This window comes from Nicotiana tabacum, chromosome 18, assembly GCF_000715075.1.
Source record: "Nicotiana tabacum cultivar K326 chromosome 18, ASM71507v2, whole genome shotgun sequence".
NCBI classification, from domain to species: Eukaryota; Viridiplantae; Streptophyta; class Magnoliopsida; order Solanales; family Solanaceae; genus Nicotiana; species Nicotiana tabacum.
In genome coordinates, this window is record NC_134097.1 from 123070305 (window position 1) to 123214483 (window position 144179).

At 39.1% G+C, this 144179-nt stretch overlaps 4 protein-coding genes and 1 long non-coding RNA gene across 6 annotated transcripts in view; 3 read left to right on the forward strand and 2 right to left on the reverse strand.

The window, feature by feature from the left end:
• Positions 1-18286: 18286 nt before the first annotated feature.
• LOC107773257 (zinc finger protein ZAT5-like) lies at positions 18287-19625 on the forward strand. The gene has a single exon (XM_016592702.2). It carries the CDS (start codon positions 18452-18454, stop codon positions 19496-19498), a length of 1047 nt encoding a protein of 348 aa, XP_016448188.1. The 5' UTR covers positions 18287-18451; the 3' UTR covers positions 19499-19625.
• Positions 19626-55275: 35650 nt separating this feature from the next.
• LOC107799768 (large ribosomal subunit protein bL9c) lies at positions 55276-64964 on the reverse strand. 2 transcript variants are annotated; one of them, XM_016622912.2, is made up of 7 exons: positions 64760-64964; positions 64548-64675; positions 57563-57608; positions 57317-57414; positions 57193-57240; positions 56356-56543; positions 55276-55481 (listed from the first exon to the last, which is right to left on the reverse strand). In XM_016622912.2, the coding sequence occupies exons 1-6, from the start codon at positions 64895-64897 to the stop codon at positions 56423-56425; spliced, it is 579 nt and encodes a 192-aa protein (XP_016478398.1). In that variant the 5' UTR covers positions 64898-64964; the 3' UTR covers positions 55276-55481; positions 56356-56422. The 2 variants fall into 2 exon arrangements, with proteins under 2 accessions (XP_016478398.1, XP_016478400.1); XM_016622914.2 differs by having other exon boundaries at positions 55276-56151.
• Positions 64965-79348: 14384 nt separating this feature from the next.
• On the forward strand, positions 79349-81012 carry LOC107799767 (protein SENSITIVE TO PROTON RHIZOTOXICITY 2-like). Its single transcript, XM_016622911.2, has one exon. The coding sequence runs from the start codon at positions 79432-79434 to the stop codon at positions 80644-80646; it is 1215 nt and encodes a 404-aa protein (XP_016478397.1). The 5' UTR covers positions 79349-79431; the 3' UTR covers positions 80647-81012.
• A 13705-nt stretch (positions 81013-94717) lies between these two features.
• On the reverse strand, positions 94718-95359 carry LOC107771320 (histone H2B-like). The gene has a single exon (XM_016590670.2). It carries the CDS (start codon positions 95297-95299, stop codon positions 94853-94855), a length of 447 nt encoding a protein of 148 aa, XP_016446156.1. The 5' UTR covers positions 95300-95359; the 3' UTR covers positions 94718-94852.
• Positions 95360-141958: 46599 nt separating this feature from the next.
• LOC142172972 (uncharacterized) overlaps positions 141959-144179 on the forward strand; it is a 3142-nt gene continuing 921 nt past the window's right edge. Inside the window, exon 1 of the long non-coding RNA XR_012702292.1 lies at positions 141959-142558. This is a non-coding gene — a long non-coding RNA (uncharacterized LOC142172972). The remainder of the gene's footprint in view (positions 142559-144179) is intronic.

Consider the following 144179-nt stretch of genomic DNA (forward strand, 5'->3'; position numbering starts at 1 on the left):
GTCACGGTATCACAGACTGTCTAAGAGTTACTACATACAAGGTCTGAAGAAATAACAACACACCGTTTCTGAAATATGAAAAATGAAACAGGAAATAGAGATAGAGGGAGACGCCAGGGCCTACGGACGCATGCAGGTCTACCTTGGGTCTCCGAGTGGACTGAAGGAAGCCCTCCAGCTAATGTCCGAAAGCTGCTCTGGGATCTGCACACAGTGCAGAGTGTAGTATCAGCACAATCGACTCCATGTGCTGGTAAGTGCCTGGCCTAACCCCGACGAAGTAGTGACGAGGCTAGGACCAGACTCCAGATAAACCTGTGCAGTTATATAACACATGACGGAAAAGTAACAAGCAATAAGCAATTAAAGCTGGGAAGGGGAACATGCTTCGGGGGTAGCTGACAAAACAAAATAACAAGAAATAACAAGGAAGCTAACAATATAACTTCTAACACAGATAAAGAAAAGTAAAGACAACTTTCACTTTCAGTTTCCATCTTGTTGCAGGCGTGCAACCCGATCCCATTTCTCATATCTTGTGGTAGGCGTACCACCCACTCCCATTTTATCATATCTTGTGATAGGGTACCACCCACTCCCATTTCATAATATCTTGTGGTAGGCTTACCACCCGCTCCCATTTCATAATATCTTGTGGTTGGCGTACCACATGCTCCCATTTCATTATCTTGTGGTAGGCGTACTAATAACTGTGATTTCTACATGTTTTATACCCATTCTTACCTAAGCTTTGTGTATTAACTGCCATAAATTAGTCCCAAAATGCTTACAAGTTGCGCTTGATTGCAGGTTTGAGCGACAAGATGACAAATATCAAAGATCGGCTAAAAAAGGAGTGAAATCTGCCAAGTGTCAAAAGACAACTGAAGTGGGGAACAAAATGAACTGTGCGGTCCGCACTGATTTGTCACGCGGCCGCACAGGAGAGTTCAGAGGCTGGGCAATTTCCAGGTCAACCTGCGCGGTCCGCACTGCTTTGCCACGCGGTCGCGCAGGATAGTTCAGAGACCATGCAATTTTCAAGTCAAGATGCGCGGACCACGCTCCTTTCCACGCGGTCCGCGCCCAAGAGTGTCAGAGACTCCCATTCAAGGCAAAAGCCCACGCGGCCGCACACCTAATCAGTGCGGTCCGCGTGGAAACGCCCTACGCGGTCACGCGTCGCATTTGCGCGGCCCGCGTCCCCAAGTGTCAGAAGCAAGATATGAAGATCCAAACCCCTACGCGGCCGTGCGTCATTTGTGCGCGGTCCGCGCCAGACCCTCAGGGGTATTTTTGTCCGATTTTTTCTGAGTAGTATAAATAGAACATTTTACTTTTTAGGTGAAGTTTTTTTTCAGTTTTGGTTTTTATCAGATAGCAACTGAACTCGAGACTTCATGGTTTTAGCCTATTTTGGACAATTTCTTCTAGTATTAACGTGAATTTGAGTAGATTAACAGTGTAGTTAATTATTATGTCAATTTCATCTACTATTTCTTCAATTTCTGTTTCTATTATGGCTAGCTAAACCCATTAGCTAGGGTTGTGGCTCAACCCTAGTGTAGGTAATTAATGGGTGTGATTGTTTAGTACATGAATGATGTTGGGTATTTGTTATTTGGATTAATCTTATGTTTTCATTAAGATTTGGTGGTTGCAAACACTAAGTCTAGCTTAGTGAGTCTTGACTCTTCTTGAGAAAGAGAGTCTATGACCCCAAGATTAATTCCAACAAGGAATTGGGATGGACCCATGAGAATGGTAGTCCCAATTAACGGGTTAAACCTCGAGAGAGTAATTACCCAACTTGAACCATAAGTTGCTTGGGCAAATTGGCCTACCCAATTGGTCTCGAGAGAGTCAATTGGGCAAAATCACTCTCTCTACCGAGAGGTGTGAGAGTGGGTGCAAAAGTGCAACGGTTATAGCATAAGTCCCATATTCATCATTCTTGCATTAGAAATCTCTACCCGTTAGTTGACCACCTAGGTACATGCCACGACTCTAATGTCTTTCTCTATATTACATACAACTTAGAATCTATATCTTAGCCTAACTTATCTTTAAACTTGTAGTTGATAAATTGTAGTTGATAGTCAAAAGAAAAGCGAAAATGTTAGAAGATCAATTAGGAGCTAAAACATAGTCCTAGACCATACAAACACTCAACTCCAAATTGAAGCTCCCTGTGGAAAATTGACCCAGATACCACTATTGGGTAAAAGTATTAGCGCCCACTCTTCATTAGGTTGAGTCCGCTGCGATCACTTTTTGGAGCCGTTGCCGGGGAGCTTTACGGTGTTGACTATTTGTGTAGCTAGTATTGTGTTTTGCTTCTCTTTCCTTCTTATTTACTAATTTTGTTTGTGTCGATCAATCAGGTACAATGGCTCTTAATGCAAATGACCCTCTCGGCAATGTGATAGCGGGGGAGGAGGTAGAGGATCTAGAACAAGATGAGGTATTACCTCAACTTCCACGGAGAGGCCGACATGTCAATATAAATGCAAATGAGAACAACAACATTCCAGACCCTCCTCCGGCACCGCCGAGAGTGGCTCCCAGAGTTCTACCAAATCAAGGATACGCTAGTGCTATTGTTCCTCCCTGAATCCGGGCGGGGAACTTTCAAATCACAAATGTTATGCTGACCTTGCTCGAGCAAAGAAGTTATTTCACGGGTGCCTCCGATCAAAATGCCTACAAGCACTTGAAGGGGTTCGTGGATACATGTTAGGGTAGCAAGCAGACAAACGTGTCCGAGGATGCATTGAGATTGAGGCTTTTCCCGTTTTCTCTTCGAGGTAAAGCATTGGATTGGTTAGAAAGGCTCCCCAATCATTCTATTACAATATGGGATAAATTGGCGGACATATTTATTACAAAGTTCTTCTCTCCAAGTCATATGGCAGCTCTTCGGGATGAAATTCTAGCTTTAAAGCAAGAGCCAACGGAACCTTTGCATGAGATATGGAAAAGATATAGAACAATGGTGAAAGAGTGCCCTAATAACGACATGACCGAGGCTATGATTCAACAAACCTTTTATCGGGGCATCAACACCACAAATCAATGCATCGTGAACCAATTGGCCGGAGGGAACTTTATGAAACTTTCTTATCAAGAGGCATGTGATGTACTTGATGAAATGGCCGACACCTCTTCGGCATGGCAAAGCCGAGCAAACGTGCCCCAAGGTGAACCCACGGTCATCCATTTGCACAAGGAATTGCACGATCATGGCCAAGCTATAGCCGAGCTTACAACAACTATAAATCAATTGGAAAAGGCGCAATTGCAACAAGTCCAAAACCCGGGCCAAGTCAACGCAATGGAAGGTGTTTCTGGAAGAAAAAAGGGCAATAACCTCAAGGTAATTGTGAACAATATGACAATAACAATGATGGTGGTGGTTATTCAAATGAGTGCTATGAGGATCAAAGCGAAGAGGTCCAATATGTCAACAACTATCAAGGGAATAGAGGTAACTCCTCAAACCAACAATGGCGTCCTCAAGGTAATTGGGGAAATCAACAACAAGGCGGAGGTAATTGGAATAACAACAACCAAAACAACAATTGGGGTAATCAAGACAACCAAGGAAATTGGCATGGTAATAACAATAATTGGGGCAACAACAACAATCAAGGAGGGTGGAATAATGGCGAGAACCAAGGCAACCGGGGGCAAGGTTTTCAAAGGGGCCCCATGTACAAACAACCGAACAATCCACCCCCCTTTCCTTCTCAAGGTCCGAGTTCGTCCGGAAGCGAGATGGGGAGAATTGAAAGCATGTTCGAGCAAATGATGAAAAAGAACCAAGATTCCGAGGCCCAATTAGCTTCGCATAACACATCTATCTGGAACTTGGAAGTGCAATTAGGCCAAATCTCTCAGTCTTTAAATACTCGCCCAAAGGGTGCTCTACCAAGTGATACGGTAGTAAACCCCAAGGGTGGGCACAATAATCATGTGATGGCAGTGACAACGCGAAGTGGAAGAGGCGGTGATGTGCATGCCTCACGAGGAAACCAAGTTATGGTAGATGAAGATGAGTTACAAAATGATGAGATCCCGTTGGTAGTTGAGGATGTTGTTGAACAAAGTGCAAGTGATGATGTGAGAATTGAAATTGATGAGGGTGAGGAGGAGACTCAAGAGGCCGTGAACCCATCTAGGGAACACGTCATTAATATGCCCGAACCGGTGGTGCCAAAAGCCAAGGCACCCTTGCCTAGACCTCCTTCGCCCTATCCTCAACGGTTGGCCAAGCAAAAGGGTGACAACCAATTTAAGAAATTCATTGAAATGATGAAGAATTTGACTATCAACGTGCCTTTGGTGGAGGCACTCGAGCAAATGCCGGGATACGCAAAGTTCATGAAAGAATTGGTTACAAAAAAGAGATCAATTGAGTGTGAGACAATCAAGATGACCCATCAAGTGAGCGCAATTGTGCATTCTATGGCTCCGAAACTTGAGGATCCGGTGCATTCACTATCCCATGTACCATTGGAAGTGCCGAATTTGCAAAAGCCCTTTGTGACTTGGGGGCAAGCATCAATTTAATGCCATATTCGGTCTTCAAGACATTGGGTATCAGACAACCTCGTCCAACTTTTATGAGGCTTCAAATGGCGGACCGGTCAATGAAGCGGCCTTTGGGGATTATTGATGATGTCCTTGTTCGTGTTGATAAGTTCATATTGCCGGCCGATTTCGTGATCTTGGATTGCAAAGTGGATTTCGAGGTGCCTATCATTCTTGGAAGGCCCTTCCTAGCTATGGGGAAGGCCTTGGTTGATGTGGAAGCGGGAGAATTGACCTTCCGTGTTGGAGATGAAACGGTGGTGTTCCACGTGTTCAAATCAATGAGGCAACCGGATAGCACCGAGGTATGTTCGTTTGTTGACATTGTCACGGTGGTGATAGTGGATGACACAAGCGCAATGGCAAATGTTGAGGACCCACTTGAGGCCGTGCTATTGAACATGGATGTTGATGATGATGCTAGAAGGGTGGAGTGTGTGAACGCATTACATGGCATGGGCTCATATTCTTATGAACCGAGGAAGTTATCTCTTGATCTTGAAAATCGCAAAACTCCACCCACCAAACCATCTATTGAGGAGACACCGGTGTTGGAGTTGAAACCATTTCCTCCTCACCTCAGGTATGAATTTCTTGGTCCTAATTTCACTTTTCCGGTTATTCTTTCTTCTTGCTTGACTAACGTGCAAGTTGACGCTACTTTGGCGGTTCTTCAAAAGCGCAAGCGGGCGATTGAATGGACATTGGCAGATATTCGGGGTATTAGCCCCGCGTTTTGCATGCACAAGATAATATTGGAGGAGGATGCTAGGCCGTCTCTTGAACATCAAAGGAGACTCAATGAGGCCATGCAAGAGGTGGTCAAAAAGGAAGTCATCAAGTGGCTTGACGCCGGTGTGGTATATCCAATTTCTGACAGTTCGTGGACTTCTCTGGTACAATGTGTGCCAAAGAAGGGAGGAATGACGGTGGTGACCAATGACAACAATGAACTTATTCTGACTCGTACTGTGACGGGTTGGAGGGTATGCATGGACTACCGGAAGTTGAACAAGGTGACTAGAAAGGATCATTTCCCATTGCAGTTCTTGGACCAAATGCTTGATCGTCTTGCGGGCCGGGCTTTCTATTATTTTCTGGATGGGTATTCAGGCTATAACCAAATTCTCATTGCCCCAGAAGACCAAGAAAAGACAACCTTCACATGTCCTTATGGCACATTCACCTTCTCTCGAATGCCATTTGGATTATGTAATGCACCGGTGACCTTCCAACGATATATGATGGCTATCTTCACCGACATGGTGGAGGACATATTGGAGGTCTTCATGGATGATTTTAGTGTGGTTGGGGACTCATTTGGTGAATGCTTGCAAAACTTGGATCGTGTGTTGGCCCAATGCGAAGACACAAACTTGATTCTCAATTGGGAGAAATGCCATTTTATGGTAGAAGAAGGAATTGTGTTGGGTCACAAAATTTCAAAAAGAGGGATTGAGGTTGATAAGGCCAAAATTGAGGTTATCTCGAGGCTCCCTCCCCCTACTTCTGTCAAAGGGGTGAGGAGTTTTCTTGGACACGCGGGTTTTTACCGAAGATTCATCAAAGACTTTTCTAAGGTAGTTAACCCGTTGTGTAAATTGCTAGAGAAAGATGCCAAATATGTGTTCGATGAGAGATGTATGGAGGCTTTCGAGCTTCTAAAGCAAAAGTTGATGACTACCCCCATCATTACCGCACCAAATTGGAGCTTGCCCTTTGGGCTCATGTGCGATGCTAGTGATGTTGCGGTGGAGGCGGTCTTGGGCCAAAGAATCAACAAAATGTTCCATCCGATGTACTACTCAAGTAAGACAATGAATGAAGCTCAAAGGAACTACACGGTTACCGAGAAGGAATTGCTTGCCATTGTTTTTGCCATGGAGAAGTTTCGCCCATACCTTATGGGGGCCAAAGTGATTATTCATACCGATCATGCCACCCTTAGGTACTTGATGACGAAGAAAGATTCAAAAGCGAGGTTAATGAGATGGGTGCTTCTTCTTCAAGAATTTGATTTGGAGATTGTTGATAGAAAGGTAGTGAAAATCAAGTGGCGGACCACTTGTCTCGATTGGAGGAGGAAGGGAGGCCTTTGGATGGCCTTGAGATAAATGATGCTTTTCCGGATGAACAACTCCTCTCGGTTTCAATGCTAGACATGCTATGGTTTGCCGACATTGCCAATTATCTTGTTACCGGTGTGGTTCCGCATGAGCTCTCTTCTAACCAAAGGAAGAAGCTCAAGCGGGATTGTTTGGACTACTATTGGGATGAGCCGTATCTTTTCAAAATTTGCACCGATGGTGTATTCGCCGGTGTGTTCCCGAAGAAGAGCAATTGAGTATTGTGGAAGCTTGTCACTCTTCGCCCTATGGTGGCCATCATGGCGGGGCGAGGACGGCGTCTAAAGTGCTGAGTTGTGGTTTCTATTGGCCTTCTTTATTCAAGGATGCCGGTGACTTTGTGAAAAGATGTGATGAATGACAACGTGCCGGAGGGATTTCGAAGAAAGATGAGATGCCCCTTAACACGATTCTAGAGGTTGACATTTTTTATGTTTGGGGGATAGACTTTATGGGACCATTCGTAAGTTCTTGTGGCAACACCTACATCTTGGTAGCGGTTGATTATGTGTCAAAATGGGTTGAGGCCATAGCTTTACCAAATAATAAAGCTCGAAGTGTGGTGGCATTCTTGAAAAAGAGTATCTTCACGAGGTTTGGCACTCCACGTGCTATCATTAGTGACGGGGTTTCTCATTTTTGCAACCGGGCTTTTGACTCTTTGCTAGCCAAGTATGGGGTAAATCACAAAGTGACCACTCCTTATCATCCTCAAGCGAGTGGCCAAGTTGAGGTGTCCAACCGTGAGATCAAGAGTATTTTGTCCAAGACTGTCAATGCAAATAGGACCGACTGGTCGAAGAAATTGGATGATGCTCTTTGGGCTTATCGTACAGCTTTCAAGACTCTGATTGGTATGTCGTCGTATCGGTTGGTGTTTGGGAAGGCTTGTCATCTTCCGGTAGAATTGGAACATAAGGCTATGTGGGACCTAAAAAAGTTGAACTTAGAATGGGATGTCGCTGCAAATCTCTGGATTGAGCAATTGAATGAACTTGATGAGTTTAGGTTTCATGCTTACTCCAGCTAGTCCTTGTATAAGGACAAGATGAAGTACCTTCACGACAAGTATGCCCAAGGGAAGGAATTCAAAGTTGGTGACATGGTTCTTCTTTTCAACTCCCGGTTGAGGTTATTTCCGGGCAAGCTGAAGTCTAAGTGGAGCGGCCCATTTGAAGTGGTTGGTGTAACTCCTTTTGGTGCCATTGATCTAAAAAATAAGAATGGTGAAGTTTTTCGGGTCAATGGGCATCTTGTCAAGCACTATTTGGGCAAGATTGATGACAGCCACGTGGTGGCACTCATTCATTTGAAATGACTGTGATGGTAACATGCGTCGTGCCGTGACGTTAAATCAGGCGCTTCTTGGGAGGCAACCCATGTCTTTGTTTTTCTGTTGTAGAGTAGAATTTTTGAGTTGATAGTTTGTGAAGTTTTGCAGGGATAATGTTGAACCAGTGTAGGGCAAAAGTGCAAAATGGTCCGCACTGAAGAACCCAGAATTACATGCTCTCTGACAAAGTTCCCACGCGGCCGCACACCAAAGCAGTGCGGTCCGCGCTAGGATGGTTGAAATTACCAAGTCTCTGACAAAGTCCCACGCGGCCGCGCACCAAAACAGTGCGGTCCGCGTAGATTGAACAGCTAATGTGTAGGATGCAAAATCCAGCGCGGTCCGCGTCCCTTTTTGTGCGGCCGCGCTGGTAGGTAGGTACTGGGTCCCAGGGTTTTTCTATAAATAGAGGCCTTGGGCCTCATTTTAACCTTTTCGCCAAATTTACACCTGAGCTATTGTTTTCACTGTTCATCAAGACAAATTGTGCACATAGTTGAAATCTCATTAATCCCTGGTAACAACTCTCATTCATTTCAATCATAGTCTAATTTTTGTTTCGTTTAATTGCTTTCTACTAGTGTAACTTCTTACTTTCGTCTTTTTCTTCTTAGTTTAACTGTTAGCTTAGGTTTCTGTGTGTTTTTGTTTAATCATGGGCATGGAATCTTGTAATATAACTGAGTAGGGATACTTAGGACCCAAAAAGGTGAACAAAAATTGGATTTAATTGAAAAACACCCGGCTCAGTTAAATTAGCCCTACGCGGCCTGAAGCATTTGTGCGCGGTCTGCGTGACTCTAGTTAAGAGATGATGAACCTCTCTGCGCAGTCCGCATGCCATTTGTGTGTGGTCCGCGTGAGCCCAGCGCGGCCGCGGTCCAAAATAGTGCGGCCCGCGTGTGAAGAGTTCAGAGAGGTCAACATTTGGGTATTTCACCTGCGCGGACCGCGTACCATTTCTGTGCGGTCCGTGCTGAACCAACGCGGCCGCATACCATTTCTGTGTGGTCCGCGTCGGTTTATTCAGAAAGGTATGTATGGGTGTCAGTATACTGCGCGGACCGCGTGCCTATTGGTGCGGTCCGCGCCCCCCTGTCTGTGTCACTGTGTCTGCACTCTTTGCATTCAACTGAACTGTCTACTTCACCTTATGTGCTTCTACTAATAATGTTAGACATGTATTCCTTGCAGACAATGGTTAAAAAACTAGCGGGCAAAGAAATACAACCCGGGAGAGGTGGTTCCTCCCGAGGGGGGAAAAGCAAGAGGATTGTGAAACTCACTCCTCAAACCAGGGAATTGATAAAGAAAACCCGGAAGATAATCCGAGAAGCTAATAGAGCTGCATCTCATTTCACGGGGAGTGAGTATGCACCTTCACGGAGCATTACCTCGGAGTCTGCCCCCACCCACATGTCCACTTCATTTCAGCTCCATGATTCCCCTTCCCCGGATCATGGTAATGTAGCCTCCTCCAAGAAGCCGATTAATGTCTTCTCGGACTCGTCTGATGAGTCCGTAACAAGAGAAGAAGAGCAATACTCCACATCTTCCACAACTTCATCATCAAGGGAGAGTGGAGGGTATGCTGAGGGAGGTGAGCCGTAGGTAGGGGGATAGAGCGTACTAGAAAACTGGAGGCATGGGCAGACAGGTTTGTTAGTGAGGTTGCTTTCCACAGATTCTGAGAGTGGTGGCCCAAAAGGAAACTGATTCCGGAGAGGTGGTTCATAGATGCCGATCTTGTCCCTCTCAACCCTCATGTGCAAGCACAATTCCATACTAGAGAGGGTTGGGGCTTCTTCAAAGGACGTGTTGAGATGGCGAATGAGCATATGGTGAAGGAATTCTCCAGCAATGTTCACCATATTGTTCGGGACTCAAAAGCAACTAAAGTGAGGGACAAGATAGTTGTGTTTGATGGCAAATCGTTAAATGAATTCCTGGGGTTCGAAGAAGAGGATGAATCGCAATATTTAGAAAAGTTAGCAATGAAAGAGGAGGTTCGTCCTTGGTTGGCCGAGCACTTAGCAATCCCGGGTACAGTCCCAGTCTGGTTGAAAGCACAAGAAAAGATTTTTAGGAACACCCTGAACTTTGAAGCCAAAGGGTGGTTGACTTTCGTGTGTAGTCGACTTGACCTGTCTACACATGATCACTCCATTCCCCTCCCTCGTGCTGTCTTGGTAGCATCTAACATGGCGGGTTTCCCTCTGAATGTGGGTAATATTATGTCGAGAGTGATTTCTACAGTTGGTAATGAGACCCAAACAAAATACCCCTTCCCAAACACACTCTTTTTGTACTTCAGAGAATTGAAAGTGAAGAAAAAAAAATATGATGTCAAGGTACCTCCGGTGGCCCCGTACTCATGGTATAGTCAGTTGGGTCCAGACAACCCGAAGAGGGGCAAGAAGAATGTGGCATCTACTTCCACCGCACCTGGCCAGTCTGAGGAGCCAGCGGTCATTGAGCAGCCCAGTGAGCCTTCCACTATTCCTGCTACTGATGAGGCATTGCCTTCAGGTCCGTCGTCAGCAGTTGGTCCTTCTATTGCAGCTGACCCGGTAGTCCCTTCATCAAAGACTCACCGATTCACTGCAAAACAATTCACCCATTCCCTTGTCAGTTTGAACAACTGGATGTCAGTTGCGACATCCAAGTTATCTACATTGACCACTACTGTACAGGCACAGGGAGCACCAGTTACTGTTGAGATTCCTTCCTCCATTGAGGATGCACTGAAGAAGATCCTGGCCAACCAGGAAAAGATGATGGCGAAGCAGGATGCCTTGACTAAGGCGGTTGGGGCACATAGCAAAGCATTGGAGAAATTGGCACGGGAGCACAAGAAGCTGAGGAAGCAGAAGGCTGCCAAGAAGTCAGTGACACAGTTGAGAGTGGATGTAGACAAGCTCATGGTGGATCAGTTGCCAATTGACCTACTATTTGGGGATCCGGCTGTAGAGCCAACAGTAGCACAGGTACAGGAGGAGGAGCAGAGGCCGAGGAAGAAGAGGAAACTCCCTAGCACTAAAGGAGTTGTGATTGAGGTAGCACCGGTTCAGGAGAGTCACTCCACTGCCCCACCAGTTGATGAGCCAGTTCTTGAGCAGGCACCTGTCCCAGCAGCATAGCAGCAGCAGGCCGGGGGCCAATCTGAGGTCCCTGCCAGTACAGAGGACTTAGGAGCCACTGACCAGCACAGGGTGACGGATGAGGCTTGAGGGGCCTTTCTATATCCTTTCTTTCATTTTGGTGCTTATTTTGATAGTTAGCATTGGGGACAATGCTAGCTTTTATTCGTGGGGGTGTGGCCCTATTATTTTGATTGAATGTTGGATTACCGTATATATTCTTTTACTTTCTGCACATTCGTAGTTGTAGATGGCTTGTATATAACTGTTCATCCTAGATGCTCTTAAACTCTATGTATATATTCATTCCCCCTGGTTGTATATTCTACTCCCCTTTTGTACATATTCATTCGGTTTTCATTTTGGTTTTCTATTTTTCGTTAAAATTTTTTGTTATAGTTGTAAAGTCAGGCTCGTAGCCTTTTTGTTGTGTTTTGGCGTTTGCAATAAGCCCTTGGTTTTCTTATTGCCACGGTTCTTTCCAAGGCTAGAGTGTTGTGCGAACCGGGTGGCTCTTCCCAATGATAGATGGAGTTTTTGTAGTTAAGGGTACCTCAGGCAAAGCTTCACTTGGGCCTAGCACATTTGTCTTTGATCCTATGGTTAAAGACATTATGTTGTGTTTAGGATGGTGAAAGTTGTGGCCTTGAGACTCTTGTGTTGACCAAACAATCATCATGTGGTCATTTTGGGCCATTGTGCGCTTGAATCATATCTAAGGTCGTTGTGGGCCCTCGACTCTGTCTTTGGCAATCCTTGAGTGTGTGTAGTGAGAATTCGAATCGTGAGCCCAAGTACCGAGCCGATGGTCTAGAACTTGCCCTGAAGGTTTGTTGATGCGAAATCATAGGTGGAACTTGTCTTGAGACGTGATTATAGGCTCTCCTTGATCCAAAATGTAAAACTTGAACAATTTCCATGACCTACCAATGAAATAATCCCTAGTTCACCCCTTTTGAGCCTTAAACCTTTTTCTTTCATGAACCAAGCTACAAGCGTATACCCGTTCTTAATGAGACCCTCTCTTGGCACCCAAATCTTCCCTTGAGTAAATGGCAAATGTCTAAGTTTGGGGGGAGAGACAAGAAAGGCATCAATGTGGTAAAAAGGTGCAAAAGCAAAAGAAAAGGAAGGCAATGAAAAAGACAAAAAGACAAAAAGAAAAAGAACAATGAATAAGAACCAAAAAGGGAATCCAAGGACAACAAAAAAGTGAAAAAGGTGTGGAAAAGTGGTAAAAAGGAAAAAAGGTTTGAATTGCAAAAGAAAGAGTGACAATGTGTTCTCTAACCCCTTGAAAGAAGTGAATTACTCAATTGAGTCAAGAAAGTGTGCCAAAATAAATCAAAAGAAGTGTTTAAGGGAAGATTGAACCCATTTGAACAAAAACATGTCCTACCTTTACCCAAAGCCTTCACAATGACTCCTCAAAAGCCCTATATAATCTTGAGTTGAGGGAAGCCTACATTAGTGGATACTTACATAAGGGGAAAACATATGGTACTTAGAGCTGGACTTAGGGCCTTTTCTTTGTGAGAGATGAGAAAGAAGTCCATTCACCTCGATTTATGTGCAAATACTCTAAAAAGGTGAGGTTCACTTAGGAAAAGTCGAGGATGTGTGAGTTTGGGTTCCACAATGACCAAAGAAATTGAGAAAGGTTCCTTGATGAAATGTGTCAATTCTTGATGCTCTTGTGTCACACTTGATCCACAAGTTTTCAAAGTTTAAATGTGTTAATGATGCATTCGCATTGAGGGAAATTGTTAGTCCCAAATTGATGCTTGTTGAGGATACTTTAGGAAAAACAGGAATTACTTGGGTGTTTTCCATTGAGGGGTAGGTCTCATTTTATTTGCTTGAGGACAAGCAAAGGTTTAAGTTTGGGGGAGTTTATAACTGTGATTTATACATGTTTTATACTAATTCTTACCTAAGCTTTGTGCATTAACTGCCATAAATTAGTCCCAAAATGCTTACAAGTTGCACTTGATTGTAGGTTTGAGCGACAAGATGACAAATATCAAAGATCGGCTCAAAAAGGAGTGAAATCTGCCAAGTGTCAAAAGACAACTGAAGTGGGGAACAAAATGACCTGTGCGGTCCGCACTGATTTGTCACACGGCCGCACAGGAGAGTTCAGAGGCTGGGCAATTTCCAGGTCAACCTGCGCGGTCAACACTGCTTTGCCACGCGGTCGCGCGGGATTGTTCAGAGACCATGCAATTTTCAAGTCAAGATGCGCGGACCGTGCTCCTTTCCACGCGGTCCGCGCCCAAGAGTATCAGAGACTCCCATTCAAGGCAAAAGCCCACGCGGCCGCACACCTAATCAGTGCGGTCCGCGTGGAAACGCCCTACGCGGCGCGCGTCGCATTTGCGCAGTCCGCGTCCCTAAGTGTCAGAAGCAAGATATGAAGACCCAAACCCCTACACGGCCGCACGTCATTTGTGCGCGGTCCGCGCCAGACCCTCAAGGGTATTTTTGTCCGATTTTTCCTGTGTAGTATAAATAGAACATTTTACTTTTTAGGTGGAGTTTTTTTTCAGTTTTGGTTTTTATCAAATAGCAGCTGAACTCGAGACTTCATGGTTTTAGCCTATTTTGGGCAATTTCTTCTAGTATTAACGTGGATTTGAGTAGATTAACAGTGTAGTTAATTATTATGTCAATTTCATCTACTATTTCTTCAATTTCTGTTTCTATTATGGTTAGCTAAACCCATTAGCTAGGGTTGTGGCTCAACCCTAGTGTGGGTAATTAATAGGTGTGATTGTTTAGTACATGAATGATGTTGGGTATTTGTTATTTGGATTAATCTTATGTTTTCATTAAGAATTGGTGGTTGCAAACACTAAGTCTAGCTTAGTGAGTCTTGACTCTTCTTGAGAAAGAGAATCTATGACCCCAAGATTAATTCCAACGAGGAATTGGGATGGACCTATGAGAATGATGGTCCCAATTAACGGGTTAAACCTCGAGAGAGTAATTACCCAACTTGAACCATAAGTTGCTTGGGCAAATTGGCCTACCCAATTGGTCTCGAGAGAGTCAATTGCGCAAAATCACTCTCTCTACCGAGAGGTGTGAGAGTAGGTGAAAAAGTGCAATGGTTATAGCATAGTCCCATATTCATCATTCTTGCATTAGAAATCTCTACCCGTCAGTTGACCACCTAGATACATGCCACGACCCTAGTGTCTTTTTCTATATTGCATACAACTTAGAATCAATATCTTAGCCTAACTTAGCTTTAAACTTGTAGTTGATAAATTGTAGTTGATAGTCAAAAGAAAACCGAAATTGTTAGAAGATCAATTAGGAGCTAAAACATAGTCCTAGACCATACAAACACTTAACTCCAAATTGAAGCTCCCTGTGGAAAATTGACCCTGATACCACTATTGGGTAAAAGTATTAGCGCCCACTCTTCATTAGGTTGAGTCCGCTGCGATCACGTAGCACCTGCTCCCATTTCATAATATCTTATTGTAGGCGTATCACCCGCTCCCATTTCATAATATCTTGTGGTAGGCGTACCACCCGCTCCCATTTCACAGTTCATCACACAATCACAAGAAATCCTGGCAAGGGAAAATAAGTAATATAATAACTTCCCGACAAGGGAACAAAAGCAATATAATAATTTCCCGGCAAGGGAACAACAATATCGAAATAGTCATCCCGGCAAGGGAGAATCAACTATAACTAATCTCACTTAGCTGGTACTCAGTTCAATTAATGAAAATGCTCAATCATAGAAGATCATTAATTAAAGCATACAAGGTGTCATTCAAGAACACAACAACTTTCAATTTAAGACTCACGGTTATGCTTGACACCAACGTATAGATACTCGTCACCATGCCTATACGTCGTACTCAACAAGAAGCAAGTAGCAAATATGACTCAACTCCTAATCCCTCAAGCTAGGGTTAGACCAAACACTTACCTCGATGCCTTGAACACCACTCAAGTCTCAATTATAGCTTTACTCCTCGATTCCACCACCAATCCGCTCGAATCTAATCACAAGTTACTTAATTACATCAATAAGTGCTAAATGAATCAACCCCAATGCATGAATAATGAGTTTTTCAAGGTTTTACCCAAAAGTCAAAAATCGCCCCCGGGCCCACATGATCGAAACCCGAGGTACCCCGATTACCCATTCCTCTATATAACTTGTTTTGAAATCGGACCTCAAATTGAGGTCCAAATCCCCAATTAAAACCTAGGTTCTACCCAAAACACCCAATTTCCCCCATGAAAATCTTTGATTTGAAGTTGAAATCATGCTAAAAGATGTTAATGAGTGAGGAAAATGAGTTAGAAATCACTTACCAACGTTTTGGAGAAGAAAGGTTATTTGAAAAATCGTCTCTTATATTTTTTTGGGGTTTTGAAAAGTGAAAAATAACTGAAATTCCCGTTTATTTATACCCCTCTCAGATCCCCAGTGCGGACCGCATCAAATGGACCGTGGCCACACTAGCGTACCTGGAGACCTGCAGTTCAGCACCCTGTGCGGACCACGCAAGGCCGACTGTGGCCGCACAGCCTCCACCGCGGACCACACAAAGGCGACTGCGGTCGTACCCGATTTCTCGCGGACCGCACTAGAGGGTTCAGAGACTGCAGCTTCTTGAACCTGCAACACCTGACTTTCTAAGCCTAAGGCATCCCGGAACCTACTCGAAACTCACCCGAGCCCTCGAAACTCCAACACAAGTATACACACAGCCTCAAAAACATCCTACGAACATATTCGTGTAATCAAATTGCCAAAATAACATCACGAGCATCGAATTAAACCTCGAGATCAATGATATTTCTCAAAACTCTTTTAAACATCAAATTTCTCAATTAAGGTCCGGATCGCGTCAAACGACGTCCGTTTTCAACCAAATTTCACAAGAATGACTCAAGTCATATATAAGACCTGTACCGGGCATCGGAACCAAAATATAGGCACGATACTATTACTTTCTAATCAGTTTTCATTTCAAATTTCCTTAAACAATTTCTGAAAATAATTTTATTTAAAAATTCATTTCTCGGACTTGGGACCTCGGAATTCGATTCCAGGCATACGCCCAAGTCCCATATTTTCCTACGGACCCTCCGGGACCGTCGAATCACGAATCCGGGTTCGTTTACTTAAATGTTGACCGAAGTCAAATTTATTCATTTTAACATCAAAACTTAGCATTTTTCACAGAGTTTCATATTTAAGCTTTCCGACTACGCGCCCGGACTGCACACGCAAATCAAAGCGACTCTAATGAAGTTTTCAAGGCCTTGGAGACACAGAAATCAACTGAAAGCAAGTGATGACCCTTTGGGTCGTCACAATCCATGATATAAATTCTATTATAGTAATTTTAAAACTCTCTACTAATGTTCAAAAATATCTTATCTTTTTATTATCTTTGAATTAAAAAAAGTAAAGAGTTTTTTCAAAATCATTTGTTTACATTTTTAAAAAATATTTCACGTCATACCAATTTTTTCTTTATATATACTCTTTGTTACACTTAAAAGTCGCTATAGAAACTATCAATTTGAATCCAGTTTCTCTCTTGTTGAGTTTGAAAAAAAAAACCTTTCACATAATCTAATGATTCAAAACTAATACTCTTCAACGAAAAAAATATTATACCCTTGCATTATTGGCTTGACTACAGTTAAATGAAGGGGTTTCAGCTTATATCCTTTAATTTCTTGAATGTGCTCAATTGAAATTAATGATAGCAATTGTATAACCAAAGTTTTGTTATTTGTTTGATGTCCATTTATGCAAATTGATTCTTCAAACAAATATTCTTCAAGAAGAAAAAAGAAACAATTTTTTTTAATACTGATTGATTTTGTGATGTTTCTTTCTTCAGCATGTATGTTTACTTTATTATATATGTAAGTAAACTTTTATTTGATTTTGTAAACTCTTTTTTGTTATTTAGATAAACATAGACGTGTACCCTATATATTACATTTATTTTAAAAGAATTTCATTTTATTCAAATCTAGCTACAGTGTTTCGAAGAACTATACTTATATGATTTTAAATGTGACAGAGTTTTATAGTTATATGGAGTAATTTTTTTTATTGGCTAGAAGCGAAGTAGTATTTAAATAATTAAAAAAAATAACAAAAGTTCCTAACATGATTGCATATGATCATTAATCGAATTAAGTATGATAACATGATAGAAAAGATAAATTTTATTTTAATTTAAATTCAAATTTTAGAACTTTATCTATAAATTCAAAATTATCTTTTAATTCAAATTCCGTATATATATATATATATATATATATATATATATATATATATGTATTTAACTAAAATAGTCAAATATAGAATAAAGTTACCATATACTATTGACATTTATTAGCTTGCCACTTGGCTTAACCATAATATCAATTATATATGGTAACTTTCTTGCTTTAATATATATATAGATATAGATAATGATTTTTAAATTCTTTTTTGTTACCTGGATATATATCAGTTATAACACTCCCTTTGGTCCTTGTAAAACTCATTCATTTCACCTTACTAGTATTAGTCAAAATATGCCAAATAATTACTACAGTATTTATGTTCCAATATACTCATAAAGAAACTTCTAAAATGCTTGTCGAAAGCTATATACATTACCCCTTAATAAATAAAAAAGATGATAATTTGACTGTATCAGCATTTGGAACAGCTCGTTGTCTTAGTAAAAATTACCATCAAGCAATTTAATGCTTAATGTGAAATTTATGACCATACTCATGCATCTTAATTTTACACGACACAACAATTAACGAAAATAAGCAATGAATTTACCGTAAAATCAAGTAAAGTAACTCAGAGGGTAGGAAAATTATGAGGAGAAACCAAAGTTACTTGTTATACTAAGCTAGGTTAAGTGTAGTTAAAGGGAGTGCAAAGTGCCAAAGTAGACTTCTAATATTTACTTAAAGACACTTTTCTTAGTAGAACAATAATAGTAGGAACGTGAAATTATAAAATAAAATAAAAGGAATTGTTCGTTCCCTTAGTTAACAGTTGGGTGGAATATAATTTTGACTCTCCAAACATGTTCTTACCATTCACTAAAAAAATGCTATATATAAGTATAACAAAAGCCACTGGGAAATAACTTGACTCTCTACATTCTTTCATCACTACTCTTCTTCTTCTTCTTCTTCTCCACTTTGTCACTTCTTCACAAAAGCCACTAGCTTCTTTTCTTGGTTTTTTAGCCATGGAAACTTCTCAAGATTTTCCCGAACGCTCGTATGCTTTCAAAGGAAAGCGTAGCAAGCGCTCAAGGCCATCATCCCCGCTTGACATAGCGGGGACGATGGTTACTAGTAGTTCATCGGCGGCTGGTGGAAGTGATGATGGTGGAGGTGATGTTTATTACTCTTCAGCAATAGTTCAGTATTCACCAACCACTTCTACTACTCAAATATCGACTACTTGCACGTCCGAGGAAGATGAAGACATGGCCAATTGCTTAATTCTGTTAGCACAAAGCGGACGCCGAAAAGTACAAGTTGTAACTGAAGTTAAAAAGGAGAAAATCAGCAGCAGGAAATTCACAGAAATGGTCAATACTACAACTGGAAAAGCTGGTTTTTTTGTCTACGAGTGTAAAACTTGTAACAGAACTTTCCCTTCATTTCAAGCACTTGGTGGGCACAGAGCTAGTCATAAAAGGCCCAAAACCATAGTAGAAGAGAAAAAATCTGTCACTATCCCTGCCACTGCCACTGCCACTGCAATGGCTTCTGCTAGCACTGCCATGGCTACTGCTAGAGTTGGTGCTGACTCACTAGTGGAAAATCATAACGATCGTCATATAGAAAATGATCAAGAAGAAGGGCGGTTCAATAAAATTAGTAGTCCATCTTTTTCGGTCCAAATGGTCAACAACAACAACAACAAAGGTATCATTTCTCATGGTAACAGCAACAGCAAGCCAAAAATCCACGAGTGTTCAATTTGTGGGTCGGAATTTTCATCAGGGCAAGCTTTAGGTGGTCATATGAGGAAACATAAACCACCTACTACAGCAACTGTTACAAACACTAAGGTTTCTACAAATACTCATATTGAGACAATTAGCAATTTTTCAGAATCGTCACATGATGTTGGTACTAATTATAAGGAGGAGGAGAAATCTACAAGAAATTTTCTGTCTCTTGATCTTAATTTGCCGGCGCCACCAGAAGATGATCGCCGTGAAACAAAGTTTGAACAAAGTCTTGTCTTCTCCGCTGCCCCTTTGGTGGATTGTCATTACTAATAATTAAAAGAGGAGAGATTATTATTTTTTTCCTTTTTTTAGTTTATCATTTTTTTTAACACTTATTGATCAATTAATGTGAATTAATTTGTCACAAATTTGTGATAATAAATTAGAAGTATTGTTATTATTTTTGTTCATAAATATACATTAAATTCTTTTGAAAAATCTTATTTAAAGTGAACTTGTAATTGTTCACCAATATAATTGGCTGTAGTCTACTTTAATTTATTTGAAGTTCAATCTTTGAGTAAGTAAGTGGTTAGTGTTCATGGTTGCCTTCCATTCACGAAAAGGGAGTGTAGTGAGAGTGAGGTATCTTTTTTCCCTTTTGTTGTAAGTATTTTTCCCACCGCTCTTTAAAATTTGTTTCTTTAGTGGCAAAGCTATACGTGTAACACATGGACAAAATTTACTTCTTTACTGGACTTATTCGGCGTGAATTCAGATTAATCGAATCAGCGTATTCATTCATCTATTGACCGTATATTATTATTCAATGCAAATTCAAATTAGTCGAATCAACGTGTTTCAAATATCATGTCTAAAGCAAGTAGGAGGCAATACTAGTAGGCAAAAGCAAAGAGCATGGAGTGTGGGGGATGGAAGTATTGGATTGCTTTATGGGATGGTTAGGGGTTAGGCATCACTAGCACCACAACCAAAAGTCTGTGGATTAGGTTCTTCTATACTCTGTGTGTTTTTTCTTGATTACTCAACTGGAATAATAATAATAATAACAATAATAATAATAATAAAAATAATAAAAAAGGCTGAGAAAAATAAGAGGGGGAGCTCCGTCAGTGTTCTGTTTCATTAAATGACAAAGAATAAATGGATAGGAAAGATGGGCTGGTAACTGCCAAAACCATGTGTAAATACACCTGTATTATATACACTTTTTTTGTCCATGTTTCCTTCACTTAAAACCTACTTATCTTTAACTTACTTAACTTTGTTTCTTCTTTCTACTATATATATATGGTATAGCTAGATAAGATTCGTCTCTTCTACGTACGGTTCACTGGTCACATCAGAGTTGAACTAAACTCACACTACTCACATCCATATTGTGTTGATCTCAAGTGACCAGCAAGAGAGCCTCAACTCGACCGAACTCATTATTTTTAATTCGAATTATATCTTATGCAATTAAAAGTAAAAGTTTATATATAATAAGATCACGCATAGACTAGAGTAATGGTTATACAGTCGTCTAGTAAGAAATCTTGTTAATTTCGTGATACCTAACAGTAGAGCTAGTAGCTATTAGCCCACCAATCACACCTAATTGTTAAACTGATCACATCCCTTACTTTTCAAGTTTCTTAACTAACTAAAAACCTTTATTTCTGCGATGACCTTTTACTACCATATATACCAGAAATAGCCACTGCAAATCACACGTCACAAGCAGTTGGGTATGAGGTCTAAACTTTAGGTTCCACTCCTTCAATATCTAGAATCTGCTTTTTTATTAAGGCTTCTCTTGATATTGCGTGGAAACAGGACTTCCGTTTTAAGCTATCTATCTTCACACTTTATAACATGGTTTCTTAATATAAACCAATATATATACAAATCAAAACAATCGGAACATAATTTTCATGCACATGCTTATAAAACTTGTAAAGCACATTTTGCTAGTTATAATCCAAAATTGCACCGACTTGAAAGCGGATTTAGAATTTTAAATTAGTGAATTTGTCAAGAACGTCGTGAACGGACTTCCTACTGAATTTTCATTCCAAGGGATGTCTGTATAAAATGTAAAAATAGCACAGGCTAGCTAGTTTTCAAACTGATAGTTGAAAAATAGCTAGCGTTTGTAAAGTCATTGAAAAATATCACTATTTTGCTGAAATACAGAGAGTTCCAGCATAATATGCTAAATTATTGAGCTCCTGAGTATAAATTTCTAGCATATTATATTTGAACTCCAGCACACGAAAAGTTCTAGCATAATATGCTGAATTATGGAGCTTATGCACATAAACTTCCAGAATATTAAGTTGAAACTCTAGCACATTATGAAATTTATTAAGATTGTAAGCGAGCTCAAGATAATTGAGCTCCCATGGAGTTCTCTAGAATGTTCTGAGAGAAGGAGAGAAGGAGAGAAGGGGAGTGAGAGATAGAGAGAGTGAGAGCACCGACATAAGCTATGCACTTGGCATAATGACAACTCTCTAATTAATTTCATTAGTTTCCAAGTATATATATACATGTATGCAAATGTAAGTCAACTAAGCTAATTAACATTGTATAATGAATAAAATGAATGTATTAATAAGTATACTCAATACCCCCTCAAGTTGGAAGTGAGGTTCTAACAACCAACTTGTCGAGAACAGCTGAATGTTTGACCCCTGTAAGGGCCTTAATAAGAATATCAGCCAACTAATTGTGAGTAGCCACATGATGAAGAGAGATTAGGCCTTCTTGCAGCTTGTTCCTTAAAAAGTGACAATCTACTTCAATGTGCTTGGTTCTTTCATGAAATACAGGATTATGGGCAATGTGTATGGCAGACTGGCTATCACAAAACACCTTAATATGACTGGATTGAGCAACAGTAAGCTTTGCAAACAGCCTGCTTAACCATACCAGTCTCTCCAACTGCTTTTCTAAGGGATTTGTATTCTGCCTCAGGTGAGGATAAGGAAACAGTCTCCTGCTTCTTGGACTTCTAGCTAATAGGACAGTCTCCAACTAGAACGATGTACCTAGTGACAGATCTCCTAGAGTCAGGGCAAGCAGCCCAGTCTGCATCACAATAAGCTTTGATAGAACAATCAAGACTGTTGGAGAAGAAAATACCCAGGGTAGGATCCTTTTTAAGGTATCTGAGAAGATGAAATGCAACAGTCAAATGTGAATCTCTTGGAGCTTGCATAAACTGGCTCAAGATCTGCATACTATGTAGGGTCTGGTAGAAGATTCCCTTCTTGTGCCTTCAACTTCACAGCAGGATCAAGAGGTGAGGACACACTATTGTAGTCAAAATACTGATATTCCTTCAATAAATCTTAGGCAAACTTCCTCTGAGAAATAAGGACACCTTCTGGTATGTATAGGACCTCTAGACCCAAAAAATAGTGAAGTCTGCCTAAATCCTTCATTCTGAACCTCTGATCCAGGATTGCCTTTAAACTTGCAATCTCTTCTGAATCGGTCCCAATAATTACAACATCATCGACATACACAGCTACAAGATAATGGATGAGGAAGTTTTTTGCAGAAAAAGGGATAATCATTTTCAGAGTGTTGGTGCCCTTTTGAAGACAGTGCCTTAGTCAGTTTGGCATACCATTGTCTACTGGCTTGTTTCAGGCCATTGTCACGACCCAATTTTCCCTCCGTTGGGTTTCGTGATGGCACCTAGTCTTAAGGACTAGGTAAGCCTAACATTTACGAAAGAACAACAATAATAAACAACATCTTAAAATTTTTCTAGAACGAATCCTTTATATGATGAACATATTCCCAAAACCTGGTAGTACAAGTCATAAGCTCTACAGAGTTAACTGCTACTTCTAAATACAATTGTTTGGAAAAGAGTGAAAACAGTTGAATACAAATAAGAAGGTGACTCCGAAGCATGCGAACCCAGCAGCAGGTTTACCTTAGTCTCCTCAACAATGATCCGCACAGGTACTAACGATCGACACCTGGGATCTACACAATAAAATGTGCAGAAGAGTAGCATGAGCACACCACGACGGTGCCTAGTAAGTATCAAGAATAACCTCGGTGGAGTAGTGATGAAAAACAGTCAAGACACCTACTGATCTAATAAACTATACAAATATAATCATAGGGAAAACGAAACATGATGTCTACACGATATGGCTAACAATACCACAATTACAATAAGGGAAGAAAACAACAAGTAACAGCGGAAATACCATAATAATGACATAGATGAGCGAGCAAAAACACAAACCCAAATCCTAAATCACAAACATAGTAAAGGTAAGCAATAACTCAGAACCTACGACAGTATTCACATCAGATCTTAGCCAACAAATTCCACGGAATACCAAAATCTCGGACAAATTGCAACTCACGGGTCTCAACACCTGAACCCTAATACTTGGCATCATGTGCCCTCATCACGCCTCATGATCATGCTGACGTCTCACGTGCTAAGTGGAGCCACTCTCACATATACGACAAGAAGACGAGGGTGTACATCTATACTTGACAATACCAGGAGGACTTCATTTTCAATAGGGGTGTTCAACTACGTGTATTCTTGTGCAAGTGCTCTAACATAGTCCCTACTAGCTAATAAGCATAAGGAAAAGAGCGGACAACACATAATATGTTTTCTCCCAACTTCCACGAGATAAAGCTCATACAGGTAAGCGTACCACAACATAATATCAACAACGAGACTGCCCTCAGGCCATCACAAAACATCACAATCAATCCCTGACATAGCCCACCTTATCTCGCCACGTGTGACATTGATAACATAATAAGTGCCCGCCTTGTTTCACCACGCGTGCATCATAATATTCCTACCTTGTCTCGCCACATGCGCAACCCACATATAAGCATATATACATATTCCGCCTTGTCACGCCGCATGTGCAATTATCAATAGTAACAATAGCATGACAGAAACCTCATGCAACCCTACAACAACAACCGCCGACAGAAACCTCGTACATCACGATATCAACAACCGCACGGCAGAAACCTCGTGCACCACCACAACAAGTACAATAGTAACAATGACAACATATACAAGAACATGACAAGTAAATCAACTCATAAACTTTCGATCACAAGGAGAAGGTAATACTAGTTCTCATGGAATAACCACAATAAGGAATACTAAGCGTAATAAGAACATCTCAACAAGGGAGAAAATAATATGAAGCAACGATCCCCCACAATATGTAGTTCAACAACAAGGAAGCTAACACGAATCAAATAATTCCAAATAAAGAAATGTCAACTAAATATAGGATATCTAAACTTCATTTAAGGTTAGGCAATTTACGAAGAGTATACAACAATTTCAATTAAGGATGAGCAGTAGGAAGATCATCATAACCTCAATTAAGACTAAATAATTACAGGAAAGAATATAACGATTTTCAATAAAGACAAGCAGTTATGAAAGATAGCATGACAACGGAAGAGGTAAAATCTTCAGTTAAGCAAAATAAGACTCAAACGCAATAAGAATGAATCATAAAGCAATTAATTCCAATTAAAGCATGTAGAGGTGAAGCTAGCAAGTCGGAAACTCAAGCATATCAAGTACACATCCATACACAGTGAATATAAACACCTAAGAATTCTAAAAGGCCAATTTACCATAAATAAGTTCGAGCACGCACTCGTCACCTCACGTACACGAACTACAATCAACATAAAAGACTCAAATCCTAAGGGGGAAGTCCCCCACCTAAGGTTAGGCAAGATACTTATCTCAAAGATGACAGACCGATACTCTAAAATGCACTTTTCAGGTGAAAAGACCTTCGGACAGCTCAAATCCAACCAAAATATCTTCAAAGCACAAATAGAACACCTAAGAAACCGTTTTGAATCATAAAGTCTCAATCTTTAACAAAATTCAAAAATCGGTCCAAAAGTCGACCCCTAGGCCTGCACCTCGGAACCCGACAAATCTTACAAAATCCGAATACCCATCCCAATAAGAGTTCAACCATACAAAATTTATCACATTCCGATACTATTTGGCCCCTCAAATCATGATTTTTCATTTTAGGAATTTTCTTAAAAAACCAACTTTTTCCTCAACCCAAAACACAATTTAAAAGATAAAAATGAAGATTAAATCATGGAATATATTAGATTCTAGGTGAAGAACACTTAGCCAATCGATTTGCTTGAAAACCCCTAAAAGAAGCTTCCAAATCCGAAGTTTAAATCTCAAAAATATGAAGAAATGGCCAAACCCTCGACTTATATGATTCTGAGAGGACTTCCGCTTCTGCGGTCAAATAAACGCATCTGCGGGACCGCATTTGCGAGAAATAGTTCGCATCTGCAAACTTCACTTACAGACCTAGGTCCGCATCTGCGGACATTAGCCGCAGCAGCGGGCCCGCAGAAGCGATAACTGGGCGCAGAAGTGGGAGCTCTTTCGCAGATGCGTTTCATCAACCGCAGAAGCGGTTGCGCACCTGTGTTACAGCACTCGCAGAAATGAGCTATCATCTAGGCCTTCATGACCGCATAAGCGGTCTGGCTCACGCAGAAGCGGAGCCACACCTGCGCTCCAAGGTCGCAGGTGCGAAAACACCAGAAATCAACCATGCTCAAAACTATGCAAAACATCCAAAACTCATCCGAATCACACCCGAGGCCCCCGGGACCCCGTCTAAACACACAAACAAGTCATATCACCTAACACGGACTCGCTCGGGGTCTCAAATCATATCAAACAATGTTTACACGATGAATCACACCATGAATCGAACTATGAACTTCTAAATCTTCCAACTTCGAAAACTTGTGCCGAAACCTATCAAATCAACCCGGAATGATGCCAAATTTTGCAGACAAGTCCAAAATGACATAACAGAGCTTCTCCAACTATCAGAATTGCATTTTGACCCCAATATCACTAAAGTCAACTATGAGTCAAACTTCTCCACTTTTCCAACTTTCGCCGTAACGCCTCAAATTACCCTACGGACCTCAAAATCCGAATCGAGACGCACGCCTAAGTCCAAACTCACCATATGAAGCTGTTGATATCCTTCAAAACCCATTCTGAGGTCGTTTACTCAAAAGTCCGATTCCGGTCAAATTCTCACTGTTTAAACTTCCAAAACTAGATTCCTTCTTCCAATTTGACTCTGAATCATCTGTTAACTGAATTCAACCATGCACGCAAGTCGATACTCATTTTATGAAGTTTTTTCAAACCTTACGTCGCCAAACAGAGCTTAATTTCTCAAAATGACCGGCCGAGTGATTACATCCTTCCCCTCTTAAAACTAACGTTCGTCCTTGAACGTGCCAAGATTCGCCTCGAAGTCCTCAAGTCACCGAGTGCACACTTCCAATATACACCTGTGGGTGATCCCATGTCACCCAATCCACATAAATCTGACGACACCATCTCAACTGAAATTTAGCCTTTCTAGCAATACCAATAAGGCTTAGAACCAGAATTCTCACCTTCCATCCATTTCCAAAAGACCCAATTCTAAATCCATACCCAGTATCAGTCTCAACCATCTGCATTAATTCATTCCAACGCCCATATAGTACAACCTTACAACATGACACATCACACATAGGCCCACAATAACATTTCTGATCAAAATATTTGCTCGAAATCAAATTCAACACCGACCATAAGCCTCATATTCAATAGGAACCTGTTTCAAACCTCCACAACACTGGCGATGATACAATAACCACGAAAGCCACATAACTAAACACCCGAATCACCAAATATCAGCTAATACCAATGGGCACACATCCCATAAGCTAAAACTCAAGAAGAACAGAACGAAAATGACTGAATATGGAAAGGGAAACACTTAAGGGAACTATCAAACAAACCCGACAAGCACAGATTTTTCTATCAATACTAATCTACAAAACAATCTAACAAGAAAGAATTAAAGCATATAAAAGAATCACAAGGATCTCATACTGATATAACTCCCACCGCGGTACACAACCCGGTCTCAACACATCAAATCATATGAAATCACGAGGGTTTCGCCCTCCACTCTGAATCACAAGTAGGGTGCACATCAAACCAGCTGAAACCTTTCACTAGATCAGTTCCGTCAACAAAAATTACAACATGTATTGGCTCCCACACTGGTGGAGCATAAAAATCACAGCTCGTAGCCAAAAATACTCAGATATCACATCAAACCTACCAAAATGGACAACAGGAATTTAATACTAGTCTCATAACTCTCGACAATGACTAGAAATAGACGATAGACACGGCTATCACTCATAGAACCTCCCAACAGGGTAATCACATAAACAGAGTGCTAATCATGAAATGCACCCATAAGTGGAGCAACAAATAGGGGAACTCACCCCGATAAGCAGAACTGTAATGAACTACGGATGATGCTCCTCTATAACAAATCGAAATCATACTTGAATTACATTTAGTTTGTGTAGCGGCCATAAGCCTACTATATGAAACACATCAACGAACCGGGCCTCCCCCTCTTAGGCGCCCTCTACTCGCCTGAATACCTCACTGTGAAACATTGGCTTGAAGTCTAGGACAATCTCTCACCATATGGCTAGTATCTCCACACTCAAAGTAACCTCTCTACTGATGAGGCTATGGGAATGGTGCGGTATAGGTAATCCGAGACCTAGGAACACCTAAGTCACTGCGCCAAGCTTGAAGCGCGAACTGAACTGGCTGACCGACAAAACCTCGACCATGTAGCACCCTGCCTCCAAAATAAGGACCAACAGATCTCCCCGATCTATGAGGCCTTCTCACCTCATCAAACTCTCTCTCTCCTTATCTTGTCTACCCTCTCTCTCATGGCCCCGCCTGTCCTCTCTCTCCTGGCCTCGCCTGCCCTCTCTCTCCTCTCTCTCTCTCGAGCCAGCATACCCTCCACCCTCCTAGCAATACTCACGGTCTGCTGATACGAAATATCTATCTCTAACTCTCGGGCCATGCTAGTCCGAATGTTGGGATGAAGCCCCTCAATAAATCGACGGACCCTCTCCCAAACAATAGAAACCAAGGTCGGTGCATGTCTGGCCAAATCACTAAATCTGACGGTGTACTCTGATACTGACATAGTGCCCCGGCACAGCTGCTCAAACTCCGCACACCATGCATCCCGAAGGGACTAAGGTACGAACTCTCTCAAGAACATCTCTGAAAATTGAACCCATGTGAGTGAATCTGACTCGACCGGGCTACCCAACTCATATGCCCGCCACCATTGATAAGCCGCTCCCCTAAGATGGAACTAGTAAAAGCAAACCCACTCGTCTCAACAATACCCATAGTGCGGAGAATGCGATGACACTCCTCCAGAAAATCATGTGCACTCTCTGAAGCCAAACCACTGAAGGTAGGAGGGTTGTACTTCTTGTACCTCTCAAGCCTAAGCTGCTCTTCTTCAGATGTTGTTGCCCTAACTACGGGCTAAATTGGAACCACAGGTAGGGGTGTACAAGCCAAACCATCAAGTCAAACCCAACCGACAAACCAAGTCAAACCAAAGAAAAAACCCGACTCATGGTTTGTTTTGGTTGGTTTGGTTGGTTTGGTGTTGGAAAATAAAAAACTGATCACTCTTGGTTTGGTTTGGTTTTAACAAAAAATAAGTCAAATCGAATCTAAACCAAACCGATATTATATATAAATAGATCTTAAAATTTTATACATAAAAAATAATCATTAAAATCTTATTTGTAAGTATTTTCTAAATTATTTTATAGTTTTCAATATCTTGAGATATTATTTATTTGTGAGCTTGTAAATACACCATCCACCAAGTATATTCTATCTACGTAATCCAAATATGAAGCCCAAATTAAACCCAACAAGACAAAAGACAATAAAACCCAAGTTCTCTGTGCTTTTGCACTAGATTGCATATTCAGTTAATCCTCGGATCATTACGGATGACAGCATTGGATTTTGATTTCTCCTTTCAATACATATTTGGTGCAGTTGGTTGTCATCTTGCTCACATAATTGGTGATTATTTTAGTGTTGAGGTTTATCAAGTTTACACTTTACAGTGCTTTGCTTTGTCACATATTTGTTGTCATTTTCTATTATGGAAGGTCTTGCAATTATGATTCATAGGAACAATTGGTATTCCTCATAGATTATTTAGAAAAATAGTAATGATGCGGATAATGGTGACCATTTGATCTCTTTTTCAAGCATAATATATAACTAAAAAGAAAAATCGAAAATAAATCGAAAAACCGAGGAAACCGAGAAAACCGACTAAAACCGAAACCAAAAAAACCGAGTTTATGTTGGTTTGATTTGATAATGAATTTAGTAAACCGACATAGTTGGTTTGATATTGGTTTAATAAAAACCAAACCAAACCGCCTCATGTACACCCCTAACCACATATTGCGCTGCCATGACGCCTGGAACTTGAGCAACATGAACTTGCTGCTCTGGAGTGTAGGCGGCGGGAGTTTGAGTCCTTCCCCCGATCTGTGAAGTAGCTGGTGCAGCCGGAATTAACCCCACCTGAGCCAATGTACCAAACATGCTCAGGAACTGTGTTAAGGTCTCCTAAAGTCTGGGGGTAACAGCAGGCGCCTCCGGTACCAGCCCCCCAACTGGAGCTACTAGTGGCTCCTCAACAGCTGCTCTGGTAGTTGCTCTAGTTGTGGCACGTACTCCTAGACGGCCTCTGCCTCTGCCTCCAGTGACACCTGCTCCGGGAGCATCACCATCGGTAACTGCAGCGCGTGTCCTCACCATCTGTGAGAAAATAGGATGATAATAGTTCAGACACCGAGATCAATAAGCTCGTATGATAGGAATGAAAAAAGTGAGATTGTCCTAATAGTTCCGTAGCCTCTCAAAGATAAGTACAGATGTCTCCATACCGATCTGCAAGACTCTAACAAACTCGCTTATGACTCGTAGCACCTATGAACCTAGAGCTCTGATACCAACTTATCACGACCCAATTTCCCCTCTGTTGGGTTTTGTGATGGCACCTAGTCTTAAGGACTAGGTAAGACTAACATTTACGAAAGAACAACAATAATAAACAACATCTTAAAATTTTTCTAGAACGAATCCTTTATACAATGAACATATTCCCAAAACCCGCTAGTACAAGTCATAAGCTTTACAGAGTTAATTACCACTTCTAAATACAACTGTTTGGAAAAGAGTGAAAACAGTTGAATACAAATAAGAAGCTCACTCCAAAGCCTGCGAACGCAGCAACAGGTTTACCTTGAGTCTCCTCAACAATGATCCGCACAGTTACTAACGATCGACACCTGGGATCTGTACAACAAAAATGTGCAGAAGAGTAGCATGAGCACACCATGGCTGTGCCTAGTAAGTATCAAGACTAACCTTAGTGGAGTAGTGACGAGGAACAGTCAAGACACCTACTGGTCTAATAAACTGTACAAATATAAGCATAGGGATAGCAGAACATGATGTATATATGAAGACTGTATGGCTAATAATACCACAATCACAATAAGGGAAGAAAACAACAAGTAACAACGGAAATACCATAATAATGACATAGAAGAGCGAACGAAAACACAAACCTAAATCCTAAATCACAAACACAGTAAAGGTAAGCAATAACTCAGAACCTATGACAGTATTCACATCAGGTCTTAGCCAACAAATTCTACGGAATACCAAAATCTCGAACAAATTGCAACTCACGGGTCTCAACACCTGAACCCTAATACTTGGCATCTTGTGCCCTCATCACACCTTATGATCATGCTGACGTCTCACATGGTAAATGGATCCACTCTCACATATACGGCAAGTAGACAAGGGTGCACATCTACACTTGACAATGCAAGGAGAACTTCATTTCCAATAGGGGTGTTCAATTACGTGTATGCTTGTGCAATTGCTTTAACATAGTCCCTACCAACTAACAAGCATAAGGAAAAGAACGGACAACACATAAGATATTTTCTCACAACTTCCACAAGATAAAGCTCATACAGGTATGCGTACCACAACACAATATCAACAACAAGACTGCCCCCAAGCCATCACAAAACATCACAATCAATCCCTGACATAGCCCACCTTGACTCGCCGCATGTGCAATTAATAACATAATAAGTGCCCGCCTTGTTTCGCCACACGTGCATTATAATGTTCCCACCTTGTCTCACCACATGCGCAACCCACATATAAGTATATATACATATACCGCCTTGTCACGTCGTATGTACAATATATCAATAGTAGCAATAGCACGGCAGAAACCTCGTGTAACCCCACAACAACAATCGCACGACAGAAACCTCGTGCATCATAATATCAACAACCGCACGGCAGAAACCTCATACACCACCACAACAAGTACAACCGCAACAATGACAACATATACAAGAACACGACAAGTAAATCAACTCATGAACTTTCGATCACAAGGAGACGGTAAAACTAGCTCACAAGGAATAACCACAGTAAGGAGTACTAAGCGTAATAAGAACATCTCAACAAGGGAGAAAATAATATGAAGCAACGATCCCCCACAATATGTAGTTCAACAACAAGGAAGCTAACACGAATCAAATAATTCCAAATAAAGAAATGTCAACTAAATATAGGATATCTAAACTTCATTTAAGGTTAGGCAATTTACGAAGAGTATACAACAATTTCAATTAAGGATGAGCAGTAGGAAGATCATCATAACCTCAATTAAGACTAAATAATTACAGGAAAGAATATAATGATTTTCAATAAAGACAAGCAGTTATGAAAGATAGCATGACAACGGAAGAGGTAAAATCTTCAGTTAAGCAAAATAAGAGTCAAAGGCAATAAGAATGAATCATAAAGCAATTAATTCCAATTAAAGCATGTAGAGGTGAAGCTAGCAAGTAGGAAACTCAAGCATATCAAGTACACATCCATACACAGTGAATATAAAGACCGAAGAACTCTAAAAGGCCAATTTACCATAAATAAGTCCGAGCACGCACTCGTCACCTCGCGTACACAAACTACAATCAACATAGAAGACTCAAATCCTAAGGGGGAAGTCCCCCACACAAGGTTATGCAAGATACTTACCTCAAAGGCGACAGACCGATACTCTACAATGCACTTCTCAGGTGAAAAGACCTCCAGACAGCTCAAATCCAACCAAAATAACTTCAAAGCACAAATAGAACACATAAGAAACCATTCCGAATCATAAAGTCTCAGTCTTTAACAAAATTCAAAAATCAGTCCAAAAGTCGACCTCTGGGCCCGCACCTCGGAACCCGACAAATCATATAAAATTCGAATACCCATCCCAATATGAGTTCAACCATACAAAATTTATCCAATTATAATACCATTTGGCCCCTCAAATCATGATTTTTCATTTTAGAAATTTTCTTCAAAAACCAACATTTTCCTCAACCCAAAATACAATTTAAAAGATAAAAATGAAGATTAAATCCTGGAATATGTTAGATTCTAGGTGATGAACACTTACGCAATCGATTTGCTTGAAAACCCCCCAAAAAAAGCTCCCAAATCCGAAGTTTAAAACTCAAAAATATGAAGAAATGGCCAAACCCTTGACTTATATGATTCTGCAAGGACTTCCGCATCTGCGGTCAAATAAACACATATGTGGGACAGCATTTGCGAGAAATAGTCCGCATCTGCAAACTTCACTTACAGGCCTAGGTCCGCATCAGCGGCGTTGCAGAAGCGATAACAGCGCGCAGAAGCGGGAGCTCCTTCGCAGATGCGCTTCATCAACCGCAGAAGCGGTTGCGCACCTGTGTAACAGTTGTTACACTCGCAGAAGCGAGCTAGAATCCAGGCTTCATGACCAAATAAGCTGTCTGGCTCACGCAGAAGTGGAGCCGTACCTGCGCTCCAAGGTCACAGGTGCGAAAATACCAGAAATCGGACATGCTCAAAACTATGCAAAACATTCGAACCTCGTCCAAATCACACCCGAGGCCCCCAGGACCCCATCTAAACACATAAACAATTCATATAACCTAACACGTACTCGCTCGGAGTCCCAAATCATATCAAATAATGCTAAAACGATGAATCACACCATGAATCGAACTATGAACTTCCAAATCTTCCAACTTCGAAAACTTGTGTCGAAACCTATCAAATCAACCCAGAATGACGCCAAATTTTGCAGACAAGTCCAAAATGACATAACAGGGCTGCTCCAACTCTCAGAATCTCATTCCGACCCCGATATTACAAAAGTCAACTATGGGTCAAACTTCTCCACTTTTCAAACTTCAACTTTTCCAACTTTTGCGGTAACGCCTCAAATTACCCTGCGGACCTCCAAATCCAAATCCGGATGCATGCCTAAGTCCAAAATCACCATACGAGCTGTTGGGATCACCCAAAACCCATTTCGGTACCGTTTACTCAAAAAGTCCAATTCCGGTCAAATTCTCACCATTTAAACTTCCAAAACTAGATTCCTTCTTCAATTTGACTCTGAATCATCCATTAACTGAATTCAACCATGCAGGCAAGTCGATACTTATTTTATGAAGCTATTCTAGACCTTACGCCGCCGAATAGAGCTTAATTTCTCAAAATGACCGGTCGGGTCGTTACAGCTATATAGAGATTTGTTCAGACGGCAGACCACCCTACTTGAACTGCACTGATCAACTACAATGCTAGGATGAGCCTCCATATACACTTCTTCATGTAGGTCTCCATGGAGGAAGGCATATTCACATCTAATTAGAATATGTCCCATCCCCTCTTAACAGCAACTGTAACTAGTACCCTAACTGTTGTCATTGTTACAATAAGGGAGAAGGTTTCTATGTAATCAATCCCATCCTGCTGAGTATATACCTTTACTACCAACCTGGATTTGAATATTACAATACTCTCATCTGCTTTATGTTTCACTTTATAGACCTACTTGCAACCTATTGTTTGTTTCCCAGCTGGTAAAGGGACCAAATCCCAAGTATGATTGGCATGGAGTGCCTCAAATTCCTATGTCATGGTTGTCTACCATGCATGCAGGATTGAGTGATGCCTCTGCATGTGAAGATGGCTCACTATCATGGCAAACACTTTGCACCAAATGTTGACTTTCAGAAGATAAAACATCAGGAGTGATGTGATGATGATTAGAGAATAATGCATTTAATGAAGGAGTGCAGTAAGAAGTAGTAGGTAGTTGACTACTACTATGCAATAGATAAACATAGTCTTTTAGGTAAACAAGGGTTGATGATTTCTATCGGACTTTTTTAAAACTGGTGCTTCTGATTGTACAGGTGCAGATGAGGTTTGCAAATTGTTGTCATTTGGAGATGTAGAGTCAGATGTATTTGGAGAAGGTGTATCACTGTTGGAAAGCGTCTCAAAGTAATATTGCATGTCTGGAGATGTGACATTAGCAGGACCTATCCAGTAGGAGAATGCTACTATTGTCATCAACATAGTTAGGAAATGAAACTGACTTAAGAACAATAAGAAAGGAAACATTCTTAGAAGACATAGAAAATGGAAACACATTTTCATGAAAGTTCACATCTCTAGAGATATGTATTCTCTTGGTGGCTAGGCTTAGTACCTTGTAACCTTTTGTTCCAAATGAATGTCCTACAAAGATGTGAGGCGTGGTTCTTGGTTCAAATTTGTCTCTATATGCCTTGGGTACAATGGGGTAGCAGAGACAACCAAAACTTCTCAAGTGAGAGTAATTGGGTTTCTTTTGGTATAGTAGTTCAAAAGGACATTTGTTATTTAGGTAAGTGGTTGGAAACCTATTTATTAGATAAGTGGCTATTAAGATGCACTCTTCCCAATATTTGGTTGGTAGTTTGGACTGAAACATGAGTGCTCTAGTAGTTTCAAGAAGGTACTTATGTTTTCTCTCTATTACACCATTTTGATGTGGTGTGTAGGAACAAATTTTCTGGTGTATGATCCCTTTGGACTGGTAAAATGAAGAGGCTTTATGGCTGGTGAACTCTAAGCCATTTTCAGACCTAATGATCTTTATAGATGTATTGAACTGGTTTTCGATCATGATTACAAAAGCTTTTAAAGCCTGAAGAGCATTACTTTTGCAGCTTAACAGGTGAGTCCAAGTGGATCTGTTAAAGTCATCCACTAAGGTGAGAAAGTTATTGTGATTATCATAGGTGACTATATGGTAAGGTCCCCATATGTCGATATATAGCAGTTCAAATAATTGGGAGGTAATGCTGGTTCTTTGAGGAAAGCAGAGTCTGTTTTGTCTTGCCATAGGGCATATAGGACAAATAAAGGGTTGTCTTGGTGCAAATTTTGCAGGTATAGAGGATATTTCTCTCATTTTAACAAAAGAAAGATGACCAAGCCTATTGCACCACAGAGAGTTTATATCATGTTTATGAAACACACATGAAGACTCATTCTTATTATATGAAATGAGAGTATTTGCAGATTGTGGACTGTGACATGAATGAGTAGCACTAACAGACTCATCACTATTTATACTAGAAGCAGGAACATGATCGGGTCCAAGCCTGCACTACTATTGAGTAGCGAGGATGGTCGATGTATTTTTACCCAACAAAGGTCGGGATCGAATTCACATGGAGTTAATTAATTTGGAGTTAGGTTTATATCCGAGTAGAGATGTGGGTTTTGCTCTAAATTGCACTTCCACAAATGGTTGGTTTTGTATTCTACTTCTACTTCTATTCTATAACATGCAATAGTTGAAACTAAGTACAATATTTTTGTTGTTTGTTTTTAAGGATTAAAAGGGACTAGGATAGTGACTTCCGCCTAGGTGGATATCTAACGGGCATCGAGAATTCAGGGCAAGCTTGTTATGATTGAGGTCGTGATATAACCATCACACATAAGTGCTCACTCTATGCCTCTCGGTGGTTTGAGTGACTTTGCCCAATTTGGTTCTCTCAAGTCCAAATGGGTGTTCATGCATAACAAATGATATTGGCTCAAATCGGGTATTACTATCTCTAGGTTTAACCTTTTAATTCGGTTTATCAATCTCTTGAATTCACCCCAATTCCTTGTTAGCCGAATTTTTCTAGACTTAGTCCCTCTTTCTCAAGAAGAGTCTAAGTCATAAAAGCACGAATCAGTGTTTGCAACTACCAATTCTACAATTAAAGCATGAATTAGGCTAAATATCACTAACCCATAAATAATTAAGCCCTAAAATTCAAGACCTATTAAATGCTCACACTAGGATTGTGGCTAATGGTTTTAGCTACTTATAATAACAGCAGAAATTTAAGATGAAAATAAAATATAAGCCATAAGATTCAAATACAAGATCTAAAGATGAAGGTAAATCTACATTAAAATTACTTAAAAAGGTAAAAACCAGTTGTTCATATGTTCAACAAAATATAACTTAACCTAAAAATGTGAAAAAGATCTATTTATACTATGTTGGAATTCTCAGACAAAAAAGCCCCTGCGGAGAATTCGTGGAGGCGTAATTCTGACTGCAGCCGCGCAATAGCGAGCGCGGTCCGTGTTTCTTCAATTCTGGGCTTGGGTTGGACTTGGTTTCGCGGATAGCATAATTTCATCTGCGTCCGCGTGTGTTTCCATCGCGGCCACGTAATTTGGACACGGACCGCGTTCTTCTATTAAGCATGACTTGCAGGGTTTCTGAACTTCAATTACTGCTCTCAGCAAAAATACCACCACGGCCGCATCAGATATTCCGCGACTGCGCTTTTCTATCGCGGTTAGTGGTAGAACTTGTGCTCAAATTAGCCTCTCTGATATTTACTTTCGCGGACCGGACCGCGGTCGGAGAAATTGAAAAAGCACGGGCGTTGAGGAACATTTGTAACCTAGGGTTTTTACTAAGTGCAAAAGATTGTGCAATTACCAGCATATAGAGCCGTCAAAATGGGCTTGGCCCGTGAGGCCAGCCCAATCCATCCCACTACTTGGGTAGGGCTGGGTTGGAATTTTTTTAGCCCATTTAAAATTGAGACTTATAAGCCCGGCATAAGTTAGCCTGCTGGCCCTTGAAGCTGGGCCTGGGCCGGCCCGTGGGCCAAAAATTAATTAAATTTATATTTAAATAATAAAAAAACTAAAAGATATTAATTATATATAATTCCCATTTTCCAATCCTAGATTACTCATTTACCCTTTCATATCAATTAGAATTTATATTTTTGACATGCATGTAGTATGACAAGATTAGTTTTTCTTTTGCTTAACTAACAACGAACTAGGAAAGTTTTAAGTGGCCAATAATAATTTTTTTCAATAGAAAGTATTACTTTAAGTGGCCGATAATCAGTTTGGTTACTTTAATATATTATTGATTATTAATTTGCTCTTCAGTATAGAAAAAGGTCAAGTTTTAATACCAAAGAAAATTGACAACACTAGCAAATTTCAAGAATTTTAAAAATTTATGGATTATAATGATGAAATCAACAAACAATGTTAAACCTAATTTAAAAAACCTTAACATATAAACTTATTGATGCAATTACTGAACCTAAGAAAAGTAAAAGAAAAGTACTAAAAAATATTCATGTAACGTTAAAAAAAGAAGAGCTAGATATATAGAGAATTTGCATTTTAATTACGAGATTCCTTGTCAGGTATCAAGACTCTTGTACACTCTAAATAAACAGAAGTCATTCATATGATTAAGAGATTATATCATGAAAAAATATCTAAGATTGAAAGGCCGACCGCCCTAGCCCACGACCCTCTTAGGGCTGGGCTGGGTTGGCTATTTTAAGGCCCATATAGATAGAGGGCCAGCCCGCTCTAGCCCACCAAATTTAAAAGCCCACGAGGCTTGGGCTGGGATGGCCTGGGCTAGCCCATTTTGATAGCTCTACCAGCATAGTTAATAACCATATCCCCTATTAGGCATGTAAAACAATTACCCACATGAATCTAAGTAATAATTAAGCATGATTTTGATTTTGGCATGTATTAACCCTAACTAAAAAGAAAAAGTTAAAACTAAGAGAAGAGAAAAGCAAAATATAAAGCAATGCAATGATTTGAGCATACCAGTTGTAGAATTGAGAGAAAATCGAACTCTTAATTAGTGAGATGAGATTGGGAAGTATAGAGAGGAAGGTGAATAGTTATATGGTCCGGTGGGAAATCTGGGTTCAAAAAGGGTAAAAGGTCTAAAGACCTCTTATTTATATTTAACAGTTGTAGACCCCACCAACTTCCCTAAACGCGGCCGCGAAATTCTATCGTGGTCCGCGTTCTTTTACCTGATGAAGATCCTTTTCAATAACATGTCCGCTAAGAGTAAAAAAACGGGCGTGACCGCGTAATGTCAATACGGACTGCGAAATAAGGACCGCAGACGTGAATACAACTTCATAGAGTTGATATTTTGGACTTTTCGAGTCCGCGTCTGCTGACAAATTGCGCCCCCGCCAAAAGCTCTAGCGGACCGCGAAATTTTGAGCGCGCTCCGCGTATTTCCCCACACTTAGGCAAACTTTTCTAGCAACAGTCCTGCTCTGCATAAACAATTCCTACTCAAAGCTCACAACCAATTAGTTCAAAAGAAAGCCTAATCTAAGGAGAAAAGAAAAAAGAAAGAAAAACACATGGGTTGTCTCCCAAGAAGCGCCTGATTTAATGTTTTACCATCATTCACTTGAAATGGATCAGTGCCACCACGTGGCTATCATCAAACTTGCCAAGATAGTGCTTCACTCGGTGCCCATTAATTCTGAAGATTTCACCATTTTTATTTTTCAAATCAAGAGTACCAAATGGAGTTACATGCACCACTTCAAAAGGGTCACTCTATTTTGACTTGAGTTTTCCCGAAAATAGTCGTAACCGAGAGTTGAATAGAAGAACCAAGTCACCCTCCTTGAATTTCTTGTTCTGGGCATATTTGTCATGTAAGTACTTCATCTTGTTCTTATATAAGGACGGGTTGGAATAGGCATGAAAGTGGAACTTATCAAGTTCATTTAGTTGCTCTACCCGAAGATTTGCAGCTACATCCAATTCAAGGTTTAACTTCTTCAGCGCCCACATGGCCTTGTGCTCTAACTCAACCGGAAGATGGCATGCTTTCCCAAAGACCAAACGGTATGGAGACATACCAATCGGAGTCTTATACGCAGTTCTGTAAACCTACAAAGCATCATCAAGTTTTCTTGACCAATCAGTCTGGTTTGTATTGATAATTTTTGATAATATGCTCTTTACTTCCCTGTTGAAGACCTCAACTTGTCCACTAGCCTGGGGATGATAAGGGGTTGACACCTTATGATTGACATCATACTTGGAAAGTAAAGTATCGAAGGCCTTGTTACAAAAATGAGAACCCCCATCACTAATGATCGCCCTTGGAGTGTCAAACCTTGTGAAGATATTTTTCTTTAAGAATGCTACCACACTCCGTGCCTCATTGTTGGGCAAAGCCACAGCTTCAACCCACTTGGAAACATAATCAACAACAACCAGAATGTAAGTATTACTACATGAACTCACAAATGGCCCCATGAAGTCGATGCCCCACACGTCAAAAATGTCAATTTCAAGAATAGTGGTGAGAGGCATTTCATCCTTCTTGGAAATTCCATCAGCTCTCTGACACTCATCACATCTGTTAACAAGCTCACCAGCATCTTTATACAGGGTAGGCCAATAAAATCCACAGCTAAGAATCTTTGAAGCAGTTCTCGCCCCACCATGATGATCACCGAAGGGCGAGGAATGGCAAGCATCAAGAATACTCATTTGCTCCTCTTCCGGAACACATCTCCGGATCATACCATCATTACAAATCTTGAAAAGATATGGCTTGTCCCAGTAATAATCCAAGTTGTCTCGTTTAAGCTTCTTTCTTTGGTTAGAAGAGAGCTCACTCAGGATAATGTCGGTCACAAGAAAGTTAGCCACATCGGCGAACCAAGGAATACTATTCAAAGACACAGAGAGGAGTTGCTTATCCAGAAATGAATCATTAATTTTGAGGCCATCATGGGGCCTCCCCTCCTCTTCCAAGCGGGATAAGTGGTCCGCCACTTGGTTTTCACTCCCTTTCCGATCAATAATTTTAAGGTCAAACTCTTAAAGCAGTAGAACCCATCTCATCAACCTAGACTTAGAGTCCTTTTTTGTCATCAAGTAATGGAGTGCCACGTGATCGGTGTGCACAATCACTTTGGTACCCATGAGATATGGCCTGAACTTTTCCATAGCGAAGACAATGACTAGTAAATCTTTCTCGGTCACTGTATAATTGACTTAGGCGTCATTCATCGTTTTACTTGCATAATAGACCGAATGAAATATCTTGTTGATCCTTTGCCCCAAAACTGCTCCTACCGCAACGTCACTAGCATCGCACATGAGCTCAAATGATAAGCTCCAATTGGGTGCGGTAATTATGGGAGTGGTAGTCAATCTATACTTGAGAAGCTCAAAAGCTTTCATGCAATCATCATTGAACACAAACTTTGTATCTTTTTCCAATAACTTGCACAAGGGATTCACCACTTTTGAGAAGTCCTTGATGAACCTTCGGTATAACCTCGCATGCCCAAGAAAGCTCCTAAATCCCTTGACGGAAGTGGGAGGAGGGAGTTTTGAAATCACTCAATCTTCGCTTTGTCCACTTTGATACTGGTCTTTAAGATCTTATGGCCGAGGACAATGTCCTCCTCAACCACAATGTGGCATTTTTCCCAATTATGCACTAGGTTGGTTTCTTCACATCGGGCCAACACTTTGTCAAGATTACCCAAGCATTCTTCAAAGGAGTCACCCATAACACTAAAATCATCCATGGACACTTCGAGGAAGTCCTCCACCATATCCATAAATATTGCCATCATACACCGCTGAAAGGTAGCCGGTGCATTACACAAACCAAACAACATCCGTGAGAATGCAAATATGCCATACGGACATGTGAAAGTGGTTTTCTCTTGGTCTTCCGGTGCAATCAAAATCTGGTTGTAACCTAAGTACCCATCCAAAAAGCAATAGTAGGCACGCCCGGTAAGTCTATCCAACATACCATCCATCCGGTGACAATTCTAGTAGGGATCAACTCATTTTTCTCATTTGTAACCATAGTCATACCCCCTACTTCGGCACACATTGTACCGGTAAAGTCCATAAACTATCCGAAATGGGGTACACAATCCCTGCATATAGCCACTTGATAATTTCCTTTTTAACGACCTCTTGCATGGCCTCATTCAACCTCCTTTGATGTTCCGTGGAGGGTTTGGCATCATCCTCAAGTATAATTTTGTTCATGCAAAAGGCGGGGCTTATCGCATGAATATCAGCTAGAGTCCATCCAATTGCTTGCTTGCTTCTTTGGAGCACCTCAAGGGTGGCATCTACTTGCACGTTAGTTAAGCACAAATAAATAATAACAGGTAAAGTTGAACAAGGGCCCAAGAATTCATACCTGAGGTGTGAAGGTAAAGGCTTAAACTCCAATGTGGGAGGCTCCTCGATTGAGAGTTATGTTGGTGGAGTCGTCCTGTTCTCAAGGTCCAAGGAAAGTTTTCGGGACTCATATGTATATGAACTCATTCCTCGTAAAGCATTGATGCATTAAACTAAGCCTTCATCCTCAATCACATCATGGTTCAACAACACAGCTTACAAACGGTCCTCTACATTAATCATAGCACTGGTGTCTTCAACAATTACCTCGGTCACAAGATCCATAAATGAACATACTTCGTTGCTATTTGGCTGCCTCATTGACTTGCAAACATGGAACACAACTTTTTCATCACCCACCCGGACGGTGAGCTCCCCTACTTCCACATCAACTAAAGCCTTCCCTGCAGCTAGGAAGGGTCTCCCCAATATGATTGACACCTCATAGTCAACCTTGCAGTCAAGAATCACAAAATCCACAAGAAGTATGAACTTGTCGACCCGAACTAGCACATCATCAATGATCCCCAATGGTCTCTTCATTGTTCTATCTGCCATTTGTAACCTCATGGAAGTGGGCCTTGATTTCCCAATCCCCAATGTCTTGAATATAGAATATGACATCAAGTTAATGCTTGCCCCAAGTCGCACAAAGCTTTGGCGAAATCGGTACTACCAATAGTGCACGGGATAGTAAAAGCACTGGGGTCCTCTAGCTTTGGGGCCATGGAATGTACAATATCACTCACTTGGTGCATCATCTTTATCGTTTCACAATTCATGGATCTCTTCTTGGTTACCAAGTCTTTCATAAACTTGACATATCAAGGCATTTGTTCTAGAGCTTCCAGCAAAGGCACATTTATGGACAAACTTTTTTATCATATCAATAAATTTCTTGAATTGGTTCTCATTGTTTTGTTTTGCAAGCCTTTGAGGGTACAGTGGAGGAGGCCTTGGCATAGGAGCCTTGGCTTTGGGCGCTACCATTTCCGGTATGTCTATCACGTGTTCCCTAGACGGGTTCACATCATTTTGGGTCTCCTCCACATTGTCATCAATGTCTATTCTCACTTCTTCATTCACATTCTCATTACTCACTTGCACATCATTGCTTGTCTTATCATCATCTTGTATCAATACATCATCACTCACAACCTTTCTTACATTAGAGGTACTAGCAACTCCACCTCTACCACTCCTTGTAGTCACTGCCATAGCAAGACCGGTATTGTTACCTCCCTTCGGGTTTACTACCATGTCACTAGGTAGTGCCCCCTTAGGGCGAGTATTCAAAGCTTGAGAAATTTGGCCAAGTTGGACCTCCAATTGCGTATAGAAGTATTGTAGGACGCTAATTGGGAATCAAAGTCGGTGTTTTTCTTCATCATTTGCTCAAACATAGACTCAATTTGTCCCATATCATTGTTGGACGAGCTAGGACCTTGTGATGGATATGGAGGCGGGTTGTTTGGTTGTTGAAACATCGGAGGCCTTTGAAAGCCCGGCCCCTAATTCCCTTGATTATTATTCCAACCTCCTTAGTTGTTATTGCCTCCCCAATTGTTATTGTTATTGCCACCCCAATTTCCTTGGTTACTTTGGTTGCCCCAATTTTGATTTTTGTTCCCCCAGTTGCTTTAGTTGTTGTTGTTTCCACTGTTCCAATTTCCTTGTTGATTTTGATTTCTCAATTTCCTTGGGATCTCCATTGTTGTTGTTGATTTGGAGCATTGACCCATTGTCCTTGGTAGTTGTTCACATACTGTACCTCTTCACTTTGATCATCATACACATCATCTTGATTGTAACCACTACTACCTTGCTCAAATTGATCCGGGTTTCCTTGACTTTGTTGACCTCTTTGCCTCCTCTTGTTGACCATCATATTTACCCTTCCATGGCATTCACTTGTTTTGGCCCTTGAACTTGTTGCAACTGAGCTTTGGCCAACTGGTTCATGGTTGTAGTTAACTCGGCTATTGCTTGGCCGTGGTCATGGAGCTCTTTGTTTAGGTAAATGACATTGGTATCACCTTATGGCACATTAGCCCGACTTTTGCCACGCTGAGGAAGTATCTGCCATCTCATCAAGTATATCACACGCCTCAGCATAAGGTGTGTTCATGAATTTTCCCCCAGCGAGTTGGTTAACTACACACTGGTTGGTAGTGTTGATGCCACGGTAGAATGTTTGTTGGATCATGGCTTCGATCATGTCATTGTTTGGACACTCTTTAACCATCGTCTGATACCTTTCCCAAATTTCATGAAGCAGTTTATTTGGCTCTTGTTTAAAGGCAAGGATTTCATCTCTCAGCGTCGCCGTATGTCCCGGTGAGAAGAACTTTGCTATGAATTTCTCGGACAACTCATCCCAAGTAGTGATGGAATGGTTGGGCAACCTTTCAAGCCAATCCAAAGCCTTCCCCCTTAGAGAAAATGGGAATAGCCTCAACCTCAGTGCGTCCTCAGAAACGTTGGTTTGCTTACTCCCCCAGCATGTATCAACAAAACCCTTGAGATGCTTGTAAGCATTTTGGTGTGGAGCTCCGGTGAAGAAACCCCTCTGTTGCAAGAGTGTAAGCATAACATTGGTTATTTGGAAGTTGCCCGCCCTAATCCGGGACGGGACTATTGCGCTTGCATATTCTTCGTTGGGCAACACCCGATATACTGTTCTTGTTGGAGGTGGGGGAGGGTTTGGAATATTATCATGAGGCTTCGACCTCTCTTTTGTGCTTGAAGTTCGAGTTGAATCTCATCTACATTGTCATCATCTACCTCCTCCCCCAACGGTAAATTTCCGGGAGCATCATTGTTAAGAGACATTTTCACCTAAAAGCAATTCACAAACAAATTAGAAAATCGAAAGGAAAGAAAAACAAAATACACCAATACTCGGAGATATAGCTAAAATCGTTTAACTCCCCGGCAACGGCGCCAAAAATTTGGTCGGGTCCAAGCCTGAACTACTATTTAGTAGCGAGGATGGTCGATGCAGTTTTACCCAACAAAGGTCGGGATCTAATCTACGTGGAGTTAATTAGTTTGGAGTTAAGTTTATATCCGAGTAGAGATGCGGGTTTTGCTCTAAATTGCACTTTCAAAAATGGTTGGTTTTGTATTCTACTTCTACTTCAATTCTATAATATGCAATAGTTAAAACTAAGTACAATATTTTTGTTGTTTGTTTTCAATGATTAAAAGGGACTAGGGTAGTGACTTCCACCTAGGTGGATATCTAACGGGTATCGAGAATTCAGGGCAAGCTTGTTATGATAGGGGTCGTGATTTAACCATCACACATAAGTGCTCACTCTATACCTCTCGGTAGTTTGAGTGACTTTTCCCAATTTGGCTCTCTCAAGTCCAAATGGGTGTTCATGCATAACAAATGATATTGGCTCAAGTCGGGTATTACTATCTCTAGGTTTAACCCTTTAATTGGGGCTATCAATCTCTTAAATTCACCCCAATTCCTTATTAGCCTAATTTTCCTAGACTTAGTCCCTCTTTCTCAAGAAGAGTCTAAGTCATAAAGGCACGAATCAGTGTTTGCAACCACCAATTCTACAATTAAAGCATGAATTAGGCTAAATATCACTAACCCATAAATAATTAAGCCCTAAAATTCAAGACTCATTAAATACTCACACTAGGGTTGGGTCACAACCCTAGCTAATGAGTTTAGTTACTCATAATAATAGTAGAAATCAAATATTAAAATGAAATATAAGCCATAAGATTCAAATACTACCCTCCCCAGACCCCACTAGGGTAGTGTCTTTTTGAGCCGAGGGTCTTTCGGAAACAGCCTGTCTACTCCTTCGGGGTAGGGGTAAGGTCTGTGTACACACTACCCTCCCCAGACTTCACTAATGGGATTTCACTGGGTTGTTGTTGTTGTTGTTGTTGTAAGATTCAAATACAAGAGGAAAATCTAAAGATTGAAGATAAATCTACTCTAAAATTACTCAGAAACGTAAAAACCAGTTATTCACGTGTTCAACAAAATATAACTTAACCTAAAAATGTGAAAAAGATCTATTTATACTAGGCTGAAATTTTCGGATAAAAATACCCTTGCGGAGAATTCGCGGAGGCGTAATTCTGACTGCGTTCGCGCTTGAGCTATTGCGACAGCGCAATAGCGAGCACGGTCCGCGTTTCTTCAATTCTGGGCTTGGGTTGGACTTGGTTTCGCGGACCGCGTAATTTCATCCGCGTCCGCGTGTGCTTCCATTGCGACCGCTTAATTTGGACTCGGACCGTGTTCTTCTATTATGCATGACTTGCAGGATTTCTGAACTTCAATCACCGCTCTCAGCAAAAATACCACCGCGGCTGCGTCAGTTATTCCGCGACCGCGCTTTTCCATCGTGGTCAGCGGTATAACTTGTACTCAAATTAGTCTCTCTAAACTTTACTTTTGCGGGCCTCGTATTTGCGGATGCCTCAGCAGTGGTCCTCACGCGGCCGCGCATTTTGTCCGCTCTCCGCGCTCCAGTTCCCAGTCTTTAGTCTGTGCAAGTTTACTCCTTCATGAGTTTATTTTGGCTTCTTTACTTCATTTTGACCAAACCCTGCAAGTATATAAGCACAGTAAATTAGTTTTCGGGAATATTTTTACACATTTTTTATCCAAAATCTAAGCAAAAGAGAGCATAATATAGGCTAAAATTCATAGTTATCAAAACACAATTTCAACAAGAAGCTGAAACAGCAGAGGGTAAGATAGCCTTTTTACCCTTCAAACACCTGGAACTGAGGTAATACAGTCCCTCTTTGCTACTACCAATCACCTGAGGTCTCTTCACTGAAGGGGCCTGCAACAGACAGAACGTATCACTAAAGAATACAATACATCTAAGGTGTACTGCAAGGGAGTGAACAGAAATCAAATTATATTTGAATGATGGAACATAAAGGACCCTATGTAAGATAATGACCGAAGAAAGTATCACATCTCCAAATTCAAGAACTTTTACCTATATCCATTTGGCAGGCTTATCAATAGAGGATAGGGTAGTCTAGTGATGTTAGTAAGTGCATGTTTATTAAAGGTCATATGGCCTGAGTCTATGATCCAAAGGTCAACCTTTGATTCAAAACATTTGCATGAAGGTTTGTCAAAATCAATGGAAGAAGTACAGACTACAATACGTGCAAAGTTGGCACTACTATTGGTGACATTACCATTGTTGGAAGATCCTCCTGTATTCCCTACTTGAAAGCGCGACAGTAAGCTCATTATCTGCCCATATTGTTCTTTTGTCAAGTAGACATTGTGATTTTCATCTTGTAGGTCCTGCTCATCTCCATTCTCATGAATCATATCGGTTGGAGTTCCGTGCACATTTGCCACAGAGCCTTTTCCTCTGTTGAACTTCTGATTCTGGTTGTTTAGGACTGAATATTGGCACAATTAGAGTTCTGATTAGTGTATGAACTGCTTTGAGGGTATCCATGTAACTTATAACACTTCTCCTTCGTATGCCCTAGTCTTTTGCAGTAGTCACAAAATGGACGACCCCTATTTTTGTTGTTGACTGTGTAATGTGTCTTGAAATTCCTGGCTCCAAGTAGATTCTGATGTTGTGGATTTGCATTTACATGTAGTGAAGTAGACTCCAAATTCAGTTGACTATTATGTTTGAATTCCCTTTGTTTTTCTTCTTGTATTAGTAAAGAGAAAGCATGTGCCATGGAAGGCAGAGACTTCATCATAAGAATACTCCCCCGCACTATTGTGTAGACCTCATTCAATCCCATTAAAAACTGGATAAGTCACGATCCTGCTCTGCCTTGAGATTTGGCACTCGAAGTGTTCAGTTCCTCCCACAATCTCTTCGTTCGTGTATAGTACATGGTAATGTCTAAGGATCCATGTACAAGATCATTAATCTCTTTCTGATTCTGATACAATTTTGCCCTATTTGTTTGGTCATAAAGATCCACTAATTCCCTCCACAACTCGATTAAGTCATTCACATATTCTACACTATCAGAAATTTCCTTAGCGGGGGAATTGAGGATCCACGAGGTTACCATGTCATCACACCTCTCCCACTAATGAAATTGAGGCAAATTAGGGCTAGGTTTTCTATATTCCCCATTAATAAACCCTAATTTATCTTTAACCGACGGGGCTCGTAACACATTTCTTCTCCAGGAATTGTATCCAATTTCATCGAACGAAACTGGTACTAAAGTCACTCCAGGACTATCTGAAGGATGAATGTAGAGAGGATTACCTATATCAATGAACAATTGGTCATTTCTGCTTGTGCCAGAAGTTGTTTCTTCAGTCTGATCGATGGCCACGTGGGAAGCTCCGATTTGGTGAAATTGAGGAGTATATTAGTCTACTCAGTGAACAGATGAATCAATTAGGTAAAAAAAATTGATTTATGGAAAAATTGCAGATCTGAGCGGCAATCGCCGAAACCCTAGTGAGTAACGAAAACAGATGAAATTGGAAACGGAGAATGGAGATGATGATAGGATCCGGGCTGATATCCAAGCTCTGATACCATATTAAGATTGTAAGTAAGCTCAAGATAATTGAGCTCCAATGGAGTTCTCCAGAATGTTCTGAGAGAAGGAAAGAAGGGGAGTGAGAGATAGAGAGAGTGAGAGCACCGACATAAGCTGTGCACTTGGCATAATGACAACTCTCTAATTAATTTCATTAGTTTCCAAGTATATATACATGTATGCAAATGTAAGTCAACTAAGCTAACTAACTACACATTGTATAATGACTAAAATGAATGTATTAATAAGTATACTCAATAAAATTCCAGCACATTATATGCTGGAATCTCATATATAAAAAAAAATCAAATTTTAGCATATTACGCTAGAATTTTTTCAGATTCTTAAGAGCGTTTTTGTTCAGATTTTACCTTCACATGAAAAAGTAGCTAAATTTTAATTACTTTTGAAAGTATGACTATTTTTCAACTACAAATTGTAAATCTAGCTATTTCTGATTTTTTTTTCCTGTCTAAAACTCGCATTTTTAGTAGTGTCTTCAAAGTGGGGTTTGCAGGAGTTGGTGTAATTAAGTCACTTAAATCCTGCTTCTAACTTGTTTGTTATGTGCACGTTTTGGTGATTATTTGTAGGCTTAGCATGTGGATACGTTGCTATATTGCTTGACATGGCCAAATACAACGTGTGTGTATGTGTGTGGAAGAGAGTGGGAAAGACAAATATGAGAGGAATTCATTTAGATCTGCACATGTAGTGGGGGACTACTTTGTACCAATTTATTGCCTAATGTTCTCTTGCTATAGTATTAATTCAATTCAATTATCGAAACAATAAGAAAAAAATTCTTTACAATTAAAAAAAAAGGAGATCGACACTCCACAGATTCTTAAATCATATAGGCCAGTGATGAAGTCAAGCAATAAAAAAACAAGGGGAACCAAAGAATATAAATCATTGTGTTGCACTATGAAAAATATAATATTCCAAAGTCAATGAAGCTTCGTAGCTATCTATTTAATTTTTAAATAACTAGAGCTCAAACACATAAACTATCTAATGTTGAAGACCAAGTCTAATAGACTGATACGTTTACTCTAAAGTAATAGTTAACCCGTTTAGTTGAATAAAACTTAATTGATGAGAAAGTCCTGAAAATTGCTGTTAACTGAACTTAAAGTGAATTTCATAATTAATAACTTTCACACTAGTGATAATAAACTTGGGATCAGGCGCACTATGCTTACATTGTTACGGGTTCGACAAAATCTAATAACTTTGGCGCAAACCTAATTTTGTATAAAAAGATTCACTTACTATGTAAAACTAGAACTCATAAATTCAAAATTCTAGCTATGTCTCTGTCTGCATATATATTATTGGAAATAGAAACATTTTATCCAACAAATACTGTATCGTAACAAGCCACTACCTTGAAAGCGACTTCGATCCGACTAGGGTGCAAATCTTTAATACCGATCGCTTCTCAAGGTTCCACAACACCTCCAAATACATGCACGTATGGATGGAAGTTTGAAGTTTGCACATAACAATTGTGCTCAGAAACTGACTGAAGAAGAAGAGAGGAAGAAGGTTTTTTCTGTGTTTCTAAAAACTTCAGAAAATAGCTCCTTATACGGGTAAGTAGCTGGAGTTGTTACAAGAAGGAGAATTTAAGTGGGGGTTAAAAAATAAAAGAGCTGTTACAACGAATTAAAGTATAGTTGTTACAAAAAAAATCATATATATATATTTGGACACTGGTAAGCTGAAAAATGAAGAAATAATTTTATAGCAAAACCAAATTTGAATTAGGCCTCATGTATATCTCGTATGCAAGGGGGCAGGGGACAAATTGACCCGTTTTGCCTTTAGAACTAGTTTTTCATGTGCGCGAGGTCACTCCATTTTATTACTATAGCTCTTTACAAGTCCAACAAATAGCAGTTTAATATAAAGAGAAGAAAGAAACTTTCCACAATCGTGAAGGACACTTTGTCTTTCATAAAAGACAAAAAAAAAAGAGGGATCACAAATGAATCTTTAACTTTGCATTATTATATTTTAATGATACCAACATATATGCGGTTCCAGAATTATTTGCACATATAGTACTATTATTTCGAGACAACAAGTGTAAAGTTAGTATAAATTTACCTCTAATTCATGTGTTTTTATATATTTTATGTGTGTGTGTCATAGAGTTATAATTTTTCACGACTAATAAATCACAAGAAGAGACAATGAAGCGACATGATTACCATGGCATGAGGGGAAATTGAGTTCATTGGGAGCATCATGTGGACAACTCAGCCAAAAAAGATATTGCTGAGCTGGCGTGCTTCTCAACGTGCCAGCTGGTTGGTTTTCTTAAATTCTCCGACTCTCAGAATTGCACTGAAAAAACCATGTCCATGACTTTCAAATTTCAATGTTTCTTAGTTTTTTTTTTCTCCCTGTTGGTTGTTCCCAGTTTTTTAAAAAAGTTTAATTTTTATACACTGGAGCGATATAAATTTTTACATTATCAAATTACATTAAAGGTAATTTAAGCGAGTATCTATTAACAAGGGAATCAATATAATATGAAACAAGGCGAGTAATCTTTTATAGCAGGTTTATTTCACGGATTGTGTAAAATATATTTACGACCAGTGAATACAAGTCGAAATCCTTTTCTAAAAACAATATGATTTTTCAGTAGCTAAGAGCATAGTGGAAGTTGGTATTTAGTCCAAATTCTTATTAAAAAATTCACTAAATATGTACAAAAATTACATTCAAAACCCAGCTACAAACAATTAATATTGCTATCGTAAAATTTAAAATTTACTCCCTCCGTCTCATATTAATAGTCGTGGTTACTAAAATAGTTATCTCAAATTATTTGTCATTTTAGAAGTTCAAGATAAAATTGATTGTTTTTTTCTTTTTTACCCTTAGTAATAATTATTCTTGAAGATGAAGATAATACATAAATAGAATAAATATTCAGTGAAGAGAGATTATATCTTAAGACATAAATAAGGATAAAAATATTTTAATTTTTTTTTTAATTAATATTTTTAAAGAGCACGAAAAAGAGAAACACAACACATAATATGAGACAGGGTGAGCAGCTAGAAAGTTCAAATTGCGGCTCGCTCTGCTTCTGCACCAACGTTGTTTAACAAGCCATGAGCCTGTTGCTAGTTTGGAATAAATAACTCCCAGTAATCTCTTTTTTGATTTCATTTACTGGACTACAAATTTTTCAACTACTTTTATTATAAAATTAAAATCTAAAAGTTTGAAGAATTTAAGTTCACACCAAAAATAAAATTATTTGATTGTGACAAGTAGGGATGTACATGGATGTGGTTGGTTCGGTTTTTATCAAAATCAAACCAAATTAGTTTGGTTTTGTGGGATTTTTTTGTTACATGAATATTATTTCAATTTTACTTTATTAAAATTATAGATAAAGCTTTGATAAGTGAATATATGTTTAGTAAATATGGAAAAAAATGACAAACATATGATCTATTAAAATATTTTAATGGGAGAATTTTTTTAGTAACACATGTAGTTATTTTCTTAGTCGTCTAACAATAATTTTTCGTTAATTTACGCTTTCAAAGTTAATACATGAGAGGATCCCAAATATTTTTCCATTTTCTAAAGAAAAATCACAATAAAGTCTTAAAAATATAAATAAAATTTATATATTTATATGTCGGTTTGGTTCGGGTTTTTTTACTCAATACCAAACCAAGTCAAACCAAATCTAGTTAGGTTTTTTAATCGGTTTAATTTGATTTTTCGATTTGGTGCGGTTTTCCAGTTCGATTTAATTACCCCTAATGACAAGTGTTTATTAGAAATGAGTTTACGTTCTATGCACACCATCGATTAAATTGACATGCACCAAAAGGTAACTCTTCCTAGCAATGACGTATAGTAACCTCAAACATCGAGTAATAACATGCTATAATCAATTAATTGCACAGGAAAAACACAATCAGTATATATAACCTTAAATTAATCAAGAAAAAACTGATTGCCAAGGAATTAAGTACTGTTTGTCGGACCTTTTGGTTGTACACATATGCTCCACTCATGTTCTATGGCTGATGAGAAAATAGTATCCAACTCAAATAAAACAAGTATACCTACTGCTTTGAACTAATCTCACTGGTTCCAGTTGTTATTATGAAACTAGTAGTACTAGTTTACTATTAATCACAACTTTATGAGGATTAGTTCGCAAAATATGTTCTTTTCAGCCAAAGGGTGGCAAAGCAATCAGATATTTCAGATAAGAACTAAATGATCTTTCAAATACCAAAACACTTGTTTTTTGGCATTTCTTTAAGGCATCTCGTGTTCACGCACGATCCAAAGGAAAGGCCGCATTTCAAAGAGTGTGATGTAATACAACCTATTTTAATACAAGTATTAGTGGCTGCTTTCAAGGTTCAAACTCGTGACCTATAGGTCACACAAAAACAACTTTACATGTGTGTAGGGATGTACAAAGGAAACCGACAAACCGCACCAACCCGATAATCCGAGTCAAACCGAGAAAAAAACCCGACTATGGTTTGGTTTAATTTGGTTTGGTGTTGAAAAAAAAACCTGACCATAATTGGTTTGGTTTGGTTTTAACTAAAGAAAGTCAAACCGAAACCAAACCAACCCGATATTACATATATAGAAATTTTAGATATATTTAATATATAAATATACTTATTGTGATGTAATTTATAAATATTTCTTAAAAAATTTCATAAGTTTGTCTTTTAAGATATTATTTCAAGGTTGGACTTGCAACTTTTGAATATTCCAATAAGCTTTATAGCCATTAACATTAGTAAATTAAATAATGCTAACAAAAACCCAAACCAAAATCAAATTAATACTAATGATAACAAAAGACATTCAATTCAATACTACGAATGAGAATATATTGAATATCTATTTTTTGTTTTGCAATAATTTAGATAAAAATGCATAACCTGTTTTTATTTTTTCTTTAGCGTTTAGTCATGTAATTAATACTCCCTTATTAGTCTACTTATTTTAGCATGACTTAGTACTTTTAGAGTATGTTTATTTTTATTATGGCTTTTTAATTAGCAATATTTATATTACATAATTTTATTGTCTTTATTGTTGAAAATTTTAGGATAATGTCATGACACATCTCATATTTTGTATTATTTTCTTGGAAAGTACTTTATATAGTTGTATCTTACTAGGATTAAAGAAATATTTTGAGCACAATTTATATGTTTTGTGCTACGAAGATTTTTCTACGAAGATTTTACCGAAAAAACCCAAATAACCCGAAAACCCGAGAAAATCCAAGAAAAACCGAGAGTGAAAAATCCGAGTTTTATTAGTTTGGTTTGGTCTTTAGATTTAATAACCCGACACAATTGGTTTGATTTGGTAATTGTAAAATCCGAACCAACCCGGCCTGTGTACACCCCTACCTGCGTGCATAATTTGCCTGGTCTTAGAATATTCAGTAAACATTGCACAGGGCGCTCTATTTGGTCGCCCCCATTCAACATATACCCATTTTTAAAAAAACTTTTAACTTGTACTCACTTTTTAATAAAATCAACCCCCTTTCTCCTCCTCCTTCTCCTCTTTCGTCTTCTTCTTCAAGTTACAAAACAAACTGGTATTTATCTCCAGAAGCAACGTTGCTTTAGTTATAAGGTCAATTTTTTTAATTGAACAGTTCGAGAGTTGTACTTCTGCTCCAAATTTACAGCAAATTAGCCTTAGGAAAAAGTTTAAGTTACCAGTAGGATGAGCTGTAAAATTTTGGAGTTTTTGTATGTTTATTCGTGTTTGAGTTGAGAAGATGTACACTATTTTTCTTAAAAAATCACTGCTAATTGTGGTGCGCTCTAGAGCTGAAGTTCGCCAGTTACAAAACAAAAACTTCAGCTCTAGAGCTGAAGTTCGCCAGTTACAAACAAAAACTTCAGCTCTAGAGCTGAAGTTCGACAGTTACAAAAACAAAAACTTCACCTCTAGAGCTGAAGTTCGTCAGTTACAAAACAAAAAACTTCAGCTCTAGAGCTGAAGTTCGCCAGTTACAAAAACAAAATCTTCAGATCTAGAGCTGAAGTTCGCCAGTTAAAAAACAAATAATTCAGCTCTAGAGCTGAATTTCAGGCCCGGCTACTAGAATGCTGAAGTTTTGCGTGATTGTCTATGCTACTTCAGCCCCGATTTTTTTTGCAAAGCGGGCACAAGTTAAAACGTGACACAGAAAACGGGTATAGATATAAATACCCCGAATATTCAGTTTAGCTGCCTCTCTGTATTGGGGCCCCAGCTGATGACCAAACAGAAAAAAGAATTTTAGAGGATTAATATGGGCAAAAGCGACACTCACAAGTAATTATTCTTGTTATCCTATCACAACTTTTCAGGTTATGGCTCTTCCAACTTGACAATGGATAACGCCCGCAATTTTCATCACCAAGGAACAAATGGTTTAATGCTACATTTTTGGGACTCTTCAAAAATGTTATTGGGTGCGTGTCAAATTCTCTAAAAGTAGTGTATTTTTTGAAGAATCGGACACAGACATAACAGCATTTTAAAGAGTTCGAGCAACATAAGTTTAAATTAAGGTAAGATACAGGTAAAAGTGCATATTACTCTGCACTTTAAGTTTCAACTCCCTAGTTATAAACTTGACTTAGTAACACCATGCATGGACAAATAGGAATAGAAAAACTCATTCCCGTAACATGAAGTAGCTCAAGAGAATCCCTAACGAGGGACTCGGGAGAGAAAATCGATCATATTAAAGAAATGTGAATTCAGAATTAAAGGCAATTAAAGGAAGAGATGAGTGGTCCAGGAACAACAACAACAACAAGAGAGGGCTCGTAGCTCCCCCTCCCCCCCCCCCCCCACACACACTCTTCCCCACGCCTTAAAGACATGTGAATTCAGAACTAGAGGCAATGGGTTCAGAATGATTATGATTTTATTATAGGTATAAATTTTAAGTCCTTTTTGTATGTGATACATAGCCGAAAGTAATGAGTTCAGTTAAATCCGCTTCACCGCCCTGCGTGAAAGGTCTTACTTGATATAACAATTACCTTGGAAACTAATGATTGAAAAGAAACAACAGGAAAAGAAGAGATAGATACAAGATTTGAATCATGGGAGTTTATAACAACCAACAAAATGAAGACCCACAATGACAAATGAAATAACAAGGCTTAGGATGAGAAATCTGATGTTACACGTCAGGATAAATGATCTCAAAAGAAGAAAATTAATTTACAAAACTTGGGGTCCATATGTGGAGTCTGAATCTGATGTTTACATTGTTTATAGCAATCCTCCCTCTACCTGAAATGGAATTAAAAAGAAAAGAAAACAGCAGTTCTGGATAAGAAATCTACATCAAGTGTATTGACTATGTATATCTTAACAACTTAAAAGTTGCATGCAGGTTTATCCAAGACAATAACATATTCATGCATATCAACTACGAGGAGTAACATCCCCAAACAAAATCCCTGTCACAAACCTAACCAACCACGTTATCCAAATTCGATGCGAGCAGGGTTGGGACAGCACGAGGAAAGAGTAAAATACGGGCAGGTCATGATATTCGTCTTAGTCTCTTAGAACACATGAAGTTGATTTTTGTTTTGAAGAGAGTTGTATATAATTTAGAGAATTTGAGTTCTCCAATAAAAAAGGTGGAACTTCAAAAGGGTTTGACTTATCTGCCATCATGAGTCATAGCCTCATAGTGAAATACTCCTTCAGCCTTAACCAGTAGTCTCGGATTCGAGCCTTGGGTATGGAGTCGCCTTTGTTAGGATTCAAGCTTTGGGTATGGAATCACCTTTGATAGGGAGCACTTCACCTCCTAAGGTGGGACTTCCCGGCGCGAATCCGAATTTAGTCGATCCCAGTGCGAGTACCGGATACCGGGCGGGAAACCAAAAAGAAGAGGGGAGAGGACCATAAAATTGTTGGCAATTTTGAATCACGTGTCACAAGCCCAAGCCTGAAATAAATATCTCCTTTCTTATATATTTCTTATAGTTGTCATTACTTTAGCAACTTAGGTTTGTGAACTAAAGCCTAAAACTTTTGGGCCACGTAGTTAGTGCTCTGTAAATGCATGGTTTGAATAATAAGGATTTGATATAGCACCTAAGGCATTCACCTTGCTTGAATAATAGCCACTGGAATCAACAAATGACTGTACCTTGACCGAGAGAGCAGACATAGCAAATTCCTAACTTGGCATGAACTGCTCCAGAAAGCCCCTGCGCTTAATTGGCGAACACAGTCAACCTTACTCGAGCTGTAACGTCTGGATGCAGCTTCAATTCAGCAACATATTCTCCAGTTTCTCGAATCTCAGGCAGAGAGACAATTTTCTTGTCCACCTCCCTACAAGTAGATTGCGTGTGAATATAGATTAAAGTTAAAGTAGGAACTCAGTTAATACATCTAATCTACCTATAAGACTTTGAAAGCCCGTTTTGGTTAGCTCATTAAAGTAGCTTATAAGCATCAAGTGTTGAAACACTGATTTATAAATAAGCCGTTATGTGTTTGAAGAGAAGTGCTGAAACTACTAATAAGCAGTTGGTGTGTTTGGTAAAAAAAAATTGCTAATAAGCAGTTGGGATGTCACTTCTCTTCCTACAAGAGAACAGATTCACTATCCCTCCTCTTTCTCTGTTGGGGGCAGAGAGGTAGCAGCAAGCAACTATGCGATCGTACAAACATGCAGTATATTGCTCAAAAAAACAACGTTGTTTGCCCTAGAAATGGATGAACAATGGAATCAGCATATTCAATTGTCCTAGATGACTAATGTTAACGAGTAGGTTGCACCAGACCTTAGGTTGCATTGAAAGAATCACAAAAGAAATAAGCACTGTTTGAAAAATATCAAATGACGATCAAGTCTGTTTACCCAAATACTTGGATGACTTTATAAACCAGATGAATCAGACAACATGAACTTAAAAGTGGTGACTAGTTCGCATACTACTACCTACATCCTCTGGCAGAAAAGATAGGAAATTAGTACCTCTGTAGCTGTGCTTTTATAATGTCAACAAGATCTTGAGCAGTGACACTGCAATGGAGCTGATGTCAAAAGGTAGACTAAATAATCACAAAGTTGCTCATCACAATTTAGTATCTCAACTGACCTTCCAAAGATTTGCTTTCCTTTCCCACCCTTACGCTTCACCTTGAAGGCTCCAACAGTTTCCAAAATTCGAGCAAGCTGTAGTGCCTCTTCTTTCACCTGAATTCAAGATCAAAAACTTTAACTAAAACCATATTTGTTACCAAACCATTTACTGTGGCGTAGTCGACTCTTTTAGTGATTTAAAAGTTAAAAAAAAATTGTTTTTCAACTTTCAATAGATTGGATCAATGAGAAATCTAATTACCCGTTGTTTCTCAGCCTCAATTCTCTCATCTTCCATCTTCATTTCCCTGAGAATAAAAGTACGTAATGTTATAAAATAAAAGTTCATCCATGAAGTTAACAGGTAAATATCTCAGTAAAGGCAAAGCACGCTAACTGCTATCTAATATTTCAATTGAACTGCTTCCAGCAATACCATCTCTAATAAGCCTTCACATATTTTTTTGTTCTCAGTACTTATGAAATTGCAAATCCTGCTTGGTTGAAGTGTTGGGAATAAACCCCTTACCAAAATAATATTCACGGTAATAAAGCGGAATAATAATGTAGCACCGAGATACGGTAATTAACAAGAATAAAAGAGTAACAATGACACCAAAATTTTTACGTGGAAAACCCTTCTGAATAAGGGAAAAAACCACGACCCCGAGAGGAGCAACTGATATCACTATAGTAAGGAATTTTACACTTTGTAGGTCGGAGGTAAATACTCCAAAGACCACTACAACACTCAAAAGAAATAACCCTCTTTTGATATTCTCACCTCACTACAATATCGCTCACTCTCTATTTTCCTCACAGACTATTTTCTTATACCTTGTCTGTGAAACCTCACTCTTTCTTTCTCTCTTTGTTGGTGTGAAGAAATGAGAGTTGAAGCTCTCCTTTTATAGCCAAAGCTTCACCCTCTAAAGCCTACAATATTTGACAATTTACACACACTTTTCACAATTCAACAAAGTTGGCAACCAAACCAAAGAAATTCAACAAGGTTGGCTACCAACCAAACCAAGTCAACAAAGTTGGCTACCAAACCAAAGAAAACTCTTATTAGGCACATGCCTAATACTTCTTCAATGAGATGGACATCATCAATCTCCCCCTCCAGTCTCATTCATCTAGAGGAGGTAGCACTGTCTTCTAGTTTGAGTGCATGCCGACAAGTTCTTTGCATAGCTCGAACTTGTTCCTTGGTACCACCTTGGTCAGCATATCTGCGGGATTCTCACTTGTAGAAATCTTCAAGACTTTTAGAGATTCATCATCTACCATTTCTCGAATCCAATGATATCTCACATCAATGTGTTTGGTCCTTGCATGGTACATAGAGTTCTTGCTAAGGTCTATTGCACTTTGACTGTCACAATAGACGACATACTCCTTCTGATGCAATCCAAGCTCTTGAAGGAATCGCTTGAGCCATATCATCTCCTTGCCAGTTTCTGTAGCGGCAATGTACTCTGCTTCAGTTGTTGAAAGTGCAACGCACTTCTGCAACTTAGACTGCCATGATATAGCTCCCCCTGAAAATGTAAATAAATATCCAGTAGTAGATTTTCTGTTGTCAATGTCACCTGCCATATCAGCATCTGTATAGCCCTTCAAGATTGGATCAGATCCTCCAAAGCACAAACAATCTCCTGTGGTACCTCTCAGGTACCTGAGTATCCACTTGACTGCTTCCCAATGTTCCTTTCCAGGATTTTCAAGAAACCTGCTGACAACACCAACTGCGTGAGCAATATCAGGTCTAGTACATACCATTGCATACATCAAGCTTCCGACTGTTGAAGAATAAGGAACTTTAGCCATGTTCCCTTTCTCCTCCACTGTTGTAGGACACATCTTCTTACTCAACTTTAGATGACCAGCAAGAGGTGTGCTGACTGGCTTAGCATTCTTCATGTTGAAGCGTTCTAGTACACGTTCAATGTACTTCTCCTGAGATAGCCACAACTTTCTACTTGTTCTCTCTCGAACTATCTTCATCCCTAGAATTTGTTGTGCTGGGCCCAAGTTCTTCATATCAAATGACTTGGACAGATCTCCTTTCAACTTTGCTATCAACCCCTTGTCTTTTCCTACAATTAACATGTCATCCACATACAACAACAATATAATAAAGTTATTCTCAGAAAATCTTTTGAAGTATACACATGGATCAGAATAGGTCTTTAGGTATGTTTGACTTTTCATGAATGAATCAAACTTCATGTACCACTGCCTTGGTGCCTGCTTCAATCCATAAAGACTCTTATTCAATTTGCACACCATGTGTTTCTTTCCAGCTACTTCAAATCCTTCTGGTTGCTCCATATAAATCTCCTCTTCCAAATCTCCATGAAGAAATGCAGTTTTCACATCCAACTGCTCCACTTCAAGATCTAGGCTAGCTGCTAAGCTCAAAATTGTTCGAATAGAAGTCATTTTAACAACGGGGGAGAAAATTTCGTCAAAATCAATACCTTTCTTCTGTTCGAAGCCTTTAACCACCAATCGAGCTTTGTATCTGACCAGCTTGCCATCTCCATCTTTCTTGAGTTTAAAGACCCATTTGCATTTGAGTGGTCTTTTACCCTTTGGAAGTTCAACCAGCTTGTATGTGCCATTTTTCTGTAGAGATTCCATCTCTTCTTGCATAGCTTTCATCCACTGGTTCTTTTCTGGATGGGACAACACCTCCTTAAGACTTTCTGGCTCCCCCTCATCACTGATGAGGACATACTCTGTGGAAGGGTACCTGCGTGACTCTACCCTTGGCCTCTCTGATTTCCTCACAGGTTGAGGTTGTTCTTCTCCCTGAGTGGGGTGCTCCACTTCCTCGACACCTTCATCAAGTTGCTCCCCCTGCTCAATAACCTCACCAGGTTGCTCCCCCTGCTCGGCAACCTCGTCGGTCGTACTTTCTGCACTTGTGGGATTGTTAGAAGTAGAAGGAATAGTAACAAAGTTAGGAATTATACCATTCTTCGCCTTTTCTGACATATCAGCAGCAGTTCCAACTTCACTTTCTCGGAAGACTACATCTCTGCTTCTGATGACCTTCTTCTTTACAGGATCCCACAGTCTGTACCCGAACTCTTCATCTCCATATCCGATAAATATGCAGGGAACAGATTTATCATCCAGCTTTGTTCTCTGCTCTTTTGGTACATGTGCAAAAGCTCTGCAACCGAACACCTTCAGATGCGAGTAGGACACCTCCTTGTTGGTCCAGACTCTCTCTGGGATTTCAAACGCCAACGGAACTGATGGACTCCTATTGATCAGGTAACAGGCTGTCTGAACTGCTTCACCCCAGAATGACTTAGGCAGTTTAGCCATTCTGAGCATGCTTCTCACCTTCTCCACAATGGTGCGGTTCATCCTCTCGGCTACGCCATTGTGCTGTGGGGTTCCAGGAACTGTCTTTTCATGTCTGATCCCATGACTTGAACAATACTCTTCAAATTCCCTTGAAGTGTACTCACCTCCATTGTCACTTCGGAGACGCTTTAGCTTTCGACCCGTCTCCCTTTCTACTAGAGCATGAAACTTCTGAAAAACTTGAAACACCTGATCTTTGGTTTTCAAAATATAAACCCATAATTTTCGTGAAGCATCATCAATAAAAGTAACAAAATATTTGTTACCGCCCATTGATTCAATTTCCATTGGGCCGCAAACATCAGAATATACTAAATCAAGTATATTCAATTTTCTTTCAGACGATGTCTGAAATGAGACTCTATGCTGCTTACCAAATAAACAGTAGTCACAAGGTTTTACCGTTGTACCTTTGGCATAAGAAATGAGTAATTTCTTGGCAAGAATCTGCAATCCCTTCTCGCTCATATGACCCATTCTTTTGTGCCACAAATCTACAGAAATCTCATCTTGTGCCGCGTTCAATTCACCTTGGCATATTTCTGCATTTGTCCTGTACAACGTGCCACGAGCAACTCCCTTTGCAATCACCAATGATCCCTTAGTGAGTCTCTACTTTTGATTTGCAAAATAGCTCTCGTATCCATCTCGGTCTAAAGCAATTCCCGAGATCAAGTTCATCCGTAAATCAGGTACATGCCGCACATCCTTTAGAACCAATGTGCATCCGACATTTGTCTTGATACAAATGTCACCAATCCCCGCAATCTTTGAGTAACTTGTGTTACCCATTTTCACTGTGCCGAAATCACCTGCTACATATCTGCAAAAAAGATCTCTTACCGGTGTGGCATGGTGAGATGCCGCTGTGTCAACCACCCATTCCGACTCTGAACCTGACAGGTGCATGCATTCCTCTTCCTCATTTATAAAGAGGACAACATTATCATTATTTTGCACCATGGCGGCTGTGTTGTCGTCATTCTTCTGGCCACTGGTTTCACCTTTGCCCTTCCTTGGATTTGGGCAATCTCTTTTGAAGTGACCTGGTTGATTACAGTTGTAGCAATTTCTGACTCTTGATTTGGATCGGTTCTTTGACTTCCCACGAGCTCCGGATCTACCATAGTTGTTCGAACTCCTTTGATAACTCCTGCCTCTACCTTCTGTGATGAGAGCCTGTCCTTGATTTTCAGGCTTCTTTCTCATCTTCTCATTGAGTAGAAGAGCCGATGTGACATCTTTCAACTCAATAGTAGTCTTACCATGCAGGATAGTTGTTGCCAAATTATCGTACGAAGATGGCAACGAGTTCAATAGCAAGATGGCTTTATCTTCTTCCTCGATTTTCACTCCAAGGTTGGCAAGCTGTGTGATTAGTCCGTTAAACACATTTAAATGTGACAAAAAATTCGTACCTTCACTCATGTGTAGGGCGTATAACTGCTTCTTCAGGTATAATTTATTTGTCAGCGTTTTGGACATGTATAGGCTTTCCAACCTTGTCCAAATTCCTCGTGCAGTGTCTTCATCAATGATGTTATTTACCACATCATCTGATAAGTGCAACCTAATTGCACTAGCAGCTCTTTCATCCAAGTCAGCCCAATCCTCAGCTTTCATGGTATCAGGCTTTTTGGAATCAACATCTAGAACTTTGTGTAATCCTTGTTGGATGAGCAGATCTCTCATCCTTCTTTGCCATGTTGAGAAACCGTTATCTCCGTTGAATTTTGCTACCTCGTACTTTACTCCGGACATTTTTATTTTTCACCAAGTATAGTACTACCGACAGTGAATAGTATTTCAGTGAACGAGCAGAACCTGTGCTCTGATACCAGTTGTTGGGAATAAACCCCTTACCAAAATAATATTCACGGTAATAAAGCGGAATAATAATGTAGCACCGAGATACGGTAATTAACAAGAATAAAAGAGTAACAATGACACCAAAATTTTTACGTGGAAAACCCTTCTGAATAAGGGAAAAACCACGACCCCGAGAGGAGCAACTGATATCACTATAGTAAGGAATTTTACACTTTGTAGGTCGGAGGTAAATACTCCAAAGACCACTACAACACTCAAAAGAAATAACCCTCTTTTGATATTCTCACCTCACTACAATATCGCTCATTCTCTATTTTCCTCACAGACTATTTTCTTATACCTTGTCTGTGAAACCTCACTCTTTCTTTCTCTCTTTGTTGGTGTGAAGAAATGAGAGTTGAAGCTCTCCTTTTATAGCCAAAGCTTCACCCTCTAAAGCCTACAATATTTGACAATTTACACACACTTTTCACAATTCAACAAAGTTGGCTACCAAACCAAAGAAATTCAACAAGGTTGGCTACCAACCAAACCAAGTCAACAAAGTTGGCTACCAAACCAAAGAAAACTCTTATTAGGCACATGCTCTGATACCAGTTGTTGGGAATAAACCCCTTACCAAAATAATATTCACGGTAATAAAGCGGAATAATAATGTAGCACCGAGATACGGTAATTAACAAGAATAAAAGAGTAACAATGACACCAAAATTTTTACGTGGAAAACCCTTCTGAATAAGGGAAAAAACCACGACCCCGAGAGGAGCAACTGATATCACTATAGTAAGGAATTTTACACTTTGTAGGTCGGAGGTAAATACTCCAAAGACCACTACAACACTCAAAAGAAATAACCCTCTTTTGATATTCTCACCTCACTACAATATCGCTCACTCTCTATTTTCCTCACAGACTATTTTCTTATACCTTGTCTGTGAAACCTCAGGCAGGATGTGGACAAGTACTTGGAGGGACATACAGGTAGGATGTGTAGATTCAGTGAGAAGGAAAAATAGAATGTAGATGACCTAAAATATGATCGTGATGGGAAGAAGCGACTTTTTCTGCTTGATTACTCTTTTAAGCATTGCCAGATATCATGGGGGAAAAGCCTATGACATATAAAACTGATATAGATCGTGAAATTATTACCTCTGAGCCTCTGACGATCACTTTTGGATAAGAATTCTACAAGACTATCGCACCATAGGTCTAACACTTACTGTAAACAGCTCGTCAAACCTATCACTCACTCTAAATACCAAGTGACTAGGTAGTAGGAAATGAAGGCTTTATGTCCAATCGACTATCCATACTTATGCAATGTGGGAAAAAGATATTAAAGATGAATCCTTTATCAATATTAAATTTCGCTAAAAGAAGTGAATTTACTTAAAATCTTTGATCATTAATCATAAGAGGCAAAATCGATAAGCAGAAAAGTTACACGGAGCTTTTATACTAACCAAGAGTTCTAACACCAAAGTTGCCATATTTCTGCTCAAGAAATATCGACAGTGATCAAGCATCATTATGGTACAACTTTCGCACACGAATATGTATATCCATGGGTATATTCACTTTTCAGCTAGTTATTACTATAATAAAGAATCCCACAGATTATGCATACCTATGTTAATTACGTTCGACACCGGTCTATCAGCATAGATGAGTGATCAGACAACACAGACAATAGTAATAACATACTTCCACTCATGATTTGTCAGGAAGCAAAGATTCCTGGCAAATATTACGAGGCCCGGAAAATAAGATAATGGACAGAAGAACCACAGTCTTGAGTACAATAACATGGTTCAGTTGGTAATTTAAACAAAACAGGGTGGTTGATATTGTGAATATTCAACACTTAAAATCATGCATTAAGACTTACTAGTCCATCTAATACAATCAGAAAATGGATCAATATTAGCAAACTTTAACTCAACAAAATGTAGATAATGAAAGAAGAATCTAAAGCAATAAAAGTATATGAGAAAATTTAAAGTTCCAAATAGAAGTTAACAAATTACTTGAGAAGTGTAGGTGTCACAATTTGAGCTTTGCCCAATGGTAGCAGATAATTCCTAAAAAATCCAGCTTTAACATCCAAAAGCTCCCCCTTTTTCCCCAACTGTGTAATATCCTCTTTCAGTATTATCTGCCCCATCATAAAAAAAAAAACCACCAATAAAATACACAAAAAAGTTGAATCCGATAATCACATTTTGAAGAAATAATTCACCTTTCGTATTTTCTTGGCTTTTTTTTGAGCCACAATTGTTAAAATTGAGGTCCTCTCTGATAATTTGGCTGTTTCAACATTAGCGTTTTTGGCTAAGCTATAATTGTGGAGCAAACAAGTTGTTGCTGTGGACGCCATTTGCTACTTCTCTTTTTGTTTCTCTTTGCTCAGTTTCTGTATTCACAGTCTAACGTTATCTTATCTGTAATAGCTCTCTCAAGAAGATAATGGCTTTCTTAACGGGCCCCAAAATTTACTGTGACAATTCTTGGTAGGCGGCCTGTTTTTTGGTCCAGTAATCGCCCATTGGGCCATATTCATTGGCCCATAAAGACGTCTTCAGGTTTTCGGGAGATTTGCATAAATGAATCATTAGTGGCTGTTGTTTAAATTTTGTTCCGTTTTAAGGAATTTGTGCAAAAATAACCTCGCGGGTCATAATTTTTTGGAATTTTTACCTCCTATAGCAAAGGTTAACACCTTATTTATTTTAAATAAATACCATTTAAAAAAATTATATTCTCTAAATACCTTTTAAGGTTTATAGCAAAATATTTAATTTTGGTTACCTCCTAGCCCTAAGCCACTAAATACACTAACCAGTTCTACTATTTTCTTTCTCTCTCTACTTTGATACATCTCATTCTCTTCCCCCATCCCACTAAAATTTCCGATCCCCTCCTCCTTCCACCGGATTTGTGCAAAGCCCACTTCAGAGATGCCGATTTCGAATTGTTTAGTTCGTATGAACTTTTTCTGAAGTTGCTATTACTATGATTTAAGGGTTTTGAGAGTATAAATTGCAGCATACAATTCGACGTGCATGAAGAAGAGAAAGAAGATGACCGTGAAACGGAAAACAAACAAGAAAGAGATCGACGAAGAAATTGATAGGGAAAATTGGTTTGTTACATCCAAGAAATAGAAAACTCATGATGTTTTCGGGGTTCCTCCTCTTAGAGAATTCAGAGATTTTAGCTTTCAATTGAATGTCAAAGAAAGGAGATTTCCTGATTTCCTGTCCTCAATTCAAGATTATCCTTTTTCAGCAGAAAGTAAAGACCGTATACCAAGTCCAAGATCCCATCTTTTTTCTGAGTACTTATTCAAATTGAGGAAGATTAATGTATGTTGCTCGGCATTTAATTAGTTTTCTGTTAATATATTTCAATGTATTTTCATGTATTTCATTGTATTCATTGTCTTTTTTTCATTGTAATTCAATGTATCTCGTTGTATTCCATGTATTTTATTGTATTCACTGTCTTTTTTTTCATTGTATTTCAATGTATCCCGCTGTATTCTATGTATTTCATTGTATTCACTATCTCGCTATATGCCATGAATGTATTCATATGATTTTTTAATTCATATAATTTATGTATTCAGATGTATTATATAATTTCTCTTAAGATTGCTATATTTTTGGGATATTTTTCGGTTGAGAATCTTTTTTATAACTGAAAATACAAAATTTGTGTGTTATAATTGAGTTTGTTGAGTTATATTAGGAGTCTATTATGTTAATTGATTCACTTTTCGTTTTAAAAACAATGTAATCCCCTATTTCACGCCGTCAATACAGTCGAATACAATAATCTATCCAACTGTAATCCCATGTTTCACTCCATGAATACAGTCGAATACACTCGAATACAACAACTGATTAGCTGGACTTCCATGATTCACGCCTATTTTTGGTTTCACTCCATGAATACAGTCGAATACACTCGAATACAACAACTGATTAGCTGGACTTCCCTGATTCACGCCTATTTTTGCTATTGTATTCATGAATACAATAGCTTAAATACATCAAATACATCTTATAACCACATAAAAGGTATCTATAATCTGTAATATAGCAAATGGTATCTATAGATGGCTAATTACTACTAAAAGATAGTGTTTTATGAAAATTTCTCTATTTTTAATTACCTCGGGCAGAAGAAGGAAAAATTAAATATTCACAAGCAGGGACGAAGCTAGAGAGCCTAATGCGGGTTCGGCTGAACACATTAACTTTGGTTCGAACTATGTATTTATCTTAAAAAAATCATTAAATATGTACAAATTATTAATTTAGCACTCAGTAACTTAAAACAATTAAAATCTCGAACTCATAAACTTGAAATTCTGACTCCGCCTCTGTTCGCAAGTTATTTCGGGCGAGTTATAAAGGGATCTTTACACAAATAATCGGCAATATTCATTATTTACTTGTTCTAGTCATACACATAGTTTATACATTGATTATACATAATTATACACATATAATATATAAATTATGTATATATTATACCTCTACCGATAATTTTTAGTTATGCGGTTGAATAGGCGACTATTTGGGTTAATTCTTCTTATAAAGTTAGCATAAATTGTTCCCAGTTTTGTTGGATCAATAAAAGTTGCCGCCTTGTTCAGAAGTCATATCAGGTGAGTTATGAGTATAACTTTGACACAAATTGTTCATAAGTTCTGCCGCATGAACAAATCTTGCATATATTGTTTATGTGTTCACAAGTTTTATCAGACTGATAAGACTTGATATTATGTTTATTCTACATATATTGTTAATTTGTTCACAAATTTTGACTGATTGGCGCGTTTGTTGTCCAATTGTTCATAAGTTTTGATGGGCCGACAATACTTTAGATATATTGTCTTTATTAAATCTAACTTGTTAAATTGTTCACAAGGATTAACAAAGTTGTATGTGACGTTTAATTGTTCGAATTTGTTATATAGTGATATCTGAAGAAGAAAACTATAACAATCCTATAAATGAGACATCGTTAAAATGGAGATAAAAGTTAAACATGATCAGCTGTTAAAACTTAAAAGTACACTTAGGTGAATTTTTTTGCAAGTTTCTCACTTTGTTTTCCTCTTAATCAAAAAAATCAAATTGTAAATAAATAAATAAATCACCTTCCTTTGTAAGTACATTTCTTTTCACTATTTAAATTATGAAGAAAAACTTATTAACCATAAGTATATAACCATGACATAAGGGGATGAGCGGAATGACTTACCTTCCAAAACCAAATATCAAATGGTGAAATAAGTTCAACTGATGAATAAACTTTCCGTTTCCTTATAATCTTTATAAAAATAAAAATAAAGAAACGAATATTTGAAAAAGAAAATGAAATGAAAAAATAGAATCATAAGGAAGGGACAGAAACTTATAAGTGTTAATCAATGTACGTTGGTTGACGACTATATGGGAATTTCTGTGCGACTAAGAGTTCATGCATGAAAAATGAGTGTTTTATGGAGCTTAGTAAACGCATTAAACATGCGATTTGTCTCTGATTGTACTACGTTTTTGCCATCTCTAATTTTATAAATATATATAAAAAAGGATAATTTGATTCGCTAGATTACCATGAGTGGTGGTTATATTATGGGTAAAATGTCACTTGCACTCAGAGCTAGCTATTTGATTCTTTCTGAAGTGCGTTGAGGCATAGTAATTGATTAGACATTTTGGGATAAAATATAATTAGGTGCAAGTTGTGAGAGCGATATAAAATCAAGACAAACTCTTTTCAAATTCCTATAAATATAATAAAGCCGTGGAGTGCATAAATTCCTTAAGATATTGCGGAAAACAAAAACTAGTATTCTAAAAACTTGTTCGATATATGAACAAGATTATGGGGAAAAAACATAAAATAGCCAGATTTGCAATAGGTAATTGAAAAATAGCCATAGTTTCAAAGTAATCGAAATTTAGCCACTTTTTCATGTAAAGATAAAATCTGAATAAAAACACCCTTAAAACTCCGGAAAAATTACGGCATAATATGCTGGAGTTCGAATTTTTTACATATGAGATTCCAGCATAATGTGCTGGATTTCATAGTGTGTTGGAGTGCCAACATAATATACTAGAAATTTATATGCATGAGCTCCATAATCCAGCATATTATGATGGAATTTTTCGTGTGTCGGAGTTCTAACATAATATGCTGGATTATGGATACCGGAAGTTTATACGCATGAGCTCCATAATCCAGCATATTATGCTTGAATTTTTCGTGTTTAAACAAAATGATTATTTTTCAATGACATTGCAAACACTGGTTATTTTTCAATTAGCAGTCCGAAAACTAACTATCCCATGCTATTTTCACCAAGATTATTATGGAGGAGTTGGTTAACGTTGTTACGACTCATAGCTCTAAGATGACTAGCATGAATGAGCGCATATATATATATAGGATTCGAGGAAGGACCGAACCAACTTATGAGTGAAATCTGATGAGCTTTTAATGTTCTTGCCTTATGTTTTGATGATCTAACAAACTTATTGTTAAGAACCAGATAGGGAACCTGACACACTTGGTACACTTTTCAAATGAACGAAGTCCAGCCTTAACTCCAGCTAATGTGAACTGATGCAAACAAAGAGAAAAGAGGAACAAGACAAGAACCTGATCCCTTGGTGCTCTCTAACAGAAGTACAAGTCAACTATACAGCTGGAAAGCAACTACAGAAAGTGACTGTCTGCTACTGTACACGCGACAGTGCAGTAGACAGTGCAACAGTCACTTTCCATTGGGAAGAGATTTGTACCAAACAAGAATTACATCATCCTTGTGATATCTTTGGTAGTATAACAACATGATACAAGGCACCAGATATTCACTTGAGCATTTAGTGATATTCTCTCAAGCATTAAAGAGTTCATCTAGCGTTGAAGTCACTAGTGTATCAATAACAAGAAGACAACTCCACTAAAGGATCAGTTTCACGAGTTTATGTATATCTGTAGTTGAGTTGTAATCTTGTTATTTGTTCTTCATTGTAACTCCTATCTTGCTTTCTTAGAAGTTGTGTTTTAGGAAACCCAAAATCACAAACCTTCTGAGTTTGTGTTGTGACTAGAGTTAGTCATAAGTTAAAGTCTTTGTAACTAGTGAGTGACAAAGTGGCTTGTGATAAGTGTATAACAAGTTAGTTAAGTTGAAGTTTTTGTAATAGAGTCATTACAAAGTGGCTTGTAATAGTGTGATTACAAGTTAGTGAAGTTGAAAGCCTACAAGTGTAGGTCGTAATTTTTGTCCCCTTGAGTGGGATTTTTCCACGTAAAAATTTCGTGTCCCTCTTACTTACTGCTTCATTAGTACTCTCAGTGGAAACTCATATAGAACCAGGTACTCTATAGTTTGGTGGACTTATATAAACTAACAATTGGTATCAAAGTAGGTTCTTTTTAAAAGGTTAACACCTAGAAAGGATCTCAATGGCTGCTCCACCCAACTTTGAAGAAGGACAATCAACCTACAGACCTCCTAGATTTAATGGTCAGTACTACGGCTGGTGGAAGCCTCGTATGCATGATTTTATAATGGCTGAAGACTCAAAACTGTGGGACATCATTTGTGATGGTCCACATGTTCCTATAAAGAAGCTTGGAGAAACTGAACCAATGGTGCCGAAAGACAAGAAAGAGTACAGTGATGTTGACAGAAAAGCCATAGAAAAGAACTATCGTGCCAAGAAAATCTTGGTATGTGGTATAGGACCTGATGAGTACAACAGAATCTCAGCTTGTGATTCTGCCAAAGAAATATGGGAAGCATTGTAAACCGCACACGAAGGAACTACTCAGGTTAACCAGTCCAAGATTGACATGCTCACCACTGAGTATGAGCTCTTCAGGATGAAGGATAATAAGTCTATACAAGATATGCACACTAGATTTACATCCATCATAAATGAGCTTCATTCACTTGGAGATGTTATTCTCAGAAACAAGCTTGTAAGGAAGATTCTCAGTATTCTACCTGGTTCTTGGGAGAGCAAGGTGAATTCCATCACCGAAGCTAAAGATTTACAAACTCTAACTATGGATGAGCTGATTGGAAATCTGTAGACATACGAGATGAGAAAAAAGAAGGACAGTTAAAGGAGAGAGCCCAAGAAGGAAAAGAGCCTGGTGCTCAAGACTGAAAATAGTGACTCAAGTGAAGAAGATAGTGATATAGCCTATCTTACTAAAAGGTTTCAAAAGATGGTTCGAAGAAATGGTGGTATAACAAAGAGGGGCAGTTCAAGTAAGGCAAGGAACAATGATCTCTGTCACAAGTGCGGAAATCCAGGGCATTTCATCAAAGATTGTTCACTTCTGAAACAAGAGCAATACAAACAAAATCCTGACAAAGCAGCAAAAAGGAACCCGGTTCTAGACAAACGATTCAGTTGAAAAAGTGTAGTTGACAATATTCTGAAGCAAGCTCTTGCTGCTTGAGGATACTCCTCCAATGAATTAGAAGGGGAACCAGATGTAGAAAATAGCTCCATGATGGCAGTGAAAACTGAAGTAACGAAATATGACTCACTGTTTGCGCTGATGGCTCAGTCTGACAATGATGAAGAGGATGAAAATGATGAGGTAAATTTCAGGGATGTTTAGAGAAATCTGAAGTCCTACTCTTCTAAGAAATTAAGGTCATTAGCAAATATTCTAATTGATGCTTATTATAGCCTTATTAATGATAAGGAGATCTTGACCATAGAGCTAGGAGATGCTGAACAATCTAGAGATGATCTGGTGGTCTGTGTAGTGGATCTAAATGAGACCATAGCTAATCTTGAAAAAGAAAAGGAAGCTTTGAATAAAAAATTAAATAGAGCAGAAAATGAAAGAGATGACTTGATAGTAGTGGTTGTTGATTTGAAGGAAACTATAGAAGTCCTTAGCAATGAAAAGCACACTCTAGAAGAGAAAATTGCAGCTACTGAGCAAGAGAAGGATGATTTTTTAGTGATAATCACTTACCTATAGGAAACTATTGGGAGACTCAAATCAGAACTTAGGCCTGCAAGTATTGAGAAAGGAAAAGAAGCAGCCAGTGAGACACACATCAAGCTTGAAAAGGAATTAAATGATGTTAAAACTAGTCTATGTGGTGAACTTGAGGAAAATAGGCAGCTTCAAGCTGAACTGAAGAAAGTAAAAATCGATCTTGAGAAATCTCTCAAGTGGACCTGGTCCTCAGATGTTGTCACTGACATGTACTTCAACAATAGTGGAAATAGGCAGGGAATCGGGTTTCAAAAAGAGAAAACTCCTTACAACCCTCACAGCAAGTATGTCATAGTTCCTGATAACTGGCTTTGTACTCAATGTGGGAATAATGGGCACTTCAAAGAAAATTGCCAGGCCAGGGTTCAATCTGTTCAGAAAAACAAATCGTTTACTGAAAAAGTGACTACTAAAGAGGGACCAGGTACCACTCGCAAGAAACGAATATTGCCTGCATGGACTAGAAAAACTCTTATTCATTCCTTTTCTCATAACAAGGTACCCAAACTAGTTTGGGTTCCTAAATCTAACCTATAATTTATATGTGCAGGGAATAGTGAGAGAAAGCGAACTGCAATGATTCATGAATAGTGGATGCTAAAAGCACATGACTGAAAACTCCATGGAGTGTCTCTCACTGAAAGCCCTACAATAAGGGAATGTATCCTTTGAAAATAGAAAAAGGGTACATTCTCGGTGTTGGAAAAATTGGAAAGTCTCTTTGACACTCAATTGAGAACGTGTACTATGAAGTATAGTCTCCTGAGTGTTTCTCAAATCTGTGATAAAGGAAACAAAGTAGAGCTCTTATCAAAAGTGTGCACAGTTACCAATCTGGTAACTGGCAAAGTGGTCTTAGTAGCCAAAAGATACAAGAACATCTACGTTGCTGACTTTGAACCTCTACAAAGTGGTAATCTGAGTTGTTTGAAAGCTGTTAATGATGATGCTGAACTCTGGCACAGTATATTAGGGCACACAAGCTTCTCTCTTTTTGAACAAGTTATTTAGAAGGACCTGGTTTGTGATCTGCCAAATTCAAGATTCACCGGGACACTTTTCTTAGAAGAAAGGATGAGGCCTTCAAGGTACTTGTGGCCTTTGTCAAGAAGATCCAAGTGAAGATGGAATTGAAGGTAGCATGCATCAGATCTGACCACGGGATAGAATTTGACAACGCCAAATTTGATGAGTTTTGTAATGAAAATGGGATCACTCACAATGGTGTTGTTGAAAGAAAGAACAGAACTCTGGAAGACATGGCACAGACAATGCTCATTGACAGAAGAATCGCCAAAAATTTCTAGGCAGAAGCAATAAACATTGCTTGCTACTTGGTGAACAGGTGTATGATCAAGTCCCTCCTAAACAAAACCCTCTATGAGCTGCTCAATTTTGTGGAGGTCGAGTATTACAGTTATAGGCTAGGAGCTAGTTGAGTCTTGCGTTACTTTGTTCCATTGTGAGCCTAGTCTGGTAAGGTTTTAATCGAAAATTACTAGGGGCATTGTCGTGTCTTAATATTTTCTCTTTTTGGTGCTAGATCTATTTACTAGCCATCATTTCTGTCTTGTATTTTTCTTATGCATTTTAGGTTCCTATTTTTCATATGATCTCTATGGTGAAACTAATATTCTCCCCTTTTGTTTTTCTGGTTTTTCTTATTATCTTGGGCCGAGGGTCTTTCGGAAATAGCCTCTCTACCCCTTTGGGTAGGGGTAAGGTCTGCGTACATACTACCTTCCCCAGACCCCACTTGTGGGATTTTCCTGGGTTGTTGTTGTTGAGCTGCTCAATGGAAAAAAAACAAAAGATAACTCATCTGTGAACCTTTGGATGCAAATGCTATGTTCTTAACAACAGGAAGGACCAGCTTGGGAAGTTTGATGCAAAAAAGCGATGAAGGAATCTTTCTGGGATACTTCCCTCTAAGCAAAGCCCACAAAGTCTACAACAAAAGGGCACACTGGGTGGAAGAAAGTGTTCATATGCTAATTCAACGAGCCACCCTTCTATAACAAAGGAGAAACGGTGATGATCAAGATAATGAACCACTTTTGGTCCCTGAGGAAATATCCGATATTTCAAACGGGAAGGCTAATATGATGAGTCAGATAAAGGAGACAAGTGAAGACAATGCAACCTCCTCTTCCAGTTCTCAAGAGGAACCTGGTAATTCAATTACTACCACTAAAGCTGAAGAAAGAGTTGGAGATGCAGTGCAAGGTACTCCACAAGTAGCAGAATAAGGAGTGCAGGAAAATCTACTTAAACTACCCAGTTCCTCTACTAATCAAACCTCAGTCCATATTTGGAAACACAATAGCTCCCATCCACTCGATAACATAATCACCCCCTTGATTTTGGATTCAGACAAGATCAAAAGCCAAAAATCCCTAGTCCTTTTTGTATTTCCATCCCAGATAGAACCCAAAATCAAATCCCAAGGAATCTCACTTGAAGGCTGCCAAAAGAATTTTGAGATACCTTAAGGGAACACAGGACCCGGTCCTATATTACCCTCAGGTAACAGTTTTAATCTCATTGGATATGCTGACGCTGACTATGCAGGTTATCTTGTGGATAGGAAAAGCACTTCTGGAATGGCTCACTTTCTAGGATCATGTCTCATCTCTTGGGGCACAAAGAAGCAAAACTTAGTGGTTCTCTCAACAACTGAAGTAGATGCTCTTAGCATGGAAAAGAACCTGGTCCATCAAGAGGATCAAACTCGTTGATGCCAGATATATCTGCCTCAGAAATAGTGTGAAAACGGAACTTGTCTATATGAGAATTTGCTGCACAAGAACATCAAATTGCAAATATCTCCACCAAAAGGCATTAAGCGAGGAACACTTTGAAAGAAACAGGGTGAAGCTGGGACTATTGAAGCTTAATTGAGAACCTGATACCTCATCATTTGGCTATGAAAATCTCCTTCAGGTAAAACTAGCTAAAGTGTTTTCTGGCCAAGCCTAACTCACATTGATACCATTGTAGGTAAACATGCATGACGATCATAGAAGCTAAAGGTACAATGGCGAACTACGAAAGAAGAGCTGTTAAAATCTTTTTTTAAAATCGTTTAAGAATCAGGTTCCTGTACCACAGGTTAGTAGTAATGTATTGTCTTTGCATGCTTTCTCAAAAGGTTAACAAAATTAATTCAATTGCCACATCATCCGACTTTTCAAAGTCTATATGTCACATCTTGTCTTTCAAATCCCTTCACCTCCTCTGCACGATAACGTTTTCCCATAAACCTACCGTCGTTTTCAAGACCCTTCAGAACCCGTTCATCTCTCTCTCTCTCTCTCTCTCTCTCTCTCTCTCTCTCTCTCTCTCCTCATCATTAGCCCTTCTTCCCATAAAGCTCTCTTTTTCCCTCACAGCAAGTCATGAACCTTCATATCTTTTGTATCATGTGATCCTCTCTTAACTTCTCTCTCACTTAGCTTCCCTACCAAATCCTCCTACAATGGCAATCGAACAATCGCTTCATTCTCCCACCATTAACACCACTCCCACTTTCCTATCTTCTTTAAAGTCATCTCCAGAAATTCACTCTTCCACTTTTCCCAAAGTTGTTGCACCCACACCTGTTTCCTCCTCATTTCCTATTGTTTTTTCTTCCGTCAAACTTTGTCTCCCTTCCATGTATTGAAAACCCCGTGTCTCCTCTTTCTTCTAACCTTACCAAAGAACACTCGGGAAGTGTTACTTCTCAGGTGTCAGAGGTCTCTGAGGATGATCCTGATCAGTATCTGAACTCCTCCATTAGACTAAATGGCTCTCACAGAGTCACCAGAAAAGGAAGCAGCGCACAATATCATGGCTATCGCTGCTGAGAGTCTTTTGAATGAAGGAGCATATCTCTTGTCTGAGTATCAGGGGGAAGAAACTCCATTCCTAGGCGATGAAAGAACTATGATACTCTTCGAGTCTCCAGTCCATGAAACAGTCATAGAAAAACCTGTTGGAGGACCTGACTCTTTTCTAGTTATATTAACTCAGGAACCTCTTGTTTATCCTAAGCCCTTAGAATCCTCTTCCAAGTCACCCACTGCCAGGTTGCAGCAGAAAGAGGCTTTCGAGTCTACCTTGCATAAAGGTAAAAGGAGTGTCAAGACAAAGAAGAAGAGGTTGATGAAACAAGGGGAATTTGTGACTGACAAAAGCATTCCAATGGCTGAGGTTGACAAAGATGCTCTAGAGGAACCTAGTTCCTTAGTAAAATGATCTACAAAAGCCCTGAAGTCTGTGGATGGAGCTTCCGATAAAGCTATTGAAAAACAAAGTGGAACATCCGTGAAGAGGAGCAGTAAGTTTAAGAAGAGTGTAGGAGATACTGTAAGGTTTGTAAGTTGGAAAGGGAAGTCTGTTGAAGGTTCTACAAAACGAAAAGGGGAAACTGTAGGAGAACCTGGTTCTCAGAAGACCATACCTAGTGACAGTGGTCCTTGCCAGGAGAGATTGAGAACTCAAAAAGTCTTGTGGGGTCGTATGTTTGATCCGGTAATCTCAGAGATGACAGGTATGAGGCAAGTTCTAGAGATGGTGGAATTTCAGCAATGGGAGCATTTGTTTTAGGAGGATATGCCTAAGGTGTACGAAGATGCGGTACAAAATTTCTATGCATCTCTCTTCACTATTGAGGGGATCACATTTGTGTGCTAGTAAATGGAGTAGACATTGTGCTTGATGCTTCAGCATTGGGAAAGGTTCTCGAAATTCCATGTGAAAGGACGTCCTTAGTCAAAGGTGTCTGTGGTGCTAACTTTAGGAGAGCTATCATGACAGAGCAAGCAGTTCAGCAGGGGGAATAGGTGCATAAGAAGGTACTACTTCCTGAGTATCAGCTTCTATTTGAGCTGGTCAATAAGGTGCTTTTACATCTTGCTGAGAGGCGGTCTACCGCTACAAAGTCTGATTTGGTCTTAATGGAGGCTCTTGATGAGTTTGTCCCGATCAATATGCCATCAGCCATGATAGACCATATGCAAAAAGGTGGCAAAATTTAAAGGTGGCAATCATGGGCTTCTATATGGCTTTCTCCTTACTCGAGTGTTTGACTTCTACAAGGTTCTTTTGGCTAATCCTAAAGTGGGCACACGCAAGCAAACCTTCTCCAAAACCACTCTGGAAGAATGTGAGTGAGTAGAAAAGGTTGGTGGAATCATCTCGACCATTTCTCAGCTGATCAATGCTCAAAATACTACTTCAGAAGAGATCAGGAGATTGAGGGCTCTGAATGCCATACTAGAAACTCAGCTCAGTCAAGCTATTAGAGGACCTAGTTCCGTTAATTCCACAAATGAAGAAGTTGCCCGCTTGACAAAAGAAAATGATGAGCTTCGTGCAAAATTGCTTGAAGAGCAGCTGTCTGCAAATGCCCGTCTGGACCTGATCTCAAAACCCTTGCTTCTTCTCTCTCCAAGTCTCCCTTTTCTAGTGCCCCTTAGAAACCTCTCAATGACCAGTTGTCTTTTGTTATGATGTTTTGTGGCTGTTGTTTCTATTTTTGTTGGTCTTTTTTGCTAATGGCATGTTGGACTTCACCATTACTACTTCTGTTTTTGCTCAGTCCATTGTTTATATCAATGAAACTGCTCTTCTCTTTGCTTGTACAATGTTGTTTTCCTTTGGCTTCTCTTTTCTGTCATGTTGTGTGCACATATATGGCATGAGTTGGTTGTGTTAGACTTCTTTCTACTATTTGCATGCTTGTGTATTTTTAATGATGCCAAAAGGGGGAAGTATAGTAGTATAGTCTTAAATATGCCAATGGAAACTGATTGAAACATGGGGATCTGATTAAGGGGGAATCAAAAGCAAAAGATTAGGGGGAACTTGTGAAGTTCCTGTTACCTCATCTGGTCATTTTCGCTCTAAATAAGCATTATCAGTGTCTAAGTTTGTCATCATCAAAAAGGGGGAAATTGATGAGCTTTTAATGTCCTTGCCTTATATTTTGATGATCTAACAAACTTACTGTTAAGAACCAGATAGGGAACCTGACACACTTGGTACACATTTCAAATGAACGAAGTCTAGCCTTAACTCCAGCTAATGTGAACTGATGCAAACAAAGAGAAAAGAGGAACAAGACAGGAACCTGATCCCTTGGTGTCCTCTGACAGAAGTACAAGTCAACTATATAGCTGGAAAGCAACTACAGAAAGTGACTACCTGCTACTGTACACGCGACAGTGCAGCAGACAGTGCAGCAGTCACTTCCCATTGGAAGAGATTTGTACCAACCAAGAATTGACATCATCCTTGTGATGTCTTTGGTAATATAACAACATGGTGCAAGGCACCAGATATTCACTTGAGCATTTAGTGATATTCTCTCAAGCATTAAAGAGTTCATCTAGCGTTGAAGTCACTAGTGTATCAATAACAAGAAGACAACTCCACTAAAGGATCAGTTTCACGAGTTTATGTATATCTGTAGTTGAGTTGTAATCTTGTTATTTGTTCTTCATTGTAACTCCTATCTTACTTTCTTAGAAGCTATGTTTTAGGAAACCCAAAATCACAAACTTTCTGAGTTTGTGTTGTGACTAGACTTAGTCATAAGTTAAAGTCTTTGTAACTAGTGAGTGACAAAGTGGCTTGTGGTAAGTGTATCACAAGTTAGTTAAGTTGAAGTCTTTGTAATAGAGGCATTACAAAATGGCTTGTAATAGTATGATTACAAGTTAGTGAAGTTGAAAGCCTACAAGTGTAGGTCGTGATTTGTATCCCCTTGAGTGGGATTTTTCCACATAAAAATCTTGTGTCCCTCTTATTTACTGCTTCATTAGTACTCTCAGTGGAAATTCATATAGGACCAGGTACTCTATAGTTTGGTGGACTTATATAAACTAACAAAATCTATGCACATGTGAATCTAATATTTTCAAAACTCTATTTTCATGGCTAGAACTTATGAACTCTTGATCACACAACAACTTTTACTAAATGGCTATGGAACAAAATATTAGTACAACACAGAAGAACAAAACGTCAATAGTCCCCTATCTAATAAAGTGAAATGTTGTGGTTAGATTCTTCTCAAAAAGATTGACGAAGTAAATCAAGAACCAAAAACATGATGGCCTCAATAAATAATATATTAATACAGATGTGGAAATGGTCGTTATCTCTTAAAGATGACACCTTCCTCTCTGGAAAAAATAAATCTCTTTTACAACTTCAAATTCATGCGTGAAGGTTGACGAGACTCAACCAACAGAGACAGTTTTGAATCACAGATATCATTTTTATTTCCGAAACCAAACATATAATTGATGTCCAACATGTTAAAATAATAAGTCGCACATAAATTTATGTCCCCCATAAGTTATTTATTCTAATACGTTTAGAAAATTTATCTTTTGAATATAAAGTTTGTCTTAATATGAGATTGGTAGTATTTGAGGGAGGTCTTAAGTGGTCTCAAAGTTGACTTAAATTGTATCTGTGTTTCTCTCTGACTTTTTTTTTTTTTGCCTACCAAAAACGTCACCCTAAATGTCACAAAAAGCACATTTTCTTCCCTTAAAAAAAGTTCGTACACTAAGCTCCCGTTATACGCGGGATTCGGGTAAGGGCTGGATCACAAGAGTATATTGTACGCAGCCTTACCCTGCATTTCTTTAAGAGCCTGTTTCCACGGCTCGAACCCGTGACTTCCTGATCACATGACAACAACTTTACCAGTTATACCAAAGCTCCCCTTCTTTAAAAAGGGCAGCCAGGCTACGTTTCTTTATATATTCAAAATGTTGTTGAGCGTATGTTTATTTCCAAGACAAAAAGAAGAAAGAACAAATCTACAAATCAGAAATTAGAGCATAGTCCAGGATGATTGAAGGGACGACTAATATTCCATGTTTCCCTAATACTAATCCACAAAACTTACCATTATATGCACCTATTCATCATAATCTTGATCAAGATCAAGATCATATGATTTCTTCTTCAGTTCATGTTGCAACTACATCTTCTTTATACCATTCTCATCAACCAAATTCTTTCCTTTACAATTTATCCCTTTTGAAAGAAAAGGTTGATCAAGTTCAATCACTTGCCACCATGTTTATTTCTACTAATAATCAAACAATAGTCCAAACATCCGAGTCAACGTCTATGGCCATTGCAAATATGGGAAGCTTGATTCAAGAAATCATCACAACTGCTTCCTCTCTCATGTTCTCTTGCCAGAAGATTTCCCTCGGCTCGACTTCAACCACCAACAATATTAATTCAAGTAGATTTCTTGAACCATCTCAAATCAAGCTTCAAGATGATGGCCATGTTGATCCTTTGCCTCAAGGTTTCTACCCGAACGAAACGCTTGATCATTGGTATGAAGAGAATTATGCTTCTTGTAGTAATATTGAAGATAACAAAAGTCATAGTACTATTATAGCTATTAGTGATCATAGTAATGTTCAATTGGGAAAAAGGAAATTCAAGAATGAAGGAATGCAAAATATTTCATCACAAGAAAATTGTGATATTATTGAGTTGGATGCAGCTGATTTATTGGCTAAGTACACACATTATTGTCAAGTTTGTGGTAAAGGGTTTAAAAGGGATGCTAATTTGAGAATGCATATGAGAGCTCATGGAGATGAATACAAGTCTAATGCAGCCTTAAGTAATCCATTGAAAAACAATGGAAATGATGGAATAAATGATAGATTATCAAAATTGAGTAAGAAATATTCTTGCCCACAAGAAGGTTGCAGGTGGAATAAAAAACATGCCAAATTTCAGCCACTGAAATCAATGATATGTGTCAAGAATCACTACAAGAGAAGCCATTGTCCCAAAATGTATGTGTGCAATAGATGCAATAAGAAGCAATTTTCTGTGTTGTCTGATCTTAGAACTCATGAGAAACATTGTGGTGACCTGAAATGGCAGTGTTCATGTGGTACTACTTTTTCAAGGAAAGATAAGCTTATGGGGCATGCTACTTTATTTGTTGGACACACTCCAGTTATAAATTCCTTGGCCAAGATGGGAAAATATGAGCAGAATAATGTTCAGTTAAGTTCAATTACAGGATAGGTAAAAGAGGAAGTTTGGCGGTGGAATCGCTCGTGGCAGCTAATTATGGCTTTGGCAACGGAACAATGGTGCGTCGTGCAAGTGGTGCCGCAAGGTACCATGTGCACAGGGCTAAGCTCAGTACATGTCGAATGCCGTGTGATTGTTGTGGGGGTAGATTTTATTACTTGGTTGTTTTGTTCATCTTTTTCTTGTAAAATGTTGATGATGTGCTTTAATCATGAGTATGAAAATTATAAGTATATCCTAGCTCGAAAGAGAGAAAAAAATACTTGCCATGCAATCTGATAAACAGTAGCTTTATAACATTACATTGATACTCTACGTAGTTATATTTTCGATCTGAAGGATGGCAATGAGACTTGAATCCAGAAAATCTACTTGTCTTGATACCTTATGTTAAATAATTATGCGACCGCTTAATCCAAACATTTAACATCTCAAAAATAGAACATTCTTTTATTCTTAATTATATCTTCACAAGCATATATACATATCTGGTGTATGAGTGTTTTCTAAAATGAGACGACCAATATTATATAGACGAGCCAAAAAATTTGTTTCTATGTGAAAAATGTCTTGCCCAAATAAACTCATACTCCCTCTGTTCAGGGGCGGATTTAAAGGCGGAAAGGAGTTCACCCGAACCCCCTTTGCCGTAAAATTACACTGTATATATAAAGCAAAATCTGTTTTGTACCTCAATATATTATATTTTGAATCTCCTTAACATAATTGAAAAGCATAGCTTAGTGGTTTAGGGGCTTCAAAAGCATAGCTTAAGGTTACAAGTTTAATTCCCTCTAGCCATAATCTCTTTTAATCTTTTAACTTTTTTTTGAACCCCCTTGTCGAAAATCCTGCCTCCGCCACTGTCTCCGTTTCGTAAAAAGAATGAAAATATTTCTCTAAATTTAGAAATAATTTAACATGCAAATTTCTCTATTATCCTAAATTAGGGTTGTCTAGGGGGGGGGGAGGGGGGATTACTCGAACCGGTACCGATCGGATTAGGGGAAGGGGTAGGGGATTTGGTTGAGGGGAATGGGGACTGGAAGGGTACCGAAAAAAGTACCGGTAGAATCAATCCAGTTGGTACCCTTAAAGGTACCAAAACGGTATAGTTCAAAAAATGTAACCGTTTTTGTACCGTTAGCTAACGGTTATTTTTAAAAAAATTGTCGTTAGCAACGGCCAAAAATAGCTATCATTGCCTCCTAGCCCCATAACACCCCCTACCCCCTAATTTATATTTTTAACCCTTAAGTTTGTTCAAATACACTTTGGCCCTATTTTAAAACTATAAATACCTTATTCCATTCTTTTAATTTTCACACAAAACGCTCATATTTCTCTAATTCTCTATCTTTCTCTATCTCTAAAATGCAATTAACGTTCTATCACTCAATTATTTTGGTATAATTTTTCAAGCACCAATATCAAATATTCGGTGGCGTATTTTTTCACTACTAGTTGGAGCAATTTTCTTCCATTAACATCATTTATACGTTAATATTTGATACATTCGTTCCAACTCTTATTAATTTTTGCATTTATTTTTGTTATAGTTGTGTTGCTGTTATTTTTATTTTAATTATTTGTTATTAAAAATGGCTCTTAAATTAGTAAAAGACGTTTAAAAAATTGACTAAGGGTAATGCTAGTTCAGTATTGTAATACCTTATATTTAAATAAGGTTATATAAGTTTTTAGCAAAAAAAAAATAAAATAAAACAAAAAAAAGGTTTTTGGGCTAAAGCCCGTTAGAATGAGAATTACGTGAAGGATTTAGGGGAAAGGCATGAAGGATTTAGTTTCGGCAGAATAGAAACTAAAGGATTTTCAAAGACTTGATAAAGTCAAAAGCAAAATAGAGAAGGAAGTGTTAGGCAGAAGTTTTGATGCCGCAAAAAAAGTCATTCCCAGCCACAAATTGTCTAGATTTTAAGGTAATTTATTCAATTGACATGAGTAGATATTTGCACCAAAAAAAAAAGAACTTTTACATTTCTATGTCATATAGAAAATTATATTACCCTTAATGTTTAAGGTTTGATATAATTACATTTAATATACCTAATTACTAATTCTATACCATAAGATTTTTTAATTGTACATTAATTGTACCTTATATCACTCCGACATTTATGGTACCAAATATTCTTCCAAATCCCCCCCCCCCCCCACGTTTCTCTCTCTCAACCCCACACCCTCACCCACGTATCACCACATACCCAGAAACCAAAAAAACAATTGAAACCCTCTGCTAAATCCAGAAAAACAATTGAAACCCTCTACCATTAACGTCCAAAATCAAGGTTTTTTCTTCTACAACCAGTAAAAATTTAAGTCAAATCTTCAAAGTTTCATACACATCAATAACTTTTGATGGTTATGATTTCGGGTTCCTTCAGTAATATAAGAGGAAAGGAAAAGAGAGCAGCAATTCCACCATTTACAGCCATTAAAAAGTTTTGAAGCTTTGAATTCAAATTTGGGTTTTCAAAAATCATTATTTGTTTGGATTGGGTGTTGTTGTAAATAATTAAAAATATGGTTTGGAATTTATATCTCAATTTTGAGGGGTTTTGATGAAGATTAGACTTGATTTTGGCTGAATTTCAGATTGATTCGAAGAAGAAGAAGAAGAAGAAGAAGAAGAAGAAGAAGAAGAAGAAGAAGAAGAAGAAGAAGAAGAAGAAGAAGAAGAAGAAGATGTATATTGCAGAAATTGCAGAAAAATTGTAGACTGTTGTTTATTTATTTTTCTTGAAGAAAAATTGCAGAAATATTTTTTTGGATTCCATATTTAGCATAGCATTTTCGTAAGGAGTAACAAGAGCATATAGGAGAATCACAGAATTGTAGCATAATCGTGATTTTTGACATAATTGCGTTTTTTGCAGAAGATTTGTAGAAGTTTTAGTCGTTTTTTATTTATGAAATTAGAAAACAAAGCATCTACAATCAGAATACAAATAATCTACAATTTATCGATAAAATATCTACAAACTAGGTACATTGAATTTTAATATCCCAATTCTCATTCAATTGTAGCATAATTGGGATTTTCGACATAATTGCGTTTTTTGCAGAAGATTTGTAGAAGTTTTAGTCGTTTTTGATTTGTGAAAACAGAAAACAAAGCATCTACAATCAGAATACAAATAATCTACAATTTATCTACAAAATATCTACAAACTGGATACATTGAATTTTAATATCCCAATTCTCATTCAATTGTAGCATAATTGGGATTTTTGACATAATTGCGTTTTTTCAGAAGATTTGTAGAAGTTTTAGTCATTTTTTTATTTGTGAAAACAGAAAATAAAGCATCTACAATCAGAATACAAATAATCTACAATTTATCTACAAAATATCTACAAACTGGGTACATATTTGGACTCAACATGCTTCCCCTGAAATGTATGTTTCACATTTTTTATATATATTTTTGTCCAAAACAGTACTAAATCATCCACTTAAATACAATTTTTATACAATGTTGTTCAACTTTCATACAATAGGTAAATGAATAAAAGAAAACTAAATGTCTACAATTTTTCTTCAAATTTTCTACAATTTCTGCAATATACGTCTTCTTCTTCTTCTTCGAGTTTCAATCTGAAATTCAGTCAAAACCAAGTCTAATCTTCACCAAAACCCCTCAAAATTGAGATATAAACTCCAAATCATATTCCCAATTATTTTCAACAATACCCGATCCAAACAAATAATGATTTTTGAAAACCCAAATTTGAATTCAAAGCTTTCAAGCTTTTTAATGGCTGTCAATGGTGGAATTGCTGCTCTCTTTTTCTTTGCTTTGTATTACTAAAATTTGGACATAATTGCATTTGATGTAGAAAAATTGTAGAAGATTTAGTCGTTTTTGATTTGTGAATTGTAGAAGAATAATCAATTCGTTTTTGAATTGTAGAAGAATAATCAATTTGTTTTTGAATTGTAAAAGAATAATTGCGTTTGATGTAGAGACGCTAAATTTGAAACGAAACTGACGAAGAAGATTAATGTGCGTGATTTTCGTTTGGAAGATCTGGAAGAATATTTAATCCCCCAATTTTAGCGCACCTAAATAAGGAAGCCTATAGCTACAATGATTCCTTATTTAATGCATGATCTATATTTTGTAGAAATACTATTAGCATGAAGGGTAATATGCAAACTATGAACATATTTGGTAATATAGTTTCCTATATAGTATAGGAATGAAAATTTCCCAAAAAAAAAAGACATAAGTAGATATAATTTTTTTATGGGTTGAGTTAGGTAGTAACTCAAACGTGATTTGTTTCAATTGATTTAGACATGAGAATACCCATGAATAGTTGGAATCGTTATTCTGAAATAGGCTAAGCAGCAAATAAGGCGAATCATATCAGATTTATATTTTTAATAATTTGAGTATATAGTCTAAATGCTAACTTAATCTATTGTGCTTCTGTAAAATCATCAAGAGGATATTGGATGTAAATTATTCTTTACTATTTCCTATGAGTTCTCAATATACTTATAAATGAAGTTGAAGAAAACTTTGAGATTAGAAAAGCGATTTTGTGATAGATAATGAACTAGTTGAATTACTCATAGCCTGGGTAAAAGAATAAAAGAAAAAAAATTATTTGATGAATTGAGAGTCAAAATGAAACCCCGAGAGCTGGATATCCTAAATAAATTATGGATTATCTTAAACAAGAAAATTAACACGATGACGATATGATGTGATTATAAATTGATTGAAGGAAGCCATAGGAATTGCTCGAGGTGACGAGTTTGATATTTCGACGCGAGTATTATGAGTAGTAACCTTACCGTAATTTGTGCTTCCATAACTGCATGATTTACACATAAATTATAATATGAATATGTTACCAATTATTATGAATTTGCACGTGGGACAAGTCCTTTACTTGAAATGACATCGAAATATTTATTTGAAATGATTACTCTTATTTTGAATATTCTCATTATTACTAGACATGTTTTAGTGTTACCTGAGATAGATTTATTGTTATCGAAATGAAATTTTATGATTTAATAAGAACTAAAATGCCTTGTATTATTTTAAAAATATTTTGAAAGAAGTATTTATTGATTATAAAGACAAGTATAAATGGGAGGAGACTTTGAAGGATCTCGTAGCTAACGGTGGGTTCGTTAGACCCGATGCACCTTGTAACTATCAATTACCGTTACAGCCCTCGCTATTGGAAAGGTATAACTACCATAACGTTGCTGATTTTCCTCGAGTAAGGACTATCATTATATTTGACTTCTTGCGAAGAGGTTCATAATTATTCGATTACATGATCCGTTCATTGAGACCTCGCAAACATGAATATTTGATATCAAACAGCATTTACCGAGTTTATTACCAAATTGTTAATTGATTTATATTACATGAAATATATGACGAGATTGATTATTGTTTATTATTTCTGAAAAGGAATTTCTATGATATTTTCTGTTTAATACACTAGCATGTTTTCTGACTTGTTCTCCAACAGTTAAGTGTTATCACTCACTGAACTAGCGACTCACTCCATGCTATTTTTTTTTACAAAGACAGCAGCTAGCGCAGGTGAGGATCTCGTCAATTAGAGCGCTTGAGTTGATAGTTTTTGGTGAGCCTCGTATTTGTTCTCATGGGCAAAGAGTTTAATTAATGGTTATGATCTTTTTTATGAACTCTTAGAGTCGCTCCATAGTCATTTTCTTAGTGTCATGAGTATTCTTTCGTTGTTATAGACTTGAGATAAGTATTTTACTTTCTTATCGAATTTGGAGATGGATTTAGTATTTCTGATCGTTGGTGGGTGGATTATATAGTTGAGACTTATTTTGATTAATTGATAATGTTATTGCCGGTTGAATTGATATTAGAATGTTCTTATGTTGATCTTTAAGACAGGGTAAACTTTTGGATAGTCCTAAAAAAGGGAAAACTCTGTTTGTTTTTCTGCAAAATATCGATGAGGCTTAATTGAGAGCACTTGCTCCAAAGTGGCTGTCATGATCCTAAGTTGGGTCGTAACGAGTACTCCTACTCCTGTTGATGACTTCATTCATGTAAATGAAACACATGTCTATCATGATTTTAATGTTAATTATCAATCGTTATATCACGAAACATTACAACCACAGTATAATGATTGTGATAACTTGAGAGAGGATAAAGAGAACTTAGATGAAATACCTACTAGTCCTGCTCCTGCAGCTCCAACTCAGACTCAATCTCAGTTTGGAGCCAATGTTCCGTTATCTCTCACTAGACAATCAGTTGAACGTAAAAAAAGATCAAATTTTTGACAATGGTTTATGAAGGATAAGGCTAATGAAAAAGATATTTGTAAGCTTCCGAAAGCGCTTTCAGTGTAGCACGATTTCAACTTGGAGACTACAAACGCTCATTGGCAGAAGACACCTTGGAGACTACTTCTTTATTCGGAGATTGGATTAAAATGGAGAGAAGAAACTTTGGCATTCCAGAATAATTCAAGAGACGACGATGCATATAATGAAATACTATCTACCGGAGATGGAGGGGACACAGAAGAACAAATGCTACCAATTCCAAGCGAATAACCACGAAAAATTATTGAACAATTACGTAAATCGTATAAAAGATTTATATAATTTTTTTTACAATTGTTAAAATACAAATAAATATTTGTAACTTGTATTATAAATCTAATAATTACATTGCATTAAATAAAATAAAAAGCACTTCAAAGCCGTGAATTTTTTTCATTCATTAAAGTTTATTTGTATTTAAAATTTCAAATATAATATTTTTTAAATTTTAGTTTAAGAATACCCCTAACTACTTTTAACGTTCCCTTGAGTACCACCCTCCCCTCCTTAGATCAGTAGGGGTACATTAGTTGTTCTAGAACTAAGAGGCACATAAATAGCTAAAATTTTAAAATTAATAAGATGTAGATTAGTCAAATTATTTTTTTTATTAATATTTTCTTAATGGCAAAGCTTATCCTAAGACCTAAATGAAAACGGATGGAGTAGAGTTTTTACCGTTTCTGCATATAATAATCCTACACGAACCGATTTGATTGAGTATGGAGTTAAGAAAAAAGAGAAAAATTTTGAATTTGATGGTTAAAAATGAGGCACATATTTGTGTGGCTATAAATCATTGCAACAACAACAGGAAGCCCTAGGCCAAACAAGTATTTTACAGAGAGCCGACAAAAAATTCCATTAATAACTGGTCATTTTGATCCTTTGGAACAACTCTGTTGTTTTTGAAAAAAATAAAAAAGAAACAAGTTCACATAAATTGAAAAGAAGGGGGTATTATTTTAAACAATAATTTTGAAGTCTTCTTTTTTTTTTTCCTTGAACTCCATGCCCTATCAAAATAAGTTCAAACAAATTGAAACGGAGGAAGTATAACTTAATATAATTATAAGTAAATCTAAATTAAGCATGAATTAATAATTCCATAAAAACTGTAACTCACCAACTATATATCACATGTTAAAGTACACTAATAGCATAAAAACGTTTTCATATAATCAGTGTACATAACTTACATCCTTTTAAATTGGGATAATCCATAAAATCCACTCCATCCTATGACCCATTTATCAACTACACACCTTTCCTTTTCGGGGGTCCTATTACCCCCCTGAACTTCTTTTTACCGTAATTTATTTGTCATTATTTGATCAATTAAACCCGACCCCCATCTATAAGACTATTCGTGTATACACGCGCTAATGGGCCCCACCCAATTCCCTTTTAATTTATCAAATCCCTTTTATTTCAGTAATTAAACCGACCCTATTTCATTATTTCCTTTCCTACTCCCATTTTCTACGGTCCAAACTCACAATCCCCTCTTCGATTCCTTCCATAAAATCACCCCAATCATAATTTTCTCTTTAATCTATTGCAAAATCGGCTCTAACATAATGTAAAGAAGTATGTAATCTCTGTTTTTAGGGTTCGTTTTGTTCAATTTCAGCAGGGAGTTACAATCTAGGGTTTAATTTGATATTGTGGTGTTACAATCAAGGTCAGCGCATATGTATTATCTATTTATTCATCACAAACCAAGTCTAAAGGTTAGTTTTTTACTGTCTTCAATTGATTTTTGGTAGTTTATAGTTTTGTAAAAATATCGATCACTGTACAAAATTGTGATATTTTGATTTTGAAACTGAGGGGTTTGCATGTTGATTATGATACTTATACTTTGATTTTTTGTGTTTTTTAACTGATGTGTTCTTGGTGGTAAGTTTTTAGTGCTGCCCTATTTTCGGCAGAATAATTACTTTGATTGGGGATTTGTCTGAAATTATTTGTTCCCTTTTACTTGTATTCAGGTATGGGTGTGTTTATATTTGTTACTTTGAGATTGTTTCATGGTGGGGTCTTAGAGGTTGTACGTGGGGAACCAAGATATGTGGGTGGGGTAATGATAGAATATGTGAATGTTGATGTGGATACTTTATCTTATTTTGAGTTGGTGGACTATATTAAAGAATTGGGGTACAGTAGCAGCTGTACATTTAGTGTTAGGCCACCTAACTGTAGAATTATAGAAAATATAAACAATGATAGGGAGGTTTCAAGAATTGCACAGTTTTTGCAAAATGAAGCCATTTTGGAAGTATATCCAGCACATAGGTGTAGAAGAATCTGGTTCAGCTTTTAATAAAGGGGATGGGACCATTGAAGCAAGTGCTAGTCAAAACATTGAGGTTGGTGAGGAGGCTTTAAATGGTGCAACAGCTACTTCACCTACACCTACTGATTCAGCAGCTGATCCAGCAGCTTCTCCACCAAATCCAGATCCAGATTCATCCTCAACTGAGGAGGAATCTGATAAGTCAAGTGAAGATAGTTCAAGTGATGAAGACAGTGATTTTTTTGGTGATGACATAGATGATTATGGTAGTGATATACATGAAGAGTTCTTAGAGTTTAGGGCTGAGAGAAAATCTTTCCAGAGAAGAAAAAGAAAAGAAAGAGCTCCTACTGATCCTGAAAATGTTCCATGTGGTGTAGCTGGGCCAGATTTGGGGTTTGATGAAACTGAAACAGGTAAAAAAAGTTTAGAAGGTAGGATAGGAGGTGATGAACCATATTACCCAAGTTCTGATGCTTGTAGCTTTGAAACAGATGAAGATGAAAGTTGGGTTGAAGATGGGGAAGAAGTTAGTGTAAATCTACCAAGAAGAAGATCTTCTACCAAGAAGGTGGTTTATGATCCTACAGCTAAAAAAGTTGTGTGGCAGCTGGGAATGATTTTTGGAGATGTTCAAGAATTTAGAGATGCAATAACCAAGTATGTTGTTCAAAGGAGGGTTCAGGTGGAAAAATATGTGAATGAGCCCACAAGAGTCAGGGTGAGGTGCAGGGATAGTTGTACATGGCCGTTGTATGCAAGCCTTGACACTTCAAGTAATAATTTTGTGCTTAGGACTTATAATCCAGTTCATAAGTGTAATAGGGCCACCAGAAATTACATGTGCAATTCTAAATACCTGGCTAAAGTGTTGAAAGATAAAATAGCTGAACAACCAAACATAAGAGTGTTCAAGTTACAAGAGTTAATAAGGAAGAAATTTAAAGTGCATGTTGGCAAGACCACAGCTAGGAGAGCAAGAGCCAAAGTGTTGACAGAAATTATGGGGAACCATATACTTGAGTTTGGAAGAATTCTTGACTATAGGGATGAATTGTTAAGAACCAATCCTGAGAGTACTTGTGTGGTAAAACTTGGTGAAGCCAATGAATCTGGTAAGGCAGTATTTCAAAGTTTCTATGTCTGTTTTGGTGCATTGAAGAATGCATTCATGGGGTGCAGGAAATGCATAGGTTTTCCTGTTTGATTACTAACTAATTTCCTCTTTTGTAGGGACTTCTAGCAGCAATTCAAGACATTATTCCAGCATGTGAGCACAGAATGTGTACCAGACACATCCTTGCAAATTGGTCAAAGAATTGGAGAGGGATTCAGAGGAGGATATTGTTCTGGAAGTGTGCTAGAAGTACATATGAGGCTGAACTCAAGAAAAATCTTAAAGCACTCAGTATGCTTGGTAAGAACATAGTTGATGATCTTTTATACTATAACAAAGAGACTTGGTGTAAGGTTTATTTTAATGTGGAAGTCAAGTGTGATGTTGTAGATAATAACATGGCTGAAAGTTTTAATGCATGGATCCTAGCTGCTAGGCACAAGACCATTATAACCATGCTTGAAGAAATAAGAGTCAGGGTGATGACTAGAATAGCTAAGTTAAGGGAATTTGCAAATACTTGGTCATGCAACATTTCTCCAATGGCATTAAAGGTCTTAGAGGAAAATATTGAAAAGTCAATGAGGTGTACAATTTTTTTTAATGGAGATACAGGATACCAAGTTAAGGAGGGAACAAATCAACATACTGTTTGCCTAAGAAATAACACTTGTAGTTGTAGGGCTTGGATATTGAAAGGAATACCATGTCCACATGCCATAGCTGCAATGTACTAAAAAGGGTATGAACCAGCTTACTATGTTGATAACTGCTACATGAAGGAGACATACTTGATGACATATTCTCACTTCCTTCAACCACTCAACAATATGGAAATGTGGCCTGCATCTACTAACCCTCCTGTTGCACCACCAGTGGTGAAAAGTATGTCTGGCAGGCCCAAGAAGGTTAGGAGAAAAGAGGCAACTGAAACCAAAAAATGTGGAAAGTTGCCTAAAACTGGACTTATCATGAGGTGTAGCATCTGCAAGGGTGTTGGTCACAACAGGAGGGGGTGTCATAAGAGTGCTACTGCTGCTGCACCATCAGGTTCAGGAAATACTGCTGCAGAAGCATCAGGAACTACTGCTGCAGAAGCATCAGGTTCAAGAAGACCAAGAGGCAGACCAAAGGTATAACTAAGTGTATTGTTTCTTGTAAATTCAACCACCATATCTTACTGTTTATTATTTGTTAGAAACCAAGAAATGTAGAAGATGAACCTGCTGCAAAAAGAGGGAGAGGAAGGCCTAGAAAATCAACATCTACTGCACCTAATGCCTCTCTTGCTGCTGAAGGATCTAATGCAATATCTGATGCACCTAATGCAACAATTAGTACAGGAAGGGGAAGAGGCAGGGGAAGAGAAGGATTTAATGCAACATCTGCTCCACCTAATGCAACATCTGTTGCAGCTAGTAGAGGTAGGGGAAGAGGAAGATCTAGGAATGTAACAGCAGCAGTCAGTAGAGGTAGGGGAAGAGGAGGATCTTGGAATGCAACTCACTCACAACCTAATGTATCTGGTTCTTATCATTCACTAGCAGCTTGGTTTGAATGTTCTGCACCTAATATATCATCTAATGCAACTCACTCACAACCTAATGCATCTGCTGCACCTAATGCCTCTACTGCTACACTAAATAGAGGAAGGGGAGAGGGTGTGGAAAGTACAAAACAACTTAAAAGGCCAAGAGTGATGGGAATGGGTGTGTTTCAAGCAGAAAATGGCTTCAAAACTTTGAATGTAAGTGTATATTCCTTGTGGTATTCAATTTATTTTGTATAGTTGTGATAACTTATTTACTTTATTCTTTCTCTGTAGCCTGGCATGCCAAGTAGTAGAATAGTAGACATACCAAGTACTAGAATAGAGCCCATAGGACCAACAATGATAACAAGGTCAGCTGATGTAACTGGTGACATTGGTTTCAAGCCAAGTAGTGGACTGAAATGGAAAGGGAAACCAGCAATCACGACAAGAAGGCTGCAAGAGATTAGAGGGCAACATAGAATTCAAACAAGGACTGGTGTATCAAAAAACCTAAGCCAGAATAGCAGTTCTGCACATCCTTAGTTCTGCCATAAACAATGTATATGGTTGTTTTTGTTGACTGCAATCTGCAGTTTTTGTATATGTAAGCTAGACAGTTGGTTGTTTTTGTTGATTGCAATCTGCAGTTTTTGTATATGTAAGCTACACAGTTGGTTGTTTTTGTTGACTGCAATCTGCAGCTGTTATCCTATTAGAACAAATAATGTGTTAGTTATTGATTGTTGCCTTAGTACATTTGATGTTTTGTTGACTGATTTTGGTGGTGTTTATGAAATGTGGTAACTATATTTCTATGAAATTCAGTGGTGTCTTGCCATTTATATAAATCAACATATTGAGACTTATATATAAAAGTTGAAAGAATCTAGGAATCGATCATGGCAAGTGGGTTTAATACATAATTCACTTCCACATAGCATATATTAAAATGAAGTTACATACCATAATGACAAAAACAACTACTACTGCAGAAAGACTGCTATTACAGCTTCTTTTGATCAACACAAACAACTACTACTGCAGCAAGACTGCTATTACAGCTTCATTTGATCAACACATAACAACAAAGACAAAACACAATACACAAAATGAACTTCCTATTAAGCCAACACCAGCCCCCCTTATCTTTTTCATCATCCTTGGTATTTTTCAGACTTTCAAGCTCAACCAACTACATCTTGAGGCTTTCATAATGTGCCAAATCTTCTTTCATCTCTTTAATTTTGTCGAACAATCTTGGAAGAATAAACTTTGATCTTTCGTCAACTTCATTGTCCCTCCATTGAAAAAATTTGCAACTCTTGGCTTGAATTTTTTTTAAATTGGAATCAATTTAATGACAACATACAAAGATAATCAACCACATTAGACGAGTTAGAAATGAACACATACACCATAGCAGGGGCAAGACCAAAATCTTCGGCCCGGATTACGCTTCGACCAAGAAGTCTGCATTTGCAGCAAAAATCCATGTTTACATCGCACCTGAACATTCAGCATTGGGTCTTCATCGTCCATACACAGTCTATTCAAGTTGGTATTTGCCATTTCATAACCCTAATTCCTAAAATATAAAAATTGGGGAAGAAATTTCAAACCATAACATAAAGATTATGAAATCGAATTGACTGAAGATTAGTATTTTAAGAATTATGTGATTGAAACTCACCTCAATTTCAGCTGCAGTAGCAGCAATTCTTCAACAATGGTAGAGAATCTTTTAGTTTAGAAAGAGGGATAAAGATAATGGGTTAAATTAAAATAGGTGATTTTAACATTTGGGACCCTTTTATGGCTTATTTGGCATTACATGTGGCCAATGAATGGCAGACAAGTCTTTTAAAATCAGGCCTCACGCGCTTGGAAGAGGTGTAGTCACGGTTGGGTTTAATTGATCAAATAATGACAAATAAATTACGGTAAAAAAAAGTTCAGGGGGGTAATAGGACCCCCGAAAAGAAAAGGTGTGTAATTGGCAAATGGGTCATACGATGGGGTGAATTTTATGCATTATCCCTTTTAAATTAGTAGAAAATTCTTCTCATTTTTACGTCTTAAAAATCCAAAATGAGAATAGAGAACTTCTTGCTAGGGAATTTACTCGGCATGAATCTAATTAGTCAATACTACTAGGTTTCAGATATCAGAGTAGATATTGTTTTAAATAAGCATTCTCCAAATTAAATGCTAGACTCTAAGCTTGTGCTTCATATTGTTTACAGATGTTTGACAGATTCAAGCAGGCTTACATTCACGTGTTCATCTTGCAGAAACACTGACTACACATTCAAAAGGTTGCAAAAATTTTCTTATTTGTGTAATAGTGGTGTTCTTTGCAACTACAGGCATCCAGAAGAAGTCTAGCTGCGCATAACCTTGGGTTCATTTGCAATTTTAAGTGCTTGATTGGCATATATCATCCACAAAATGCATAAGAATTGTCTTTGTTGATTACGTACATGCAGAAATTGACTATAATTAAAGTGTTGATAAACTCTATTTTATACTCTACGAAATAGAATACAGAAAAAAATTGAATATTGCAGAGGGTACTGTTCCAATACTAGGACTGAGATTTGAGAAATCTGCATATGGTAGTCTCTCAATAATTCAAGATGTAAGATGGCTATAGCCAACTTACGAGAGCAACGCAATAATTGTTCCTTACATTCAATTTTACACCAGATACAAAATCATATTAATAAAGTTAATACACCAGAAATTCAATCAAAAACGATTCATTCATATTCATATTCAATACATCATTGAACAAGCAAAAACTTTAAAACCTAACATTTTTAAACCCCGACAAAAGTACCCAACCTTTACATTCCCTAAAATCCACCAAATCTCAAATCTAAGAACTAGTAAATTTGGTTACAGCCTTAGTCCCTTCAGAAACAGCATGTTTAGCCAATTCCCCAGGCAAAACAAGTCTAACAGCAGTCTGAATTTCCCTAGAAGTAATAGTAGGCTTCTTATTATACCTAGCCAATCTAGAAGATTCCTGAGCAAGTTTCTCAAATATATCATTTATGAAACTGTTCATTATTCCCATAGCCTTACTTGAAATTCCAATATCAGGATGAACTTGTTTCAGCACCTTGAAAATGTAGATCTTGTAAGTCTCTACACTCTTCTTTGCTCTCTTCTTCTTCTTCTTATCAGCACCAGATGCGCCAGCTTCCTTTGGAAGCTTCTTTCCGGCCTTTGGTTTCTTCTCTGCTGGGGCTTTTTCGGCCTTTTTCTCCTCTGTTGCTACTGGTTTCTTCTCCGCTGGCTTTTTCTCTGCTTTAGGTGCCATTGAAACTGAGCTTAGAAATCGAAAACTGGGTTTAGTAATAGAGAATTGTTATGTGAGAAAGGAGAAGAGGGGGTGAGATTTATATAGAGTTTTTGCGGTGTGAGATTTGATTGGTTAGATTGGGGTGACGCGGATCGTGAATATGGGCCGTTGATTTAATGTAAAAAGGACGTTTAAGATTTGTTGATATGTGTGTCATGCTACACGTGGGCGTATATTATTGGTTTTAAGTAGTTTTCGCGGATAGCGATATTAGTTGTTCGATGGGAGGATGAATGAACGGTAGATTAAGCCGTTAAGGTTTTGCGAGGCATGTAAGAATAATTTGAATTTGGCACTAGTAAATTCAATATTTCTAGCTTAGGCGGGAAACAAAACATGAGGCCAAATTGTTATTATTTGACATAACGATAACTTCTGAGAATATAAGGATAATTTAATGAATAATCGTTCAGTTTTTATTTTTCTAATCAAAGTCATTAAATTTTGTTTTGTTATGAAAAAGTTACTGAATTTTATCTAACTATTAAAAGTTACCGAACCAACTTTTTGTAAACAAAGAGTCCTTCAACTTTGCTCGAGTATCAAAGAAAGTATCTCATTCGTTTAATTGTTTCCTTCTAGTAATATTTAAGCAAAATTGAGTATTTTTGTTGTTACAAAAAATAATTTAGTAATTTTTTTAACATGTAATAAAGTTGAGTAAATTTTTTGTTACAAAGAATAGTTTAATAACTATGATCAAGAAAAAGAAAAAATTTAATGATCAACACTAAAAATTAACATGATTTTCTAATTTGTCCATCTTATTTAATTTCACCCAGATTGATTGAACATGAACTTTAAAGTTTAAATTGGATAATGTTTCTTATTGTTTCATCAATGTTTCTCCTTTTCTAATTACGACACCTTGTTATGTTTCGTGCCTAAGAAATTAAGACAAAACAAAGTAACAACATTTGCCATTGTCACACCCCTTTTTTCACCTTACTAAACCCTCTTAAAATATATAAAAAGAGTTTTGAAACTCAAAAGGGTTTTCAAACATGTAAGTGACAAAAATTTGTGTTCAAAATGATTTTTTCAGAGTCGCCATCTGACATTGGTTTCGGTGTGTCAGGCCACTTTACAAATGATTTTTTCCTTTTAAAACACTTTGGACTCAAAAACTAAGTCAGCACCAGAGATTCGGGTAAGGGGGTTCATTTGACTCGGGGAGAAGGTGTTAGGCACTCCCCAAGTCCTGTGAAAGTCGCGGTTGCGTACTCAATCTAGTTGGCTTTTAGAATATTCAAATTGAGGTAAAAATAAACACATAAAAGAAAAATAAACACACAAGAGGCTTGAGGCCGTCCCCACGTAATAAAAGAAAAATAAAAACAAAAACAAAAATACTACGAGTTCTACTATCGACCTCCAAATACAAATGCTTCGGGGCATACCCCGGAATAAAATATATACAAATCCTTCGGGGCATTCCCCGGATAATAATGAACTAAAAGGGGACGACCTCTAGCCTCGAAAAAGAAAAATAAACAAATAGACGACCTAATACTTGCTTACCCAGGTGGTCAGCCTAATCATGCTCCTAGCGATTAAGTAAGAAGAGTAAAATAAAAATAATTTAAAGTAAATGAAATTCTTTTCATGTTCATTCCTTTTAACTTTTAATTTTCATGTATTTAGACCGAGCTCAATCCTAAAGCATGTAATTTAATTAAATACTAGTGGGCTCGATCTTTTCCCAATTTCTCACGGCTCAATATCATTTAAACAAGTATAGATTAGCCAAAGGAGATAAGCATCCAGAATACATAAACTAGAGTAAGAATACAAATAATAGTTGAAAGAAATACATGGTGGATCCAAAGTGATAAGAGCCTTTTAAATTCCATTTTAGCCCATCCTTGTATCTTGTCCCTTGACTTTTAAGAAATCGAATAACATCAAGTTGACCTTAGTCACTCAAAATTAGCACACCAGCAAACACACTAATATGAATTGAAAATTTTCAAACCTACACTACACGTCTGAGCATATTCACATAGCATTCACCACACTCCAGCATATTAAACATATTGAAATAACATCATGGGTATTTGGACAAAAGCAATCTGGATTTTAAGTGAAAGTACATCAACTAAGACACAACCAGAAACTTGCAAAAATTACAATAGTCATTCTTAGAAGGTGACCTGCCAACTTCCTATGAACGATTTAGTCTTATAGCTCAAGCGGGAATCGATTCAAGATTAACGATTTAGGATGATAGAACCAAACAAGCATTCATTTTATGTGCAGGAGCATAAACAATATAGACACATTGGCTGCTGGAAACAAAGTTAGCTCAACTACCATTACAAACCGACAGTTATGTTTAACCAACCAATCATCAAGCTAGCAAAAGAATTCAGCCATATATCGAGTTAATAGTTAGTCATTTTATCATCTAATACACTGGAACTTCTGATAATCTAAGATGTTATCCATTTAAGACTTTTTGATTATGTTATATCCAATTTCAATCATGGTAAAGGATAGAGTAAGACATAGAGATACTATCACCACAGCATGGACACTAACTTAGCATTCCAGAGACATCGAGTTCAAAACAACGTGGCTAATCAACCATTCATGTGGCCAACAGAAGAAGGAAGCCAATAAAAACAGCAGTCTGTGCTTACACATAGCTACAAGAAATTTACTCAGATCTCCCAGTCAAACGAGATGGAACATGCTTCTACAGGAAAACAAACATGTTACAATACCATCTTAGACTAGATTTCTCACATAAATGCGAAACTAAGCAAGGAGATGCTACTTCATTCAGTCAGAACTAAGCAAGGAAACTAAGCACACTTTAAGCACAAAGATGATAACAGAGCACCCCATTACAACTCAAAAAGAGCAAATGTGATTTAACTATTCTTCTAGCTAAAACCTGAAGTTCGAATTCATATTGATCAATTACCTCCAGGCTCTTATCAGGCTGAGATCACACCAAAGAAAATAAAATTAAGGGGGGAGGAAATAAACCTGAAATTAAATTTTGATTAATAACACTTCAACGGCTACAATGATTCACACAGAATGAATTCGAACAAAGGGTTGTGACAGGAATCACGAACCAGCAGCAAGAATCGAGCAACGCCGGGAAATCGAACCCACCTCGAACAACCACTCAAATCAGTCGAACTCCATATTTGAAACTAGAATCCAAAATTAAAATGAAGAAACAACGATCCACTTCTTTGATTTTTCTTTTTTTGGGAACCAAAAGAACACTAAAAGAGAACTCTAATTTTTCGAATGAATTGAAATTAGAAGAACAACCGAAAATCCGAAAATCCTAGCTCTTTCTCCCAAAGTTTCTCCGATTTTTCTGCCCAAAGAACCCTAATTTTTCTTCCCTTTCTCCCTCTTCAATTCTGCCCAGAAACCTCTATATAAAGGAACCCTAGAAGCTTCTTCTTACTTCCTCTCCAAGATATTCGAAAATTTTCTCAAAAAAATCCCAACCCCCCCCCCCCAAAAAAAAATTCGAATTTTATCCCTTTTGATGGCAATCAAGGACAGATGGACGGAGTAGATCGAGTGTAACTCGATTCTACGCCTCCAATTTTTCCATTTTTGCCTAAAAAAGATAAAATCAAAAAAAGAGATGAAGAGAAAATGCGTCTTTCATGATTAGGGACACGTGGAGAAAGGAGAAGGGATGAAGGGGGGACCGTGGGGGACCAGTTGAGGTCGACACCTGAAAAAATGATTTTTCCAGCGGGTTGGGGGGTGTTGGCGACGGGCAAAAGTGTTGACAAAGGGGGCTTTTGGGTAGATAGAAATAGGGTTAGGTTTTTTTAATATTATTAGGTTTATATATTTAGGTGGGGGTGAATAATGACCCTTGGATTAGAATTAATGGGTGGCTAGGATTAGATGGGAAAAATGGGGTGGGTTTGGTGAGGTATGGGCTGCCTGATTTGGGCAAGGTTTGATTGGGCTCCGAAATTTTACAAAATTGGGTCAAAAGAAAGCTGAAAATTCAATTTAAATACCTACAAAAATATAAAGACTTATAATTGATTTTGATAAACTATTAATATTAAAAATAAAAACTAAAAATTAAAGTTAAAACTATTTTTGGTATTTTCAAAGATTATATTAGAATAAAAATAGGCTAAAAAGAATATATCTTTCTAAAAATACCTAATACTGAATTAAATAGAAAAGTGAAACTATATTTTTTTTGTTTGTATTTTTCAATTTTTGTGCCTAAAAATAGAATTAAATTTAATAATAAAGTGAAATCCTATAGAAATAAATTCAAATAAATATCCTAAAAATACCAGGACTATCAAAGGTAATTCTAATGTGCGAGTCAAAAATTACATGTCTACAGCTGCCCCTCTTTGATGAGGAACACAGAGTGTTTTCAGATAAAGAATAACAAGACATGTTTTTTGACCCGGCCCTTATTTAGAGAGACTAGAACTAAAAGAAAAGAGAATATGACCGAACCCTGATATCTGAGTTGCGTACATGTCCTGGTTATAAAGGAATCAGGCCACGTGTAGTTCATAAGTGAGAAGGACGATGGAGTACCGAGGTGGAGGGTCGAGTGAAGTGTCGTCGAGGTTCCGCTCCGCAGTTCCTGCCATTACATCAAAAATAAAAAGAAAAATTACAACAAAAGTAAAAGGAAAATACAAGATCCTATCTACTTCTTGTCTTGAATCTTCCTTGAATCTCTACTTGATCCTTCAACATGAAATTGAAAAATGGACCCTGTTCTTTAGGCGGGCTCCTGATGCTTCTCTGACTCGAACTTAGAAATTAAAAGTTGACCCTGTTCTTCAGGCGGGCTCCTGATGCCTCTTGAATTTGATAATTGAAAGTAGCTCTGAAATGAATTCCCTCGTTTTCCAGGTGGGCGCCTGCCACTGATTCAAAATTGAAATAAATTCTCTCATTCTCCAGGTGGGTGATAATTGTGATTTCTACATGTTTTATACCATTCTTACCTAAGCTTTGTGCATTAACTGCCATAAATTAGTCCCAAAATGCTTACAAGTTGCGCTTGATTGCAGGTTTGAACGACAAGATGACAAATATTAAATATCGGCTCAAAAAGGAGTGAAATCTGCCAAGTGTCAAAAGACAATAAAAGGGGGGAACAAAATGACCTGTGCGGTCCGCACTGTTTTGTCACGCGGCCGCACAGGAGAGTTCAGAGGCTGAGCATTTTCAAGGTCAACCTGCGCGGTCCGCACTGTTTTGCCACGCGGCCGCACAGAAAAGTTCAGAGGCCATGCTATTTTAAGTCAAGCTACGCGGTTCGCGCTCCTTTTCACGCGGTCCGCGCCCCTTTCCGTGCGGTCTGCGCCCCTTTTTTTGCGGTCCGCGCCTAAGAGTGTTAGAGACTCAATCATTCAAGGCAAAAGCCCACGCGGTCGCACACCTAATCAGTGCGGTCCGCGTGGATGAAGTTCACGCGGCCGCGCGTCACTTTTGTGCGGTCCGCGTCCCCAGTGCCAGAAGTAAGATATGAAGACCCAAAACCCTCCGCGGCCAAGCGTCATTTGTGCGCGGTCCGCGCCAGACCCTCAGGGGTATTTTTGTCCGATTTTTCCTGTGTAGTATAAATAGAACATTTTACTTTCTAGGAGCAGTTTTTTTTATCAGATAGGAGCTGAACTCGTGACTACATGGTTTTAGCCTATTTTGGGCAATTCCTTCTAATATTAACGTGGATTTGAGTAGATTAACATTGTAATTAATTATTATGTCAATTTCATCTACTATTTCTTCAATTTATGTTTCTATTATGGCTAGCTAAACCCATTAGCTAGGGTTATGACTCAACCCTAGTGTGAGTAATTAATGGGTGTGATTGTTTAGTGTATGAATGATGTTGGGTATTTGTTATTTGGATTAATCTTATGTTTTCACTAAGATTTGGTGGTTCCAAATACTAAGTCTAGCTTAGTGAGTCTTGACTCTTCTTGAGAAAGAGAGTCTATGACCCCAAGATTAATTCCAACAAGGAATTGGGATGGACCCATGAGAATGGTACCCCCAATTAACGGGTTAAACCTCGAGAGAGTAATTTCCCAACTTGAACCATGAGTTGCTTGGGTAAATTGGCCTACCCAATTGGTCTCGAGAGAGTCAATTGGGCAAAATCACTCTCTCTACCGAGAGGTGTGAGAGTGGGTGCAAAAGTGCAACAGTTATAGCATAAGTCCCATATTCATCATTCTTGCATTAGGAATCTCTACCCGTTAGTTGACCACCTAGATGCATGCCACGACCCTAGTGCCTTTCTCTATATTGCATATAACTTAGAATTAATATCTTAGCATAACTTAGCTTTAAATTTGTAGTTGCTATATTGTATTTGATAGTCAAAAGAAAACCAAAAATGTTAGAAGATCAATTAGGAGTTAAAACATAGTCCTAGACCATACAAACACTCAACTCCAAATTGAAGCTCCCTGTGGAAAATTGACCCCGATATCGCTATTGGGTAAAAGTATTAGCGCCCACTCTTCCTTAGGTTGAGTCCGCTGCGATCACTTTTTGGCGCCGTTGCCGGGGAGCTTTACGGTGTTGACTATTTGTGTAGCTAGTATTGTGTTTTGCTTCATTTTCCTTCTTATTTACTGACTTTGTTGTGTCGATCAATCAGGTACAATGGCTCTTAATGCAAATGACCCTCTCGGCAATGTGATAGCGGGGGAGGGGGTAGAGGATCTAGAACAAGATGAGGTCTTACCTCAACTCCCACAGAGAGGTCGGCATGTCAATATAAATGCAAATGAGAACAACAACATTCCAGACCCTCCTCTGGCACCGCCGAGAGTGGTTCCCAGAGTTCTACCAAATCAAGGATACGCAGTGCTATTGTTCCTCCCCGAATCCGGGCGGGGAACTTTCAAATCACAAATGTTATGCTGACCTTGCTCGAGCAAAGAGGTTATTTCACGGGTGCCTCCAATCAAAATGCCTACAAGCACTTGAAGGGTTTCGTGGATACATGTTGGGGTAGCAAGCAGACAAACGTGTCCGAGGATGCGTTGAGATTGAGGTTTTTCCCGTTTTCTCGTCGGGGTAAAGCATTGGATTGGTCAGAAAGGCTCCCCAATCATTCTATTACAACATGGGATGAACTGGCGGGCAAATTTATTGCCAAGTTCTTCTCTCCAAGTCATATGGCAGCTCTTCAGGATGAAATTCTAGCTTTCAAACAAGAGCCAACAGAACCTTTGCATGAGATATGGGAAAGATATAGAACAATGGTGAAAGAGTGCCCTAATAACGACATGACCGAGGCTATGATTCAACAAACCTTTTATCGGGGCATCAACACCACAAATCAATGCATTGTGAACCAACTGGCCGGAGGGAACTTTATGAAACTTTCTTACCAAGAGGCATGTGATGTACTTGATGAAATGGCCGACACCTCTTCGGCATGGAAAAGCCGAGCAAACGTGCCCCAAGGTGACCCCACGGTCATCCATTTGCACAAGGAATTGCACGATCATGGCCAAGCTATAGCCGAGCTTACAACAACTATGAATCAATTGGCAAAGGCGCAATTGCAACAAGTCCAAAACCCGCGCCAAGTCAATGCAATAGAAGGTGTTTCTATGTTGAAAAGGAGGCAAAGAGGACAACAACCTCAAGGTAATTATGAACAATATGACAACAACAATGATGGTAATGGATATTCGAATGAAGGTTTTGATGACCAAAGTGAGGAAGTCCAATATGTCAACAACTATCAAGGGAATAGAGGTAATCAAGGGAATCAACAATGGAGACCCCAAGGTAATTAGGGCAATCAACAAGGTGGCAATTAGAATTACAACAACAATCAAGGAGGCAATTGGGGGAACAATAATTCGGGGAATCAAGTTAATTGGAACGGGAACAACAATTAGAACAACAACAATGGTGGTCAAGGTGGTTGGAACAACAATGGTGGACAAGGTAATAGGGGGCAAGGCTTTCAAAGGCCCCCAATGTATCAACAACCCAATAACCCGCCTCCCTTTCCTTCTCAAGGTCCGAGTTCGTCCGGAAGCGAGATAGGGAGAATTGAAAGCATGTTCGAGCAAATGATGAAAAAGAACCAAGATTCCGAGGCCCAATTAGCTTCGCATAACACATCTATCCGGAACTTGGAAGTGCAATTAGGCCAAATCTCTCAGTCTTTAAATACTCGTCCAAAGGGTGCTCTACCAAGTGATACGGTAGTAAACCCCAAGGGTGGGCACAATAATCATGTGATGGCAGTGACAATGCGAAGTGAAAGAGGCGGTGATGTGCATGCCTCAGGAGGAAACCAAGTTGCGGTAGATGGAGATGAGTTACGAAATGATGAGATCCCGTTGGTAGTTGAGGATGTTGTTGAACCAAGTGCAAATAATGATGTGAGAATTGAAATTGATGAGGGTGAGGAGGAGACTCAAGAGGCCATGAACCCGGCTAGGGAACACGTCATTGATATGCCCGAACCGGTGGTGCCAAAAGCCAAGACACCCTTGACTAGACCTCCTCCGCCCTATCCTCAACGGTTGGCCAAGCAAAAGGGTGACAACCAATTTAAGAAATTCATTGAAATGATGAAGAGTTTGACTATCAACGTGACTTTGGTGGAGGCACTCGAGCAAATGCCGGGATACGCAAAGTTCATGAAAGATTTAGTTACAAAAAAGAGATCAATGGAGTGTGAGACAATCAAGATGACCCATCAAGTGAGCGCAATTGTGCATTCTATGGCTCCGAAACTTGAGGATCCTGGTGCATTCACTATCCCATGTACCATTGGAAGTGCCAACTTTGTAAAAGCCCTTTGTGACTTGGGGGCAAGTATCAATTTAATGCCATATTCGGTCTTCAAGACCTTGGGAATCGTCCAACCTCGTCCAACCTCTATGAGGATTCAAATGGCGGACCGGTCAATGAAGTGGCCTTTGGGAATTATTGATGATGTCCTTGTTCGTGTTGATAAGTTTATATTGCCGGTCGATTTCATGATCTTGGATTGCGAGGTGGATTTCGAGGTGCCTATCATTCTTGGAAAGCCCTTCCTAGCTACGGGGAAGGCCTTGGTTGATGTGGAAGCGGGAGAATTGACCTTCCGCGTTGGTGATGAAAAAGTGGTGTTCCACGTATGCAAATCAATGAGGCAACCAGATAGCACCGAGGTGTGCTCGTTTGTTGACATTGTCACGGTGGTGATAGTGGATGACACAAGCGCAATGGCAAATGTTGAGGACCCACTTGAGGCCGTGCTATTGAACATGGATGTTGATGATGATGCTAGAAGGGTGGAGTGTGTGAACGCATTACATGGCATGGGCTCGTATTCTTATGAACCGAGAAAGTTATCTCTTGATCTTAAAAACGTAAGACTCCACCCACCAAGCCATCTATTGAGGAGCCACCGGTGTTGGAGTTCAAACCACTCCCTCCTCACCTCAGGTATGAATTTCTTGGTCCTAATTTCACTTTTCCGGTTATTCTTTCTTCTTGCTTGACTAACGTGCAGGTTGACGCCACTTTGGCGGTTCTTCAAAAGCGCAAGCGGGCGATTGGATGGACCTTGGCGGATATTCGGGGTATTAGCCCCGCGTTTTGCATGCACAAGATAATATTGGAGGAGGATGCTAGGCCGTCTCTTGAACATCAAAGGAGACTCAATGAGGCCATGCAAGAGGTGGTCAAAAAGGAAGTCATCAAGTGGCTTGACGCCGGTGTGGTGTATCCAATTTCTGACAGTTCGTGGACTTCTCTGGTACAATGTGTTCCAAAGAAGGGAGGAATGACAGTGGTGACCAATGACAACAATGAACTTATTCCGACTCATACTATGACGGGTTGGAGGGTATGCATGGACTACCGGAAGTTGAACAAGGTGACTAGAAAGGATCATTTCCCATTGCCGTTCTTGGACCAAATGGTTGATCGTCTTGCAGGCCGGGCTTTCTATTGTTTTCTGGATGGGTATTCGCTATAACCAAATTCTCATTGCCCCGGAAGACCAAGAAAAGACAACCTTCACATGTCCTTATGGCACATTCGCCTTCCCTCGAATGCTATTTGGATTATGTAATGCACCAACGACCTTCCAACGATGTATGATGGCAATCTTCACCGGCATGGTGGAGGACATATTGGAGGTCTTCATGGATGATTTTAGTGTGGTTGGGGACTCATTTGGTGATTGCTTGCAAAACTTGGATCGTGTGTTGGCCCGATACGAAAACACAAACTTGGTTTTCAATTGGGAGAAATGCCATTTTATGGTAGAAGAAGGAATTGTGTTGGGTCACAAAATTTCAAAAAGAGGGATTGAAGTTGATAAGGCGAAAATTGAGGTTATCTCAAGGCTCCCTCCCCCTACTTCCGTCAAAGGGGTGAGGAGTTTTCTTGGACACACGGGTTTCTACCGAAGATTCATTAAAGACTTCTCTAAGGTAGTTAACCCGTTGTGTAAATTGCTAGAGAAAGATGCAAAATATGTGTTCGATGAGAAATGTATGGAGGATTTCGAGCTTCTAAAGCAAAAGTTGACGACTACCCCCATCATTACCGCACCAAATTGGAGCTTACCCTTTGAGCTCATGTGCGACGCTAGTGATATTGCGGTGGGGGCGGTCTTGGGCCAAAGAATCAACAGAATGTTCCATCCGGTGTACTACGCAAGTAAGACAATGAATGAAGCTCAAAGGAACTACACGGTCACCGAGAAGGAATTGCTTGCCATTGTTTTTGCCATGGAGAAGTTTCGCCCATACCTTATGGGGGCCAAAGTGATTATTCATACCGATCACGCCGCCCTTAGGTACTTGATGACGAAGAAAAACTCAAAAGCGAGGTTAATGAGATGGGTTCTTCTTCTTCAAGAATTTGATTTGGAGATTGTTGATAGAAAGGGTAGTGAAAATCAAGTGGCGGGCCACTTGTCTCGATTGGAGGAGGAAGGGAGGCCTTTGGACGACCTTGAGATAAATGATACTTTTCTAGATGAACAACTCCTCTCGGTCTCAATGCTAGACATGTCATGGTTTGCCGACATTGCCAATTATCTTGTTACCGGTGTGAAGCCGTATGAGCTCTCTTCTAACCAAAGGAAGAAGCTCAAGCGGCATTGTTTGGACTACTATTGGGACGAGCCGTATCTTTTCTAAATTTGCACCGATGGCGTAATTTGCCGGTGTGTTCCCGAAGAAGAGCAATTGTGTATTGTGGAAGCTTGTCACTCTTCGCCCTATAGTGGCCATCATGGCGGGGCGAGGACGGCGTCTAAAGTGTTGAGTTGTGGTTTCTATTGGACTTCATTGTTCAAGGATGCCGGTGACTTTGTGAAAAGATGTGATGAATGCCAACGTGCCGGAGGGATTTCGATGAAAGATGAGATGCCCCTTAACACGATTCTAGAGGTTGACATTTTTGATGTTTGGGGGATAAACTTTATGGGACCATTCGTAAATTCTTGTGGCAACACCTACATCTTGGTAGCGGTTGATTATGTGTCGAAATGGGTTGAGGCCATAGCTTTGCCAAATAATGAAGCTCGAAGTGTGGTGGCGTTCTTGAAAAAGAGTATCTTCACGAGGTTTGGCACTCCACGTGCTATCATCGGTGACGGGGGTTCTCATTTTTGCAATCGGGCTTTTGACTCTTTGCTAGCCAAGTATGGGGTAAATCACAAGGTGACCACTCCTTATCATCCTCAAGCGAGTGGTCAAGTTGAGGTGTCCAACCGTGAGATCAAGAGTATTTTGTCCAAGACTGTCAATGCAAATAGGACCGACTGGTCGAAGAGAAATTGGATGATGCTCTTTGGGCTTATCGTACAGCTTTCAAGACTCCGATTGGTATGTCGCTGTATCGGTTGGTGTTTGGGAAGGCTTGTCATCTTCTGGTAGAATTGGAACATAAGGCTATGTGGGCCCTGAAAAAGTTGAACTTAGAATGGGATGTCGCGGCAAATCTCCGGGTTGAGCAATTGAATGAACTTGATGAATTTAGGTTTCATGCTTACTACAGCTCGTCCTTGTATAAGGACAAGATAAAGTACCTTCACGACAAGTATGCCCGAGGGAAGGAATTCAAAGTTGGTGACATGGTTCTTCTTTTCAACTCCCAGTTGAGGTTATTTCCGGGCAAGCTGAAGTCTAAGTGGAGCGGCCCATTTGAAGTGGTTGGTGTAACTCCCTTTGGTGCCATTGATCTCAAAAATAAGAATGGTGAAGTTTTCCGAGTCAATGGGCATCGTGTCAAGCACTATTTGGGAAAGATTGATGACAGCCACGTGGTGGCACTCATTCATTTGAAATGACTGTGATAGTAACACGCGTCGTGCCGCGACGTTAAATCAGGCACTTCTTGGGAGGCAACCCATGTCTTTTTCTTTTTCTTTGTTTTTCTGTTGAAGAGTAGAGTTTTTGAGCTGATAATTTGTGAAGTGTTGCAGGGATAATGTTGAACCAGTGCAGGGCAAATGTGCAAAAAAATGGCCAGTCTCTGAATATGGCCTACGCGGCCGCGCAGTAAAATAGTGTGGTCCGCGTAGGTGTGAGCAGCTGAAAGGCTGAGACCCAGAAGACCCAGCGCGGCCGCGTGATATTTTTGTGCGGTCCACGCTGGAGGACCAAGAAGTACCAAGTCTCTGACAAAGTCCCATGCGGCCGCGCACTAAAACAGTACGGTTCGCGTGGATTGAACAGCTAAAGTGAAAGATGCAAAATCTAGTGCGGTCCGCGTCCATTTCTGTGCGACCGCGCTGGTAGGTGGGTACTGGGTCCCAGGGCTTTTCTATAAATAGAGGCCTTGGGCCTCATTTTAACCTTTTCGCCAATTTTACACCTGAGATATAATTTTCACTGTTCATCAACATTAAGTGTGCACATCGTTGAAATCTCATTAATCCCTGGTAACAACTCTCATTCATTTTAATCATAGTCTAATTTTTGTCTTGTTTAATTGCTCTCCACTAGTGTAACTTCTTACTTTCGTCTTTTTCTTCTTAGTTTAACTGTTAGATTAGATTTTTGTGTGTTTTTGTTTAATCATGGGCATGAAATCTTGTTAAATAACTGAGTAGGGACACTTAGGACCCAGGAAGGTGAACAAAAATTGGATTTATTTGAACAAACACCCGGCTCAGTTAAAGTAGCCCTACGCGGCCGCGCAACATTTGTGCGCGGTCTGCGTGACTCTGGTAAAGAGATGATAAACCTCTCTACGCGGACCGCGTACCATCTTTGTGCGGTCCGCGTGAGCCCAGCGCGGCCGCGGTCCAAAACAGTGCGGACCGCGTGTGAAGAGTTCAGAGAGGTCAACATTTTGGTATTTCACCTGCGCGGACCGCGTACCATTTTTGTGCGGTCCGCGCTGAATCAACGCGACTGTGTACCATTTCTGTGCGGACCGCGTCAGTTTATTCAGAGAGGTATGTGTTGGTGTCAGTATACTGCGCGGACCGAGTGCCTTTTGGTGCGCTCCGCGCCCCTCTGCCTGTGTAACTGTGTCTACACTCTTTTCATTTAACTGAACTGTCTACTTCACCTTATGTGTTTCTACTAACAATGTTAGACATGTATTCCATGTAGACAATGGTTCAAAAATAAGTGGCTAAAAAACAAGCGGGCAAAGAAATACAACCTGGGAGAGGTGGTTCCTCCCGAGGAGGGAAAAGGAGGCGGATTGTGAAACTCTCTCCTCAAACCAGGGAACTGATAAAGAAAACCCGGAAGATAATCCGGGAAGCTGATAGAGCTGCATCTCATTCCACAGGGAGTGAGTATTCACCTTCACGGAGCATTACCTCGGAGTCTGCCTCCACCCACATGTCCACTTCATTTCAGCTCCGTGATTCTCCTTCCCCGGATCATGATAATGTAGCCTCCTCCAAGAAGCCGGTTAATGTCATCTCAGACTCGTTTGATGTGTCTGTAGCAAGAGAAAAAGAGCAATACTCCACATCTCCCACAGCTTCATTATCAGGGGAGAGTGGAGGATATGCTAAGGGAGGTGAGCCATAGGTCGAGGGGATTAAGCGTACTAGAACACCGGAGGCATGGGCAGACATGTTTGTTAGTGAGGTTGCTTTCCACAGATTCTGGGAGTGGTGGCCAATAAGGAAACTGATTCCGGAGAGGAAGTTCATAGATGCCGATCTTGTCCCTCTCAACCCTTATGTGCAAGCACAATTCCGCACTAGAGAGGGTTGGGGCTTCTTCAAAGAACGTGTTGAAATGGCGAATGAGCATATGGTGAAAGAGTTCTACAGCAATGTTCACCATATAGTTCGGGACTCAAAAGTAACTAAAGTGAGGGACAAGATAGTGATGTTTGATGGCAAAATCGTTGAATGAATTCCTGGGGTTCGGAGAAGAGGATGAATCACAATATTTAGAAAAGCTAGCAATGAAAGAGGAGGTTCGTCCTTGGTTGGCCGAGCACTTGGCAGCCCCGGGTATAGTCCCAGTCTGGTTGAAAGCACAAGAAAAGATCTTTCGGAACACCCTGAACTTTGAAGCCAAAGGGTGGTTGACTTTCGTGTGTAGTCGACTTGACCCGCCTACACATGATCACTCCATTCCCCTCCCTCGTGCTGTCTTGGTAGCATCTATCATGGCGGGCTTCCCTCTGAATGTGGGTAATATTATGTCGAGAGTGATTTCTACAGTGGGTAATGAGACCCAAACAAACTACCCCTTCCCGAATACACTATCTTTGTACTTTAGAGAATTGAAGGTGAAGAAAAAGAAATATGATGTCAAGGTACCTCCGGTGGACCCGTACTCATGGTATAGTCAATTGGGACTGGACAACCCGAAGAGGGGCAAGAAAAATGTGGCATCCACTTCCACCGCACCTGGCCAGTCTGAGGAGCCAGCGGTCATTGAGCAGCCTAGTGAGCCTTCCACCATTCCTGCTACGGATGAGGCATTGCCTCCAGGTCCGTCGTCAGCAGCTGGTCCTTCTATTGCAGCTGACCCGGTAGTTCCTTCATCAAAGACTCACCGGTTCACCGCAAACCAGCTCACCCATTCCCTTGCCAGTTTGAACAACTGGATGTCAGTTGCGACATCCAAGTTGTCTACATTGACCACTGTTGTACAGGCACAGGGAGCGCCAGCTACTGTTGAGATTCCTTCCTCCATTGAGGATGCATTGAAGAAGATCCTGGCCAACCAGGAAAAGATGATGGCGACGCAGGATGCCTTGACTAAGGCGGTTGGGGCACATGGCAAAGCATTGGAGAAATTGGCTCGGGAGCACAAGAAGCTGAGGAAGCAGAAGGCTTCCAAGGAGTCAGTGACACAGTTGAGAGTGGATGTGGACAAGCTCATGGCGGATCAGTTGCCATTTGATTTACTATTTGGGGACCCGACTGTAGAGCCAGCAGCTGCACAGGTACAAGAGGAGGAGCAGAGGCCGAGGAAGAAGAAGAAAGTCCCTAGCACTAAGGGAGTTGTGATTGAGGTAGCACCAGTTCAGGAGAGTCCCTCCACTGCCCCACTAGTTGATGAATCAGTTCTTGAGTAGGCATCTGTCCCAGCAGCACAGCAGCAGCAGGCCGGAGACCAGTCTGAGGTCCCCGCCAGTACAGAGGACTTAGGAGCCACTGACCAGCACAGGATGACGGATGAGGCTTGAGGGACCTTTCTATATCCTTTCTTTCATTTTTGTGCTTATCTTGATAGTTAGCATTGGGGACAATGCTAGCTTTTATTCGTGGGGGTGTGGCCCTACTATTTGGATTGACTGTTGGATTACTGTATATATTCTTTTACTTTCTGCACATTCGTAGTTGTAGTTGGCTTGTATATAACTGTTCATTCCAGATGCTCTCAAACTCTATGTATATATTCATTCCCCCTGGTTGTATATTCTACTCCCCTTTTGTACATATTCATTCGGTTTTCATTTTGGTTTTCTATTTTTCGTTAAAATTTTTCGTTTTAGTTGCAAAGTTAGGCTCGTAGCCTTTTTGTTTTGTTTTGGCGTCTACAATAAGCCCTTGGTTTTCTTAATGCCACGGTTCTTTCCAAGGGTAGAGTGTTGTGCGAACCGGGTGGCTCTTCCCAGTGATAGATGGCGTGACAACCTTCTTAAGGGTTTGAGTCCGTTTTTTATTTTTATTTTTGATTTTCAAGTTTTTGTAGTTAAGGGTACCTCAGGTAAAGCTTCACTTGAGCCTAGCACATTTGCCTTTGATCCTATGGTCAAAGACATTATGTTGTGTGTAAGATGGTGAAAGTTGTGGCCTTGAGACTCTTGTGTTGACCAAACAATCATCATGTGGTCATTTTGGGCCATTGTGTGCTTGAATCATATCTAAGGTCGTTGTGGGCCCTCGACTCCGTCTTAGGCAATCCTTGAGTGTGTGTAGTGAGAATTCGAATCGTGAGCCCAAGTACCGAGCCGATGGTCTAGAAATTGCCCTGAATGTCTGTTGAGGCGAAATCATAAGTGGAACTTGACTTGAGACGTGATTATAGGCTCTCCTTGATCCAAAACGCAAAAATTTGAACAATTTCCATAACCTACCAATGAAATAATCCCTAGTTCAACCCTTTTGAGCCTTAAACCTTTTTCATTCATGAACCAAGCTACAAGCCTATACCCGTTCTTAACGAAACCCTCTCTTGGCACCCAAATCTTCCCTTGAGTAAATGACAAATGTCTAAGTTTGGGGGGGAGAGACAAGAAAGGCATCAATGTGGTAAAAAGGCGCAAAAGCAAAAGAAAAGCAAGGCGATGAAAAAGAGAAAAAGACAAAAAGAAAGACAAAAATGAATAAGAACAAAAGAAAAAAGGGGAATCCAAGGACAACAAAAAAGTGAAAAAGGTGTGGAAAAGTGATAAAAAGGAGAAAGGGTTTGAATTGCAAAAGAAAGAGTGACAATGTGTCTCTCTAACCCCTTGAAGGAAGTGAATTACTCAATTGAGTCAAGAAAGTGTGCCAAAATAAATCAAAAGAAGTGTTTGAGGGAAGATTGAACCTATTTGAACAAAAACACGTCCTACCCTTACCCAAAGCCTTCACAATAACTCCTCAAAAGCCCTATATGATCTTGAGTTGAGGGAAGCCTACATTAGTGGATACTTACATAAGGAGCAAGCATATGGTGCTTAGAGCCGGACTTAGGGCCTTTTCTTTGTGAGAGATGAGAGAGAAGTCCATTCACTTCGATTTGTGTGCAAATACTCTAAAAGGTGAGGTTCACTCAGGGAAAGTCGAGGATGTGTGAGTTTGGGTTCCACAATGACCAAAGAAATTGAGAAAGGTTCCTTGATGAAATGTGTCAACTCTTGATGCTCTTGTGTCGCACTTGATCCACAAGTTTTCAAAGTTTAAATGTGTTAATGATACATTCGCATTGAGGGCAATTGTTAGTCCCAATTGATGCTTGTTGAGGTTACTTTAGGATAAACAGGAATTACTTGGGTGTTTTCCATTGAGGAGTAGGTCTCATTTTATTTGATTGAGGACAAGCAAATGTTTAAGTTTGGGGGAGTTGATAACTGTGATTTCTACATGTTTTATACCCATTCTTACCTAAGCTTTGTGCATTAACTGCCATAAATTAGTCTCAAAATGCTTACAAGTTGCGCTTGATTGCAGGTTTGAGCGACAAGATGACGAATACTAAAGATCGGCTCAAAAAGGAGTGAAACCTGCCAAGTGTCAAAAGACAACAAAAGGGGGGAACAAAATGACCTGTCGGTCCGCACTGTTTTGTCACGCGGCCGCACAGGAGAGTTTAGAGGCTGGGCATTTTCAAGGTCAACCTGCGCGGTCCGCACTATTTTGCCACGCGGCCGCACAGAAAAGTTCAGAGGTCATGCCATTTTTAAGTCAAGCTGCACGGTTCGCGCTCCTTTTCACGCGGTCCGCGCCCCTTTCCGTGCGGTCTGCGTCCCTTTTTTTGCGGTCCACGCCTAAGAGTGTCAGAAACTCAATCATTCAAGGCAAAAGCCCACACGACTGCACACCTAATCAGTGCGGTCCGCGTGGATGAAGTTCACGCGGCCGCGCGTCACTTTTGTGCGGTCTGCGTCCCCAGTGCCAGAAGCAAGATATGAAGACCCAAAACCCTCCGCGGCCGCGCGTCATTTGTGCGCGGTCCGCGCCAGACCCTCAGGGGTATTTTTGTCCGATTTTTCTTATGTAGTATAAATAGAACATTTTACTTTTTAGGAGTAGTTTTTTTAGTTTTGGTTTTTTATCAGATAGGAGCTGAACTCGTGACTACATGGTTTTAGCCTATTTTGGGCAATTCCTTCTAGTATTAACGTGGATTTGAGTAGATTAACATTGTAATTAATTATTATGTCAATTTCATCTACTATTTCTTCAATTTATGTTTCTATTATGGCTAGCTAAACCCATTAGCTAGGGTTGTGGCTCAACCCTAGTGTGGGTAATTAATGGGTGTGATTGTTTAGTGCATGAATGATGTTCGGTATTTGTTATTTGGATTAATCTTATGTTTTCATTAATATTTGGTGGTTGCAAACACTAAGTCTAGCTTAGTGAGTCTTGACTCTTCTTGAGAAAGAGAGTCTATGACCCCAAGATTAATTCCAACAAGGAATTGGGATGGACTCATGAGAATGGTAGCCCCAATTAACTGGTTAAACCTCGAGAGAGTAATTACCCAACTTGAACCATGAGTTGCTTGGGCAAATTGGCCTACCCAATTGGTCTCGAGAGAGTCAATTGGGCAAAATCACTCTCTCTACCGAGAGGTGTGAGAGTGGGTGCAAAAGTGCAACAGTTATAGCATAAGTCCCATATTCATCATTCTTGCATTAGGAATCTCTACCCGTTAGTTGACCACCTAGATGCATGCCACGACCCTAGTGCCTTTCTCTATATTGCATATAACATAGAATTAATATCTTAGCATAACTTAGCTTTAAATTTGTAGTTGCTATATTGTATTTGATAGTCAAAAGAAAACCAAAAATGTTAGAAGATCAATTAGGAGCTAAAACATAGTCCTAGACCATACAAACACTCAACTCCAAATTGAAGTTCTCTATGGAAAATTGACCCTGATACCGCTATTGGGTAAAAGTATTAGCGCCCACTCTTCCTTAGGTTGAGTCCGTTGCGATCAGTGGGCGCCTGTCACTAACTTGAAACTTGAAATGACTTCCCTCGTTCTCCAAGTGGGCGCCTATTGCTGACTTGAAAATCATGATAATTCTGAATCGTTCTCCAGGTGGGCGCCTGTCACTAACTTGAAACTTGAAAAGACTTCCCTCGTTCTCCAGGTGGGCATCTGTTGCTGACTTGAAAATCATGATAACTCTGAAAAGAATTCTCTCATTCTCCAGGTGGGCGCCTGTAAGTTGCTTGAAACTTGAAATGAATTCCCTCGTTCTCCAGGTGGGCGCCTGTGACTTGCTTTAAACTTGAAATGAATTCCCTCGTTCTCCAGGTGGGCACCTGCAACTTACTTGAAACTAGAAATGAATTCCCTCGTTCTCCAGGTGGGCACCTGCCACTGACTTAGAACTTGAAATGAATTCCCTCGTTCTCCAGGTGGGCGCCTGCAACTTGCTTGAAACTTGAAATGAATTCCCTCGTTCTCCAGGTGGGCGCCTGCAACTTGCTTGAAACTCGAAATGAATTCCCTCGTTCTCTAGGTGGGCACCTGTCACTGACTTATAACTTGAAATGAATTCCCTCGTTCTCCAGGTGGGCGCCTGCAACTTGCTTGAAACTTGAAATGAATTCCCTCATTCTCCAGGTGGGCGCCTGCAACTTGCTTTAAACTTGAAATGAATTCCCTTGTTCTCTAGGTGGGCGCCTGCAATTAAAACAAAACAGACAAAACAAAGAAAATTTTATACCTCAGTTTGTGCTAGGAACATTAGTGAATGTTAGTTAAACCCATTTTCGAGGAGGGTCCTGAAAACTTAAATCAAATCTCATTATCCATGAGGGTCTTGAGACTTAAATTGAATCCCATTATCCAGGAGGATCCTGAGAACTTGAAACTAAATCCCATTATCCAGGAGGGTCTTGAAAACCTAAAACCCAACTCCCATTATCCAGGAGGGTCCTGAAGACTTGAAACTAAGGATCTTGAGAACTTAAATCGAATCCCCTTATCTAGGAGGGTCCTGAAAAATAAGAAATGAACTTACCTGAGTCATGCTCTCTTTTGGAGGATCTCTGGAGAAAGAACAAAATTCCTTGCCCCTAAACCATGCTTTCCCCATGGAGGTCCCTGCGGATTAACAAATCTTCTTGCCCCTGTTTCAAACAAATAAAATCTTGTTAGTTTGAAATCGTGGTGGTTAGTTTGTGGAATCATTGCTAAGTGTCTGCTTCTGCCACTGCCATGCTTCATTCTGATTAGCTGCTTCGAGCCAGCAAGAAGTTATTTGACCTTTTGATTGGAACTGGACCACAAAACCTCTGAACGACCTGAATCTCTTACACTCACTTGTTGCATTATGTTTTCATTCTGAAAGTTGCTGAATCCTTGTATTTTCTCAAAATTCAAGATTCACTTGATCACTTGAACTTTAGTTATCACTAGTTACTCTTTCTGACCTATTACTGGCTATGTGCTTGGCCAAACTTCTCCTTGTGTAATCGAGAAGCTGCTAGTAGGCTTTGGAATCCTTCCCTGCTTGTTCAACAAGGGCTAACGCAAAAAAGACTCATAAAGATAGACTCAAAGAGCATAGTGAAGTGATTTTTGGCAAAAGGAACAAAGGAAAATTTGAACAAAGATGACTATGTGAAGAAGAATGGGAAAAAAGACTTATCTGAGTGAAGTGTTTGTCGCGCCCCCCTTTTTCCCTCCCCTTTTTGACGGGGGAAGAGGTCCGGGTTTCGACATTCATAGGGTGTAATGACACATTTTCTTTTGGGAATTGGGTATTTGAAGAGTCGCCACCTAACGGATTATAGTGCGTTAGGGCACCTAGAGCGATTAACTCTTGGGTTAGTTTGCATTATTAGAGATTCGGGTAAGGGCTCGAAGTAACCTCGAGGGAAAGGTGTTAGGCACCCCTCTTGGTCCACAACTGTGGGTCCGACCGAACTTAGATTCACAAATTAGTCCATATAAACAGTTGAATAAATTGCGAGTAAAGCACGTTGGATAATTCAGGTAGTAAGATAAAGGTTTGAACAAGTTGTAAAACAAATGTTTAAATAAAGGAAGGATTTGGTAAAGAGGGGTCCTAGGTTGTTTATCCTATAGGATCACCCCACGCAATGTCCGGTAAACACTCCTCAATGAGGGGCTACACATGACATTAACGCGTAGTCATCATATCCCATGTCTACCCTTCCCATCCCCTTATTGGTCATGCAAAGCGAGTGTTTGGTCAACGATTCTTATTACGTGCTGCTACCCATCCCTTCTTAATGGTCCTGGAGGGAGTTAGGACCTCCACCTATAGGTAGTTCTAGACATACCCCTAAGGTTTAGAAATGCAAAAATTCTAAGGCAACAATCAAAACATTTTGGACTTTCACATAATGGGAGCAATTAAGAGGCTTAGAGTTTTCTCCTAAAACAAACACATAAGCATCACGACTCAAACACAGTTAAGGTCTTTATTAGACGATGTCCTAAAGCAGGATATCTAAGTGAATATGCTCCTATATGCAGTTGCCTAGGGACTCAAACACAACCAAAACCTTTTTTAGACTCAGAAATTATACCATAGCAGTTGCCTAGGGACTCTTTTTAAAAGCCCGTTAGAATCAGAAACGTTAAGCGACAAAGACAGTTTCAGAGAAATGCAATTTTTAAAAACGCCCTAAGGCTTGCCTATATGCAGAATACTGGTGTTTATGTTAATGCAGAAACAAACAGATTTTTGAAATAGACTCCTTTAATACCTATATGCATGATATCTAATGAGATTGAGGCAGTTTGAAAGAACCTGTTTCAGAAAACACTTAATACTTAATAAGACCAGTTTAAAAATGAACTAGGCATAATGAAGTTGATTTGTTAGACCAGATTAAATTATCAGACAATATTGCAAGTAGAGATCCCTACAGGCATGGCATCTATTATTGAACTGATTTAAGACATGATTGTTTGGAACCTATAAACATGGTTTCTAACTTGTCAGAATGCAAAACCTTATAGACATGGTTTCTACTTGATGAGCAAACAAACTTAAAAGTGAAATCTTATGGACATGATTTCTATTAGGTGAAGCAATCAGATTAAAAAGCAAACCTATGAGCATGTTTTCTATTTAGGCAAAGCAATCAGATTAAAGAGTGAAACCCTATGAGCATGTTTTTTTATTGAGTAAAGCAGACATACTTTAAAAGTAAGATCCTAAGAGCAGGATTTCTACTTGTATTACCCCATAAAGTATACATCTACCCATCCCTTTTACTAAATACCCCAAATATCTGTTTACGAATTATTACAGGCCAATGAATGAATTACATAAGTAGAAATAGAAAATCAAGAAGCTATTCTATAGGGAGCCTTCAAGTAGGCCTAGGTTTCCCAAAGCCTCCAATGGTCTCATTAGCCTCAGTTCCATAGACAATCAGAGTCTAGGTGCATCAAAGTTCCCTAGGGGTCCAAGGACCCCGAGCAATGCTTACATCTAGACTTAATAACCAAAGAATTGAACAAGTGCAGTGTAGAAAGGCTAGCCTCAGTATGCCAGAGTTCAAAGGGCTCTCAAAAGGATCCAAAGGCAGTACACATACTAGAGGGGGCAGAACTTATTGACTAAGAGTAAAGTGAAAGTGAAGGACACAAGTTTAAAAAGGTTAAGTAAAAGACTGTACTAGAAAGTCTGTTTTGAAAGTAATTTAGTAAAGCAACAGAGATTTTTTGGGAAAGAGATTGGAGCAGTCAACAAAGTTCAAACCCCTTAGGATAGGATCATACACAGCTAGTTCACAGAATCAAGTGAATTCAGTAGTCACACAGGGGTCAAGGGGTTTGGGACACAGAATATTTGGCTGCAAACACATAACCCAACAAAGGTTTTAGGACTAGTTTAGACATGCTCAAAATAGCTGACACTAGCATAGTCACAGAACCAGTCATTAAGAACACAAACACATAGAGGGGTGATAGGGATTTGGGGATCCATGGGATATAGAATGGTAAGTACACAACAAGTAAGAGATAAACAGTAAGGCATGCTCAGAAACACACATAAGGGGAATGTACTAATCTAAAGAAAGGGGAAGACATAATAACATGCTGATAATATAACTCTTAACTACAAATTTCACAATAGAACCACAAATAGAAGCAAACCAGAAACCGGAGAAACAAAAACAATAGGAGAAACATGTTGTTGTTGGAACTTTAAATTGAAACTAGGACATACCAGTGAAGAGGAGAATAAGCAGAATGAAAGAACAAGAGAGCACAAATGGTTAGCCTTGGCTTGCAGCCTGCTAACAGTAGCAAATATCACAAGAGAGAGAGAGCAGAGATTTTTAGTAAGAGAGATAGTTTTTGAAACCAAGTGTTCCTGTTTATGCTAATGAAAGACTAAAGTATTTATAGTTGAAAACATGTAGTAAAATAAGGTAAGAATCACAGTAGCATGGTAATTAAGGAAATCAGAATCAGTGTCAGAAATCAAGGCAAGTACTCCTTAAGTTAAGGGAGTTAACTCAAATGGTAAGAACCAGTATATAAGGCAAGAAAGATCAGTACATGATTAATAGGGAAAGGATCAAAATTCAGTAAGCATAGAGTAGTCAATTAGGACTAAGTTCAGCAAATTCCAATTAAGGAAATGATTCAGTCAGAATAAAATACCACAACAAATAAGGTAGGGAATTAGTCAATTTAAACAGACGAGGTAAAATTTTAGGGTTTAAAAGAAAATCTTTCAATCAAACCATCAATTAAGGAAATCAAAATCAATCAACAGGGAGTCATGATTCTATATTTTAACATATAAATAGAGAAGAACAAACAGACATAGCAAACAGGCAAGGTCAGCCATATCGACAGAAAGAAGCAAGAGATGAATAATCAAGCTGAATACAATCACACAGAGGTGATACAAGTAGGCTAAAGACTCAGTAGAAAACCCATTCGAAGCATGGTAACCATAGAAACTTAACAAAAATCAAGTAGTCATGCTAACATACAGAACAAAACAAAGAAGATCTAAGAAATTAGGGCTTTTAGCAGAGTCGAGTTAAAAAATCATTAAGAACATAAAATCAGTCAAGATATGCGAGCAAAGAGGTTTAAACATAAAGAAAAATCGGTTTAAACAAGTGTAGAAGAAACTCCGAGAAACCCTAATTTTAAAGAAAGTAAAACGGTTTAAAGTTGAGGATTTTTCAGAAGAAGTTTGAGAATAGTGTAAAACATAGAAAGAAACAGACTTAAATTGTTAGAAAGAGCACAGATCTGAGAGATATAAATGAAAGTTAGGGTTTCAAAGGAAACCCAAATAGATACGGAAGAACCTGCTATAAGCTTCAAAGATCATAACATATATGGTATGATTTTGCCCAAAATCACACCGGAGAAGCCGTGAACAACCAAACCAAAACCCTAGATACAAATCAGCATGGCCCAGGGCCCTTGAAGGCCTCAGAGATTATGAGCAAGGCGATGGAGGGATCATTGGAGGCTTGGGGTTGAAAGGTGGTCGCCGGAGATGGCCGGAGTGGGAGGTAGTGGTTGAAGAAAGATTAGGGTTAGGTTGAGAGAGAAGAGAGAGACGAGAGCATCTGAAGGTAGCGGATTTGGGAAATGACCTAGGGTTAGGGGGTTGTATGAATTAAAAAAAAGGTAAGAAGTGATGTGGGCCGTTGATCCGGGAGATCAACGGCTAGGATTTAATCGGGTAAATTGGTTCCGGGTTTGGGTAGGAGTTTATAGGGTATGGGTCGGATTGATTGGGTAGGAAATTGGGCTGGGGATTGGGTCCAATTTGGCTAAAATTGAAAGCCAAATCTGGCTATAAATTAAATAGCCATTTTTCCCTATTTTAATTATAATAAATAATAAATAGTTTTTTGAAAATAATTTTTCTATACAAAAATGGTTTAAAATATGTAACTATCATTTTAAAAATATAAGGGCCAATTTTACACATATAAAATATAATTATACATTAAAATGGGCCAACATTGCAATTATGTGCAGTTTAGCTTAAAAAATACTAAATGTAATTATAAAAATTCATAAAAATATATTAGCCATATTTTGGCATAAGTATAGAAATTATATGAATAAATCATCATAAATATAATGTTAGAAATAATTATTGGGGATTTCATGAATAAAAAGGGAGAAAATAAATCAATTTAAATCCTTAAAATTATGGGAAAAACTATAAACCTTGTGCATGCTTATATATGCATATATATGCTATTTTGAAGGTATTTATACATATAAAAAATATATAGGGAAAAATTGGGTATCAACAGCTGCTCCTCTTTACTCGGGAAGGATGAAAGAGTTTTCGGATAAAGAAATGATGGTCAATTTTGACCAGATGGGATGTTTTGAAAGACAAAGTCCGGACTCCGATTTTTGAGTTGCCTACATATCTCTGGTTTTATAGGAATCAGGCTATGTGTAGTTCTGGATTCACCCGCGGAGTATGCCGATAAAATTATTGCAAGAACGGACACGAGATGTGGAAGCGACTATGATGAGCGGTTAAGGCTCGGGACGACTGGAGGGAACTGGAGTGAGATTGCTCCTGCTATGATAGCGGTTGCTTACTGGTTACCTGCAGATAAAAGATGCTACAAACATATTTGCGAAAATTTAAACATGATGCAGATTCTCTTTGGACCATGAAGGTTGTCTTCGGACGCTTAAAGATGATGTCCTTGGACCATGACGTCCTGGGCCATGAATTGTTTAGTGAGGGATTTGCAGGCCATGAAATGGTGTTCTCGGGCCAAGAAAATGGTGCCTCCGAACCATGAAGCCTTTGAATAATGATATGCAAATTTGAGAGATCCTCAAGTCATGGCATGGTGTCTTCTGGCTATGAGGATGCTGCCTTTAGACTATGACGCCTTTGGACAGATTGGCGATGTTTCAGCCCATGATATGCAATAATATGATGTAACAAGACAAAGCTTAGTCTTGTGAAGTGGAGGGTAGGGCTTAGCCCGATTGAAAAGTAAGTAGATAGAGCAATATTGGCGCAAAAGGGGACAGTGCTTAGTCCCATGCAAACGGGGAGGCAAGGATTAGCCATATGCAGATATGGAGTCCGGGATTAGACTCATGCAACTATGGAGTCAAGGATTAGACTCTTGTGAAAGGGAGGCAGGGTTAGCCTTATGCAAATATGGAGTCAGAGATTAGACTCATGCAAATATGGAGTCAGAGATTAGACTCATACAGGATTGGAGACAGAGCTTAGTCTCGTACAAAGAGAAGGCAGTTCTTAGCTTTATGCAGATATGGAGTTAGGGATTAGACTCATGCAAATATAGAGACAGGTCTTAGTCTCATGCAGAGAGAAGGCAGTGCTTAGCCTTATGCAAATATGGAGGTCGAGGAGAAGGCAGTGGTTAGCCTTATGCAAATATGGAGTCCGTGATTAGACTCATGCAAGATTGGGACAGAGCTTAGTCTCATGCAGAGAGAAGGAAATGCTTAGCCTTATGCAAATATGGAGTCATGGATTAGACTTATGCAAGATTGGAGACAAGACTTAGTCTCATGCAAATGTGGAGTCAAGGATTAGACTCATGCAAATGTGGAGTCAGAGATTAGACTCATGCAAATGTGGAGTCAGGGATTAGACTCATGCAAAGAGAGAATAGCAGATAAGGGTAGAGTATGTCTTAGCTAGGATATGTTCAGTGTCTGATGGCTAGATGGATGGGGAATTTGCTTTGTGCACATATGTTTCGCAAATGCTACTGTTACGTCAAATGTGCATGCGTTCAAAGAAAAATCGTAAGTTTTATAAGGGGAGGTTGGTTCTTGCTTCGTATGTCGGCCTTGCTCTGCTACGCTCTAGAAGCCCCCTTTCGAGTTCCCCTAGGTAGCACCTGACCATTATGAAAATAGAATTTTCAAAAAAACATGCATTCATTGATAAAATAGAATCATTTTGGAAGCGTATTGATATATCAAGTAGTTTTTGATAAACTAGCGACTGCGACACATTTCAAAGGCATTGCAGCTCTCTTATGTTGCAATTTTGAGGGTCCTCCTCAAAATTCTGCCCCAGTCTGGTAGATGATTTTAACTGTTTGCGGATGGCGGACCCAGTTGAATCTTCTTTAGAATTTTGAGAATCCTTCTCAAAATTCTGCCCCAGTTCTTGACTGATTACTGACTTCCTGGCATGTGATGGCGCTGGCTGGGCTTGCTCCGGAATTTTGAGGACCCTCCTCAAAATTTTTCCCAGTCTCTGATTTTGGGGAAAATGAAATTTTATTATGATATGACCGAACCCATAAGGCTGCCTACGTATCCCCTCTTAAACGGGAATCAGGTCAAGCATAGTTCAATTACATCAGAAAAAATTGTGAATTAATCTAAGCATAGTATTTCTTGACTACGTCTGAATTGATTGGTTTTGGCCAGATCTCTCCATCCATCTCTGCAAGTATGAGTGCTCCTCCTATTAGGACCTTGTGAACTATGTATGGACCTTGCCAGTTGGGAGAGAATTTCCCTTTGGCTTCGTCTTGGTGTAGGAAGATTTTCTTCAATACCAGCTGCCCTGGTGCGAACTGTCTTGGTCTGACTCTTTTGTTGAAAGCTCTAGACATTCTGTTCTGATAAATTTGGCCATGACACACTGTGTTCATTCTCTTTCCATCGATAAGGGCCAATTGTTCATAGCGGCTCCTTATCCATTCTGCATCGCTGAGCTCAGCTTTATGTATGACTCTTAAAGAAGGAATCTCTACTTCGGCTGGGATGATAGCCTCGGTACCATAAACCAGCATGTAGTGGGTTGCCCTGGTTGACGTACGAAGTGTGGTGCGGTACCCTAACATAGCAAAGGGTAACTTCTCATGCCACTACTTGTGATTCTCTACCATTTTCCTTAGTATCTTCTTAATGTTTTTGTTGGCGGCTTCTACGACTCCATTCATCTGAGGTCTGTAAGTGGTGGAATTCTTGTGTTTGATGTGAAAGTTTCACATCAGATCACTGTTGAGGTTGGCGACATTGTCAGTAATAATGGACTCAGGAACTCCGAATCGGTAGACAATACGATTCTTGACAAAATCTGCGACGACTTTCTTGGTTACAGCTTTGTAAGATGCAGCTTCTACCCATTTTGTGAAGTAATCAATGGCTACCAGAATAAACCGGTGTCCGTTTGAAGCAGTGGGCTCAATCGGACCAATAACATCCATTCCCCAGGTGGCGAATGGCCAAAGTGAGCTTGTTGCATTGAGCTCGTTTGGCGGCATTTTTATCATGTCGGCATGCACTTGACACTGAAAGCATTTTCGGACATACTGAATACAATCCGTCTCCATGGTAATCCAGAAGTAACCGACTCTGAGTATCTTCTTAGCCAAGACGAAACTGTTCATGTGCGGACCAGAGGTCCCAGCATGCACATCCTCAAGTAGCTTAGAAGCATCCTTTGTGTTGACACACCTTAGTAAACCCAAATATGGGGTTCTTCTGTACAAGTTTCCTCCGCTGTGGAAGAAGTGATTTGACAATCTCCGGAGCGTGCGTTTTTGAGTGTGATTTGCATGCTCTGGGTATTTTCCTTTTGATAAATACTCCTTAATGTCATGGAACCAAGGCTTTCCATCAGTTTCTTCCTCGACATGAACACAATATGCCAGCTGATTATGGATCCTCACCAGAATGATATCAATATAGTTCTTATCTGGATGTTGTATCATGGATGACAAAGTGGCTAATGCGTCGGCGAACTCATCCTGAATTCTGGGCACATGTCGGAATTCTATCTTTGTGAACCTTCTTTTCAATTCCTGCACATGGTGCAGATATGGCAGTATCTTGGAATTCTTGGTGGCCCACTCTCCTTGTACCTGGTGCACAAGCAAATCTGAGTCACCGATCACCAGCAACTCCTGAATGCTCATGTCGACTGCCATGTTGAGCCCTAGTATGCAGGATTCATATTCCGCCATGTTGTTGGTGCAGGAAAATCTGAGTTTAGCAGATACAGGATAATGCTGACCCGTTTCTAACACCAAAACTGCTCAAATGCCTACTCCTTTGAAATTTGCGGCTCCATCAAAGAACATCCTCCAATCGTCATATGCTTCAGTAATGTCTTCTCTTACGAATGATACTTCTTCATCTGGAAAATATGTTTTCAAGGGTTCGTATTCTCCTCCTACCAGATTTTCAGCGAGGTGATCTGCCAATGCTTGTCCCTTGACTGCATTTTGAGTTACATAGACGATGTCGAACTCACTCAGTAGTATCTGCCATTTCGCCAACTTCCCAGTAGGCATGGGATTCTGAAATATGTATTTCAAGGGATCCATCCTGGATATGAGATATGTGGTGTAGGCACAGAAATAATGCCTCAATTTTTGGGTTGTCCAGGTCAAAGCACAGCAAGTGCGTTCAAGTAGAGAATACCGTATTTCATAAGGTGTGAATTTCTTACTCCAGTAATATATGGCTTGCTCCTTTCTTACTGTCTCATCATGTTGTCCCAGAACACATTCGAAGGCTCCATCTAACACGGATAAATAAAGTAGCAAAGGTCATCCTGGTTCTGGCGGGACCAGAACTGGAGGTGTGGACAGGTATTCCTTGATCTTGTCAAAAGCTTTCTGACAATCCTCGGTCCAACTCGTCTCGACATCTTTCCTCAACATCTTGAAGATGGGTTCACATATTACTGTGAATTGTGCTATGAATCGACTGATGTAGTTGAGCCATCCCAGGAAGCTCATCACGTCCTTTTTGCTTTTAGGTGGTGGTAGCTCTTGAATAGCTTTGACTTTAGTCGGATCTAGCTTGATCCCTCAGCAACTGACAATGAATCCCAATAACTTTCTACGGGAACCCCAAATACACACTTTGCGGGGTTCAACTTCAAATTGTACCTCATGAGCCTGTCGAAGAATTTCCTCAAGTCTGCTATGTGATTTGCGTCTCTCTTGGATTTGATAATGATGTCATACACATATACCTTTATTTACTTGTGTATCATATCATGGAAGATGGTTGTCATGGCCCTCATGTAAGTAACCCCAACATTCTTTAGACCGAATGGCATCATCTTGTAACAATATACACCCCAAGACGTAATAAAAGCTGTCTTTTCGGCATCTTCTTCATCCATCCAGATCTGGTGATAACCTGCGAAGCAATCTACAAAGAATTGGAGTTCATGCGTGGCACAGTTATCGATCAAGATATGTATACTTGGCAGTGGGAAGTCATCTTTGGGACTGACTCTGTTTAAAGCCCGATAATCAACACATACTCAGACCTTCCCATCTTTCTTCGGAACTTGAACAATGTTAGCTAACCATGTTGGGTACTCAACCACCCTGAGAACCTTGGCTTTGATCTTCTTGGTAACTTCCTCCTTGATTTTCAAACTCATGTCTAGTTTGAATTTTCTGAGTTTCTGCTTGACTGGCGGACACATGGGATTGGCAGGCAACTTGTGAGCTACTATAGATGTGCTTAAACCGGTCATATCGTCATACGACCATGCGAAGATATCCTCATTCCTTTAGAAAATGGATGTACTCTTCCTTTTCTGTTGGTGACAAGTGAATGCTGATGCGGGTCTCTTTGACGGTCTCAGCGTCTCCCAAATTTACTGCTTCTGTTTCGTCCAATTTGGATTAGGCTTGTTCTCAAAATTCTCAACTTCTCTAACAATTTCCTCGGGTATCTCATCTTCTTCCTCTGAGTCACTATTCTCATGTTGCATTGCCTCATTACATGTCACAGTCACTGGTTCATCAGGAAAAGTAATAATAACACTGTAGAAGGGAAAAGTATAAAAACAGTAATGAATAATGATAAAGGATAAATGCGTTTGATTAAAATTGAGAAAATTGTTCAAACAAAGCTTGGCTCGGTAGATCGATCATTTATTTTGAAACAAAGAAATCTTAAAACAAAATTGCTAAAAAAAATTAAATGCCTAACAGCTATAAATTCTGCCAAGCTACCCAGGGACTCAGCGGGCTCGGGATGGTGTGGCGGTCCAGTTTTTGAGAACATCTCCCTTTTCCACAGTCTAAATGGTGAGGCCTTCTTCCTCCTCCTCCTCCTCCTCAATTATGGCACTGCAGTCCATATCCTCATCTTCCAAGAACAAATCCTTTAGTCCAGCTAGTGCTTCTTCTTCTGCAGTTCCCCATATTGTGTCTGCCTAATGAAAAGCTTGTTCCAAACGTGGTACCGGTTGCTGAATAGGGTAATACGGTCCACGCTATGGAGGCGACCACTCTCTGTACTCTTTCCATGCATACTGGTATTCGAGCCCAAAGGTGGTACCATGATTTTTCAGCCGTATCGGCTTGGAGATACCCTGGAGGTTCTTTCCCAACCCTTTGCCAGGTTCATATCTGGACCATGCTAGTATGCTTTCTATTTTGTTACTCCACCACTTATACTTCTCGACAGCGTTGACCCATTCAATGTGATGATAGGTTTCCCCTCCTAATCTTCTTCTATTTCCAATGGCCGGAATGGTTTGACTGGTGTAGATGGGGTTACTCCCATCTCCATGAATGATTACCTTCTGACAGTTCCATTCGAATTTTACGACTTGATGTAGTGTGGAGGGCACGGCTCCAGCAGTATGGATCCATGGGCGGCCCAACAAAAGATTATATGAGGCTAGTATGTCGAGCACTTAGAATTCAACGTCGAACCAAGTTGGCCCATCTGCAAGCAAAGGTTGATTTCCCCGATCGTGGCCCTCTAGGACCCATCAAAAGCTTTCACATTCATGCTTCCGGTCCGTATTTCATGGAAACCTTTGTCCAACCTTTTCAGGGTATCCAGTGGACAAATATTCAGGCTAGAGCCTCCATCAACCAGGACCCTAGCAATGAACTTATCTTCGAATTGCACTGAAATATGCAATGCTCGATTGTGATTCAGACCTTCGGGCGACAGCTCATCTTCATGGAAGATAATCTTATGGCTCTCCAATATTTGACCAACCATGTTGTTTATTTCTCCACCAGTGACATTATTGGGTACATAAGCCTCGCTCAGTACTTTCATCAAGTCATTCTTGTGTGCCTCTGAATTATGTAATAGTGACAGGATAGATATCTGAGCAGGGACTTTGTTCAGATGGTCAACAACAAAATACTCTTTTGCCTGTATTTTTCCTCCATAGGTCATCTGGCCCGGTCTCAATGACAGGCTGCCTAGCAGTTGCATCCTTACTTGAACCTCCCAGGTGTTTAGGTGTGTAGATTCTTCCATTTCTAGTCATTCCTTGTGCGGCGTCAGATTCCTCTATCTTAGTCTTCCCTTTTCGCCGAGCCTCGGCAACATAATCCTAGGGTATTGCTTTTGAGTTGAATGGGGGTGTGGTTGACACCGTCACAGTAAAAGGTGTGACCACTTCTACTTCAAATGGAGCGAAGGTGGTTGCGGGCGGAGCTACTTCTACCTCAAATGGAACTGATTCAGTTACCTCAACATCAATAGGTACTTGAGTCTGAACCACGATAGGAGTAAGTGTAACTGCAACCTTAAAGTCATCGCCTTCTCGGATAAGCCCGATTGACCCCTCAGGGTCCCATTCCTCATTTGTTTCTATAACATGTACACCGTCACCTCTATGATCAGGGATGGGATTGTTGCGGACATTAGGTACGGCTTCCTTCCCTTATATGACCTTGTTGTCAATGAGTGTCTGGATCTTATCCTTCAATGTTCGGCACTCAGTAGTAGTGTTCCCTTTCATACCAGAGTGGTATGCACAAGTTTTGTTCGGATTGACCCATTGGGATGGATTTTCTAGCGCTGCAACAGGAATAAGAGTGACGTAACCTGCGGCCTTTAACCTTTCATACAATTGGTCAATGGGCTCAACAATGGCGGTGTATTGTCTAGGTGACTTGCAGTCGAAGTTGGGTCTTGGTCTTGGATAATTTTGGCAAGTTGGTGGTGATTGGAAGTGGGATGGTTGGGAATTGTAAGGCCCCGGAAATTTCGCCAAGTAATTTAGGATTTCGTGGTGCCAGTTAGGCTAATTATAATATTTTATGTGCTATTAACATGATAGACATCAATTGTATTTGGTAAATAAGTGTATAAGTCTTATAATGTGTAATGTGGGGTCTAATGGGAGGCCTAAGTCTAAGTCAAATTGGAAAATTTTATACTAGGCTAAAATTCCAAATGAGTTCGCACAAGTCCACACTTTGGATGAGCATATCTAAATATATATAAGGTTTTGTGTGGTGAACAACCTATAGAATGAAAGGTCTTCGAGTCTAGTTTCTAATGCTTTCAAACCATTTGTCATTTGGACATTCCTACACAAAGTTATGATCAAATTACCAAAGGCTGGATTTGCGGCAAATTTTGTGATCGCAAAACGACTATGCGGACCGCATTGCGCCGCATAATGAAGCAATGCCGGGCAAAACGTTATGCTATCGCATGTTGATTATGATGTAGCATAATTGATTATGCTGTCGATTATGCTATCACATAATGATTATACTGCAAGAATGCTGCCCACATTTCGATTATGCTATACCATAATTGCACCACATATTTGACTTCGGGTGTCATTTTTGGAAATTTTCATATCCGAATCCACTTTGATAAATAAGCTTTGGGGCTTCATTTGGGACCATTTTACACTAAATCTAGAGAGAGGTGAGAGCATTTTAGAGAGAGAAAGAGGGAACCTAGCCTCCTAATCATCAATCTTGCACAAACCCTCAAGAATCAAGCATACTAATCTCTATCTCACTATCTTCCGGGTAAGTCCTACCTCTAATATTTCATATATGAGATTATGAGTTCAAAAATATATTGTGGGGTTAGAAATAGGACATGCATGTGACACTAAGCTATAGTATGTGGGATTAATGAACTATTTTGGGTAGTTCTTGATGAAATTGGATGAGGGAAGAAGGAATTTCCATTGTAGAACCTTGTAGTCTATTTCACATGATTGGGTGTTTGATGAAATTCCTAAGAGAGTTATACCATGGGAAATCCTTCTAAATTATTAATTGATTTCGTTTTCTCCTTATAGATTGTTATTGCTAGAGGTGTTGGTGGATTGTAGAAACTTAAGAAAAGCTTAAACAAGGTATGTATGGCTAAAACTCCCTCTTCTTAGAAATTGAGCTCCCATGGTGTCCCCGCATATGTTGTAAGTTCGGAATTTGATTTATGTAGTATTTGTTATTTCAAAGGATTTGGTGTTGCAAGAATATATGTGAAAGGTGTGTCTCAATGTGTTTAATGTGCTATTATTGGTAAATTGCGGATATGTGAAGAATGTGAACTATATGCTAAATTGCCTAGATTTCAAGTCAAGTTTAAATTGTGATTATTATGCCGAATCATGAGAATTCCTCTCTATGCTTATTATGCCGAATCATGAGAATTCCTCTCTATGCTTACAACTTGAATTGCTCTTGTATGTGCCCATTATCTTAAATTGCAAGTTTGATGTTGAAAGTGAAAGTGATGTGGAATGTGAGTTATGAATTGTGGCCTAATGCCAAGTATGATGTGATAATTGTGGCCCTAAGTGCCTATGAATTGATATATGTGAAATAAAGATTGAAATGAGATGATTAATGAGAAAGTAACAATGCCTTGGTAAGGTGGCCTAGCCGATCGGGCCGTGATCGGACGCCATGCCGCACACATGGTGGTATTGTGCTGATATTGAATTCCGAAAAGTGAGAATGAGATTGTGATTGATATACATGTCTCAAATGAGGCAACCTAGCCGATCGGGTTGTGATCGGACTCCGCTCAAGAAAGCGGTGGTATTGTGAATGATGATGAACATTATTAAATGCCCCAAACTAAAGCTATGGAAATTATGTGAAAGCTATGTGATTCCTTTTATTTGATGATGTGGTGATTGTTTAAAGCTTTTGTTGAATCCTTATGATTTCTTTGTTCTTGTATGGTTGTTCTTTCTAATGAGATGGTGTTTAGTTATACATAATAGTGCTATTCGATGGCACTAACGTCCCTTTTGCTGGGGGCGCTACATCTTTAAATGGATGTATGTGGTTCCATAATAGGCAGTGGTCGCAGCTAGTGACGCATCTTACTTTCAGCTGACATGGTGAGCCCCACTTCATTTCGGGGTCCTGTATCAATTGTTTATCATGTACTTTCTATTTTGAGGTATAGCCAGAGCCTTGTTGCCGGCATTTCCATATTACTCTTCAGTTGTATTAAGAGGCTTCGTAGACAGGTTGTGGGTGGTGTTTGATAATGGGGAATTGAGTTAGAAATCTTGATATTTGGCAAAGATTTATAAAACTTGTAATATTTTGATAATTACGAATTAAGCTGCTAATGGAAATAAAATGGAAGTTGTTAATGAAATACTTACAAAGTATGAATAATGGAGTCCATCTCTTATTTATTCATGAATTAGTTTGGGTAGAATGAAACCTAACAGGCTTGCTTAATCGGGTTTACTCGGTTGAGCGCTGGTCGCGCTCCTCGGTTTTTGGGGCATGACAGTTCCAGTCTTAAAACCAGGTCATTCGGGGTCGGAGTACTGTGGCAGTCAGAAGTCTCTGCGTTCTCACCGTTTTCCTTTCGTATTCCACTTAAGTCGTCCATCTTTGCTTTCCCTCTGCTTTTTGTGTTGCTTGGAGGTGGAAGAGTGGGGGGCCTCTAGATCTGGTATGATATGCTGATGAGGCCAGTATGGATGAACCAACCTAAGGGGATGAGAATAATAATAAAAATAAACAAAAACAAAAGATAACATGTTAGCAAGGATTCTGAAATGTTTGCAGTATTTAAAAACATATTGCGAAATGTAAACTCGTATCTTAATTTGGGAGCCTCGTTGTGCCTGAGGTAGGCCTAGCGACAAATAAATTTGGAGAACTTCAAATGCCAATAAATGCTTCATTTCATAATATAAAAGTAGACGAATCCAAAAGGACACTAACATAATAAATAAAACAAGTTGCTACTGGCACTTGGCCTTATTACATTTTAAGAAAAGCAAGTAAGTCTAATCTATTTGGTCCCAGAAGGACCTTCCTCAGGTTAAATGTTCTCGTTGATCAAAGCCTCCAGTTCGCGTAGGTTCACCAGTAAGAATGCCTTTGACAAATGTTCTCCTTCGTTTCCCTCAGCGTTCTGGCAGTTGGTGACTCTCTTCCTCACTTTTCCTTCCAATTCTAGCAGGCTGTATTCCAGATATTCCAGCTTCTCGCTAGATTTGACAGCCCTCTCTTTCCATTCATTAATTTGGTCACTTGATGGGAGATTGCTACACCAATCTAGAAAGAGTGAAGGTGTGCTAACCATACCGAAGCTGGGGACCTCGTGCCTCATTTTCTGCAAAACAAAAGGGTTAGACCTTACCCCCACCGGACTCGACTATTTATACATTTATTATCAGCATATAGGCATTTAGTTCTCCAAATTAATGCACGGAACGTGGCTGCATCCATTGGGATTATGGAAAACCCGATGGACTTTGGATAAGGCTGATCTTAAAGGATCATTATGTGGACAACATAGCTGATCCGACTAGGTTTGACCATGATGCATGCACAATTTAAAACAGAGTAAGGTTTATATGGGGATTAAGACTGGTACCTTCAAGGGGACAACTTGAGGGGGAAGGCACGGAACCGTCGACTGCACCGCTGATCGACTGGTTTTACCGCAAATAAGTCTTTCCGAATTTAAGGGTAGTAAATAGGAAGAGCGCAACCACTCATTAAAGCATTACTATAGGATTTGATACGCACGAGTGGAATATGATGCGAAGCATGATTTATGCAGCAATTAATAACATGTAGGCAAGTATTTTCACGTAGGAAAAATAAATACAACATTTAAATAATTGAAAGACAGTTACAGGAAAAAGGAAATAAAGAGACAAGTCAGTTTTCGGGCAATAAAGAAATCATAAATGCTTGAAAAATAGACAGTTAAATTCAAATAAGAGAGTAGGGTATGGGACAAGCATGCTTGGACTAATTTGTAAAAGGCAAGTTCGTTAAGGTAAGAGCCTAAAAATATCCCCAGCAGAGTTGCCATGCTGTCGCGCCCCCTTTTTCTCTCCCCTTTTTGATGGGGGGAGAGTTCCGGGTTTCGACACTCACGCGGTGTAATGACTCATTTTCTTTTGGGAATTGGGTACTTGAAGAGTCGCCACCTAACGGATTATGGTGCGTTAGGGCACCTAGAGCGTTTAACTCTTGGGTTGGTTTGCATTACCAGAGATTAGGGTAAGGGCTCGAAGTAACGTCGAGGGAAAGGTGTTAGGCACCCCTCTTGGTCCACAACTTTGGGTCCCGACTGAACTTAAATTCACAAATTAGTCCATATAAACAGTTGAATAAATTGCGAGTAAAGCACGTTGGATAATTCAGGTAGTAAGATAAAGGTTTGAACAAGTTGTAAAACAAAGGTTTAAATAAAGGAAGGATTTGGTAAAGAGGAGTCCTAGGTTATTTATCCTATAGGATTACCCCACGCAATGTACGGTAAACACTCCTCAATGAGGGGCTACACGTGACATTAATGCATAGTCATCATATCCCATGTCTATCCTTCCCATCCCCTTATTGGTCATGCAAGGCGAGTGTTTGGTCAACGATTCCTATTACGTGCTGCTACCCGTCCCTTCTTAATGATCCTAGAGGGAGTTAGGACCTCGACCTATAGGTAGTTCTAGACGTACCCCTAAGGTTTGGAAAGGCGAAAATTCTACGGCGATCAAAACAATTAGGACTTTCACATAATGGGAGCAATTAAGAGGCTCAGAGTCCTCCTCAAACAAACACATAAGCAGCACGACTCAAACACAGTTAAGGTCTTTATTAGACTATGTCCTAAAGCAGGATATCTAAGTGAATATGCATGAACAACCAAAACCTTTTTTAGACTCAGAAATTATACCCTAGCAGTTGCCTAGGGACTCTTTTTAAAAGCCTGTTAGAATCAGAAACGTTAAGCGACAGAGACAGTTTCAGAGAAATGCAATTTTTGAAAACGCCCTAAGGCTTGCTTATATGCAGAATACTAGTATTTATGTTAATGCAGAAACAAACAGATTTTTGAAATAGACTCCTTTAATACCTATAGGCATGATATCTAATGAGATTGAGACAGTTTGAAAGAACCTGTTTTAGAAAACGCTTAATACTTAATAAGACCAGTTTAAAAATGAACTAGGCGTAATGATGTTGATTTGTTAGACTAAATTAAATTATTAGACAGTATTGCAAGTAGAGATCCTTATAGGCATGGCATCTATTATTGAACTGATTTAAGACATGATTGTTTGGAACCTATAAACATGGTTTCTAACATGTCGGAATGCAAAAACTTATAGATATGGTTTCTACTTGATGAGCAAACAAACTTAAAAGTGAAATCCTATGGACATGATTTCTATTACGCGAAGCAATCAGATTAAAGAGCAAACCTATGAGCATGTTTTCTATTTAGGCAAAGCAATCAGATTAAAGAGTGAAACCCTATGAGCATGTTTTCTATTGAGTAAAGCAGACAGACTTTAAAAGTAAGATCCTAAGAGCAGGATTTCTCCCCGTATTACCCCATAAAGTATACATCTACCCATCCCTTTTACTAAATACCCCAAATATTTGTTTATAAATTATTACAGTCTAATGAATGAATTACATAAGTAAAAATAGAAAATCAAGAAGCTATTCTATAGGGAGCCTTCAAGTAGGCCCAGTTTTCCCAAAGCCTCCAATGGTCTCATAAGCCTTAATTCCATAGACAAATCAGAGTCTAGGTGAATCAAAGTTCCCTAGGGGTTTCAAGGACCCAGGGCAATGCTTACACCCAGACTTAATAACCAAAGAATTGAACAAGTGCAGTCTGGAAAGGCTAGCCTCAGTATGCCAGAGTTCAAAGAGCTCTCAAAAGGATCCCAAGGCAGTACACATACTAGAGGGGGCAGAACTTATTGACTAAGAGTAAAGTGAAAGTGAAGGACACAAGTTAAAAAGGTTCAGTAAAAGACTGTACTAGAAAGTCTGTTTTGAAAGTAATTTAGTAAAGCAACAGAGATTGTTTGGAAAAGAGATTGGAGCAGTCAACAAAGTTCAAACCCCTTAGGATAGGATCATACACAGCTAGTTCACAGAACCAATTGAATTTAGTAGACACACAGGGGTCAAGGGGTTTGGGATACATAGAACATTTGGCTGCAAACACATAACCCAACAAAGGTTTTAGGACTAGTTTAGACATGCTCAGAAATAGCTGACACTAGCATAGTCACAGAACCAGTCATTAAGAACACAAACACATAGAAGGGTGATAGGGATTTGGGGATCCATGGGATATAGAATGGTAAGTACACAACAAGTAAGAGATAAACAGTAAGGCATGCTCAGAAACACACATAAGGGGAATGTACTAATCTAAAGGAAGGGGAAGACATAATAACATGCTGATAATATAACTCTTAACTACAAATTTCACAACAGAACCACAAATAGAAGCAAACCAGAGACCGGAGAAACTGAAACAATAGGAGAAACATGTTGTTGTTGGAACTTTAAATTGAAACTAGGACATACCAGTGAAGAGGAGAGTAAGCTGAATGAAAGAACAAGAGAGTACAAATGGTTAGCCTTGGCTTGCAGCCGGCTAACAGTAGCAAATAACACAAGAGAGAGAGCAGAGCTTTTTAGTAAGAGAGAGAGTTTTTGAAACCAAGTGTTCCTGTTTATGCTAATGAAAGACTAGAGTATTTATAGTTGAAAACAGGTATTAAAATAAGGTAAGAATCATAGTAGCATGGTAGTTAAGGAACTCAAAATCAATTAGTCAGAAATCAAGTCAAGTACTCCTTAAGATAAGGGAGTTAACTCAAATGGTAAGAACCAGTATATAAGGCAAGAAAGATCAGTACATGATTAATAGGGAAAGGATCAAAATTCAGTAAGCATAGAGCAGTCAATTAGGACTAAGTTCAGCAAATTCCAATTAAGGAAAGGATTCAGTCAAAATAAAATACCACAACAAATAAGGTAGTGAATCAGTCAATTTAAACAGACAAGGTAGAATTTTAGGGTTTTAAAATAAAATCTGTCAATCAAACCATCAATTAAGGAAATAAGAATCAATCAAGAGGGAGTCATGATTATCTATTTTAACATATAAATAGAGAAGAACAAACAGACGTAGCAAACAGGCAAGGTCAGTCATATCGACAGAAAAAAGCAAGAGATGAACAATCAAGCTGAATACAATCACACAGAGGTGATACAAGTAAGCTAAAGACTCAGTAGAAAACCCATTCGAAGCATGGTAACCACAAAAACTTAACAAAAATCAAGTAGTCATGCTAGCACACAGCACAAAACAAAGAAGATCTAAGAAATTAGGGCTTTTAGCAGAGTCGAGTTGAAAAAGCATTAAGAACATAAAATCAGTCAAGATATGCAAGGAAAGAGGTTTAAACATAAAGAAAAATTGGTTTAAACAAATGTAGAAGAAACTTCGAGAAACCCTAATTTTAAAGAAAGTAAAACGGTTTAAAGTTGAGGATTTTTCAGAAGAAGTTTGAGAATAGTGTAAAACATAGAAAGAAACAAACTTAAATCGTTAGAAAGAGCACAAATCTGAGAGATATAAACGAAAGTTAGGGTTTCAAAGGAAACCCAAATAGAAACGGAAGAACCTGCTATAAGCTTCAAAGATCGTAACATATATGGTGTGATTTTGCCTAATATCACACCGGAGAAGCCGTGAACAACCAAACCAGAAACCCTAGATACAAATTGACATGGCCCAGGGCCCTTGAAGGCCTCAGAGATGATGAGCAAGGTGATGGAGGGACCATTGGAGGCTTGGGGTTAAAAGGTGGTCTCCGGAGATGGCCAGAGAGGGAGGCAGTGGTTGAAGAAAGATTAGGGTTAGGTTGAGAGAGAAGAGAGAGACGAGAGCATGTGAAGGTGGCGGATTTTGGAAATGACCTAGGGTTAGGGGTTGTATAAATTAAAAAAGGTAAGAAGTGATGTGGGCCGTTGATTTGGGAGATCAACGGCCAGGATTTGATCAGGTAAATGGGTTTTGGGTTTGGGTAGGAGTTTATCGGGTCTGGGTTGGATTGATTGGGTAGGAAATTGGGCTGGGGATTGGATCCAATTTGGCTAAAATTTAAAGCCAAATCTGGCTATAAATTAAATAGCCAATTTTCTTTATTTAATTATAATAAATAATAAATAGTTTTCTAAAAATAATTTTTCTATACAAAAATAATTTAAAATATGTAAATACCATTTTAAAAATATATGGGCCAATTTTACACATATAAAATATAGTTATACATTAAAATGGGCCAATATTGCAATTATGTACAATTTAGCTTAAAAAATACTAAATGTAATTATAAAAATGCATAAAAATATATTAGCCATATTTTAGTATAAGTATAGAAATTAAATGAATAAATCATTATAACTATAATTATGGAAATAATTATTGGGTATTTCATGAATAAAAAGGGAGAAAATAAATCAATTTAAATCCTTAAAATTATGGGAAAAATTATAAACCTTGTGCATGCTTATATATATGCTATTTTGAAGGTATTTATGCATATAAAAAATATATAGGAAAAAATTGGGTTTCAACAGTGGCTTGCTCCAATGACCATGACATGCATTTCGGATTGATCATCCTAATCTGTTCAATCAATCATATTTCAGTTCATGTCATGTCTTCATACTTCAAAACCGGGCTTTCGATGATCCAATTTCTGTGTAAAGTCATGAGCCTCATTCGACTTATAGTGCCCCGAAGGGTTTTCACCAACAAGCCTCTCTCATTTGTTCGTTTCTCAACTCACCATCGCCTTATGGTGCCCGCGAGGGTTTTCACCAATAAGACTCTCATTTTAAATTTTATCTCAGCTCACCATCGCCTTACGGTGCCCGTGAGGATTTTCACCAATAAGACTCTCATTTTATTCATTTTCCCTTTGTGCCCTTGAACAAAGTGTTACCCATGATGTAAATCATACCTCTATCTCACTTGACTTGGCATCCTCAAAGATTGATCGGAAGATCTTTCTTTGGACCGTAATATAGGCTTTTGGACAGGGTTAGAAAGAAAGGGTAGCATGAAGGCTCAAAGTAATTTAAGATGAAAAAGGTTCAAAATTACAACTTTTGGAATTAGATCTTTTGCAAAACCAAAACTTCTCCCCTAGTTTCTTTGGGTCTGGGGAATTTTGGATTTTTATTTTGATAGGACCGAACCGTGTAAGGCTGTCTACGTATCCTTAAAAGGAATCAGGTCGAACGTAGTTCAAGCGAAAGTTGTTTGTTTTTGTTGCTTTTCTTTTTTCTTTTCTTTTTTTTTCTCTTTTTTTCTTTTTTCTTTCTTTCTTTTCTCTTTTTTTCCTTTTCTTTTTCCTTCTTTGTTTCATTTTTTATCATTTTTTTTAAAATTTTCATTTCTCTCGCTTTTTTTTAATTCTCTAATTCTGCTCCTGATTCCAAAAGAGGAGTATGAAAGAAAATAAATAAGGCTCAAAAGGGGTAGCAAATGATGAAAGTGTTTGGGTAGCGGAACAAAATGCCTTCGTCATTTCAACTTTGAACATGCCAAGTACAAAATGCAGTTGAAGATAAGCAAAGAACTCATACATAGTATACTGCATCAGAACTGATAGCCATATCTACACATTTGCCTTCCATGTCTGTTAAATACAAAGCATCATGGGGCAACACTCTTGTCACCATGAACGACCCCTGCCAATTTGGGGCAAACTTGCCTTTAGCTTCAGCCTGATGTGGAAGGATGCGTTTCAATACCATATGGTCCACTTTGAATTTTTGAGGATACACCTTCTTGTTGTACGCTTTTGCCATTTTCTTCTGATACAATTGACCATGATATACTGCAACTAATCTTTTCTCATCAATCAAACTCAACTGCTTTAGCCGGGTTTTGACCCACTTATTATCATTAATTTCAGCTTCTACAATGATCCAAAGGGATGTGATTTTAACTTCCGCAGGTATAACTGCCTTAGTTCCATATACCAACAAGTAAGGAGTTGCACCTACTGAAGTGCGAACAGTAGTGCGATAACCCAGTAAGGCAAAAGGCAACTTTTTATGTCATTGCATCTTACGAAGTATCTTCTTTATGTTCTTGTTAGCAGCCTCAACAACTCCATTCGCTTTGGGACGGTAGGGAGTGGAGTTTTGATGCATAATCTTGAACTGTTGGCATCCTCTTTCATCAAATGACTGTTGAGGTTGGCAGCATTGTCTGTGATGATCACCTTGGGAATTCCGAACCGACAAATGATATTTGAATGAACAACATCCACCACTGCCTTCTTGGTCACGGACTTGAAAGTTACAGCTTCAACCCACTTGGTAAAGTAATCAATGGCCACTAGAATAAACTTGTGCCCGTTTGATGCTGCTGGCTCAATTGGTTCAATGACATCCATGCCCCAAGCAATAAATGGCCAAGGTGCAGACATTGTATGTAACTCAGATGGTGGGGAATGAATCAAATCACCGTGCACCTAATTGATGACATTTGCGAACAAAGCTGATACAATCCCGTTCCATGGTGAGCCAATAATAACCTGCTCGAAGTATCTTCTTTGCCAAGACATACCCATTCATATGCGACCCGCAAACTCCGGAATGCACTTCGGCCATGATAGTTGAGGCTTGTTTAGCATCTATGCACCTCAGTAGTCCTAGATCTGGAGTCCTCTTGTACAAGACTCCCCCACTTAAGAAAAATCCACTAGCCAGGCGTCGAAGGGTTCTCTTTTGATCACCTGTGGCATGTACCGGATATACTCCCGACTTGATGTATTCCTTGATGTCATGGAACCAAGGTTCACCATCAATTTCCTCTTCAACCATATTACAGTAAGCATGTTGATCACGAACTTGAATATGCACAGTATCGACATAAGCCTTGTCCGGATGATGTAACATTGATGCCAGAGTAGCCAAGGCATCGGCAATCTCATTATGAATCCTGGGAATATGTCTGAATTCTACCGACCTGAATCATTGACAAAGATCGTGCAGACACTGTCGATATGGTATGAGCTTCAAGTCCCGAGTCTTCCATTCTCCTTGGATCTAGTGAACCAACAGATCTGAATCTCCCAGTACCAGTATTTCCTGGACTCCCATGTCTATAGCTAACCTCAAACCTAGAATGCATGTTTCATACTCAGCCATATTGTTGGTGTAATAAAATCGAAGCTGGGCTATTATAGGGTAGTGTTGCCCTATTTCAGAAATGAGTACAACTCCTATTCCGATACCTTTCATGTTAGCAGCTCCATCAAAGAAGAGTTTCCAACCTGGTTTTTCCTCATGGTCAGCCTCGTCAACACATATGACTTCTTCATCAGGAAAATAAATCTTCAGTGGCTCATATTCTTCATCCACCGGATTCTCGGCCAAGTGGTCGGCCAAGGCTTGGGCTTTCATCGCGGTTCGAGTCACATAGATGATGCAAACTCTGTGAGTAAAATCTGCCATTTTCCAAGTCTTCCTATGGGTATAGGCTTCTGAAAGATATACTTTAGAGGATCCATATGAGAAATGAGGTAAGTAGTGTAGGACGAAAGATAATGCTTTAAATTTTGTGCCACCCAAGTCAGGGCCCAACATGTCCTCTCAAGAAGAGTGCACTTAACCTCATATGGAGTGAACTTCTTACTGAGATAATAGATTGCTTGCTCCTTCTTTCCCGTGGTGTCATGTTGACCAAATACATAACCAAAAGAATTACCTAGGACTGTCAAATAGAGAATTAAAGGTCTCCCAGGCTCTGGTGGGACCAGCACAGGTGGGTTCGACAGGTACCTCTTAATCTTATCAAATGCTGTCTGACACTCGTCAGTTCACTTGGCTGCAACATTCTTCTTCAGAAACTTAAAGATGGGCTCACAGGTTATCGTGAGTTGAGCAATAAACCTGGTGATGTAATTTAACCTTCCAAGAAGGCTCATCACCTCTGTTTTGTTCTTGGGCGGTGGCAGCTCTTGAATGGCTTTGATCTTTGATGGATCCAATTCAATACCGCATCGACTGACCACGAATCCCAGCAGTTTCCCAGACGGGACATCAAATGCACATTTTGCTGGATTGAGCTTGAGGTTATGCCTACGGAGCCTTTGGAAAAACTTCCTTAAATCCTTGACATGGTCAGACTGCTTCTTTGACTTTATGATCACATCATCTACATAAACCTCAATCTCCTTATGTATCATGTCATAAAATATGGTAGGCATCGCCCTCATGTAAGTTGCCCCAGGATTCTTCAAACCAAATGGCATTATCCGGTAGCAATATGTTCCCCATGGTATGATGAACGGTGTCTTTTCTGCATCTTCCTCATCCATCAAGATCTGGTGATATCCTGCGTAGCAATCCACAAAAGACCCAATCTCATACTTGGCACAATTATCGATCAGAATGTGAATGTTCGGCAATGGAAATCATCCTTTGGGCTTCATTTGTTAAGATCACGGTAATCAACACATACTCCGGTCTTACCATCCTTCTTTGGTACTAGTACAACATTAGCTAACCAAGTGGGATATCGAGTGACCCGAATGACCTTTGCATCTTCTGCTTTGTGATTTCTTCTTTGATCTTCACACTCATGTTAGTCTTGAACTTTCTTAACTTTTGCTTGACAGGAGGGAATGCTGGATCAGTTGGCAATTTATGAACTACCAAATCAGTGCTCTAGCCCAACATATCGTCATATGACTATGCAAAGACATCTTTGTACTCAAACAATATTTTGATTATTTCCTCCTTAACTTGCGGTTCTAGATGCACACTTATCTTGGTTCCCCTAACATTATCATGGTCCTCTAAATTGATTGCTTCAGTTTCATTCAAATTAGGCTTTGGTTTTCTTCAAATTGTTTTAGATCTTTACCGATTTCCTCAAATGCTGTTTCTTCATCATATTCTGTATCATCATGTAGACATGTGATTTTTGACCCTCCCCAAGATTTTTTATATTTTAGCACGTAGATATTTAATTTAGGCTTAATATCGCTATTTCAACTAATTAAGACTCTTTTATTTTATTTTATTACAAGAAAATGATAATTACAAAAAAATAATTTTATTAATGTTTTGTAGTCATTTTTAATCTTGAAAAATACCAAAAATAGTTTTGTTTTAACGGCCAGTCTTATTTTAATAGTTATTTTACTTATGTAGGATTAATTAATAAATGAGATCGTATTTTAGTCTCGTTCGCGGGGAAAGAATAAAATTTGGACTCAAACGACCCCTTTTTTAGGTCTAATTTTTGACCGAGCCCATAATTCCCAAGCCCATAATTTCCAGGCCCACACCCTTAACCTAAATATAATCCTAAAACCCTAAACCAATAAAAAGAAGCTAACACCTAACACCTAAAGCAGCTGAAAAATAAAAAAAACTAGACTTAATAGACTCTAAGACCTAGGGACTCTACGAGCTGAAAAGAGGGCGCCGTTTTTGACACAGATTTTGGACCCCCCGATGAATCTCGTCTCCTTTAACAAGAGAAAAAGAGCCATTTCAATGGCTTCGTCTTAACAAAAAAACCCCTGACCTCACCTTCTTCAACCATCAACACACCCATCGATAACACCCCTTCTTCTTCACCTTAAACACAAAGCAGCGGCAGAGAACAAGGACCCCTGATGGCCGTTCATCTCTGACTAGCTACGACCAAAACAACCTTTTTCCTTGCTGTCCTTCACTCTGTCACGCTACTGAACAGTCCAACGATAAATCTGGCCGGAATTTCATTATCGGTGACCATCATCCTTGTTCCAAATAAGTCCGGAAACCATCGTTGAGCCAAGCAACAGAAGAAGTTTTTTCTTGGTTTATGTTTCAGTTTGTATTTCGGAACTTTGGTTTTGCAAGCAGTGGAGTTCGATTGAGATATTATCGTTCGAGTTTCGTCTGTCGAGGGCTGGATTCGTCGAGGTTCGGATCAGTAATTCATTTGTTTTGAGTTGTTGTTCTTGAGATCTTGCTTCACTGTTCATGGCAGAAAACACGCAGCAATAAAGGTTCATTTTCCTTTCCAATATTGTTCTTCCCGCTAATGTTTTGGATCGTTTCGTATTTGATTTAATTTGTATGGTTTTTGTTTATTAGTTTTCTGTGGTGGGACTTTACTCTATATATTACATTGAATTTTCCTTTAACTTTGGACTTTTATCACTACTTTGTTGTTAAAGTTCTGTTGAATATGTGATTTCACAATTAATGGTGGCCTTGTAGTGTCAAAATTAGCTAACAATATAGAGTTGTCACAAATTGAATGGATCTTTCTAAATGATCATAAAGTCTATTCAATCCAAAAGCAAGGCTCTTCATTGCAGATTTATTTAGCAAAGCTTAAAGGCTTATTTTGTTTCTTGATCTTCGTTGTAGCAAGCAACACGGATTGATCCTTGCCTCCGGCCTGGGTAGTCACAGTTTCGTTGTAGTTTTGAATTTGCTCGCTTAGTTATTTGCTCGTATGTTTACTCGAATTGGTTATAGCTGAACACAATTTTGTCATAGTATAGAGATTGGGTTACTACTCGTCGGCTAAACTATGTCAAATTAGATTAAAGGGGCTCGGGTGTGCATTTCATATGACCCTGCCATAATTTTGAATAATAATAATGAAATAAGCATATTATGGATCCGGGTGCGCATTTCATGTGACCCGGCTCCAATTTCCAACAAGGTTAAATAGAACGTGTCGGGAACCACGGGTGCATTTCATGTAGCATGGGTTATGATGTGTTTTAAATAACCTTGAATTTTTCCAAAATATTAAAAGTGGCTAAAAAGTTAAAAATGCACCATAGGCTTTAAAGTGTTTTAAAATCAGATAAATATGCCAATAATAATAGTTGAGCGACCGTGATAGAATCACAGGACTCGAGAATACCTAACACCTTCTCCCGGGTTAACAGAATTCCTTACCTGGATTTTTGTGTTTGCAGACTATAAATAAGAGTCAGCTTTCCTCGATTCGGGATTTTAAACCGGTGACTTGGGACACCATAAATTATCCCAAGTGGCGACTCTGAACAATAAATAATAATCCCGTTTCGATTGTCACTTTATTTGGAAAAAACTCTCTTATACTCCTTCTGGGGTAGTAAAAAGGAGGTGTAACAGCTCTGGCGACTCTGCTGGGGATAAGAACCAAGAATCTTTGGTTCAGGGTTCAAGAATTCGAGCTTAGAAAAATGTTATATTTGGCTTTATTTATTATCTGGTTTTATTTACATGCTTGGGCCTAATGTGCTAAATGTTTCTTTTTACCGCTTTGATATTGTTGAATTGTATATAAATTGATACGAAACCCTCCTCTCTCTGAGTCTTCTAAATCATCTGGGAAGTGTGCACTTCGTGTGACTTTTCTTCTGTTAGAGTCATATCCTAATTTTCGAATGAGGTTCAGACAAGTTGCAAAGCCGGTGAAGCTTCTGTATTCTTGGTACGCTGCCCCACTCGGCTCGAGCTGTCCACTCGGGTAAGCCAGGTCTAGAACAAATAAATTCAGGTTTTTAAACCTAGAATAACATAGCCTCATGTCGGATCTCTAGTAGGAACGCTTGTTTGCATCACGTGCATCTGACGTTGGGGACTCAACACAGGGGTTGGGTCCGTCTAGGACAGGTGTACCCC

Excerpts from the sequence above, each read along its gene's own strand:
- LOC107799767 (XM_016622911.2), top strand. The coding sequence starts at position 79,432 with ATGATTGAAGGGACGACTAATATTCCATGTTTCCCTAATACTAATCCA.
- LOC107771320 (XM_016590670.2), bottom strand. The coding sequence starts at position 95,299 with ATGGCACCTAAAGCAGAGAAAAAGCCAGCGGAGAAGAAACCAGTAGCA.
- LOC107799768 (XM_016622912.2), bottom strand. The coding sequence starts at position 64,897 with ATGGCGTCCACAGCAACAACTTGTTTGCTCCACAATTATAGCTTAGCC. Across the intron at positions 57,609-64,547 it reads GTGACACCTACACTTCTCAA|GGAAATGAAGATGGAAGATG; the intron begins GTAATTTGTTAA and ends TTTTATTCTCAG. Across the intron at positions 57,415-57,562 it reads TTGAGGCTGAGAAACAACGG|GTGAAAGAAGAGGCACTACA; the intron begins GTAATTAGATTT and ends TCTTGAATTCAG.
- LOC107773257 (XM_016592702.2), top strand. The coding sequence starts at position 18,452 with ATGGAAACTTCTCAAGATTTTCCCGAACGCTCGTATGCTTTCAAAGGA.